Genomic DNA, 142,330 nt, shown 5'->3' on the forward strand with positions numbered 1-142,330 from the left:
TGTGGAGAAGGGAAAGGCACATCAAATCCTAGATGCGTGAGAAGAGAGGAATGAGCCGGCAAAAATGAGTCATCTGCCATCCCAGGGCAATGATGTTTGTGTTATTTCTATTTCTCAGCAGATTTAACTTGTTTTAAAATTCTGCATCACATCCCATTATGAGCCCCTTTCCCACAGCTGGATTCCCACATCTTCAGTTATTACATACAGTAGGTAGGATGTGCTGTTGGTAGCTTAGCTTAGCATAAAGACTGGAAGCAGGAGAAACACAAAGCTTCACTTTGTTTGGAGACAACAACCCTAAAGCAACCAATTAACACATTTTTTATCTTGTCTAACGAGAACCTGTAAATTCCTGAGTCTTGTTGTCACTAGCCAGCTGCTTCCTTCTGTGTTTCAGTGTTGTTTCCATGGCACAGTAACAGCATCTCTCTGCTTCTCTCCTTCACGTATATATATATATATAAGCATGATTTATTTTTTCGGCAAATGTATCTGAAATGGTAAAACAAGGATTCAAACAAGAGTAACACATACAAATCAGAGCTCAAGTTGCTCAACTTCAGATGATTTTCTGCTTTTGTAGGTCAAGATAACTCCCTTCTGACAACCAGTAGTGTGTGTTACGGAACATGAAATTCTGAAGTGAGCATCTTGGCAGGAGTTCATACACGAAATTTAGAGGAGAAGTCATCTTTTCATGGGAAAGGGATGCTTTCTTTGTTGAGAAACAGCCAGATAAAACCCTGCCTGGACCCAAAGGAGCTGCTAGTGAGTCACACACACACACACACACACACACACGCACACACACACGCACACACAGACGCACAAAGTAAAACGTCTTTTCAGCGTTGAGACCTGTTGGTTTGATTGGTTTATTGACAAGGGCGTCTAGACAGAGCCCAGTACCAAAGGGTTATGTTTTATGCATGGACCCAGGCTGCTGTCCACACACAGCCTGACGAGAGGACATAACGGTGCTTCCTTGGCCTCTGAGGGCACGACCAGTGCACCGACACCAGGAAAATCCCTGCTTCTCAGCTCCACACACACAGGAAAGCCCCCTGGATCTCACAGTTCACCAAACATATGAAGCTGATGTCCGTCACAGTCCCGTCGGAAATTAATGAAAAGCATGAGAGCACAAAAGGTGAAGTCAGAGCAGAAAGAAAATAAAACACTGCAGTGAGTGATGAACCAAGTACCGTGAGAGTCACCAGTGGAACTCTCAGACCATCAGCTTTCCATCATTCAGACTTGGGTTAATGTCCATCACAGCTTCATTCATAGTCACTCAAAGGAGAATTATTTTTGCTCGTGTTGAGCAGGTGTAGCTTCCAGACAAACTTTGCTTTATACTGAGCTTCTGAGTAACATCTAGGATTAGTTGCAGCTTTAAAGCATCACTTTCTAGTCCGTCATGACTGGTTGGGCTGTTATCTGTAACAATGTGCCTATTCATTATGGTGTCTGCACATAGTCTGGACTTGTGCCATGTTGACAGTGATACGAAAATGTTATGTTCAGATTGTAAGAACAAAATGGTTAAAATGTGAGAAGACAATAGCAACTTTTCTGCTATTGGTTTGTTAAATACATGTTGGTTTGTTTTTTTGTTAAAAAGTCAAATGTATGTCATTTGTCTTTTTAACTCAAACGTCTCCTTTGAGAAACGTATTTAATGTAGATCTTTTGTAGTATTTTTACAATGTGAGTGATCCACATGATCCAGTTTTAAAGATAACACACACCCTCATTGTGTTGTCAATTATGTGTTTAATGGCACAAGAGTACATGTAAGTACAGTTTCTTGCAGACAAATTACAGAAATATAGCCTTATGTGCGACAGCTGAGTAGATCAAAATGTTCGTAGACAAAGTAAGAAGATTATGAATAGTTGTTTCCTGTGACGAGATCTGACCATAAGGGGCTGGAGACAATGCTGGTAAGAGTAATTTGTGTCCTTTATATATAATAAAGGACACAAATATATAAATATGCTTTTTTTTTTTTTGTAAATCAACTCTTTTCACACGCTGCCTGATTTATTTATACCAAATCTCTATTTTTACAGCTCTGGCTGTGGACTGTGTGTAATCAGCTCACAGGCAATTTGAGGGGAGATGTTGCTTAACCTTAAAATTCACCACCATTAAACCGCAAATTATCTGCAGATTTCTGTACCACACCCCTAAACAGCATGTCAGCAGGGTAGATCTTTTCACTAAAAACCCCTTTTTTCAGTTCCACACCAGGGGAAATTATAGTTCTTAGGGTTTTCATGACCGCTGTGGGATTTCCGTGTTAACAGTTACTCCTGTTCGGTGTTTTGGCACATGGCGCACATGTTGCGTGATGCAAAAAATGCATATAGGAGTGGATTCAGGCAGCTATTCAAAAATGTCAGTGCTCCAACAGTGTTCGAGTTGTCCACACAAACCTTCAACAGGCGTTCATTCTCAAGATAAACAGCTGCAACGCAAAACACGTTCATGGTGAGATATGGCATCCACAGGACAAAAAAGGCCACAATAATGATGGTGACCAGTCTGGTCGTCTGTGTGCTGGAGAAAAATGCTGCCCGATTCACCTTTATCTGGATACTGATGTATGCAAACATCACAACAAGCAAGCAGACAAGGCCTATCAAGGATTCTTCCAGCAGCACCAACACCCTCTGGCCGTCAGAGTACTGAGATTGGCAATGTGTCCCGTACTTGTCTGTAGTCAGCTGTCGAACCACTAAAGTAGGGCTGGACAGGATCATCGCAACCAGCCAGAGCAAACCCAGCAGCCTCTTCTGTCGTCTCTGATCTAAACACCTCTGGAGATACACTACCTGCAGGTAGCGCTGGACACTCAGCATAGTCACAGTCAGCAAGCTGCTATAAATGCTGCAATAGACCAGATAGGCTAAGAGCTTACAGGCCACCAGACCGAAGATCCAGTTGAAGAGGAGGGTGTAAGTCCACAGGGGCAGAGTGAGCAGGCAGAGCAGGTCTGATGCAGCCAAGTTCAGCATCAACGTCTGGCTCAGGCTGGACAAGTGCTGCCATTTTGATTTGAGGATGATCACAGCAGCATTTCCAGGAACTCCCAGCAGGAAACAAAGGGACAGCATCACCGCAGGGACCAGACCCCTGGAGTCCCAGCAGGCAGGAGCTAGACGTCCAGGAGGAGAGGAGACATTAGAGATATTCGAAGTGACCACAGTAGGGGTGAGTTGCTCCATGCTGCCAACAGAAAAAGTGAAGTTTTGCACAGCACAGGTGAATGATATTGAATCAGTGAGAGGAACAAAATGTTCCCTTTGATAGTGTCAAAGAGGAACAAACAACAAGGAAACACTATTCAAACCTCACTGGGGGTTTTGCATGGCCATTTATCTGATGCCTTTCCCACGTCAGTTTCTCACAACTAACAGCTGAACTAAAATCATTTATTCACACTTCACCTGTAACTCCACATGAGGCCGGGGGTCACCTCAGTCTGCCCATCACTGGAAGCACCAGTCTCATGTCTCAGGTGGATGTTCCTCAGCCCAAGGGACTTCAAATCTCTACTTGTAACTTTTGTTTTCAGTGGCAACCTGAATGTGATTTACTTAAATAAAATCCTGCACAAACACCATTTGTCACTATTATTATTGCAACAGCTGAGCCTTTTACTGACGTTGCTGCGCCTCTACGCAGCGGGTCCCGCAACAAGAGTCAGAACATCTAGGGAACATGTTCCCTAGATGTTCCCTTTAGATCTGAACGGACTCGTTTTGACCTGGTTAAGACAAATATTAGAGGAATCCAGATGAAGGAACAGCCAGATTTAGCCTCTTCACTTGGCTCCACTTATGACCCAAACTCTAATGTCATCCCTCCAACTCCCCTCAGGCTCGCCCCCTCCCGGTCGGCTGGCTCCCCCCTTTGTGCCTGTCTGCTCGTCCCTGCTCGTTTTTTTTTTTTTCTCCCATCCCAGTGAGATGTAGATTTTCTCTCAGCCTCTGCTTGTTTTCATTTATTTTTTTTAATGTTTTCAGCCAAGGAAGTGATGGAATCCAGTCTGGTGGAAGCCGTGTGGATGCAGAGGATTTTATTTTAAACACAACAAGAGGAGCTGGACGCTGTTGAGGTGTTGTTGAATTTTTTCAGGTAGGACCTTTGGTCATTTTTTTTTTTTATTTCTTGCACAAATCCCTTGCTATCGTTTTCACAATAGCTTGTACTTCCCCTAAAAAATTTTGATTCTAAGTTGCGTTAGTCTTTATATAGGCTGATGAAATGTCATTATTTCATTATTGTTTTAGATTGTTTTGAATATAATGTCAAAAACGTTCTTTGTGCCACTGAACTACAGTCAAAGTGCAGACTGTAGCATGCAACAGCATCTAATAATGACATTACGTGCACTTTGATACATATAATTGTGAAGTCAACACCAGCTCTTATCAACTTAAAAGAAAATATCGCACAGATCACTCTACTGTGTAGAAATTGAGCTTGTGCGCCACCTGCTGGTCATGTGGTATGAATTGGAAAATGAATGCCCCTAGTTTTGTTGTGGGAGTATGAACAAAGTATCTCTCTCAGATCTGTATGGTGATTTAAATAAGAACAAACTTATCATGCTCATTTTTGCGACTTACTTTGTAACTTCATTGTTCTTTTCAGCGCCATGGGGCTCAAACACATCCTATGTCTGCTGCTTTGTGCGGCTGGTCTGACAGATAGTGGAGTTTTTGGCAAAGATGGCAACAGCGAGGCCCACAGGTGGACCAAGCAGAGCCTCCCGGTGCTGCTGGATGTTCACACCCAGCTTTTAGACACACCTTTATTCAGAGGGCAGGTGGAGGATGAGGAGAATGGGGGGACAAAGTCAATCTGTGGGATAGAGTGTCAAAGCAGTCTGCTACCTATGGGCCAAAGTGAGCAACAGAGGATTCTGGGATATGAGACGATGCATGAGAATGGCACACTCACACATACAGATATCAGTTTTCAGGGGTTTAACAAGACATCTACAGGTTTATCTGCAAGCTCACCAACAAAAACCCGCTGGAAACGCCAAGTTTACGGAGCAGATGGACGCTTTGTGATCTCTGACTCGCACTATATCACCAACTACCCGTTCTCTGCCGCAGTTCGCCTCTCCACAAACTGCTCTGGAGTCCTCATTTCTCCAAAACACGTGCTAACAGCAGCACACTGCATTCACAATGGGACGGACTACCTGGAGCAGTTCAACGGGCTTAGAGTTGGAGTGCTACAGATGAAAACTAAAAGAGGCAGAAGGGGAAGGAGGAGAGGAGGGCGGCGGAGGGGTGAGAGAAAAGAACAAGGTGAGACAGGGGAGGAGAAAGGAGAGCAGCAGATAATGGAGGAAGGCGAGGAACAGAACAGTATAGATAGGGATGCAGTGAGAGGAGGGAGAGGTGGAGGCAAAGGTAGGAGACACAAAGGGAGAAGACAGAACGATGATGTGGTGGCTCATCGCAGAATTAAAAATGAGTTTGACAGAGGAGGAAAAGGGAAACAAAGAGGTTTCAGCCGTGCTCGACGCAGCATTGAACCCAGAAAGCAGCCTGTGTTTCGCTGGACACGGATAAAGCAGACCCAGATCCCTCAAGGTTGGATCCACACGGATCACACCACCAGCTCAGTTTCCTCTGACTACGACTACGCCCTTCTGGAGCTGAAACGACCCGTCAAGCAAAAGTACATGAAGCTCGGTGTGGCTCCCGCCACCGCTCCCCTGACACGGATCCACTTCTCAGGCTTTGATGATGACAAAAGCCTGCTGGGGGACGAGACGGTGGTTTATCGTTTTTGCTCAGTGGAAAAGGAATCTGATGATCTGATGTACCAACACTGTGACGCGGAGCCTGGCGCGACAGGTGCAGGCATTTACATCCGTCTGAGAAAAGAAGTGGAGGACACAGGCAGGAAAGGGAAGTGGCAGAGGAGGGTGATTGGGGTGTTCTCAGGCCACCAGTGGGTGGAGATGGAGGGAGGCCAACAGAGGGACTTTAATGTTGCAGTGAGAATTACTCCTCCTAAATATGCCCAGATCTGCCACTGGGTACATGGAGATCCAGATCTCTGTAAAGAGATTTAAACTTAAAAAAGAGAAATATAAACACTTCAAGAAACTCAAAGATCAGAGCTGGTGTGTACAGAACATCTAAGAACCGGGGCTTCAATCTACTATAATAAAACCAACCCCTGGTCTTACAACTGGTCCAAATCTTTGTCTTATGAGTCCGAACTTGTGTGGCAAAAAGTAGGATTTAGATGCTTTGTAGAAAGAAAGTAAAAGTAAAAATACTTCCTTGCTTTAGTGACTCCTGTTTAGTGACTCCTGTAAGCACCGAAATAGCCAGTAGAATATTTCTGTGCCACAGTTTCAGTAACACCTTGTCACATTTCAAACTACCTTGTAGCCAACGTTATAGGAAAGTCTACACTTCAGTAAGCCGAGCTTATAAAAGATGTTCAGAAGAATCAGGTTGGGGCAGATGTGAGGACAGTTTTTCTTAATTTATCATATATTAGATTAATAATATTTTTTAAAAAATATGGAAAGCAGGTAGCAAATAGCACAATAGAAGGTACTCAGCCTTAACAATCACCTTTAACATTTAATTTATATAACTGTGATTAACTGTAATTATTAAGAGGAATCTACTTTCTCACAGAAATAAAAAATTGTGAACAACTTGTCTTTGCTTTTGTATAGAAACTATTTTAACTGGTGATAGCCTGTTGGTCCTTATTTTACTTTTTCTTCTGGATCTATACATTACATGTATGTAGTTTCTGATGTTTAAAAAGGAACTACAATCTCCTGTATTGTAATTTTGCCTGTATTTGACCTTTACGACTGTTCATGTCACAGAACCACTTCTTTTAACAAAAATAATAAAAGTTGTTTTTTTTTTACACAAAAGCAGACCAGACATAAGTGATAAGCCGTGAGGATCGTTTGGATCAGTGTATTTGTCTTTTATTGCATCTCATTTGGACTCACATGCAGGTGGGGGTGAGGAAGGGAGGTTTATGCCATCCATTATAAACCAAAACAAAACAAAACAAAAAAAAGAACAAAAATTCAACACAGCCTTCATACGAATACTTAGCAAATATTATTTACCCACATTCTTTTTTGTTTTGATGTGTCATAGTCATCTTTATTTTTCTTTCAACACTTTGTTAATGCCACAATGGATTAAGATACAGTCACTTTAGTAAATAAACAATACACAGAACATCCAGCGTATACTTGAGTGCTTTACAGTGAGTCCCCAAAACTTCCAGTGACAGTACATGAACAAATGTACAAACCACTGCTGCGTCACAAGGACAGACGCCACTTTCCAATGAATTAATCCAATGCGTCTTTGTCTCTTAGTATTCCACAGCGACACTAAGTCGTGCTACGTGGAGACCGAGACAAAGAAACGAGCTATTTGAGGAGAACGCACAATGCATCCACGTGTTGCATGCTACGATGCAGTATCACTCCACACCAGCTGAGGGCACAAGAGTAAACCATTCAAACTGCCTCTGATTGCAAGTCCAGAGGTATGTACAAAGAAGGAGGGACGTTTTGAGTCTACTTGCTGTTTTTTTAACCAGAGTTTGATGTAACTAAAAATATATGATACATTTTTCCTCTCAAAATAAAGAATAAAGAAAATATGTATAATCTCTCATTTAAAATAGTCTAAAATGCATATGTCAGTTTGAACACAGTTCACAAATTTTTGCATGTTCATACAATCCCTAAAAAAAGAAATGAAACTGAACACTATTCGAAGTGTTCGATGATAAGTCCGGATTTGCAGTGCAAGTTGTTTTGATTAAGAATTGTTCTCCAAAATCTTGAAGTAGACAGGTGGGAGGATGGACAGCCAAGCAGATATACTGTAGGTACAACCAAGTCTTCAATGACATAAACATAGCTCAGTATTAGTTTGGACGACAGGGGTAGAAGAGTGGGAGTGGGGCAGGTAGGCCAGTGAAGTTACACACACTGAACACAGTCCACATTTAACAACACAGTCCTCGTCTGGGAGATGCGCAAAGAAACCAACATATATCCACCATTCCAAGTCAGCTGATATGCAGAAATCCAGAATGAATCTAAATACACATTTACTTATTTTTTTGTCTGTTTTTCTGTTGTATTTTAAGTAAAGGTTAACACTGAATTACTCACACACACATAAACTGAATTCCATTTTCTGTATCTAGGGTTCACATTCACAGTTGTGCTACAACGTTAGATAAGGAGGGCAGGTTATTTTAGGGGTTGCAGCTGATAGGACGTCAGGGGGCAAAGGTCATAGATGTGATGGCTGGTTGGCTGAAGGGCTGGGGCATGACTGAGGGTAGGCAGTGGGGAAGTGCAGACATCCACATCCACTTAGCTCCAGACACAATGACAAACCTACAGACAGAGAGACAAAATGAGACTTGATTAAAACAAGTGCCCTCAATGGCAACAGGTAGGTGAGGCCTACTTATGAATACTCAAATAAAGCAGACAGAAATTTAAAAACCAATAATACATCTCACTTTGTCGTCACAACAGAAACCCATACCATAGGTACAGACAAGGCAGGGGTACCTTGGGAGTTTACGGCTCAGTCTACATGAAATCCTTAATATTGAGGTCATCCAGAGCGTTCCTGGGTGGTGGAGGCTTTCTGGGGCTCTGGGCTGCTCCAGGGGACATCTGCAGAAACATGTAATTTAAGCACCAAAACCTATATTGTTGGACCATTTGTTAGACCTTTAGGTATCAGACATCATGAGTATGTAAATCTGTGTATAACCAAGTTAGGAATTAGTGTGTTACCGGTGCTCCGGGGGTCACTCCGGTGGCAGGGAAGCCTGGCCTCACCATGGGCATCATGGGAGCTCCAACACCTGGTGCCCCGGGCTTACACACAGACAGACAGGAGGGAATTGAATTGACACAAAGATATAGTGTTTGCTATATGCAAAGGTGTGTGGGCCACCTAAAGGGGTCATTGTCCATCAATGTCCAGTAATGTAAGATTGACAAACTGATTATGGGACATTACTGGATTGGACTGAACAGGTGGTCTTACCATGCTGAAGCTGGGGTAAGTCCCCAAAAAAGGAGGGACACCCATGGGTATGGTCTAAAGGTGTGGAGGGGATGGAGAGGAGGATTTGGGATGTTATACTACATATAAGACAGACGCAGACAAACACAATAAAACAATACACACACAAATAAAATAAAAGCAGTACGTATGGATGTAAGGGTAGTGTGGACAATAAACACGGCACAACAAAAGCCCCAACTTATCCTCTAAGTTCACAGCCTTTGTTTTACACATGCAGTAGGAGTTAAGAAGCTTGTTGCACAAAATCTTCAGATGAAAGTTTCAGAGCCGTTGTAATCAAAGAGACAACTGAATATCCCTTAGAAGCAAAGAAGTGAGTTCAGCTGTGAGCGGGAGAACCAGGCATCTTGCTTGGACTGGAGAAAATGTAAACTTAAGAGAGTAGGAAGCTGTGTCCAAGCAACAGCGTCTTAATTTGGCACTATGATTGCCACTTCATCACTCTCCAGTAGATACCACTGACTATTTTCTGCACATGTATTATTAGTGGATGTGTTCTAGCATCAGCAGTATTATAGACTTGATGATATCCATCAGTAATTTTTGTAGAGATTGATTAAAAATAATAAATAATTATAACTATAATTACTTCATTAATCCCTTTGGGGATATTCTTGTGTACAGGCAGGTGCATTTAAGGCACCAAGTGTTCAAGTTACTACTAATCCTGGGTATAATGGATGACTGCCTTATCAACAGAGGCACAGTTGTCATATAAAGAAGTATTGTATATATTTCCTTGCTTCACTGCCACATTTTTTCATTTTTCTAGTTCTATCAATAGGCCTGAAACCTGGAGAGCCAGAAGAAGGCAATGCTTGTGATTGCTGCTACAGGCATGGCCTGTTTGGTGCTGCCATGCGGCTCCACTCCATGCTACAAGACACAGACAACATTTACCATGGGAGCGCCCCAACTTGGGGGAGCTACCTGAGGGGCCGCTGTGGTTCCCATTGTGAGATCTGAGAAACGAAGAGAGAGAGAGCGAGAGAGAGACACTGCAAAATCACTGTTTTCATTTACTGATGCATTATAAGCACACAGGGTTTGATGCCATAAGGTTGTGAGACATGTTACAAGACACGGTGAAAAAACAAGGAAATGAATTGATTCACTTTCTTTCTAAGAGTTAGAGGAGAACACTCGTACCAGTCTGTCTACCATTTCTGTTAATTAAATATAAAGGTAGAGCCAGGTAAGGATTAATTTAAAATATCTTATCAGCTGCTCTGATCTGTCCCATCTTTAAACATCACACCTATTATTCAAAATAATTTGATTAATAGTAATTTTAAACTTCAATATCTAAGTCTAGGTACCATAATATTTTATATCAAAAGCAATAGTATGTTGTGGAGCAGCTCTGCCATGAGCTGTAAAGGTGCTCATATAAGTTTTTGAGAAAGCTGACTGTCCTCAGTCTGTGAGAAAACAGCTCATGAGACTGGTGATGATCTTCTCATCTTACTCTTAGAAAGAAAGTAAACTTTACATATTCACTATTCATTTGAATCAATGTCTATGAGGTTGCTTTAATCAATCTAGACGGCTACTTACTACTTGCCATGTTAGCCATGGATGTATCAACATCAGCTGCTTGAGGGGGAACAGTGGGCTTCATTACATCCCCTAGTCCATCAAATACTACAGGCAGGAGGGAGGGTGGGAGGAGGGAAGATGATGAAAAAAGGAGGGAGATATCAGCATTTATCAGTGTAACTTATTCTCACACTACACCCCAACTCAGTAGCAGACCTCCTTACTACACGACAACCATTGTCTCCATGGCAACAGAGAAAAGAGAGGTGCATTGAAGTACCATGGAGACTGGGTAGATATCATAAATATCTATTTATCTTTATATTAAAAAAGCACAGTAGATGGACAATGTGTGAAATATCGGCAGTATAGTAATATTTTAATATCTGCTACAGGAGACATCTGCTTAATACTGTAGTCATTTATAATCTGGGAATGAGAAAATTCACCTTCAAAAATATGTCTATGGTATACCTATAAAGCATGATTTACATGTGATGAGTAGAACTGCATCTTAGCTTTACAACAACATATCAATTTGAACAAATCATTTTCAGTATTTGAGGATACATGTGTTATTTATTTCGGTGTGTGACTGCAGCAGAAATCATAAGCGAAGCACTGTAGCTAAAATGAAGCTGAGTCAATCGCAGCACTAAATATGTGTACTGCACACACACTTTGTAGCCATCAAGCACGTGGTGGCAGAAGAGACAGTGCAGCTGAGCTCGTCTTGCACCACTGCAACGCAGCAATGCACTGTGGGAAATCAGCATGTTAAAGACCAAGGAAACTCACCCAATCAAATGGCAGGAAGCAAGCAATGAGCCAGCCCAAGAACCAGATGGGACGAGAGAAGCAAGGAAGAGAGATATATAGAGAGAGAGAGATGAAAGTAAAAAAAGCCCAGATGCCAGTGAGAGAAAAAAATGTAATGAGGTTTTAAAGGAGCGGGTGACAATGAAACCATTAGGGGGTTATTGTGTGAATGATAGAAAGAGACGGGGAAGAAAGAGTTAAGCCTTAGAGCAGTTATATTGCAGACCATCAGTTGCATAACATGAAGACCAATGGCACAGGACAGGAGATGACTGGGTACCAGGTGAGCAGGGATGATGTTGCCATGGCAACAGTTACCACAGTTATAGGTTGCACAGCTGTGAAATGTGGGAAACACTGAAGTAGTTCTGAGACGACTAATAACAACAGTGGTGCTGTGCAAATGAGGTGTCGTATGACCACGTTATGGACATTCAGTTTGAATCCATCAGACTTTAACTTGACACTGAACGAACAACACTCAGGTTTATTAAACAAACAATATGAGATCTATTCTAGAGAATAAATCAAATAAAACGTCAACAAGTCAACAGCAAACTATTTCATTAACTGTTACCAGAGTTAATTGAAACAGATACGTTGCCACAAAACAATCAATCGCTGTTCTAAAACCACGGAAGAGGAAGATGTCAATAAAGGCCCTAACGCACAAGATAATAACAATGTGTCATGCAGTTACTTATGAATTAACAGTAGCTCCAGTCATGTATGATTACGAGACAACAGGCCTCTGGGCACAGACGTGCCAAAGCAGTCTGCACCTTGTTCTACAGCATACTGCAGATGAACCAGAACTGTCAGGTGCTGCTGAATTTCAGAGTTTAATTCACACTGGAGATGACGAAAGGCAGGTTGATGTCCAAATTACACAGCGTTCCCTGTGCACCTTACATTTAAAACTGCAGACGTTCTATGAAATATCAGTGACAGCCTGACTTGTAGGTCATTCTTTCGTTAAACCAAACTCTACTGGCAAATTGCTTTTAATACAGTGACATTTCAAAATGAATGAATGAAAAAGTTCATTCGTTTCACTTGGCACATACTCGCTCACATTTGTTCATTTGGCAAATGGTTCAATCCAAAGTGACTTTGAAGGGAGGTAGAAATCCAGCAAATAGCTAAGTTGGGATTTTAAAACTTATTTTCCTTATTTCTTTAACTGAGCCATGTGATATTCCAACAAGATATGCCCCTGACCCCTTGGATCCCTCATTGCCTGTGCACAGTAGGCCCATTAAGTAATCAGTCCATGGTTACAGTGCTGTGTTTCACTGAAATGGAAATATTTACATGAGATGGCTCAGACATGTTGATATGACCTTGACTGTACACATCTGCATGAAAGTTATCAATTTTTTTTTTACCTGACATGAGCTCAGCACCAGGGGCAGCAGGAGCAGCAGCAGCAGCTAGGGTATCTCCTCCTGTCGACTCTGGCAGGTCGACCCAAAATCATCCGAGCCATGCCAGGGTCAATGTGGGTGAGCCATTTCCATTGCAGCGTAAGGGCAAAGAAGGGGTAATTATCAGTCTTCAGCTTTGCACTGCTAATGTCAGACAAAGTGTTTAAAGTTAGAGTTTAAGTTTTAAAGAACAAGTACACAATTAAATTAAACTAGAAAACATGGCTTTTTGTGTTAAAACGCACACAAACACATCGTATGACAATCCTATATTCATTTAAAAGTCACAGTAAAGCATCCACATGCATTTTCAAATACAGACATTTGTGCAATGTAAAATCTGTGCTCATGGTCCTTTTCCCACTGGATAAATACCAACAAAGCTAATTGTGCTAATTAAATCCTCTAAAATTCCTGCCAAAGCAGTTACTTGCAGCTTATAAATAATTTGACTACTTCAACATAGTTTAAGGTTGTGCTTCCACGGCCAAACCTCATGAGGTAAAACACTAAACGTTAAAATGAAAAGTATGTGCAGCAACAATATGGGAGTGATGGCCATTACCAAAACCTGAGGAATGACTAGATTAATATTATTAGTTGTTTCATTTTATGGCCTTCCAAGATTTAACTCCTCTTCTCTGATGATGTTTTCATGAACAGAGGGGGCAGAGTGTGGGCAGACAGCCAGGTGAATTACCCACCACCGAAAAGGTTCATGATGGCTCCCGTGTCAATTTTAGAAGGGGGTGCAGAGGAGAGGATGGGGGCAGGGGAGCTGAACACATCCGCTGAGGAGGGCAAGGCGGAGATGATGTTTAGAGCCTAAACACTCACACAAATACACACAAACTATTGACTGTGATTCATTATAAAGCACATTTATCAGCTGCAACTGCAGAGCTCACAGTGCATGCTGGAGTAAGAAAGCCGTAAGAGTGATTAAGTAAATATTTCAAACAGCTCAATAGCTTTTAGCTGACCCTAAAGAGAGCAATCTCATTTCCTTTTCTCTTCCCTGATTAAAGCCACAGACAAAGCTGGAAAACAGACATGGCAAGACAGGATATGAGAGCAGGAGCACACAAAAAGGCACACTCAGTGCAGTAGGGTACCTGCTGTAAACAAGTCAGCACTGGGCGCGGGGTCTGCTATGGTGAAGCTTGTGTCTGGCATGGAATCAAACAGATCTACGGACACGTGCACATCCGAAGACATGAATATCAAAATGCTCAAACACTTTAAAATGTTGATGATGCTCACAAACAGCAGCCAAGGGAAAGAGGACCGTCAATATGTGCAATGAAGAAGACTAAAAGAGGTGTGGAGAGAGGAGAGGATAGCAAGCAGTGTAAGGAAACAGGAAGATGGCTATCAATGTGACAAGACAGTGAGATCAAAACCGGATCACATGTCTTTAACATTTACCACTGAAAAGGTCAGTTGCGGGGTTGGCGGTGCTGGGGGATATGGGAGCTGAAATGGTTGCGGTGGTGGTGATGGTGCTGGATGCGGAGGCGAAGAGCGGAGAAGGGGAAGGGGAGGGACAGGACTGGGGTACCACAGTGCTAAAACAGGCATCCAGCGAGCTACCCGGATTATTATTCTCCACTGCCATCATGTCGAAAAGGTCTAGACCTGAAGATGCTGTGGTGGTGTTACCATCGGAGGGAGCGAAGGGGTCTTTGGTGAAGAAATGGGAGGATGGAGAGGTGGTATGTTAGGCAATGACATTAATACAAAACAGAACAGACCATAAAATATTGCGATAAACATGGAGAATGAGGAGAAATAAATGAAAAAGCAACAGAGGAATGATAGCAGACAATGTTCAGAGCTCCAACATACTCCTGCTGTCAGTCGAAACCTTAAAATAACATCTGTGATTTTAAACAATAGAGAAGACCTCTATTTCACACCTGCTCAGGACAACAAGCCACAACTTAGCTACAACCAAAACCACAGCAACTGTCTCCTTAACAGAAAATGCAAGAGACAAGAGACGAGAAGAGCATTGTTCACAATCGCCATGGTAACAATAATAGCACTGTCCAGACACCTGCAGCGATGAATAGTGAATCTGCACTCCTACGTTCTCTGCACAAAGCCTCTTGTTTTATTATGCTGCTGTTGACCTGCATTGTGTCATACAAATATGTGTGATATATTTAGTGGGGCCTCGTAATATAAATGGTATGTGGTTAAATAATGGAAACACCTTTATAATTTAATAAGATTAACTTTAAGAACCAACAATTTACTGAAGGACCAGTGTATCAGACTGTGTTAGTATATACTCACTCACTCACTCACTCTCTCACACACACACACACACACACAAGTATGTACAGATTGACATTCAGTCACCCACCAGCTCCAGCAGTGGCGGCTGGGGCGGACGTAGCGGCAGCCCCACCCTCAGCTGCTGCTGCAGAGGCCTCAGTGGCAGGAGCAGGTGTTGCAAAGGCATCTGAGGTTCGTGCAAACCCCAGCAGGGAAGAGACGAGTCCAGAGAGGCAGAAACAGATGAAGAAGTAAAGATGAAAAGAGAAAATATGTCGCAAGAGACATAAGGAGGAGACAGAGAGACATAAAAGTTAGGCTAAAGCATTTGAGTCCAAATCCTGTATTTGTATGTAAAAACCTGCAGCTCACAGAATCAATATGTGACATTAATGAGGGACAGGTGAACGGACAAATGGCAATACAGACAGGAGGCACTACAGTAAGGATTAATCTACTGCACAACGAGCAGAATACTGCCTGAAATCTGCAAGTGTTAGGTGGCGTGTTACAGCTACTTGTGTAACTGTAGCCATGTGACAGGGTTTGATAGAATTGCTTTTCACTGAGGTCAAAGAAAAGCACGTCTGCCTATCAAACAAGACGCATGTAAAGCATGACTGTGACATTGTTTATGTGCAAGCCGAAGGTGAGAGCGTGTAGCTGTGTGCAGTGTGCGTGTGCTGAACCTAAAAAATAAAAACGAAAAAAATGGGATGCTGTGTTTCTGTGTATAAACACCCTGCAGGATGTATTTAATACAAAAGTTATTATTTTATTTTCATAATTTTCTATATATATTATAGTATATTGTGCCATATTTCTGAAAAAAATATTTTACAATGCCTTTTTCAAAGTAATAATGCTTGTCTCTCTCACTTTCATAACTTTTTTTCTCTTTTAAAACATTTATTTTTTAACATCTTAAGATAAGCTTTATGTTAACTGAGTAATACATGCCAGGCCAACCTTTCTATAGAGTGGGTCTAAGTTAGATAAAATGATAAATTTTATCATCAGCAGCGTCCAGTTTCTTGATGATTGATCAGATTTGTTTTGACATTGTTGTGCCTCTAGATAACATGGGATAACTTAGTCCAAATTTGGTAGCTGTGACAGAGGCTGAAAGGAGAGGGGGCGGTGACGACACCCTTACCGTGAAAAGTCACGTCAAATAAAGTGCTCTAAAAAGGGACGTTTTCAAATCAAAAATCTACACTGACATAACAATTGTGTTACTTCAGAATTAATCATATTTAGGTGCACCATAATCTTTAGGAAGTTGATAACTGAAAATGCTGGAGGTGTAAATCAGTGCATCAGTAATACTGTGCCTAAAATTATTCTCCATGCTCTATACAGTGAACTACATTCACATTATTAACAGTCTGAATAATTAGTCTGAATTCTAATGTTGTAAGATAAGATAGGTAGTAGTGAAAGAGTAAATAAAGGAGTGAAAATAGCTAAATGCTGCGTTCAAGTCGTGTCACTTAAACCATATTATAAGCTGCCAACGGGGCAAGACCATGCATAAAAACTTATTTTTATTATTATTATTACTTCTTTAAGATTTTTGGAATTTCTAACCACTACAATATCCACTTTTGGCAGCTACAATAGCAAAAGCATCAACATAATGGTTTTGAAATTGCCCACAAAACCACAATTACCAGCAGATGAAGGTGGACAAAATGCATTTTAGAACAAATAATGTTAATGCATTTATTTAAAACGAATATCCTAAACATTTAGACCTAATTTTATTTGTCAATGAACAATTAGCTAAGTAAACGGCAGCAGCAACAGCGCGACAAACATACTGTAGTGGGAGACTACTGCACGAAAGCTCCCGAGTTGTTATCGTGAAAAATGTTTTTTTCTGACATGACATAAATGCAGCATAATGAGACTGTTTTTGATGAAGCAGCCTTGTCAGCAGGGTACAGACAATATCTCGGATAAATCAGTAAGGTTCATACTGTGTGTGTTTGGACATGCATATGTGTGTTATCACATTGTGTGATGGTTTTAGGTTTGAGCTTCCCAGAGTAATTCTTTCGTAGAGAACTTTCTGGAAGCCCACTGACCTCCCAACAGATCCATATTGGTGGCGCCAGGGGAGGTGGTGGCTGCTGTGCTAGTGGGAGGAGCTAGAGAGACCCCAGGCTCTGCCGCTGCAGGAGTAGGAGGTGCTGCTGCTGCTGCTGCTGCTGCGGGGGTAGGGGCGGCCTCTGCCGTGAGGGTGGGTTCAGATAGCAAGGAATCGCCCATTTCTGCGAGTACCAACGGGTCGTTCAAAATTCCCAAAGAAAGGCATCAAAATAAACCCCAAAAGAATAACCAAAATAACCAGTTGAGTCACCGTGAAGAAAAAGCAAGCAAAAACAAAGTCCAATTCAAATCAAACCCAGTTAAGATCATTTATAGTTAACCGACCAAAGTAAAATCCGAATTTCAACCAAATTAAAGTTGCAAAATGATTCAACGCCATCATCAATCATAATCGGCAAATAAAAAGGAACCAATCATAATAGCCCCCATTGAAAACCAAAAACAGACAGTGGAGTATGTGGAGGGAGGGGAGAGAGAGGGCAGATAGAAACAAAGACACTACTCAGACTAGAGAGAACAACTTGAGGAGACAAACAAGGAGGTAACCACGTGACATTGGTAGATTAAATATAACTAAAAGTTCACTTTGGATTAAGACATTGATGATGTTTTCAGGTCACCTCAATTACACATTAGAATTTGATGAGAAAAAAAGTAAATGGCATCAAGGTCACGTACAGAGGATGACTTAAAACTACTCTGGTCTAGACTAGAGACTGGAGGTGAATAGGAGAGTAGCACTCACCCGATCCAAGAAGGTCTAATGAAGCAGAAAACAAGGGAACAGTGAAAAACAAGTTCAAGACTGTATCGATTTATTCTCCTAAAGTGGAAAGTGGTAAAATTTCAGAATAAAACTCAGCTACTAAATTTAACTTTTTTTCTCTAAAATATATATAAATATTTTAATAACTGATTTTATTGCCATTCATAGTGAGAGTGGTCCAATAAATGTAAATGCTAACAGAGGGGTCTTTCCAATATAGCAACACCTGAGTAGACATGGAGGGAGACTTACCACCCCAAGACGTGGGGGCAGCTGATGGTACTGAGGGACCTGAAGAGGCAAGTGGATCCAGGTCCAACAGAGAACTACGAGAAAGAGAGAATAAAACAGAAACAGATCCATCAATCTCTGCAGAGGTTGAAACTCACCGAATAAAAATTATTTATATTTATTTATTTAGAGAACTGTCACTTACTCTTCGGCTGGCTCTGAAGATGCAGCAGCAGCTGCACCAGCACTTTCCCCGGGGGGAGGCTGCAGTGTGGGAACGGCGTTTGAAGATTTGGCTGGAGTCGATGTAGGAGACACGTTGTTTGTTGGAGACCCCTGGAAGAAAGACAAGAAAGCAACGTTTCAGTGGTACGTCACACTGGAGCAAATAAACACAAATAAGGAGTATTTCAAATGTGTTTCTTACCTTTGTTGGAGACCTAGAAATGAAAGAGCAGGAGAATTTGTTAGAGCTTTTGTTTGATGAAAGCAGATCAGTCTGATTAAGAAACAAAATTATTTGATATATTCCCAAAGATGTTACAGGTTAAACTTGAAAAATCAAATGAATGTGTATGCAACAGACTGCATCATATGTAATCATACGAAGAGTTAATTTCCAAAGAAATATACTATCAAATTTCCAATGCTTTCATTAAATGGAAAAATACACCTCAAGCAACCATTGTCTAAAATGCAATAATATATTATATTTGTACTAATAAATAATACTTTGGAACAAAACTCTTCGTCATTGCACACTAGGATGTGGTGAATTACAGTTTATCAAGACATGTGTTTCTGTCAGAGCTCACACATGTGATCACACCAGGACACGCATTTCCACATGTGAATCAAGTTATCTAGGCTGCATAATGTTGCTATTCACATGGAGATCACCTACGTACTGTAGTTCACATGTGAATAATGTGTGGGTTTACCCAAGAAGGGAAGGGGTGACGGTGAATGCATTTGCACAGTTTTCTAAGAGGTTAGTAAATGCCAAACAAAACATACAGTAAATGCTCACCCTTCACTGGTGATTCCAAATGAACATAAAGAGGAATAAAAGAGAGCAAGGGTTAACGGAAATTATTGAAATGCAGCACCTGCATTGGCAGGTTTTTCAGAGGCACAGCTCATTAAACACAACGAGGGAGTTTCTCACATCTCAACCTCTTTTACTTTTCTTGTCATTTAATCCTAATTGTTCTTTTATGGGAGTAAGGAGCACTCACACTAAAACAAAAAATGTTTTTTGTCAATGCTTTAGATTACAGCACGTGATTGACTGTATAATTCAACCAAATTTACTGGGAACTTTTTAGTTACAATAGTGTAAGCTGTAATCTAAAATCCATACTACCACACTTTCTTACCCCTTCTTTCCACCCTTTACATCCTCCAGACCATTCATGTGTGTTTCCAGAGACTCCAGGATACTGCTTGGGGCCTGACAAAGAAATCAGAACAGGCGTAATCAATATCTTTTCCATGCATCACTTGAATTGAATTCTTACCCAATTATTACGTTTTGATAACCACATAAAAGTGGAAACTATTGACAGAGCTTCAGAAAATCTCACTGCACAATCCACATGCATGTACAGACACACAAACACGCACGGAAGATTTGTGCGTGTGACGCATTTGTCAAATGAAATTAGGATCAACAAGCCGACACTCCATCCTACAAACAGGCACTCAGCCAGGGCACCATGTGGTTACCGGGTCCTCAAGAGGTTTAAAGGGGCAGTCTTCGTCATCTGAGTCTGCTAGATCGACCACTACCCCCGGGTGGAGACACTGGGGTGGGGAGATGGTGGTGGATAAGACATGAGCTCGTTTGTGTGATTGAGGACATTTTCGCCGGGCCTCACAATGAGAAGGGTGTTTAAAGAGCAATTTTGAGGGTTAAGATGGTTAGGGTTAGAGTAAGGCAGTACATGTGGGAATGCATTATGTCAGTGAGGGTCCTCACACTGACTCTCGTACAAAAATGTGTGTGTGTGAGACGAGGGATGAGACTTATGTGCATTATTATTCTTGGTCCCGATCTTTGCAGGAAACAACATAAAAACAAAATATGAAAAGCATGACACATGCTGACTTACGTAGTTGATGTCAGGAATGTCGTTTTTGTCAACTCCAACTGTCTGTTGAATACAAAAGAGTTTAAAATCAGCATTACCAAGCCGCTTTGTCACGACACGTGCATCATTATAAACATACTGCAGTGGTTCCTTACCTCAGCCAGCTTCATGAATTCTCCAATCTTCGTCACCCTGGTCAAGAACCTCTTGTAGATCTCCAAGGCCTCCTTGCAATCGCTCTTCTTCATCTTGAAGTATTTCTCTAGAAACAGAAAACATTATTTTGTTTTTAGATTTAGTAATCTAAGATGAGTAAGCAAAATCTGCTATTAAGGTGTCAATCATGAACTCACCTAAAAGGTTGATGATTCCGTCGTTGTACGACGCAAACAGTTTGACCAGGTCCTTGAAGAGAAGCATAAATGCAGCATTGATGATCCCATTGTTCAGCTCCTTGGGATGAACCTGAGGAGAGCAAAGGAAACAGGTGACAAGTGAAATGAAAGCCACTGAAAACCTCTGTCACATTCTTCAGCATAAATTAAGAAAAAGCTGGACTCACATCAAACTCCAGAAGTGTGTCGATCTGAGTCTGTAGAACAGGCATGCCTTTCAACAGCTTCTCAGTGGTCATGGTCCTCATCACGCCCTCAGCACTGAACGGATACAACAGACGGAAGATTAGATGCTCCACAGGGATAGGAACAGACATACAGTACCAGGCAGACAAGTGGCAATAAGTGTAAAACTGTCCTTGATCAATGAGGTGAATCGATAAAAGCCAGGGTTTAGTGATAAGCCAACAAGGCCTTTCAGCACAGACACTGAGATCCACGGTTTAACATACCCTTTCTTGACTCTTGTGAAGTCAAAAGCCATCTGGCGGTAGGCGAAGGCTTTCTCGTTCAGGTACCGTCCATACCGTCTGATGAATGTAGACATGTCGTAGCCTAAATAGAATAAAATAATAAAATACACCAGCATATGTTTGCATGCATGTATGTACTGTATCTACTTATGTAAGAGTGTGCATGTGTTATGCATGTGCGTGGTCTTTCTGTGTTTTAGCTCTTCCTGTTTCTCTTTGCACGGCCAGATAATGAGAAAGTTGAATAATGTGCCAGTAAACTTCTATACCGTATGTGCACACGCATGCTCCAGACACCAAAAGATCAGACTCAGGTGTTCGTACCGTGAGAACCAGTTTTGTCGATGAAGTTGCTCAGGTTGAACAGGGAGGTCCTGGAAGCCAAATACTGAATGAACCTCTGAAGGGAGGGACAGAAAACACAATGAAACATCTTGTGTTCGTCAAAGGCAGCAAAGGAAAGAAATTCAATTAAAGCTGAGGAAAAAGAATATAAAAATAAAAAATAAAAACATAATTGAGACTTTTCTGGCTGCTTTTTTCATTCTGTCATGTGGCAGTTTTTACAATCTGACTCCATGGATGACTGGGCCTGCACAGCACCCACAGGTCTCATCTCCTTTATGTCAGGAATTTTGGTCAGAGCTATCAGCCCAACACACAACCCTCACTGTCCTACCTGTATAAGGATCAATGTTAGTTCTTCAAAGTAGTAACCTCACAAGTTAATTATCAACACATTCTTTATAATGTACATTTAAATAGGATGATAATTTACCAAACCATGTGTCACTGCCATTATCTTCTCTAAAAAAGCAACTAATCAAATGTATTTATATTTGTCTTATGTTTCTGAGTATAAGTGAAATAGATTCAGGCTTGAACTGAATTGCACCAGATGCGATGAGTCTGTGTCACATTCACGAACCTCATTGCCGTAGACACACATGTGATGGGTGGTGACAAGGGCCTTGAAGACGACCACCCAACTGGCGTTGGTGGACCGCTCAAACAGCGTGTCAGCCATCTGAGGGATGTTCACGTTGGTGGTATTGGTGGCTGACACCAGGTCTGCAACAAAGTCGCAAAGAAACATCATCGTTCAAGCTAGAAGTGGTTGTCCAGTTTGGAAAATTGAAAATATAACAGTTAAGGTTCTGTTAGTTTATCCTAAGAGAAATGCCTATACAGTTTGATTAAACATTCATTCACTGCAGGGCTGCACCAGACACCATTGACAATATTAAGCCAAGAGGAAAACTTGATGCATATTTCAAAATGATGCTGGTGCACAATCACACACACACACACACACACACACACACACACACACACACACACACACACACACACACACACACACACACACACACACACACTGACAAGGCAGAGGGAGAATAATGCTTTGTCATCTCCCCACACAGGGCGGCAGCTCACTTCAGACACTCAGACTGACAGAGAGGCCTCAATAAAAGTGCCCAGACAGTTTCATCAGTGCAAAAGGGGGATACCGTGTAGAGGTGCAGTGGGATGTAAAGACGTGTAGCTCCTTCAATGTGACAATGCATTGGACAGCCATGATACACAAATTGATGATAGAGGAATTACGCAGAGATTTAAATATGATTATATGTCACACATATTCAGGCACAATTTATTTCTGTTTAGTCTACACTTTGTATCTGAAACATTTCATGATGAACTTGCTGTTAATCATTAAAATATGATGGATTGTATGGAAATTGAATTCCATTTACTGAAACTATATGTCAGATGAATGTAATACTAAGATTTAGAGCTGTTTTTTACATTACCTATTGGGAATGTTGGATAGAAAAATTGGAAAATAGAAAACATTTCCATGCAAGTCTTGGCGGAGGGTGTGGAGCTAATAATTTATCTGTGTACAGTGACATTCAGAAGCTGAGTTACACTAGCTTTCTTCCTACACTAAATGCAGTTGGGGAACTGTCGCCAACTCTCAAGTAGAAGCGTGTACACTTATGTAACTACACAAAGACCACAGCATGTAGCTTGTTAACACTATATTGTACATGCTGTTAGCTTTGGCTTACCTGTGCTTTGACTTGTAATGTTTTTGCAGTGTTTACATACTGTACCCACTAAACAGTGCGCAGGTGCAGATGGTGGCACCACCTTTCATTAAAACGCTGATTAGCCTCCATCACCTATATGTGTTATAAATCTCAAAAATGCTCCAGCAGTCTCAGAAATGGCTTAAAATGACCCTAAACAATATAAATTTGTGACCGACAATGTTGCCTGACACTGTGACACCACTAGATTATGTAATCTGCAAGTTAGCAGTATCCACAAATCGATTTTACAGTAAATTATTAACATATCTAACACTGTATTTATTCTTAGTGAGATGTGGGAGTTTCTAATGATGTATTGGGGTTATTTCTCCAGAGACAGGCAGGATCTGTGGTAGACAGATGGCCAAACGAACAGAAATCTAAATATACAAGCAGAAGGAATAGCATTTGAAAGAGCACTTTAAGTTAATATATGCCCTATACTAAAACACATTTGGCATGCACAACACAAATGTATACAAAGGCAAAGTGGTGTTAAAATGTGAACACTATCAAACAATTTCCTGAAATGTGATCAGTTTTTTTGTTGAAATCTAAATGACAGAGCAGGATTAAGTGTGTCCAGTAAAGCAGCAAATATTGGCAGACGACTCCGATAATGGAAGAAGAGGAAGGACATTACATTGAACAGGCCTTGGCCTCGCCTCAAGTAGGTACTGCATGTACCAAACTGTGGACCAGACCAAAAATACATGAAGGTGATGAGCAAGGGGCAACGGGGAGGAAGAGAAAGAGCTGACACTTACGAGAATAGTGGGGAGTCTGCTGAGAATCACTAATGTGGACATTTAAGAGCGCCGAGATATGAGAGTCGGACAAGTGAGGTTGTTCAAGGTCAAAAGAGGCTTGCAGGACGGACAGGGAGGATGGGGGGGTTGTAAACAGATTATTACTAATCACTGGTTTTAGTCTTTCTATGATGGCTGTTTCACCACCCATCCCCCGTTCAGCACACACACACCTGTCACGCACCTCCTTTCACACCATGTTCTTCATCTAACACATCTCCATTATCTGCTCTTTGTCACCAATGCTGTGGAGTATAACGATTCAGGTTCATTTAATTATCTTTGCAGCACAAAATGGAAAATTATTGTTCAAATGCTTGTGAATGAGTTTTAAGTTTATAGAGTGTTGATAGAGTTGATAACATCTCACTCTATTTCTGATTATTTCCACTGTCTGTGTTGTGACTTTACTGCCTTTTCTCTGTCCATCATTTAGAGCCACTTCCCCATGAAAAGACTGCACTCCCACGAAGCCTTTTGAAATGACACACAAAGCCAGACATGGTCCGCAACGCCTGAAATGTGATTATGTAACATTATCATGTCATTGGTATGGCTACAAGTTCATATAATCATGCACACATTTTTCACAGCCATTTTCTCCGTGTTTCACCTCATAAAACCCACTAATAACTGTGTATCCAGGTGTGTTACTATACAGTGTGTGTTTACAGGTGTTTAATGTGTAGCTGTATCAGCCACAATCCTGCAAATGCTATGATCCATGTTTTCTGTTGTGGCATCATTACCTCAAACAAACATTGTGATACAACTGGTGTGTGTGTGTGTGTGTGTGTGTTTCTAATGAGGATTGACGGAGCTAAATAAAGACTCTTACAGTAATCCACGGCCCGCAGGAGGGTTCTAAGAATGAACTGTGAGGCCTCATGCTGTGCGAGTGTATGTTTGCGTTTGACTGTGCGAGTCTTTCCTGTTCCACTCTGGCTGTAGCCAGAATATTCCAGATGAAATTAGACAGGACATGGAGCGAATGAACAGATTCACCCAGATTGCATAATTCCTGTCAGCTATCAGCTAGTTCCAGTGCAGTTGTGGCAGAACCTGTTCAACTGGTTTTTAAATGCATCTATATACTATTCATTGTCAAATGTATCAGAATTCAGGTAGGTATAATTTTTTCATAGTAGAAATAGTATCCAATCCATATTTTCCAATACCATTGCTCACGAGTCCACCATCAGATGAATATAGATCAACAATATTGTTCATGGCAGAGATAGAAGGAGGAAGCCAGAACAAAAAGTAAATTACTGCCCATCTACAGTTTGCTCAAGGCCATATGGACGAGCCAGAAGGCTGCTGGAAGAATGTTCTGCGGACAGATGACACCAAAGGCGAACTTTTTGACTTAAATGAGAAGAGCTATGTTTGGTGAAGATCCAAACGCTGCATTGCAGCATAAGAACGTTATGCCATCTGTGAAACATGGTGGTGGCAGTATCGTGCATTTGCCTCGCTGCCTCTCTACGAGGATGACGTGACATCATTGACAGAACTATGAATTCGTAGCAGAAAATTCTACCGGAAAATAGTGATTAACCATGAACTGCAGCAAAACAATGACCGCAAACACACTAGTTGTTCATTTGACATTTTGAAATAGTCAAAGTCCTGACATTCCTGAAGCAGGTAGTTCATGTAACAGCGACCAGACACATTTAGTTCAAGTTATTACTGCAAAATGGGGTCACACCAGTTTCTGAAAGGTTCACACATATTTTGTGATACAAATATTTGCATGATGAATGTGTGAATAAATATATTTTCTGTCTCATTTGTTTAACTGAGTTTCTTTTATCAAGTTTTAAGACTTATATGAACATCTGATCATGTCTCAGGTTATATGTACGCAGAAATAGAGAAAATTCCAAAGGGTTCACAAACTGCTACTTTCAGCTTTTATTTTGTAGTCAAATCCTGGTAAAATAACACCTGTGATATTGTTACACACCCACAGCTGCTTCTGCTTTAGACTGTTTATCATTAGTTGCCTTATTCATATATTAAAAGCCATGAGAAAACAATGATGGTTAATTTGCTCTTCCAAACACACACAAAGGCCAATAAAGTGTGTTCAGACATCATTAAGTGTTTTGATTTAGTACCTATTTAGAAACTATACATTCATTGTCAGTGTCGCTCCACTTTAGAGATGACAGGCCTGTCATTTGCCCTCGTCCTTTTCACAGTCCCCCCGTCTCCCCTGTCATTACAGTGCCATCCCCTGACAATCTCAATGTGTTGCCATGGGAACTGTACTGCACCACCACCAACATACACCCACATCCACCCCAAGGGTCAGAGACAGTGTCACAATGACAAAGGAATAAAAACAACCCATAGTCAAATATTAAATGCTGAAAAGTGGCTAATTATTCGGGTGGCCCTTTACCTTTTAGTGAATTCATTATAGTTACTCGCAGTGCTTGACTTGTTTGTTCACATTTTCAGTCTAAGAATAAATGCTATTAATATTAAGTAGAGTAGGTTTCGTCTGTTTCTATAAACATCTTGTAGGTGTGAGTGAAATGGTTTTCAGTGTTATTAGGTTAGAAATTTCCACCAGCCGAGACACACGTGCAAGAGAGGCACAGTGGCCTACATGCAGGGAGCTTGTAGAATTGGCCTAGAAATGGATACAGAAAAACCTGCACAGACTCAAAACAGTGAAGAGGACAAAATGTCCATTAGTGCACCAGGTTGAATCAACTTAGATAAAAAGCAAAGGAGAATCCGCCAGAGGATCGGCATTATTTGTGTTAGGAGGGTCCGGTGGAGAAAGAGGTCATGACTTGTGACAGTTTTTTTTCTATACAGTCAAAAGTAACAGACACACAGGCAACAAACACATCGGCACAACAGACAAAGAGGAAGCAATGGTCTTTGGTGCATCCTGGCATTAGCATTATCACCTTTGGCTGTGTAAATAATGCAAGGCAGCCATTGGCTGATTATTAAATTATTCAGAAGGAGAGCGGATCACAAGATATAAGGTCCTCTGCCCAAGACAGGAGAACAGACCTGCACAGTGACCACATACAGACATAAAACTACAAGTCGCGTGGAGCCAGCTAGACTGCCACCACCATCTGTACTCACTGCCATGCCACTGCTTTGGTCTGACTCAGTATTTGTGGTAGATGACAGGGATTAATCATGGTTTGTCATAAGGTGGCACATGCTGTCATGTATAGATGTGTCAATAAAGCTGTGAGGTTTGATTTTATTATCTTTATCCTTAATATTTTGGATTTATCTGAATTTTATTCAGCTGTGACTTCTAAACTTGCACAGGTTGAACAGAGGCGTTACATTTTTATTTCTTATGTGTGTCTGTGCTCATGACCTGCAAGTCTTCACCTCCTCTTACACAATAAAGTTACAGTGTGAAAGGAAAGCGGCTTTTACAGGACAGAAAATGGAAATGAAAGGGCCTGGCTCTGAGGATGCCTTGTCACTCTACCTTTACATATGTCCCTTTATTCTCTCCCTCTTTTACTTTCTCTTGCCCTCTGTCACTGGGCTGCCATCCCCTTTATTGGAGGCTGACACAGAGGGTCACCAGAGAGGTCATCACCATGACTACAATCAATTCATTGTAGCACCACACCCATTAAAGCGAAAGGAAGTAACACATGATTGATCCTAATCATATCATATGCCATTTGACTGTGATGGTATGTGGTGTGTAAGGACGTGTGCAGTGTGTGAGGCCTGCACGCACTGTAAGTCCTATAAAAATCAGCTCATGGAGAATGAATGGGGAAGGATGAAGGGCTACACTTACATTCCAGGTGCTTTTTCTTGGGCGCCATCACTTCATGAGTGGTGGCTTTGCAGACAGCCCGGGCCATATCTGATCCCGTTAGCTGGTATTGCGCAGCGGCAATGCGATCCGTGAGCGTTTGCCCCGACATTTTCTCTCCGTTGAATCGACCACCTCAGAAATGTATTTCAACCACAGGGACAATGTTAAAAAAAAAAAAAAATGTTGACTAAAACCCAGCAGCTTCCCTGTAGTGGCTCAATGAGCAGATCCCGTTCTTTCCTCTTCTCCGCCTGAACAGGCCTGTGACCTTCTGTGTGGGCGGAATAAAAAAAATATAAAAAAAAAAGCACGTAAAAATGAGCTCAAACAGCCGAGAGAAGCGGTAATTTTCGCCTCAAATCGTGCGCTCACGTTGATAATATGCGCGGTGACATGAACACACTTACGCACGGTTGTGAATTCCCCAATGGCTCGTCCCGCGTCGGCTCCGAGCGCTCAGTTCAGCACCGTGGACAGCTAAAGCCGCTCGGTTATGTAACACTCAACTGGCAATGAAAGCTGTCATCTCACCCCGCAAAGAATTATTTTTTTTTTAAAAAATAGGCCAATGAAAAGAACAGCGCAGGAGAGGTTCGTCCTAATTGTTCAAAAATGATATATTTTGTGGAGGGGAGGGGGGGATGTGGCATGTAAATCAACACTCCATAGGTCGGTCAAATATCCCGTTTGGAGCGCACATCAGGTCCTCTCGTCTGAGCAGCCAAATAAAGGTTCAGATATAAAAGAAAGAGCCCGCAGGAAGGATTGCGGTGTTTCTTTCTGCTCTGATTTCTCCGTATTGGCTCAGGAGCGCTGCTTCAGATGCTGTGTGGGCTTCTCCTCGGACCAGCAGAAAATACGCGCCGCTCCCCCCGTTGGTGTCGCCAGCACTACACGGCGGCAGACGCTCTAGAAGAGGAAAGGACAGTAGGGAATTTCCTTTTTTCTCCTTCCCCCTATGGTTGTTTATTTATTTGGCCTCTGTCTATATGTCCATCCACACGCTCCTCCCACAGCAGGTGCTCGGACAGGGTTGGATGACACACGTCGCATCCCACGTCTCTTAAAGGGGGGTCACTCCAAAGAGAGTCGTGTGCACTGAAGGGTTACTGTACGAGCGTGCGGTTTATGCGCAGAATGACACACATGAAGGTGAAATATCACACGTTTTACATTTTTACTTATTGTAGCATGTTGGATCTGGGTTATATTTTGCCCCACAGAGCAGTTAAGATATGGGCAATTTGTCTTGACACAACATTTCGGCTCAAAACGTTGTTTTCATGCTTATTTTGGACATTTTTCGTAGTTCATCTAAAAGAGCACAGTATTTTATTATTTTACTTAATGTTTTTTAAGTAAATAATTCTACAATAATTAAGTCGTGGTGTTCAGGGTGCATCCCTGCATTAGTGTGGTAAAACCATCCACAGAGCGCAGCGCACTGACGCTGTGCGTAAATGCGTCACGTCACGTTTCCGGAACTGTGGCCACGTCGTCAATCAGAGGCAGGAACCGGGTAAAACAGGAAGCTTTTCATTCACTACACTACGATAAACAACTCGCGTTGAACGTTGTGTCTTTTGCATTAATCGTAAGAAGCGCCAGTTCGTGCTGTGTGTCACTACGGTTTGAGCTGGTTAAAGTCAATTTAAGTGAGTTATTTTTTATCGTAAAGTTGTTAGGATTTGTTTTTCAGAGCCTATCTGTTGGTGAGTGACAGAGCGATGCTGCAGTTTTCTGTAAACTTTGCCCTCCTCTTGCCCTCTGACACTTTATATCACAGTTTGGTCCGGGCGTTATTTCTTTAGGCTAAACCAGCATTACAACATTAAAATGCAACTTCTGTATTAATAATGTCACTTTAGTTTTGGTGCTTTCTTTGTTATTTAAGTGAAGGATCTGAATACTTCTTTTAGCACTGACTGATGTGTTGGTTGTACCTGTATTACATGTTTTAGTGATGGCCCAGTTCCAGGAAGTAATAAAACAGTCCAGTCTGCACCCTAAACCTGCAGGATTGGTTTTGCAGTATGGCACCGCGGGCTTCAGGACTAATGCCAATCAGTTGGACCACATCATGTTCAGAATGGGACTGCTGGCCACCCTCCGCTCCAAAAGCACTAAAGCCACCATCGGGGTCATGGTCACTGCATCACACAACCCTGAGGTCAGACAGATGGACTTCGGAGATACTAGCGTCTCCTTACTTCTGTCTATAAATCTATAATGTAGTTTGTGTTCTGTGTGGATATTTTTCACAGCAACCTCTAATTACAGTATGATGTTGTTATTTTGACTCCTCTTTAACCTCTTCCTGTGATGTAGGAAGACAACGGGGTGAAGCTGATTGACCCCATGGGAGAAATGGTGACACCAGCGTGGGAGGTTTATGCCACCCAGCTGGCCAACGCAGAACAGGATGATCTGCTCACTGCTCTGAAGGACATTATAGAGAAGGAGGCTATAAACATGAACCAGGAGGCTAACGTGTTTGTGGGCAAAGACACCAGGTCCATTGTAGATCATATCCTATTTGGATTTTTATATATATATATGCCATCTGGTAGTAGTGCTGAAAAGTAAAGTAATGTGCACTTTAATCAGACTTTATTAGTGTTTTTAGTTCCCAAGAGACTAAGACACACCTGTGTACTCTAACTGTAGGTGCAGCAGTGCCAGCCTCTCACAGGCAGTGTTGGATGGAGTATCTTCTCTTGCAGGTCACAGCAAAGGTAGACTTAATTAAAAAAAAGTTTAAGTATTATTGATTTCTCTGCTTTTTGCTTCTCTTCCCACTCTCTTCATTGTTTTCTCTCCACCTGTCCGACCAGATTATGGTTTGGTGACCACCCCACAGCTGCACTACATGGTTTGCTGTCAGAACACAGGTGGTAAATATGGAGAGGCCACAGTGGAAGGATACTACAACAAGCTCTGCCAGGCTTTCATTCAGCTCACCAAGAATGTAAGACAAAAGTGATGACACGTGTAAGCGTGATTTAATTCATTTTGCACTTCAGTCCTTTTTCACTTTCTTGCTGCTGTGGTAGGCATCTAACTGCACAGATGACCAGAAGCACGTCCATGTGGATGGCGCCAATGGCATTGGGGCTTTGAAGGTGCGTGAGATGGAGGGTCACCTGAAGAAGAAGCTGCAGATTTCCCTGTTCAATGATGGCTGCCAAGGAAAGCTAAACCACCAGTGTGGGGCCGACTTTGTCAAAGTGCAGCAGAAACCACCAACTGGTGTGACTTAACACATGTTTTAATACTGTATTCACATGGCCTGAAAGTGTATCTAATGGATCCTAATTTCACACCTTCTCCCTCTGTGAAGGTGTTAAGATAAACCCAGGAGAGCGTTGGTGTTCCTTTGATGGAGATGCTGACAGGATAGTTTATTACTACACTGACTCTGAAGGACAGTTTCACCTTCTGGACGGAGACAAAATTGCTACTCTCATCAGCACTTTCCTTAAAGAACTGCTCACACAGGTAAACCGTTGTCTTCAAACACTAGGAGTCATACTCTACACATAGAACACTTACTACATAGCTTTCCTTTGTGGTTATACAGGCTGGTTTAGACTTGAAGATAGCAGTGGTGCAAACTGCTTATGCTAACGGCAGCTCGACACACTACCTGGAGGACACTATGAAGGTGAGAAAGGACAAAGTAAATTTCCTTTACTTCCACACCCATTGAGTTAGCACTAACATATTTGATGTGACCTCCTGTAGGTAATAGTGAGGTGTACGAAGACTGGAGTGAAGCACCTTCACCATGCAGCACAGGAGTTTGACATTGGCGTGTACTTTGAGGCCAATGGTCACGGAACCGTGAGTGGACAAACGCACACATGAATACAGATAATGTAATGCACCAGTTATCATTAATCACCTTTCTGTGTCATACTTTGTTTGTGTTTAGGTGTTGTTCAGTAAGGCAGCCGAAGAGAAGATCCAGCTGCTTGTCAAAAACCCCAACACTGACGATGAGAGGAAGAGAGCAGCTCTCATGCTGCAGAACACTATCAACGTCATCAACCAGGTAGACACTCGAGTATTGAACTGTCATACATAATACAATATCATACCATTGATGGAATTATCTTTATGCATAATAACAAAATGCATATCACTTTTTGCATGTTATCCTCCAAAGACTGTAGGCGATGCCATTTCTGACATGCTGCTGATTGAAGCTATATTAGCCATCAAAGGTATGACTGTCCAGCAGTGGGACGCCATCTACAGTGACCTGCCAAACAGGCAGCTCAAAGTGAAGGTACTAATATATTTATGAACTGCAATGTATTTTTCTGATACTAAATCCTTTAGGGAGATTTTCTTTGGATAGATAGATACTTTAAGACTTAAGATGAATTTTGCTAACCTAAAATGGGTCTTGTTTCCTGTGTTTTGCTGGATTTTTGTCTGTAGGTGTCGGACCGCAGGGTAATAGACACAACAGATGCAGAGAGACGAGCAGTGAGCCCAGCTGGACTGCAGGAGGCCATTGATAGTTTAGTGAAAAAGTACAGACAGGCCCGTTCCTTTGTGAGACCCTCAGGTACAGAGGATGTGGTGAGAGTTTACTCCGAAGCAGAAACACAGGTGAGAAATCTTTTTTCTGGTGTTAATGTGCAAGAATTCTTCTTCATTCTTCTGAATGGGAATGAATTGTAAATAATGCTATTGCTTTCCACCTTCAATTTGTGTTATAGGAGAGCGCTGATGCCCTCGCACATGAAGTCAGCCTTGTGGTATATCGCCTCGCGGGGGGAGTGGGAGATGAACCCAAACCACTGCACTAGAAACACATTCATAAAAGCAATAACTAATGATAATAATTTCTGCTAATGTAGCAAATCATTTTGTCCCGTTAATTGTGTACATCATACTTTCACTTTAATCATTAGGGACACACACGGGGAGACAGAGTTTTTTTTTATTTTTTATATATGCTACTCTTCGCTTGGTATTGCATCTCAAACAGGCTGCCATAGATTTCTATGTAATATAAATAACCACCTGTATATGTCATGTGTCTTCACAAACACAATGTGATAGATTTTAATCAGAGTTTCAGTCCACTTCTGGTTAGAATGAAATGTAAGAATGTAGTTTCTTAGTAAATTGAATCTTTTTGAACTTTACTGTAATTTCTCTGCTTTTAACAGTGACACAGGGGAATTAAATGTTTACATGAGGACATTGTAACAGGTTTACCTCTATGGATTTTGGTGGGAAAGTCTATGCAACTTTAGTTTCATTGATCAAACAGTGAGAATTATGTGCTTGTGTGTAATTTTCAGCGTTGTAGTTTATTAACACTGGTGACTTCATAAATCATTTGATTAAAAAATGATTAAAACCCAAAAGTGTGCTTGCTTGCTGTTTATTTTGTTACTTTCAAAGACAAGTTCAGGACACACAGGAGGATTAAATGAGCAGAAAAGGAAAATGAGGCTGACAGTGAGTTAGGAGCAGGCAGAGCAGGGTGACAGGACACAGCATGAAGTCTGCATGGTGGGTGAACACAATGTTTGGAATGAGCACACACAGTTGTTTTTTACTACATCTGAATTCAAGGATTTTCAAACCAGTGAGAAAGTCTTAATAACTTGACATGAAACACTGATAGACAATTCAGCAAAGGTTGCACAGTCAGATTTGAGACACGTGAATGGCTCATTCTTCATCAGGGTCGTCAGCTGCTCCAGAAACGGTGATGGTGCGCTCCTGTGTGTTGCTCTCGTAAGTCTCTTCATCTGTCTTAACTGTTCTGGGAAAGAAAGGGGGCAGCAGGAAAAAGAATAAGATTAAGAAAAATGGCTGTTTTGTTTGGCAGCCACTCTGGGCCAAATTCCCTTTCTACCTGATGAGGACAGTCTTCCTCTCAGTCATCTTAGTGGCTTGCTCCTCTAAGCTACCGTCTGTCTGGGTGTCTGATGAGGCCATCTCCACTCGTCTTCCACCTGGAGCCTTCTCATCCCTTCCACTGCTTGTGCCATTGGGGGATTTCTCCAGCTTTGAAGTGGCTGCAGGGGCAGGACTATTGACAGCTAAAGCTGAGGCATCGTGCGCACTAGAAGTGAGACGGGGACCCCCAGTGAGGGGCAGGTTACGAACCAGGCCGCTCAGACGACTGTCTTCTCCTTCGATAAGCTTCCTGCAAAATAAGCAGAGGGAAGTGTTACACTGAATGCTGCATATAAAACATAGAAACATTAAAAGAAATATATGGACAATGCCCCATTTTGTATTTTCTATTATGGGGTGATCAGCTTAGATACATGTTGGCTCTACTTCACCTGTAGGTGGTGATCTCAATCTCCAGAGCCATCTTGACATTCAGTAGGTCCTGATATTCACGCACCAGCAGAGCGATTTTCTCCTTGGTGACCTTCAGATCCAGCTCAATGGCTTCTATACGATCCTGTTGAAGTAAAATACAGCTGAAATGTGTATGTGTATGAATCAAGCGATCAGAAAGTGTCTTTGTAGTACTATATAGTATGTGCTGTATCCTCCACTGTGAGCTATCTGAAAAGTGAAAAGCCTTAAGGAATACACTGTAAGTAAATGCAATTCCATATCATACCTGTAAGTCCCCTTCCTCCTTCTTGTACTTCTCCACTGCATCATGGATCTGAGCCTCCAAATACTCATTCTTCGTCTTCAGTGTCTCCAATTCACGTTCCTTGTTAACAATCTAAACACAACCATAGACATGTAGATTTCTGTGGCTATTAAGTCACAATACCTGCCATAAGCAAGAGGAGAAACTTATACTTACATCTTTCTTATAGCCGGCAATTTCCTCTCTCAGACTTCGCACACTTTGAATGTGTTTGCTGGAGGCGTTGCTCAAGTCCTGAAACTTTGTTTTGTACCAAGTGTCCATTTCCTGAAGAACCACAAACATATCTAGTGCTTTACACAACTACGTTTTGTGTTCTTGCATACTATTTCATGCTTGCTGTTTGTTAAACTCAAATGTTTATAAACACCACACCTGTAGGTTTTTGGCAGCAATGCTGTCATACTGAGACTGAATCTGTCTGAGAGCAGAGGACAGATCTGGGAGGCCAAAGGTCAAGTCCACCTTAGACGCTGCTGAATAGAGCTGCTGCATCAGCTCCTCCAATTCCTTTCAGTGGAGCACAAATAATGATATGTTATATGGAAACACGTTAGTAAGCAAGATTCACTCTGCACCACAACTTCTCTCTTTTAAGTCTCCTTTGAGCCATTCTGCCACAAGTTTATACTTTCATATTCACTCTATTCAGCTACAAGGTCTTGATTTAAGTATAACCTGTCATAGACATAATTACCAGTCCATTAGACCATTCATGAAAAAATTAAAGGCATGCAATCACCAGACACTGATTCATCAACACAGTATTCTGAGTAAGGACAGATGACGAGACAAGACACACACACACACACACACACACACCTCCTTGTGAACTCTCTGCAGGAATGTCAACTCAGTCTCCAGGTTTTCCAGCTGCTTCTCCAGAGCAATGCGGGCTGAGGTTGCTTTATCCACATCCTGGGGTTTGATGTTGGGATTGTTAAGTGAAGTAGGTGAGGTTACTCAATTAATTTTTGGAAAAAGCTAGTCGCTACACTGTGTCTTACCGGACGTAGATGCTCAATGTCGTGCTCTATCCTTTTCCTGGCCTCCACAGCCTCATCATATTTGACCTTCAGTGTGTTAAACTGGCCCAACATCGCCTCTTTGGCTTCCAAAGACACATCCTGTGCAGATGTGTGTAAAAAACTCAAATTGTTTTAATTAAGCAGATAATCAAGTGGAAAAGAGCTTTACTATATAAGACTGCAGGACACTTTGAACAACACCTGACCTCCACGCTCAAACCCATCTCACCCTCTGGATTCTCATCTGCTCAGCTTCAATATTGAGGTCCCTCAGCTGAGACTCATACAGCTGCCTGAGGACTGATGATCTGTCGTGGCGGCCCTTCAGGGTCTCAATCTCAGCTTCCAGCAGCTTGTTTTTTGACTCCAGTGTTCGCACCTAATATACAAAACAAAGGAGATGCAGAAGTTTTTTTTTTTTTAAGTTCTACCATGTATTGCTCCTTTTTCCTCTTTGCTATGTTTGGTATTTTAGAATTGAGACGAGGCAGGGATAGAGCTTTACCTTTTCAATATAAGCTGCCAGACGGTCATTGAGGACTACCATCTCCTGCCTCTCATTGGTCCGAGTCATCATAAAAGCTTGGTTCTCGGCTGCAGCTGCATCCAGATCCAGTTTTGGTCCAAGCCCCATGGACATACCAAAGCACAGTGCTCCCATACTGACACTGCTGTAGAAGGGACCATCATCCTTGTATTTCATTAATTTTAACTACTACTACTACTACTACTACTACTACTGTAATTTATAATTCTGTAATTTTCTCATTATTGCTTAAGTCTGTTTTAAGGGTAACAATTCCAAATGATGTGAATGTAGCAGGCCTACTTGTTACCTTGTCTATATAACATTCAAATCAGCACAAAACATGAATATCCTATAGGTTCAAGGGGAGGTGACCCACCTGGTCATGCGAGGTTTATGCGAGGCCCTGCGCGCCATCGTCGCACCACTTTGGTTGAAACTGGTCGACCGGTGACGGGTCTCCCCACGGGTGGGAGAGGGACTGGACCCCCGGAGCTGGTAGGCAGAGGAGGTGGCCAAGGCGTCCTCGAAATGACGACGATATGAGGACATCCTCTCTGGACTGTAGCTCATGTTGATTTTTCCTGGAACTGCTGCAACTTCAACCAGAGACTGGAAACTGGTCACTCACACCTTGAACCTGTGGTGGGGTCTTTATATCCTCATCAGCCCTTCCCTCAGCACTATAGAGGAATGTTGAACCTTCCCAACCCCAGGATGACTGTGCCTCCAAATATCTATCACTGTTACGTCAAGAAATTTACTTATTATAGGTTGAGTACTTACTCATTAAATACTTTTAATTGTGTTACAGTTAAATCTAATGGTAGACAAACCTATATCATTTAATGTAATATATTTTATTGTTGTTAATTGACCTGCTGTTCTGTTGATAACTGACCTACAATTATATATTTAATCATGTTGAGTTTATTATTGCTCATTTCATGACTGATGTCAATTTACCCACCAACTAGTCCCCTATTTATCCCTCCCATATTTGTTATTTTTTTCAATTGAAATTATGAAAACACGCATTTTAATGAAAAAAAACATTAAATCAAGCGTTTGCTTTGAAGGCGGAACAGAAATAATGGAACCATGTCACTGAGTTCTCTGTCCTTTTCCGGACGATTTATAACGTTACGCTAGTGTCTGGTTTTCCCAACTACTTTCCCTGCGATAACCACTTCTTTGTAGGAGAAAACATCAATTCTGAGGCTTCCTCTCTACCTCAACTACTACAACATGGCGGGAAACTTCTGGCAAAGTTCTCATTAGTAGGTTTTTACTAAAATGTCGACATGTTACGTGTTTATTTTGTAAATCGCTGTCTTTGTTGTGAGGCCTAACTGTTAGCTCCGTCTGCGCTGCATCGTACGACAGCGATAGAAGTCTCTCCTGAAGTTTTTTTATTTTATAGAAATATGTACACACAAACAGAACCAAATACATGTGTACATATTGGTCAACATATATTTAATCAGTCTAGCTTCTTTTTACAGTTGTCTTGTTCCGTTTTAGCTAGCTCAGGGGTGCAGATAGTGATATGTTTGTGCTATCTACTTCCTAGGTTGCTTAACATTACAGTTTGACAACCCAGTATTGACATAATTACATTTAAATAACGATAATTATTTTATGTCTTAAAGTCTTCAGTGGGTCCTGGACAAGCAGGACTTAATGAAAGAGCGCCAGAAGGACCTGAAGGTTCTTACAGAAGAGGAGTACTGGAAGCTACAGATCTTCTTCGCCAATGGTATTTACAGTGGCTAGAAATAATTATAATATCGTGGTTTTCTGCATAATAAGTTGTGTTTCGATCTTCATTAAAATCATAAACATTAACAAACACAGTATTTCTAAGCTGATGAAACCGAACAACTCTGTGGTTTTGAGCTACCTTGACAAGTGTACCTGTACATAAAACATACAAACTATATATGGTGTGAAAAGAAAACATGAGAAACAACATGAGAAAATCAACCCATTAATGAAGTAGGATAGAGATAGTATCATGATGTTGGGCAGCTTTGCTGTCGCAGGACGTGAACTGTTTGATATGGTGGAGGGGAAAATGAATTCCCACTTTTATCAAGGTCTCCAACAGGATAATGTCAGGATGGCTGTCTGTCAGATGAACCCCAGAAGAAGACCTCAGTCCAATAGATGTTGTTTATAAATATGCTGTGGGAAAAATGCCAAAAAGCTGGTCACACCAGACATCCTAAGAATATGGCTGAGCTGAAGCAGTTCTGTGAGGAAAAATGGTCGTTGTTTTCCTCCTTGACATTGCGCAGGTCTAATCCACAGCTAAAGGAACAGCTTGCTTGCTTGAGGTGCCAAAGGTGGTTCAACCAGTTAACAAGATGCTGTTGCCATTACTTTTTCCACTATCACTCTGTGTGTTTAATGGGTTTGTTCAGTAAAGACATAAAACATCATGACTTTGTTTTATCAGCTTACAGATATTGTGTTTGTTGATATTTTTGATACACTTTGGTGAAGATCAGATCACATTTTAAACTCATGCAAATAACCAGGGAATTGCTAACAGTGCCTTTACTTTTTCTTGTGACTGGATTTATATATGTACCACTGTAAGTTATGAACCAAGTCGTAAAATACCACTCTTTATGTATTAATACAATGTAGAAAATATTATATATACAAAAGTGACGATGACTTGTTACATTTACTGCTTTTCTGTGTAACCCAACAAGAACAGAGATTAAACCTTTTTCTCCATCTCTCTCAGTGATCCAGGCTTTAGGGGAACATCTGAAACTGCGACAGCAGGTCATTGCTACTGCAACTGTATACTTCAAACGCTTCTATGCCAGGTAAGGAAGTAGTAAAGCTCAAAAGTTGCAGTTTAAAATTGAATTTGTCATTTAACTCTGGTGTTGATTGCTTCTTGTTTTGCAGGTATTCCTTGAAAAGTATAGACCCAGTGCTCATGGCTCCTACCTGTGTTTTCCTGGCTTCCAAAGTTGAGGTATGAACATTTCTGTGATGCCAGTAAGACATAAGTTCCACTTTGCATCTTGGAAAATGGCAATAAAAAATAATGGAAAGGGCAAAATACAACTTAAGCACAAGCACTTTTTTTGCATCCATTTTATTCTATGTTTTGTTGAATTTAGCTTAAGTACTGATTTCCCTTTCAGGAATTTGGAGTGGTATCTAATACCAGGCTGATATCTGCAGCAACATCTGTGTGTAAGTTTAAAGTATTCAGTCATATGTGTCCTAAACCTCTGAGAATAGCACAACTTAGGTCCATATCTGTCAAGTTTTTTTCCCCTGCAGCTTAGGCTGAATCATTTAGGTTTTTTCTTTTTCTATAGTGAAAACAAGATTTTCTTATGCCTTTCCAAAGGAGTTCCCCTACAGAATGAATCATGTAAGTAAAATATCTTGCCTTACTTGCATGCTAATGCATTAGTATACGGAAAAACTATTCAGTACAGAGTTTATTGTAGGAGTAGTAAGCAATTCAGTTTGAATTTAGTTCAGTTTATATGTTTATAGATATAGTATGTAGTTATGTATACTGGCCATCTCAAGGCACTTTACTTAGTAAGTTACATAATTAAGTCGAAATAATCTACAGTTATGTAAAGCTGTATAGAAAACCCAAGACATAATTCACTAGTTAAACCACTCAAATCTCCACACGTCACAGGGTCAGCTGTGTTGGGCTTAAACACATAATTGTTTTCTTGATTCCTTCACAAAGTTATTTATGCACTGCACTGCAGTGCTGTATTGCATCAGGCTAGAAATGAATCACACTATGTATCACACCCTATTGTCTATCAGTACGTGAGATTCCACAACTAATGTTCACACTTCTATGATAAAAGTGCACATACTGTGTGAAATGGCTTTGACCATGGCTGCCAATGTGCACAGGCACACACAATTGTTCTGCGCAGTATCTCTTATTGTGGCGTCAACTGCCAGCATTTTATTTATCCACCATCTCCACCGAGTTGTCCAGAGGTCACCAGGGCTGTTCTGACATGCTGCCTGTCGAGAGAACTGTGTAAAATAATATTTATAGTGGGCCAGTGTTGAGTGTTAGCAAGAGGGAGTGTCTCATATAGTAGAGAATGAGTTAGCGGGGCGCTGTGACTTGTCAAAGTATACAGTGGCAAGAAAAAGTATGTGAACATTTTGGAATTTCATAGTTTCCTGTATTTGTTATAAATATTGTCTGATATTTATCTAAGTCAAGAGTATTAACAAATATGATGTGGCTAAAATAATAACACAAAAAATTCAAATCTTCCATGTCTTTATTAAGAACAACCAAAAAAAAACCTCATAGTGCTATATTGGTATAAACACCTCAAAAAAGTCAGGTATTAACATATCTGGAGAACATTAGTTTAGAGGTGTGGACTAGAGCTACTTCGAGTGACAAAAACAACTCAAACTTTTTGAGTTTGCTCTGCACAAAAAGAATGTCCTTATGTTGGCCATGCATCGCCAAAAGAAGCTTTCAGATGATCTACAATCAAGAATTGCTGATTTACATAAAGCTGGAAAGGGTTTGGAAGTGATGCTAAAGACTTTAGAAACTCCCCAGTCTACAGTTAAGCAAACAATCTACAAATGGAGACACTTTGGGGCTGTGGCTACTCTACCAAGAAGGGGGCGGCCAGTTAAAATGATCCCAAGAGCACAACAATCAATCAGTGAGTTAAGAAGCAACCCATAGTGATTTGAAGGCATCATTGGTACTGGCTAACATCTGTGTTCATGAGTCTACAGTAGAGAAAGCATTGAACAAGCAGGGTGTCTATGGCAGAACACCACGAAGGAAGCTGCTGCTTACTGAAAAGAACATTGCTGCATGCCTGAAAACATCATCCCAGTCGTCAAGTATGGTGCAGAAAACATCATGAATTGGGCCTGCTTCGATGCATCAGTGCCTGGCCAGCTTGCAATAATTGGGGAGGAAGATGAATTTCCAAGTGTATCAATAATTCTTCAGGATAATGTGAGAATGTCTGCACATCAGCTGAAACTCTGTAGAAGCTGGGTGATGCTACAGGACAATGAGTCGCACAATGGAGTGGCTTCAGAAAAACAAAATCCACCTTTTGGAGCAGCCAGTCAGAGCCCAGACTTCAACTTAAAAGAGATGCAATGGAACGACTTGAAGAGAGCCACACACATGAGACGTCCTAAGAATATGAGATAAAGCAGCTCTGCAGGAAGAATGGGCTAAAGTTTCTCCTGAACAATGTGCAGGTCTGATCCACAGCTACAGGAAACGCCTGGTTGAGTTTAGTGCTCCCAAGGGGGGGTGTTTATTAATTCCTAGGGTTCCCATACTTTTTCCACTATCAGTAAGAGGTTTTAATGGTTGTTCTCAATAAAGACATAAACCATCAGAATGTTTTGTGTTATTATTTTAGGCACATTATGTTTGTCAATATTCTTGACTTAGATGAAGATCAGATCATGTTTTATGAGAAATTGATGCAAATGGTACAGGGACTTCTGTGTTTCTTTATTGAGTAATGTATGATTGAGTGAGGATGTGTATGTGAGCTGTGTGCAGTAACTCACTGCAGGCGGTAAACTGGCCATGTTTTATGTTCAATGCTGTTTCAAACTGTGTCTTTACAGATATTAGAATGTGAGTTCTACCTTCTGGAGTTAATGGTGAGCACAGAGAGCTTTGTGTCATTCAGCGTTACTGTGATTGGCTTGATTGATTGGACAACTTCACTTTAATGTAACTCTGGTTTCAGGACTGCTGCCTGATTGTGTACCACCCCTATAGACCACTGTTGCAGTATGTGCAGGATATGGGGCAGGAGGACATGCTGCTGCCTCTGGCTTGGTAGGATGTTCTGTGCATGTTTATGTCTCTTTTATGGAATTATAGAGTGATATTAAATCTACTCAATTCTGCTGTATATGGTAGCCTCCTCAGTCTACTGTTGTCTCTTTACCAGGCGTATAGTGAACGACACATACAGGACAGATCTGTGTTTGCTCTACCCTCCGTTCATGATCGCCCTGGGTAAGATCTGTCCCCATGCATTTCTCATTGTGGCTGTGTAACATTGTTACAGGCTTTAAAGAATTGTTATTAGATGCAACGTGATCAGTTCCTTGTCTTTTTCTTCCACAGCCTGTTTGCATGTGGCATGTGTGGTGCAGCAGAAAGATGCCAGGCAGTGGTTTGCAGAGCTCTCTGTTGACATGGACAAAGTAAGTTTGACCTCTGTTGGATTACAAAAAATGCATTGCAAGAAGAATCTGACATAATATGTTAACACAACAGACGTAACAACAAAATGTTTCTCTTTCAAGGCTGCATTGTCGTATCCTATTCTCCTATTTGTCTGTCCACTCTGACACATTTAAAAATATGTTTTGATAATGAGTTAAATAACTCAGATCAGATCAGAGCAGCAGCCATCTTGTGTGGACAACAATGGAGCCCAGTGTTGTTTTCTTCTGCTCACTGGAGCCCAGTGTTGTTTTACTATAGGAATTTTACTGTAAAACAATTTGGGGGATAAAAACCCTTTGTGTGTATTAATAGTGTATTCTGTTTGAAATACACATCCAGACTAAAACCGCAGCATTTATGTACACATCATTTTACAACATACGCAGGGAGGGAACCTGCTGCTTTGTTGTTGTTTTGTATCGAGCAGCTGTGGTTCACAATGAGCTGAGTTGTGTCTGTGTTCATTTTCCATGAAGATCCTGGAGATTATCCGTGTCATTCTGAAGCTCTACGACCAGTGGAAAAATTTTGATGACAGGAAAGAGATAGCTGCAGTGCTGAACAAGATGCCCAAGCCTAAACCTCCTCCTAACAGGTACATCTGACTTATTCCTATATGTTGTTGTACATAGATATTTGATTTGATCTTGGTGTTTCTGGCAGACTTGTATTAAATAAGTAACAAGTACAGTCATTAGTTTAAACAAGACATAAATAGCATAACTTCATATTTACTTATATCCTAATAAATAAAAATCTTGGTGTGGTGAGATTGTATAATCAGAAAACCACATTTGCTCTGAGGAAGAAAAGAACTCAGAGCTAAATTAATCACAACAAGTATTAACAATCCCCACTAAATGTTGGGGGGCATGCTTTTGTTTTTTCTATTAGCTCTCTGTAATTGTTGTCTCCATCTTCTCTCTGTCCTGTCTCCAGTGAGAGTGACCAGAGCTCCAACGGGAACCAAAGCAACTCCTACAGCCAGTCTTAGCGTGATGTCTATACTTACTTGCAGTCCATTATGTTGATGTAGAGAGCAGGAGACTCTTCAAAATCCAACACAGCACAAGATTTGTGATGGCGATTGAGAAATCACACATCTCATCAGACCAATAAGTCACTTAGTCATTGACTAACAGAACCCCCCCCCCCCCCACCCCAGCAAAACTCTGAGAGCCATGTCTTTACTTTCCTTCTGTGATCATTATGGGCAAGCGGCCATTTAAATGCCTGCAGGGAACAACCTGCTGGTGACAACAGGGAGTTGTATAGTTGTGTTGTCTCGATGAGGCCGCTCTGCTCTGTTTCAGACTTGAAATGAACTAAAAATGAGGAACACTGGGGGGGGTGGGGGCGAGGGGAGGTGGGTATGTTGGGTAAATGGATAGATGGGGGTAGACACTTGTCATTGTGATGATCCTGACATCCTTGAACCGCCCAGAGGAGCGAGTCATTTCATGAGGAGCTCCACGGCATTCGAGAAAACTTGATCACAAGTACTGTGTGTGTGTGAGTGTGAGTGGCCAGTGTGGGTTTTATCATTCCTCAGGGACTATAGTGCACAGCAGTGAAATAACTTGATCCTATGCTGTTTAAAGAGTGGATGTGATTGGATGTCACCGTGTGCGGCTGTGGTGTGATTGGATTCCCCTGCTGTCGGAGCATCTGCGCTGGTTGATCATGAAATGTGGCAGGAAAAATCCCGAGAGGCTTCTCTTTAAGGTAGACATGAACTCTTTTAGTACAAGAATTTACTGTTTTGAATCATGACACCTCCACCTCCTCCCCCCTCATTCCTGCGTCCCTTTTGTAAATAGCCTTGTTCTTCTATTCATTTGTTTTATCTTTTGATGATTTTGCCTAATTAAGGAAACTAAGATGGAAATCATGAGCTGGTTGAGCTGCGTACTCGTGCTTCAGATGAAAATGCCATTTGTTTTCGTTGTCATGATTCTGTTTGCCTCCTGCAAAGCTTATACTTAATTTTATATCCATCATTTTCAGCTAAACACAAACTGCAGTCGATCTAGATTTGTATGCAAACTTTTAGTTGTACATTGTATTTTTTTTTTTTCCCTACTTTTCTGCTAATGTATTTAATCGGTTAATTGCGGCCATATGTGTGTGCACCTGTAGGTGTCTCTATATTTTTGTGTTGTAATACAGTGGGAGCTGTGTGCTGGGCTTTACTCGAAACAAGGTGCTTAAAAGCCTTACAGAATTAAAGCTGCTGATTAAAGAAAACAACTTCATAAAAGCACATTGTCCCCTTCAGATGAACTGATAAGTATATTTTAGATCTGGATTTTTGTTCAATTAATTGGACATGTTGTCAGCTTTCTACACACTGGCTTCCTGTACACTTGTCCTTGTAGGAAAACCTAAACAGTTTGGTAAACATTGCGTTAAATTCCACTTTACCATCGTTTTCTCACACGGAGTGAAGAGGTGGCAGTGAGACAATGAATCCTTTGAGACAAGTGTGATGCAGCCTTGTTTTGTTTGCCTTCTGGTATTTTCCTCCCCTTCAGCAGGCTCCATCTGCTTCATGACTGGTTGCATGACTGGGTGTGAAAATAAAAGGGCTTCACCCCACTTCACTTGAAGATTCCTACTAGTCCTGAAAATGTCCTACAGTAGTTTTACTTGAAACTTTGTCTTTATGGAAATAAAGTGTATGCTGTGTAAAGCGAGTCTATGCTGCTATTTAAGCCGCTGTGTCTTGTTACTAAAGCATGCATGTTATCTTCCAGTAGACTTTCAAAGTCATGTACAGTTACTACTGTAATCTGAAATCGACAACACTACAGCTGTAGTGAAGACAACGAAGCATTTTACAGATTCGTTCTTACATTATTAACCAAGAGTTTAGAGTTGTGCACAATACAAATCACAAAATGTTTATTTTGCATTAAATGTTATGAAAATATAAATGAATTAGTATTGGAGGGTGTAATTACAAGTAGTCGCCTATAGGATGTACCACGGTGACGTCACTTAAACTGCATGAAGAGCACAGAGGGCACCGGAAATACTACGAAATAATTATGTCTTCAAAATAAAAGCTGTTCTTGCTGGGTTGAGCAGAGTAATAAAGCCCAGTTAAATAAATAAAATGATTCAAACAAGACAGGAGTTAAGCTGTGAAAAACGTAATGCCTAAGATTTTTATGGGGAGTAGGATGTTAAAAATACTGTTCTCAGTATAGAAGTAAAAGTACATTTGCAATGGGATATGTTTCTAAATGTACCTGAATTGGGTATGGATTGGTTAGTTTGTTTTTCGTCATTTCCAGTTTTATGAAAACGCTTTGGCACTCCTGAAGAAATGACATATTTTAAACTTCATAACTTAGAAAAACGTGGAAGAGACCCCCTCAAATGAGTACTACTTACTACTGTATATACTACTACCATTGCTACTAGACCTACATTTTTTAAAGGAAACTATTGTATTTATGTTGACATTAATCTGTGCATTTTTGCTTATAGTCGTCATGTTTACATACACAACCCTCAGTTCTCCTTTTATTTTGAAAGGTACCACCGGATGTTTTTGTTTATTCTGTCCGACTTTGTCAGCGACAGGAGGGAGGCTGCAACCAGCGGGCTGCGGAGGATGTCGACCCCGCAGCGGGGACGAGCTCCGGGCGGGACGCTTGTGTCCGGGCGGCTGTTCGTGGCCGTGTCGCCCCGCTCCTGCAGCCCTCGGCTCCCATGAAGCCTCCGCTGATGAAGCCCCGAGCAGCCAGAGTGAGGCGGAAAGTGGCCGGAGACAGAGAGCATGCACTGGCGCGTCGGGCTCGCCTGGACGGGGTCGTGTGTGGTTGATCTTGGTCAGAACCAGAGCTTCTCCTCCGGCCTGCTGGGCTCCGATGAGCAGCTCTCGTTTTATGGATACATCATCGCCTACCCACTGCAGGACTACGGCGGGATAATGTCAGCTCTGGGCTCGGACTCGTGGTGGCGGAAAACGCTGTATCTGACCGGAGGGGCTCTGCTCGCTGCTGCTGCTTATCTGCTGCACGAATTGCTGGCGATCAGGTACAAACAACGGCGGAGTGTCCAGAAGCTGCAGAGCTGCCCCACGTCCCACAGTCAGTGTGCAGGGGTCTGGGACCAGAGCAGGATGGATAGTGGAAAACTGTTTGTGTTTCTGCTCCACATCAGACAGCGCTGCTGTATTTTCACTGGGGTTTGGTTTTACTTAATCTGGGCAGGTTGGGCGGGGTGAGAGCGGAGTCAGTGGAGAATAAGGAATCGTGAGTGGGTGGGTTTTGATGTAGCGGAGCCCCCACCTCCACCTCCATCGTCACAAACACACACTAGGACATTTCCAGTTGTTATATTTTTATTATAAGAAAGCCACCGGGGACAGAGCTTGACAAGGCTCAGCCACTCAGATAATCTAATAAATGGTTTATATAAAGCATGTTTTTATAGCAGCCTTGACATTACTGACCGACCTTAGGTCACTTTCATTTGTCTGTATTTCAAGGACGAGGCGACATGTTGTGTAGGGTTATCCTGGGTTTGTGTTATTGTGACCCTACAGCTTCATACACACCTTCCGGAGTTAGGTTTCAGTGTAAAGCTCTGCAGTTACAGAAAGAATAATAAAAAAAACAAGACTAAAATAGTGAGAAATATAAATATATTAGATTCATCGTTATTGATTATTCATTGGCAAGAATGAAAGTTTGACTGATTTGAGTGCGATGTCCTTATACATGTCTGGTTACCTGCAGTCCGGGCCCCAGTGTAGTACAACAACACATTTTACATCTAAATAGAGATTAATGCATTTACAAAGCCGCTTATAGGCTGCGTGACAGTGGGGTGTTTATTTCTTTACAGTGCAGTGAAACATTAGGATGCTGTTCATCCCAGCTCTCAGGACTTGTTTTTCCTTCCTCAAGCTGCAGTGTCTGTCCTGTGTGTGTGTGTGTGTGTTTGTGAGTCTGTGAAGCCTCTCTTTCCTTTTTTTATTACCTGCCTATTCCTTGTGCGTTTATTTTTTAAATTCTTAGTTATTGTGACCACAGAGCTGCTGCTGCTGCTGCTGCTTGTGGTGTCAGCGGGCGGACATTTCAGCACCACAGTGAATAGACAGCTCCTGTCAGCTGTCACCCTGCTGCTGTTTGCGTCTCCACTGTGCAGCACTCTCCTCAGTGAACAGCGCAGTGTTTGCTCATACAGCAGCCTCCTCTCTCCATCACAGCCCCCGTGTTATTCTGGCACTGCAGTTTAGATGATTTATAAAGTGTATGCTGTGTAAAGCGAGTCTATGCTGCTATTCAAGCCGCTGTGTCTTGATACTAAAGCATGCATGTTATCTTCCAGTGGACTTTCAAAGTAATGTTTAGTTAGTAGTTATCAACACTACAGCTGTGGTGAAGATTCATTTTACAGATTCGTTCTTACATTATTAACCGAGAGTTTAGAGTTAAACTGTGCAACATGTTTAATTTGCATTAAAGGTTGATGTTAAAATATAAATTAATTTGTGTTGGAAGGTGTAATTACAAGTAGTCGCCTGTAGGATGTACCGCGGTGACGTCACTTAAACGGCATGAAGCGCACCAAGGGCACCGGAAATACTACGAAGTAATTATGTCTTCAAAATAAAAGCGGTTCATTTTGTAATAATATGAAGATCCTGGGATGTGCAGAGTAATAAAGCCCAGTTAAATAAGTGAAATGATTCGATAAAGACAAGAGTTAAGCTGTGAAAAACGTATTGCTTAAGATTTTTATGGGGAGTAGGAGGGAGTAGGATAAAAATACCGTCCTCAGTATGGAAATAAACATACCCTGGCAATAGGATGTATTTCAGACCAGACAACCACTCAGGGCCAGTGGTTTTACATGTAATTTAATGACAGTCCAATACACCCACTGTACACACACATTGGGCTTAGCTGCTTTACTGTGAGGTTCCCAGCAGAGGCTGCTGCTCCCAGCTAAGAAGCAGTGCACCTTGACAAATAACGTGTGGATATCTTAAATTCATACACAGATTCTGGGAGATAATGATTCAAAATGTTTATTTCAGAATATATATATATATATATATATTCAGTTTTGAAGTTGACCCTTTAGTTAGTAGCACACGATGGGGGCTAAACACCAGGAAAACCAGACTTTCAAATACTCGTATCACAACTGTTCACCTCTGTTATTCTTTGCTCCTCACAGGAAGGAGGAGGAGCTGGACTCTAAAGATGCCATCATACTCCACCAGTTCTCCAGGCCCAAAACTGGCGCTCCGTCCCTGTCCCCTTTCTGCCTTAAGATGGAGACCTACCTCCGCATGGTCGACCTGCCCTATCAGGTAGAGCTGTGTGTGATAGTGACAAGCTCAGAGTGCACATTTACTCTTCAGTGTGATGAGGTTTTAATCCTTATTTCTTTGCGTCCTTACTTTGTCATCTTGATGAAATTACGTTTGCTGTAATTACTAAGTCAGACTTTCTTCTGCTAGTCACTTAGTTTCCTGGGAGAGATCATTAAATATTAATTTAAATAATGTTTCTTGAATCAATTCCAATTTAATTCAGATAACACCAATCACTAGCCACTTCCTCTGTTAGTATCTCAGTAAAATAGTTGGGTTTTACTGAATTCTTCCTTATTCCCTATCCCGCAGAACTACTTCGATGGGAAGCTTTCACCACAGGGAAAGATGCCGTGGATTGAGTATAACCAGGAGCAGGTGTGTGGCACCGAATTCATCATCGACTTCCTGGAGGAGAGATTGGGCGTGAGCCTCAACAAGAGCCTGACGCCGCAGGAAAAGGCGATATCTCGCGCCATCACCAAAATGGTGGAGGAGCATTTCTACTGGTGAGGGAGCCCTGCTTGTCCACACTCACACTGCATTTTATGAAGACTTAACATTAAAATAAATATTATTTGGCTTCTTCTTTAGGAAAACTGTCAGTTTAGCAAGATTTCATATGACATTTGTTTACGAACATGTCCAAAGCATTCTTCTTACTCTCTGCCTGGTTCTTCTGAGCAGCATTAATAATAGGAAGTAACAGTGTGAGCACTTGTTTTAATCAAGATATGCGTGTACGTGTCCTAGGACCATAGCTTACTGTCAGTGGGTAGACAATCTGGAGGAGACCCAGAAGATGCTGTCGGTGAGCGGGCCACTGAGCGACCTGCTCAAGTGGATCCTGAGTCACCTGACTGGCGGGATCATCAAGAGGGAGATGTATGGTCACGGGATTGGACGGTTCTCCAGGGACGAGGTTTACGCTCTGATGGAAAAGGACATGCGAACACTGTCCACTCTCCTAGGTGACAAATCTGATAAATCATTTTGATTTATGAACTCAACTTTTAAAAAAGGAGGGTGTACTATGATACAGCATAAATTACATTTCTTTAGTATTTATGAGTCAACTGTGTAGAGAGAGATTTAAGAACGTTTACTTTGTAATACGTAAACTTTGCCACAACTTGCTGCAGAAACTAAGAATAACACTGACATCTTGTGGTGAAAATATAAACCCTGGCAGTTTGTGATAGGAGGTGCCAGAGAGACATTTTTAAAAGTGCATGTGGAGCAGTGTTGTCAAATAGTTCTTATTAAGACTTGAGCTTAAAGACATTGATTAATCTCTGAAGCCTTTGCTGATGTGATGCAACATCACAATTAAAAACACACTATCTATGTTTTTTTTATTGGTGTGTTGTTTCAGGGGATAAAAAGTACCTTATGGGATCCAAGCTTTCAACGGTAGACGCTGCAGTGTTCAGTCATCTGGCACCTGCTATGTGGACGCTACCGGGAACACGGCCGGAGCAGCTAATCAAAGGTGAGACAACACAGCACGCAAAAATGCTAAGGTAAAACTGAGAAAAGGCAGAAACATCTTGTTCATCGTCTTTGTGGCACTGCTAGTGACTGCAACATGTTCATCAACACCCCTCCCTTGTTTTTTTTTTTTTCTTTTTAATTGAATTGTTGCTATTTATCAATAGGATTACATCTTATTCAGAGAACCACTGTACCTACTCACTGATGAGTCTGTCCCCTGCAGGTGAGCTGATCAACCTGGCCATGTACTGCGAACGCATCCGCCGGCGATTCTGGCCTGAATGGTTTGTGGACCTGGAGGACTTCTGTTACAATGACACCACAGAGGGCAGCGACTCGCCCTCTAAACTCCCAGATCTGGGCCTCTACTCCCGTACGGACACTTTCCAGGATGATACACACACACACAGTTCACACACTCACACAACACAGGGCCCGCCGTCGCCCGACAGCGACCCCACAGGCCACTCCCTGTATGACTCCGACATGGACACGGAGTGCTCTGAAATAGACCAGCTCAAGTGTTGACAAAACTTATACTTGTAGTATACGCTACGTACGTGCACACCACAGGTGGGAGCTGCATCCCACCTGTACACAGCCCCGCCCCTACCTCTTAGAAAAGAAAACAACTCGGCAGTGTTTGTGGTGTTGCCTGCGTCCGCGGTTGAGGATGAGGATGCACAGGTCTAACTCGCACATTGTAGTGGAGGAATGATTGCGGCAGAAAGAAAAGGGGGGATGAAAAAGTGACAGAGGAAAAGCAGAACAGGTTGCAGTGGAGGGAAAGACGAGAAGATGCAGAAAACAGATTGAAAAAGTAAGACAAGGAGTAAATGATGCCGCTGCTGACAAACTCCTCCACGTGATCAACACCATCTGCAGTCACAACCTTCTACCTGTCGTCGTGTTGCCGTAACCATGACAACCACGTGCGCCCCTCGTAGCATCTTGCACCGCCCCGTCTTGTGTGTGTGTGTGTGTTTTGAACTAAGTGAACCCTTAAATGCCTTGTATCGATATGATATCGACACGTAGGGAACTGTACAGGATTTATGTGAATACACAGTGTAAATATTAACGGATCTGATTTGATTCTCAGATTTAATAGATAGAATATTTGATTATATGAGTATAAATAGATAGAGATAGCTGCAAATATCAAATCACCCCCTCTGTCATAGATACTGTAAATACTTTAGGTGTTTCTCCTATAAAATCCACTTTGTGATGGGCTCAGTGACCCACTCTGCTGATTTAGGATCAGTAAGTGTGTATCCGTCCACACAACAGGGATATTACAGCTGTGCCTGCTGCCCATATTTATATACATTAGTGCAGTTAAATTATATGGAAATAATGGATGGTAAACTGCTATCTGCTATAAGCACTTTGGAACTATTTTTTGTCTCACTGAGATAATTATTCTGCCAAAAAAAAAACCCTCCCTCCTTCCCCACATTAGAAGCATAATATGACAAGATTCGTCATTAGGCTCGTGTTTAGATCGTCACTGAGGACAGTAGCTTTAGGGCAAATAGACATTTGACATGTATTCAAGATGCAGAGCGAGTGAAACAATCATGTAGAAATAGATCGGATAGAGTGAAAATGTCCCTTTACACATCATATAGATAGTTTTATCTACATTATATCTGGCTTATTAAGTTTGACATGTGACACAGTTTATTTGTTGGTGCCTCTGGTCAGATCCGCCACACAAAGACGTAGCTAATGGATCTTAAAAAGAGTTTTTGTTATTTTTTTCTTAACAGTAGTTTTTGTGTCGGCTGTGCAGCATTTCAAAACGAAGGATTGCTCAGTAAATGTTATGCAAGGCAACGACAGTACAGGCGCAGATTCCCCCTGTTCGTTTTTAATTTTATGCAAGGCTGTGTGTAGGTCACCCAGCAAACGTGCGTACCAACATATTGAGTGTTGAGGCTGATTAGTATGGACGGAGGGTTGTACGGTGTGCATGCTTTTGTCTGTGCTGCACATGGATGAGTCACCCTCTGTGTATGAACAATAACACGCTGGTGAGGTGACTCTTCCTCCCTAACACACACACATACCTGTGGTTCTAGTTGGGTAAGTAGACTTATATGAATGGCATTGAACCTCACAGTACCTTCATGCTATTTAAATATCGATCAAAATGTGTAATGAAAGCATTAATCACTAAAAATATTGACAAATCCATGTGTTGGGTGAAAATTTCTAATTCACGTACATTTAATTTACGTGAATTAGAGATATGTAGCATCAATATGTAGCAGTATATCGTGAAAGAAGTAACCGTAAAGTTACAATAATATGTCTTAAATGGAAACAGCTGTAAAGTTACAAAGTGAATCTACCTGGTGTTTAAGTTTAAGTATGACGGTGATGATGATAATCAATTTAATGAAGATTTAATGACATTCAAAATCACAACTCCCTCTGTAAACAAAAAAACATCCTTAGTTTTGGCTGCAGATCGACAGCTGAATGCAGCCTTTAGGATGGAGAGAGTGCACAGGGTTACAGCGAAGCCTGTGTTTACCCTGTTTACCCATTTCACCCATTTCAATATAATAATATGGACTTTAACTGATCACTTTTTTCTGTCTTAACAATCCTTGCCTGCATGTTCTTGCCTTCTCTCAGCAGTAGGCAGATCAAGCCTTATGAAAACTGAAGCTAAACCGTTTACTTTATATCAGCGCAGCATACGACTTATGGTTTATATTATATTTATTTATCTTTTCTATTTTATGTTAGTGATATCTATTGATAATGACGGTGGATGTGCTTGAACTTGGAAAACAATGTTATTGTTGTTTCTTTTTGCAGTTTTCTTCTTACGTTTACATGTGTTCGATGGATGAGATTCAATATACTGACTGACTACTGACTTCTGTTGCTGTGTAACACTGAAGAACATTAATATTTTCATGTTGCCAGTCGTTGTCGAAATTGCATGTGTGTCCATGTTTTGAGATGCCCTTTAGTAAATGCTCAAATTCATATCATACCGTCGCTATGATAGTATTAAAATATTTTAGCCCTTCATCTTCTGCAAACTCTGCAAACTATGAAAAAACCTCCTTTGCAGAGCTTCATGCCAAGGTGAACAAACACACATGTAATACTGAGATAAAATACTAACTCAGCATTAGATCTCAGATCAGCAGGTTGAGGTCAGTCATCCTGCTGATCTCTGCCTATTACAGGAAAAATTGCAAAAGTACTTTGAGAGTCAGTGTCTGTGGGCAACTTCATCTGTCTCGGTGTTCCTCAGCAAGTACGGGTCAGGGGTTGGGGTTCAGTCCTGTCGTAGGTGACTCTTTCCCATCAAGCTCTCTGCTTGTAGCCTGTAGAAGCCATATTGCATTGTCTCTTGCTCTCGTGCGTGCTCAAACACTTGTGGAATCTCATAAAACTGTAAATAAGAGACGTTCGGGGGGGTTGGGGAGAAGAAATGTTAATATGCGAACATGATCTAAACAAAAATGCTCTGTAACGTTAAAAATTATTCTTATGAATGTATCATACCTAGAGATAAAAAAAAAAAAAAGCTGTATGACAAATGAATTACTCTTCTTACTTCAATAAATATAGCTGTGGTATTTTCCTCTTGTTCTGTTATAGTTGTTGGCATCAGTGCATCAGTTTACCTGACGGGGAACGAACGGTTTAGCAAACGCTGCTCTGGAGGTGGGTATACTCTGGCATATATCTGTCTCATAATCCCTCTCCCTCTGTGCTTGCTACCATATGACAATACTAAGCCCACCCAACAATGCAGAAGGATTAGCTCTCTGCCCTTTTCTTTTGTGCTCGTGCTGAAGCTCTGGAGAAAGCAGCGAGAAAAAGGAGGGCAGAGAAACAGAAAAGGCAAGTCGTGGGAGCACCACTGTAGAGACGGGACGTGGGTTCGTTCGAGCGAAAGGGCATGAAAAAGGGAAAGAGGCAAACAGTCGTGGACAGATGAATGATATTTGATGACTTTGGCTCAATGCATTTCTGCAACCATTGTGCTGAATCCCAGGGAGATTCTATCCACACAAGCCAGAGGAGGCAATTCAGAACTGACAATGACACCGGAGTATAAACCATCTCTGGTGAGTCAGAGATGGCACAAAGTGTCAGAGGTTGCAGCCGTGTGTGTGTGTGGCTGTATGCATGATGTGTAAGGTGGGACGTGCGCAGAGATGAGAGAATGTGCCTCTGTGTGAGTGAGTCTGTGTGTGTGTGTGTGTGTGTGTGTGTAAAAAAATATGAATAATGCAGAGGATGCCTGTAGGAGCGTGAGGGCTGGGAGGAGGGCAGATGGTCGCCTGCTGATAGGACAGAATCCAGGCAACAGGGTCCTCCAGAGAGCTGGGTTTGGACCTGGCTTAACACACACACACACAAACATGCTCATGCACGTACGCCCACATCTTGCAAACATTCATTCTCTTTTTGTTTCTTTCTCAGATCACTTTTGTTTTACACTACAATTGTGTGCACACTGCCTCCGATTTAAAAAGAAAAGCCTCATTGTTAAACTAGTTGAAACTAGACTAGGTAAAGACACATGGTGAAAGAAAATTGAAGTTGGGCATTTCCGCATTTCTTTCCAGCTGTTTAGGCTGATAATAAATTCATAAATCATTATTTCTACATTTAATTACATTATTTTTCATCCCAGTCATATGAATTAAATTCACCTGCGTTATTGAAAACACTTAATTATAAGCAATGTGATAGCTAAAAGTATTCAGGTTTTAAATAATATTTTTAGCAAGCATTTGTCAAGTTACTTCAAGGAATTTGAACTATTTGAACTACGTTGAACTTTTCCACTTTATCTCTATTACCCTTCAATTACTCTCAGATGACATAATTCTTTCTAGGAATCACTCATGATGGAACTGTAAAATAAAGCATTAGCTGGTCTGATCAATACTACTAACTAATAATTCAAACAAACAAACAAACAAGGGAAAAAAAAAAACTATTTAGAAAATCCCTGTTTACAACTCCTCTCACCCTCCATTCACCCCAGTGCTACAGTATAACATCCACCAGGTGGCGTCAGCCACCGTTTCTGCTTTGGCCACTGATCAGTCCAGTGTTAAAAAAAAAAAAAAAAACCCACATTAACCACAAGGTGAAACAACCTTAAGGAAGAAGCTGAAGCTGAAGAATCAGAAAACTCGGTTCTAACAAGTGAATTTTGACGCTTTGCAACAAAACACGAAGGATGAGGTTCAGTGTTGAGTGAAACTTGGGATTATTTCCACACAGTGTTAAATCTGTACAACAACATATTTAGAGCTTTCCACAATTACTCAGACTATTTCTAAATATTTTATAATAAAGAAAACAGGCCTGAGTCTAATTTTGATTTCATCACCTCCCCTCCTGCATCTGTAGGAGCCCAAGTAGCTTGTTTACAGACAGAGCTGCCTTTTAAATAACTTTTCATATTTATAGTGAGAGAAATATGGATTCAGTTGACGGATTTCAGTGTTGTTTCATTCACTGACGACTTTGCATCTGCACGGACAGCTCTCTGTGCACAAGAGCTGAAGAACAATTTGAAGCAACCGAGGCGGATTGATAAAATCCACAATTATGATGCAAGGGCCGCCTGCCTGCAAGAGGAGGAGGAAAAAGTTGCCAGAGCTGTGACATTTTTTCTACCAATTTAAAAAAAAAAAAAACATGCAAAGACTGCAGTGGTATAGAAAACAAATACGATTTAATGACAAAAAAGCATGTAGAAATTGTGCAATCGTTGATTTCTTTTTCTTCTTCGTTGGATCACAGATTTCAGGTCAATGCTATTTTGTTTTGGTTTTGTTGATTTTTTTTTTTTTTCCCCACCACAGAAACTGAAATTCAGCTGAAGGATTACATGTGATTGGAATTACAATAGGAGGTTTGGACTAGAGGAATATTGGGCCTCATTAAAATTAAGGCTTATCAAGTCATTCACGTTTGAATAATAAAAAATGCGTGATGTATTGCTGTGTTTAATTTTTTGATTGATTGATTGGCAATGAGAATAAAAATACAAAAAAGGGGGAGTGGTGCGTTCACGGATTTTGTAACTGGGCCTAAACATTCAATGTGTTTGCAAAACCTCTCATAGAAATAATCTAAAATTCACATCATGGTTCTGTTATTATTTCCAGCTCCTTCAGTTGGATTTGAGTTTCTAATCTTTATATTTTCTGTAGATTTCAGTCAGAGAATAATAATAATTAAAAACAAATCTCCATCTGCTCGTGGATTTCTCCACATAACCTCCCACCATCAGATCAGGTTATTAATCACAGGATTTAAGTGGCACAAGACACACGTTTGTGTGTTTGTGCTTTGGCGCAGACTGCCAGAGAAAACTGAACAAACAAACAAACAAACAAACAAACAAACAAACGATGCCATACAAAAACGAATGGAGCTACATCCCACAGAGTGAATGAATGAGTCGTACAGTAGTAGTGTAGCCACTACGGCCGGAGCTGGTACCAGGATATATTCAGTTTTTTCTTTTTCTTTTCTTATGTTTGTTTTTTGTTTTTTTTTCTTTTTAATGTAGATTTTTTTTATTTTATTTGTTTGTTTGCTTTTCTCATTTTTAGCAAAGGAAGGCAAATGGGCTGGATTGCTTTGAGTGTTCCAGCCTGACAGTCTCGGTCTTTCTCGTCACAGCATTTTGGAAAAGTACAGAAATAACAAACAACCAAAACACATTGTAAACAGGCGCACAGACATGTCTGCACAGAAAGAAAAGCGTTAAATTCTCCATTATTATTATTATTATTATTATTATTATTATTTGGGGTGGATTATCCAACGAGTATAATAAAATTTAAATTTGTTTAGGCGACATTATAAATTGAACACACACTAGGCATAATAATAATAATAATAATAATAATGAAAGCTGTTGGCTGGTATTGGCTTTCATTTTTATCACTGTATAGCAGGTGCCATTTCAGCCCTCTCTCGCCACAAGCTGCGAAGAACCCCTGTTGCTTTTGTTATGATGGAAAGATGGCGTTTATTTACCCACACTGACTGCGACTTATCATTACACCCGGAGCTTGTTTTTAATGCCTTCTCCCTGCAGACACCTTCGTGTCCACGTCCCGCTCCGCCTGTCTTTAATGACACATTACATGATAACACCCTGGCGCCTCGGTTGAACATATAGAAAAGCGTTTCGGATCAATGTCGCTATTTTTGGTTAGCACACACACACACACACACACACACACACACACACCAGCCGTATCCCAACATGCTTGGCAGTTCCGCGGCATGAAAGCTTTTTCATACAGCTCTCTGCTATGCGTATTTTTAGTGCTTGGGTGCCACTGTATATCCCCACTGTGTGTGTCCGTGGGTCCAACATTTAAACTGGCTGAGGTCCAGTTCCGAGCGGTCCAGCACAGAGAATCAAACAAATAAGGAGGCTTTGTACCTTCTTTAAGGGGTCTGTGTTTTGCTCAAAATAACGCACCGGGGTCACTGCACAGGAGTCTGTGCTCCATGGTGAGGAGGGGTGTCCCCGTACATGTCCTCTCCTCCTGATATCTGTCCTCCAGCGGGTGTCATCCTCTTCTCCTTCTGCCGCCGGTTGCAAAACCAAACCCTCACCACCTCCTTCTCCAGCTGCAGGCTGTCCGCTAGAGAGTTGATCTCTGCTGCTCCTGGTTTTGGACATTTGAGAAAATGGCTCTCCAGAGCCCCTTTGACGCCCACCTCAATGGAGGTCCTCTTTTTCCTTTTCCTTCCCTGTGCCGCGATTTTATCCAGGCTAGTGGGGCTCCCCGAGGTGGAGTCCGCCTCCTCCAGCCACTTGTTCAACAAAGGCTTGAGTTTACACATGTTTTTGAAGCTGAGTTGAAGCGCCTCGAACCTGCAAATGGTGGTCTGAGAAAAGACGTTTCCATACAGGGTCCCAAGAGCCAGTCCCACATCCGCCTGGGTGAAGCCCAGCTTGATGCGCCGCTGTTTGAACTGCTTGGCGAACTGCTCCAACTCGTCGGAGGTCGGTGTGTCCTCGTCTGACTGGTCCTGATGGCTCCCGTGCTGGTGATGGTGTGAGAGAGACTGCTGGTGGGCCCCAGGTCCCCCTCCATGTTCACTGAGGTGCGGGCTGTGGCTGTGGTGTTCCTCATCCCGCAGGGGGTGGTGGTGCATCCCCCCTTGCTCTCCCCCCGGCATCAGACCGAAACCGGACTGGGAATACACCAGGCTCTGGCCCTCAGATGTCGCCATACCGGGGATGTGCGTGGTAGCTGTGCTGGTTCGCCATGCTCTGGCGTCGTGATGCGCCTGTTGGTGCGCTAGGTGAGGGTGTCGCTGTTGCTGCTGCTGCTGTTGTTGCAGACTGCTGGAGTTCTGCAGTTCCTCTCGGTCACTGTCGTGCAGAACAGGCTTCACGTCCTGTTCTCCAAGGGGACTAGATGGCCAAGGCGCCCCACTGTCACCGTGAGACAGCGCCGTTATCCACTGGTGCGCGTGGCTGAGCGGATGTCCACCGCCCGGTAACGTGCTATAGTCGTTCTGGAGCAGGGTGTGCGCGTCCCTGTACGCTGCCGCCTGCTGCATGCTCCCGGACTCCGAGTGCGGCGGCGGCGCGCTGCTGGGGGTGGTGAGGACGCTGTAGTGGTTGGACGTTGCGGTCGCCATAACTATCGGTGCCAGAGTGATAGCTGGAGTTAAAAGGAGGCTGTCTTTGACAGTAACTCTTTTGCGCCACGGGGCAGCTAGGCGTCTCTCTCCAGCATCTCCCGGGCGCTGTGCCAAGGGGACGCAGAGGCGCGCACCTGTGGTCCGCCTCGCTCCGCTCTTTATTGGCCAAGAACGGTTGACAGATGTGGTTACCCCTGACAGCACCCCGCTCATTGGTCACGGGAGATTGTACAGAAACCCCAGTCACTTTGCCCAACAATACTAGTAGTCCTGCAGCACGCTGGAGTACAAAGTGGAGGGAGAAAGCGGGGTGTTGAGCGTAAACGCACAGAAGACTAAACAAGCTCCTCTCTTATCATTTTTTTAATAAATCTAAAAGTAGATCATTCACCTCGACATGGGTGGGTGGGGGGGGGGGGGTCACGTTTATTGGTTTGGTGCGTCAGAACTGTGCGTAAAAGTTGTACAAATCGCTAATTAGATTTTTAATTTGACCACACTGGCGTGTCCAAGACTAGAACTTCCAAAAACGTCTTGCACGTACTAAAGCGGAGTGTCTGCGCCGTGATGCAGTGAGCAGTGATCATGGGGAGAAACCTCCAGCTGCCTCTCTGGCCCCAGGACGCGGTCCGGAGCGGCGGGCTGCGTGCTTCCAGGGCCTCTGCCCCGTTGCCATGGCGAACGCGGTGAATGGAACAACAACGCCCACGTCACAGCTGCGGCTCGTTCCTTCTTTTCGTTCCGTTCCAAAGGACCCATTGGGGCCGCGCGCCGTCGGGACAAATAATGGGGGCGGGTGGGGTGGGGGCGCGAGCGTAGAGGGCAGCTCGGGGCCAAAGACAGGAGGCTGCAAGAATGGGTCCTTGAGGCTGCTCTGCGCGTCCTGTGCCCTCTTCCACCTGCTTGTTGGGTAAACTTTGAGATGAGCGCACCAACAGTGGCACGCGAGGCTCAGTTTTCCAGACCTCCAATAATAATAATAATAATAATAATAATAATAATAAAAATCTTGAAGATCAATATGTGAATGAGATGAAATGATCTATTCGATCCAATTCACACAAAAAATGCTTTCCAACTTTTTCGTTTGTACACTTTGTACTTTGTATTTTAGGCAACTTTATACTCCAGAAGGAAGTACTGCACATTTTACTTCACAGCATTTATTTAGCAGCTTTGTTTTCAATAAATGACTTCACTGAATTTATGTGGTGTATTTTACATTTTGTAAAGTAGGCTTCACCATGACCGTGTGAAACATTAAAACTTTACTACTTTGTAATGAATGTGAAATGATAATCAAGTAATAGACTGTGTCATAAATAACACATTTCTTTGATATTTTGTTGACAATACCTGATTTTGAATGCTGGGTTTTTTTACATGTGATGCAGCATATTAAGGCCTTACTAATCAGGCCCACAGGGGTTCACTCAGAGAGTCTCAGTCCACAATACAGTCGACAAATCTGTTGTCAGGAAATAACAGTTCAGTTGGTGAGTAAAAACATTTTTAAAGCACAATCTGCTGGTCCTATATTTGTGATTGCAATGATATTGAAATTAAACTAATCCTCATTTTGCTGAGCCCCCCTGAAACCCTTTTAGACCCCCTGGGGGGGTCCCTGGACCTACTTAGCCAACTACTGGTATTTAGGAGCTGTGATTTTATTGGTTCAAAGTGGGACACTGGCTGTAAAACATAACAGCTATTAAGAATTTAAAGGACAAAAAATATTCAAGTTTCACCTTCAAGCAGAGGTGCAGTGCAACATGGTTGATACCAATGGAAATAAGAGAATGTGTACAGTGGTCGTAATGCAATGATGTGTTCTTATACTGTTTATTAAAGACCATAGTACAGTAAAATGACCACATAGGTAGTGATTGGTTAATCAATAAATCTAATCAAGCTGAAGATTTATAGACATAAACTGATGAACACTGAATTGTAGAGTTCGAAAGAACACTGGCTTATGATTAGGGTGTAATTCTGAGAATTACCAAATGTGTCGCCAGGGGCTCTGGCAAGCCGTGTGTTGAGAGAAGCAAAACATATTACCCTAATAGACTAATATGCAAACTACTGGCTGCCCAATTACGGGACTTAATAACGCATAAACGATGCCAGTCTTGTTCTTACAAGACGAAGAGGTCACTGTTAATTCAGTCAAAGGGCTGGGTACGCTGTCAACACAGGGATCAGTTCCACACTCATACTGTCTCTGTTTCCCTGTCCCTCGTTTTGTATTCAAGAGTGAGAGTTAATGATGGAGAATCTGAGCGTTAAATTAACAGTAATTATATGGCCCCAGTGCTGTAAAGATTCAATTTCTTCGCAAGTCTAATGGGCCTAAGTGTCCCAGTGCGCCTGCAGAACTCTCTATGAGCTATTTATGATTGAAACCCACACAGACAGAACAAAAAACAAACACACACACACAGAATATAGGTGTGGTACGGGTCACTTTTTACACGAGCGCCGTACAGCGTTAAAACTGCATCCAAGGCTGGCCAGATGTGAAAAGCCACTTTCTTCACTCTTGTGTAAATAGTGCCACCTGCTCTTCCACCTTCGTTTGTAAAAGAGTGGTTCAAGTGTGAGGTGAAGCCATTTATGTGGGTGTATGTGGTGAACCAGTGCTCTGATTGCTTTCACTTTCTCCAGGCCAGTGTTTGACTGGCCCACGTCCCTCCCCCTGTGGGAACCCTCGCGTAGAGGGGTAACTAGGGCAGGGGGGCTTCTTTATGCTGCTGGACACAGGGAGATAATGGCCATTCCTCCACAGCTGGCCTACACAATCAAAGAGAGAGGGGGCTCAGAGGATTCCAGCTTTAACCAGGCCATTGTCTGGGCTAATTACATCTGAATGCAAGACCCCAAGACCCCACCTCCCCCCTCAGCAAAACCTGCACAGAATACCCCAAACAACTCTTCAGGGATGAGGGAGAGTGCACAGACACAGGGCGCGCACACACACACGGAAAAATATAAACCCTGGACTCCTTCATTACCCCCACATACACACACTCTGGACTCGTTCATTACCCATCCCCATCCCCAGCAGGCTCTCATCAAAGTGTTGTGTGTCTCTCACACACTCACATGTGGCACTCAGCATTAGATCAGATCTCGGCTTGCTGCTCTCAGAAGAGATGAGGAGGTCTTAGAGGACTTACGTTGAATAGAAAACACACTGAAGAGCCTTTCCCCAGTGCACCACCATAATCCCAATCTATACACTCCCTCTGAACCCCAACTGCCAGTGGTATCTTCTTCTGTAGCTTGAACTGTGCAGCCTCAGATCAGTGCAGTGCAATCCGGATGTGCTCTGTCTTTTGATTTTGCAGTCAGAAATTACATCTGGCTTATTTTCTCACACTCACTGATACTTTGATTTCTTCCAGTATGATGAGCACTGTGCCGTGTTTGTTTATCTGTGTATGTGCGACAGAGAAAGAGAGCTGAGTGAGACAATCCTGAAGTCATACTCAGAAAGGCTGAAGTGTCAGAATGCTCGTATCCTGAAGCTAACAGGTGCAAACAGTGTTAATGTGTTAAGTGCAATTTAAATTGTACTTTAAAAATGTATTTAAATTTAGTAATGAATGCTGGTGATGGGGAGTGAAGTAGTGAAGGTGAAGTGGCACAGATGGTTTACTTAGAATAGGTGAGAGGTAAGGAGTGGGGGAAGCTGAAATGTCTGTTTAAAACTAGTCTTGGTTGATGTATAAAGGCTAAATGATGATGTAATGTTAACTTGAAGGAGTAGATGTAAAATATCTACCTAGCCGGCCTTTTTTTTTCCTTAGCTTGTGGATGAGTTAAGGTTTGTGTAGATACATGGACTCATGCTTCTTTTTTCCCTGGCCACGTTTCGCATTTGGCGTGTGTGTGTGTATGTGTGTGTGTGAAACATTGTCAGGGTTAGGAGGTCTCACTGGTGCTCAGTTTAGCATTGATTTATTCTCTTTCTCCAATTTATTTCCCCTTCGCCTGTTCTGCCTCTGGGAGGACAAATGGAGGAGAAACGCCAAGCACGGTAACCATGGCTCACACACACACACACACAAGCAGAAGCATACTCAAATTCATATTCAATAGGACTAGCAAGCAAAAGCACACACACTCCTGTATGTATGTCTTATGGTTGTGTTTTGTCAGCAGCCTCCAGAACAGAGAACACCTGCACACTGAATAATCACTGATGTAACAGGTGTAACTGTTACAGTAAACAGTGTTTTCTTTACTAGTGGGAGTGGATTTACTAGTTACATCACTATATTCAGATGCCAATTGTGTTTGCGCTCACAGCATCGGCTTTTTCTGGAGCATTTGTTCAGCGTGCAGGTGTTCTCTCTCTCTGACTTACTCAAATACCTCTAAAACTCAGCCTCTCAGCTTCTGCCGTTACTGTGCCAAGACCAATCTGTGTGCTGGTCATTCTGCTGAACTATAAATTCACAACACTCCCCAGGTCCCAAGGCACCAGAGCTCCTATAAGACTTCCCATGTTGTCCCATATACAGTAACTGTCTTGAGAGAACCCATAAAGACATAAAGGGACGCTCCTACCTCTGGGTGAGTGGTCATAATTCACCAGCAGGTATTTTTACTATGACATTGCTGTCGAGGTGCACAGATTCATCTCGTCTCCTTCTTCATAATGTCCTACACAAACTCCAGATAGGAGAAGCATGAGTGCAGTCATATTTTACAGGCAGCTTGCTGTCACATCTTTCTGTAATAGTTTGGTGTTGGAGGAGGAGTGTGTTGGAAGAGGAGTGTGTGGGCCAGCGGATACACCTCGTGTCATTTCTGCTTTAGGGTGTAATAACAAACGTCTCTCTTTGCTTCCCAAGTAGAAAAAGAGTGAATCAGAAACAGGGCAACAAGAGGCGGGAGGAGGGGCAGGTAGGTCGTTAAACCCACTTGAAAGCTCAGCGTCCTGATCGATAGTCTTGGGCCAAGCAGGGATTAAAATCGGGCTAAGTCTGTTCTAATCAATACTGATGGCTAACCCTGGGGTTAAAACACCACTAAATCTCCATACATGTCCATACACAAGTCTGCACTATGGCCTACAGTACAGATAAATCTGCAGCTATCCATGCAAATGGACACACAATGGGTTCCCGCGCGAGCACAGTCGATATGAGCGACTGCTGCACAGGCCCTCAGCAGCGACACGTGTAGTCGCATCTATGGGAATATACACTCTAGTCTAGTTAAGAGATTGAGACAGTAAATTTAGACTCATCGACGGGGCTGAGCAGAGTGAGGAAAGCTCTCATAAATGTGTCCGAGAAGGTGCAAAACGTGTGTGAAAGAGTGTGAGAGAGAAACAAACTGTTATCTTTTTATGTAGCTCTACACACAGCACGGCAATAATGGAAGAATGACTTATAGACGTACAGCTGACATGCATGATTGACTATTTCACACCCAAATGGAAGACAGACATTACTGTTTGTATTGATCTTACAAGAACAGGTCTGTGCATCAATTGCTGATACTGATCAATTTAGCTATGGACGGACAACAGCAAGGAAAACTGTGGTACTATCCCGATCAGCTCATCCTACCAGTGTACAGATTTATGCCTGTTTCTTAAATGGTTATCTGTTTTCTGTAATCAGCAGGGACAGATTTCAGAGCACAAAATAGTCGTCAGCCAAAGAAAGAAGTAAAATTGATAATGTTTAAAGAACTTGTTTGACACTTTGGGAAATAAGCTTATTTGCCTTCTTGCTAGGAGGTAAATCAGTAGATCAATACGCTTGTGTCTGTATGAATGAATGAAGCCAGCACCCCATTAGCTTAGCACAAATAACAAAATCACCCTAACGGCATTTTAAAGGCTGACTAATATACATTTTATTACTTTTTCTTTTTTTTTTTTACTTTTAGAGGAAGAGTGAAAGAAAATAGTAGATATAAATAAACTAGACTGTATCAAAAACTAAACTATACTCACATATAATTTAATATAAAAACAACAAAAAAAAAATAAACGTGATTTTTACATTACAGTTAAAATTTTTAAATTCAATTCTCTTTATGCTAAACTAATGCTACCTGACTGCTGACTATTAGCACAGTGGTATTAAACTTCTCATCTAACTTTTGACAGGAAAAGCTAGACATAAAGACAGAAATAAAGCACTGACTGTTTTTATTAGTGTTCTAATACACGTGTTACATGCTAACACCTCCACCTGACACACAATAGCAAAAACCTGGCATCCCTGTCTCAAACCCTTGAAACCAGTTCTGCAAAAGTACAAGTACATTTTGTGCTTTTCACCCAGACGCCAATTCTAAATCACGCTCGTTTCCAATAAACCGCACACAATTCGCTGCATTTGGCACAATCTTCATAACTAAAGTCTCTTGTGTTCATGTGGGCAGCATTGTCCTTCAAAAGGCTGCAGCGAAATGATCAATCGGCCACACTGATGACTCACAGGTGCAAACACTAGTTACTAAATTGGTCAATTACAAATCAGAGCTGGGCGGGCGAAGGTGAGCTCTCTTGTTTTGGAGATGAATAGATGGTAACGATTCACAGGGACATGGAGGTGGGGGGTAGTCGGGGTGAGGCGTGGAAGAGGATGTGGATGGCAAACATAAGGTAGGGAGAGCTGCATCAACATCTTGGATAAGCTTTACGCCTCTTGAGTTAATCGAGATGTCACCTTTCTTGCGATTAAAGCTACTTTACTGTTTACTCCAATTATTTGTAGCCTACTGTGTGTGTTGACATCTATCCATCAAGATTAAGTAAAACAGACTGTGATGTAAGCTGTTAAATAGTGAATGGTATGTGCTTATCGTAACATAGCGCAATAGCAAGAGTTTAGACGATGTAAGATATGTTTTCCCGAATTCATAAAGAAACCACAACAACACTCTTTATTAAAGTAACATGCACAGATCATTCCACGTGTCGTAGATCCTAGCAACCTTGCATAAGGTTTCATGGACTTCATAAACTCAAATGAATTACAGTGCTATGAAAACTGTCTTTAACTTCAAGGTCAAACTGTGAGGTACAGTGAGTCCTACCTTTCAGGGCCAGTTTGAGGCTTGAGTTGGACCACAGCTACATTTAAAGATCCTCTCTTGAAACTGAGCCAAGCTGTGCGCCCAGTGTTCAAACCAGGATGGATCGGGGAGAGATCTTGGGGGAGCAATAATGTCTGTTTCGGTGTGGTAATCAAACCAATCTCTGTCTTGTTCTCTTACTTGTTTTCCATCTCTGACATGAAAATACAAACAGACGCTCTGTCTTTATTATCAAGATTATTTTGTTCTGCTAAATGAATTCTAATTTCCTTAGTGGTGATGGTTTTCAGGGAACCAGATCAGAAGGTATAGTCCCCCAGTATTTCCTACTCCGGTTACCATGGGCAACAGATACTCACAACTTCATTACAATGTCTCTCAGCATGTGGAATTTGTCTGAATCCTAATGAACAAACTAATTCACTTTAAGGAGTTACAACAGTGTAGTTATGGATGGATAACTCAATGGGCCTAATGGGAACAGGGGCCCTATGACTTCTAGGGCTTCTGTGTACAGTTGATGTTGACATTTCTTGTTTGAAGGTCACAGTTAAAATAAAAGTCATAAAATGACTAAAAGAGATGTTTAAAAAATACTACGAATAGACACAAAATCACCACAAAGAGGCAGGAATGCTGATGTCCAGGAGCCTGCTGTCCATGAATGCCCTATGTTTGTGATTGTAGTATATGCCAAAAGGAATTGTTCCTGTTGTATATCTAATGCTTGCTGAGCACTACTCCTATGTGTTATTAGCCTATATGTTCAGACAATTACCCACACACACTACAGCTACATAAATGCCATTCTTGCAATATGAGTGGCAGTTGCACATTAGGAAAAGAAATGAAGGCAAACATTGCTTTTGTAAAGAAACACTGTTTTATACGCTTATTTTCCATGCATATCAAATGTGTTTCTGCAATTGGAAAGCATAATTCAGGGTGGAGGGAAAACAGAGGAGCCACTCTTGGAGGCAACCTCGCCAATTAATTTGCAGCTCAGATCTCAAAGCTTCACTGGAGAGGTGCTAGGCTACATACCACTAGGCTAATTTGTGTTGCAGGTCTGTATTAAATATATGCATGAGGCTAATTCAGTTAGTGTCGTAGCCCCGTAGCTGTGGTGAGTGCGGCACTAGCTCCCATTAGCAATGTTTCTGCCTCCAGTGGAAATCAACATAAGTTGAGGCTGATGCTGCTTTTTTGTATAAAGCAAACAAAATTAAATTTGCTTCGCTAAATCAAAGTGCAGTGCCAAATGTGGGACTCTCACTCTGTCTCCCTCGCTCTCTCTCTCTGTGTGAGTCTGTCTGTCTGTCTCCTTCTCTCTCTGAGGGATAAATTACTCCAGAATTATAAAAGAGTAAAAAAAAAAAATTACAAACAGAGAGGAAAAGAGAGATTTTAGTCAAGTGGGATTCCCTCTCCCAAACAATCCCAGCATGCTGCTGCTTACTAAGATGTTGGCTTTTGTGTCTCCAGCGTGTTGTGAGTGTTTCTCTGATTTCATCTGTCTTTCTGTGCATGTTTTCCTCTGTGTCTTTAGTTGTGTGAGGCATGCATTTACAGAATCTCTGTCTTTTCTGTCAGCCTGATCTCAAAGGAAAATTCACACTAATTCGTACACAAATACATGCCATGTTTTGTTTCTGATATGTACAAACCGGGGTGGATGTGTGTGTTCAACCTAGGTGTTTGTCAATTAGTGAAACAATGACCAAACCCTTATTAAAATGTAACGAAAATGTCAATAACCAATTTAACCTTCAATTGAATATACAACTATGTGTTGTTTTTTTAGGCTTGTTTGATACTGAAGCTGTGAGAATGCCATTCCATCATGCAGCTATATGTGAGTCCATTTATAGTTTTAATGCCGAAATCTGGTTCTGGAGTCAGTATGTGTAGAAAGAATACAGTAAGAGAGCATGCACGAGTGAGTGTGAGTGTGTGAGAGAGACAGAGGGAGGAAGAGAAACAAGGAGTGAGAGCTCCTTGCAGTATACTGCAGAGCTAGTCAGTGAAAAACACACACAAAAAAAAAGGTGTGTGGGGGGTGTTGGGGGGTGGCGCTTGGCTGTTCCTATTGAACTTGACCTGCGGGCCAGATCAATGAATGTGTGTGTGAGAGACAAACCCAGTTGTGTGTGCGTCGGCGTGTCAACACAAGCGTGAGTGCACGCTTCCAGATCAATGTGTCTCCGTGTGCCACGGAATGAGAGAGCACACTGATTACCCAGGGGTGGCGGGAGGGAGGGGAGGAGGAGGAGGAGGAGGGTGAAGGAGGTGGGAGCGATGAGAGGATGGAGGAGGAGGATGATGATACAGATGGGAGAGGGGAGAGGGGGGGTGATGAGATTGAGCAGAGGACAGAGCTGAGACCGGGATCGGGAGAGAAGCTCAGCTCATTTCATTTTCATTTTCCCTTCATTTCACTGAGAGCTGAGCCATGTGTCGGGGCATTCCACATGGATGGGGTGCCAAAATTTAGATCTGGAGCCAGATGGCATAGATCAGTCGGGAAATAGCACCACTATCTGAATAGAATGGGATGATTGGGGGTCAGTGATCCATGCTACTTTCTTTCCTTCTTCCTTTTTTCCCTTTTTTTTTAGTGTGAAGCACCTGAACACTTATAAAACCCAAACTCACATGACCACAAAGCTGCTTTTGTGTTTTGCAAAGCAGACACAAAACCCTGGTAGCCTCGAGGTCAATGGCAGCATTTCTTTATGTGTATCAAGACGTTTTCTGTCTGTGTCCTTGCCTACTGTACGTGTATTGTCTTGTTTTTTTGATGTTTTCATCCTTAAGAGTATGAGGGACTGTGGCTCAATCCTCAGCACAGCGGGGGCTCCTCTCAGCGCTCTCTTTCTCAGTGTAGTTCCCATCACTAGCAGTTCTGTTTGCAAACCCCTGCCTGTGTCCAATCAGAACATAACCAGTGTAAAGTTGGTGTGTGTATGTGTGAGAGAGGGGGGATCTGAGTAGAGGTGGGAGGTGCTCTTCTTCTTTGAAGGGCTATATTTCATCTGTCATGTAGTTTCTATGTGTATACACAACCCATGAGAATTGTACACCACATCCCAAATGCACACTGTAACCGTGTTACTGCACGTGGTGCGGGTGTGTGTATGAGGGAGCACAGGGACAATTGAAAAACCTTTGCCGATTCAGTCAAATCATGAAATCATGATTTGACTTAGAGAAAAGCTTCATTGTGAAACAGAGAAAAAAAAATATTCACTTTGCAGCAAATATTCAGCTGTGCAGGCTAAAAACCTTAGGTCCAGTGGTGAGCATGGCTCAACTGGGCAGGCAAAACTAGATAGATGGAACTAGAGGAGACAATATACAACACATTTATTTACTGTAGAAAAATATTCAGTCTTAGATATTAATGTGTACGTATTAATGCGTACCAGGGTTACAAGAACTAAATTAAAAAATGTTTCCAGCAACAGTGGTGACTAATACGACTGCTCTTGTCTGAGCAAAGAAGAAAACTGTTGATCATCTTTTGAGCAGCCTACTTCGAATAACATCCTATGACTTTTATAAGCAAATAGGCCCACGCTTAAGACTAAATGCTACCAGACTAATCATAAACATGACTTATTGCTGACACCCGATAAGGATCAATAAGTAATTTGCAACACTGAAGGCACTGTACAGTGATCTCAGAGTTTGTAAACTCCAAAAAGAGGCTATCAAAGACCTCTGGAGATTTTTGCAATATGGATAATGAAAAAGTAACTGTACCCGTGAAAAACATAGGTGCGTGTGAGTATGGATCTCAGGACACACACACACGCGTAACATAACCTCGTCCCTCTAACCCCTGTCCGTATAGCTCTACCACGGGAAGAAAACTGAATTAGAGAGTTGACCCTATCTGACACAAGCAAGCACCACTGATTGTTATTGAAACACGGACCATCGGTAGTGAAATTGCTCTTGTTTCACAGTGTTTCTGTTTCTGTGTGTTTGTTTCCCCAGCGAAAAGAACAATCTGGATATGACTGTCATATTACTCGTCTTCTTGTCATAACTTCAGTTGTGGCACAATTATTTCTTTATTTCTCTAACTGCATTTCCTATTTTGCTTTTTTACAATTATTTCTTTCCTACTTCTACAGTCTCTCTGCTGCTCTAAAAACAATTTTTATTTTACTGTATCTCAAAGGGGAGTTAGGTTACATCCAGTACACTCTGTCACACACTTGGAGATGGTTACACGTGGTCATATGAAATGTTTGATGGCATTTGTGTCTGATCATGGTTATGGCCAAAGTAAATACGCCTGTTATAGTCAAAATCACATAGAGATGCAAGAGAGAGATGCAACACAAACAGACACAAATAGACGCCAATACTTCTATGTGAAATATTTACAGTCTTGTGCCTATGATCTGTCAGTTCAGGGCTAAACTCACCACTCACTTACCAGTTCGGCGAACTGATGAGATCCGGGGAAGAGAGAGTTGGTGTTGCACAATGATGCCCAGCCAAGAGCTTCCTGCTGGGCTTAACTTGAGCACACTGCACCCCAGAATGGCTTTGTCACTATTCTGTGGTTAACCTGCAACATCCAGCACAAACACACACACACACACACACACACACACACACACACACACACACACACACACACACACACACACACACACACACACACACGTGCACATACAACCCACAGTGCTTTTCACACCTTCAGCTCTATGCCCAAATTTGATTTTCAGTGCACAGTTCACAGTTCACTGTCACCACAAAACAAAGCACAGCGATCTGTGTCTGTGTATGTGTATGTGTATGTGTGTGTGTATGTGTATGTGTATGTGTATGTGTATGTGTATGTGTATGTGTATGTGTATGTGTATGTGTATGTGTGTGTGTATGTGTATGTGTATGTGTATGTGTATGTGTATGTGTATGTGTATGTGTATGTGTATGTGTATGTGTGTGTGTATGTGTATGTGTATGTGTACCTCTAATCGTAGTGTATGTGAGTAGAGAGTGTGTGAAGCTGTCAGCGCTTCCCGTCGCTGAGGCTCTCACTCTTTCCCTCTCTAACACACACTGATAGACACTCATATTTTCTGTGGTAACAAGCGTGAAAATGGCCTCATAAATCCAAAGTGGTTTTACAGAGACCACATCAACAGCCTAAAGGGGATGTATTATGTAAATAAAACAACATGCCATCAGTAATACTGGCTTGTTGCCGCCACCAAATCATAATGACTCAGTGGGAGACTTTTAGTGGAATACGGCAACAGTTCGATTAGGTGTGTGGCAGTACAAATATGAGTGTATGTGTGCACATGCAAACTCCCAAGCAGACACACTCCTCTGGTACATAATTTGATATTTCATCATAAGTCTCTAGCCCAGCATGGTGTGGCTCTGTGCAGCTTGCCATGGTCCAACAATCTGTCAGCAGAGCACAGGGAAGGCAGGGCCAATCCACTTGTCACACAGAAACACACACATACACACACACACACACACACACACACAGCAGAGACACTGTTTATTAAAGGTGAAGGAGCGAAGAAAGGTGTCTGCGTGTTTGTGTGTGAAAACTTGCATGCAAAGATAAAAATGGACCTCTATGCGGACAGCTGGGTGTTCGGAATGTGCTACAGTGCTACTTTGATACACCAACACAAGTCACATATTCAGTCATTCACACACACACACACAGACACACACACACACACACACACACACAAGCATGCCCCAACGGTTCGCATAGCTCCGACCCGTGATGGATTGGCTGCACTCCTGCCGTGACAGACGAGCGATGGATGGAGAGCTGAGAAGATGAAGGGAAGAAAGGGACGGAGGGGGAAAGGGTGTGTATGTGTGTGTGAGGGCGCGTTGGTGGAGAGAAAAGAGCTGAGTGCAGTGGTGTTGGTGCCAGGGAGGATCTTACATCGGGCCAAGCAGATCATTTCCTCTTATGCAGCACGTGTCATTTCCTCTAAACAAACAGCCCTTCTATGGACAGGAGAGAGGCTGGGGGCCTTCCCTGTCAATCTGCCTTTGTCCTCCACAGTCTCCTCTGTGTGTGTTTATGCGAGTGCATGTTTTGTGCCCATCAGCACCATGAACACAAGTTGAGTACAGTTTCACACCAATCATGCCTGTTCTATACAAACTTTATCTAAGAAACATTGTTTAAATTTAAATAAAATCAATTCATTGATTGACTGTTGGCCAGAAAAGTAAATTGATTAAAGGGGCATCCCACCATTTTTACACCTGAACATTAGCTTCCCTGTCAAATGGAGTATTACTCAACTTGTGTAATGTCTTTGGTGGGTCTGAGCAGTGCTCTGTAACTTAGACTTAGATGATGTCATCAGAAGATCAGACAGTTTTTCTAATCCAAAAACCAACATTAATAACTGGGTCATGAGGTTTGAAAAACAAAAACAATTTCCATTCAAAGACACAATTTGTTGTATTGAAAATGTAGTTTCTGTCATTAACTTAATAACTTAATTTTGAAGGTCATATATTTGGAGTAAGGAAGTCAGTGTGGGGAAGAGGTCGCAAAAAACAGGAATTCCCTCGGGAGAAATTACCATTCTACAACATAACCATGTGTTTATTATTGTAACCAATGTCCTGTAACATTAAAGTGGAACTATACTTATTTCTCACCACAAGTTCCAACTCCTTTCTATTGATAAGTCTAACAACAGTAATAAACAATTATTATAATTCCGAGAAATTCATATTAAAGCAAAGTGAAATTTAATTTAATAGCATGGCGACAGCGGTCAAAAACTGTCCTCTCCGTCTAGCAACAATATCTGAAGGAAGGTTCCTACCAATATATCCGTCCTCACCAAATGACAACAACAAACCCTAGGATGTGACCTACATATTAATTAATTCTTCCAGCACTGCAATGGCTCGTACAGTTATTTGAAAATGCATACATGACATGCTTATGTCTCTAGATAACCGTGTTAAATTATAGAGAACTGACGACTGCTTTCTACCATCCCCTAACATCTCTCATGCTATTGATGTGTCTGTGTCTAACTGTATCTGAGATCAATAATTGATTAATTGAAACAAGCTGATGTAGAGTGCCCTGGTGGCCTAGTGGTTACGACAAATACCAAATAACCTCAAGTCTCTATTTAGATTCCAGATTGTTCCCATATCCCTCTCTCTCCGGGTAAATCAGTAATAAAAATAATTATTAAGATACAAATGCTTCATATATGTGTCGTCTACATGTGAATCCAGAACCTCCATGCGAGTGCCTATACCACCTGTCGTTTCTGCAGTAAATGGCCATGTTAAGCATTGTGTCAGACATGATTTGTGTTTTCCAACCAGGAGTGTGTTGTGTGTGCAAACCACCAATTACAGTCGCTCTTAATTACACACTTAAAGACGTAATTAGGCCTGCCTGTTCCATTACTACACACAGAGATATCACAGTACACCAAGGCACTCTGTGGAGAGAGAAGGCTTACACATGGACAAGCAAACATGCACACATTTTAATTAACATATTAATTGTGCACACTTAACATACATTGGAAACGGTTCGATTTAGTCCTCACAACAATTGAGAGAGCTCATAGTGTAATTTAAGGAAATATATGCAAATAAATAAAACAAGAAGACAGACATTTTCAGTGTTTTGACGACATATATGCAACAGGAAGAAAATGCAGCAAATAAAATAATTTGAGCTGCTGTCCATCATCACTGGTATTAAAAAAACTAGTTGATATTTAAGGTATTTAAAATACTAATTTAGTGAATCTTTCATATTGTAGATATTGATTATACTTAGCTAGCATGGTTATTATTTCTTTCCCTTAGTAACTAGTGCGTAGTACTGTATTTTCATTGTTGTTGAGCATGCCATACTGATTCTGTGCAGAAGTACTACCTAGTTCTCTTGGCCAGATCTCAAGGCAGACAGAATGAAAGACAGTGGGAACATGTTCTACTGTATGGTCAGATGAGCCCATGTTTTGGTTTGTTTTTGGAAAAAAAAAAGATGTTTATAGATAAAAAAAATGTTGCCACGGAGCATCCAGCCAACATCGGTGATGGTACAGGGGCGCATCAGTGTCCACAGAATGGTTGACTTACATATGTGTGAAAGTACTATCAACACACAGGCGTATATTTAGAGGGACATATGCTGGTATCGAGGCAACATCAAGCCCATGGATATTGTAGGAGGATAAAGCCAGGCCTCATTTTGCATGTGATACAACAGCGTGGCTACATAGACACAGAGTGGGTGCACTTGACTGAACTGCCTGCAGTCCTGATCCGTCTCTTATTAAGCATGTATGGCACATCATAAAGAAGAGAATCAGACAACAGCGCCAATGAGCTGTTGAGTAGCTGAAGTCTTGAATCCAGGAAGAATGGACAAATACTTTTGTATCCATAGTTTCCAAACAAGGAAATAGGTGATATATGTCAGTGGTAAACATGACTCTGACCCAACTTTTTTGAGTGTGTTGTAGGAATTTATTAAATATATATATACAACTAGGTTTATCACCTCACCACAGTTAAAATGTAATGTAAATCCCATTTACACATTTATTAGCATTCATTTGGAGTTATTATCTCTATGACTAGAGATAAATTATGGGCCATAAAAGCAAATCAGTGAGCTACAAAAGGCTAAAATCATTGTAGAGCTGAGGTGAACTGCAGAATCATGTGCAAATTGCCAGCGGGTCCATCAGTGAACCTGTTTGTGTGCATGTGGCCCTTGTAATTTCACACAAACTATGTGTGTTTACTGCTGAGCATTACCGACATCATCCTTTGTTGTCTATGTCTAAACTGGACGATCTAATAAAAACGTCACTGCCCTAAAAATAACCTAAAAAGTCAATAAATGTGATCAAAATAAAAGATTTGACACCCTGGGAAATCACAGACAGAAGTGCGCAAACACACCTAATCGTTACCTTAACAAGTATGCTGGGGATTCGAGTCACCGAGCTACAAGAGGAATGAGGCACGAGCCTTCGTCTGAACCTTGAGATATGAGCAGTGTGTGTGTGTGTGTGTGTGTGTGAGTGTATTTAGCAGCCCTCACTCTCTAGCTGGCTGCTTAAGAATCCAGTCACATCTCTTGCTGGCAGGCAGGCAGTAAGGCGCTTTCACGCTCACAGGTTTGCTTTGGTTGGGTCTAATATCCCTTTCTCTCCCTGTATGCGTATGCATATGTGTGTGTGTGTGTGTGTGTGTGTGTGTCTGTGTGTGCACACGAGCATATGCCTAAATCTGACACTATGTGTAGCTAACTCCCTACTTCTTTGTTTCTTCACTTTCTGTTTGTGTGTGACAGTTGTGTGTTCATGTCGGTAGCATGCGAGAGTGTGTGTGCGCGTGTGTGTTGGCTCTCAGCAGCACTGATAAACCCACTTAGACTCTCCCCTGATCTGTTTGCTCTGGGCTGGTTCACACACACACACACACACACACACACACACACACACACACACACACACACGGAGCCCTGTGCTTTAGCTGTTAGCTGATCTGTGACGGCCTGCCACTCAAACGCAGCTCTGTTGAGACACTGCACAAAGGAGGAGAGGAGGCTCGGAGTGGAAGGAGGAAGGGAGAAGGGGGAGGAGGGGGGAGCGGTGGCAGTGAGAGGGGTGGGAGAGAGAGGGTATCAGTGTCTTTCTTTCGGGTGCCTGCAAGCTTCCGCTCTCTGCCTGTCTCCTTATCTCCCTACTCCTCACTCTCCTCCAACTGACTGGCTTTGGCAGCTGCTCTTCACTCCCCAACTCCCCTCCCCTTTCTCTCCTTCTCCCCCCCCCCCCCCCCCCCCCCATCTCTATTTCCTCCTGTTTTTATTTTTCCTACCTGACAGAATTCAGTTCATCTCTCTCTCTCATTTACTTCTCAACACCAGAAGACTTGTGTTGTGTGAAGCAGAAGATGAAAGAGAAAAAGGCAAAGAGAATGAAAGAGCGGCTGAGCACATCACGGACTGTCTGCAAAGGCATTTTGCAAAAAAACTTACTGTTTGCAACACAGAAACAAACATGTCTTGTCGAGGGAATGCAATGCACTGAACACACCAAAAGAGAAGCAGAGGGAAGAGGAGGTGAAGAGGAAAAGCAGTGCTCATACCTGTACAGTCTTTTGTGTGTCTGGGCTGTATCATTGGGATGCAGCTAGCATCCGGTAATAATCCATGGGCAGCAGCTCAAAACTGGTCATGCTATGTAGTGCCCAGTGTTTCCTTTTTTTTTTGAGAAAACTCATACATAAACTACTTTATTATAAACTAACATCTAATTACATAATAGATCAAGTTAAATGAGGGTAAAAAAAAAGGAAATTAGCAATGCAAGTAGACACTGACAATTTACAATTTACATAGGGACGTTTGTTTTAATATAACATAGCTGCAACTGTCCACAGGTAATTTCTTTATCCAGTGCAAACACTATAAATAGTGTAGTAAAATAATCCTGTGGCTGTTGCAGACCACTCACAGTGTTGGTGGCAGAATACACTTCACACAAATGCACAAATACATTACAGTATCTGCATGACAATAAGACTTTTTAGGTATTTTTTACTCATGTATTTGCTTTTTACAATTTCAGTTATCCTTTTAGTTCTCCAACAATCCTTCAAAACGATTTGCTTTTTGTATACATTAGCTGAACTAATCAATACTTTACAAAACCGATGGAAAATGCCCAATCAATAAATAATTATCACCCAAACCTGCAGTTCTCTCAGATAATTGTTTTCATTTTCCAACTTTACTGTTCACATTTTTAGATTTTGGAGACCAAAACAGAGCTAAAACCAGACAGAATACTGTGCTGACTCCAAGGGCAATAAAAAAGTAAAAAAAAAAAATACGAAGGAGGGATTTTCCCAAGCTCCCCAGGATGATCACTGGGCTATAAAAAAATTGTGGGGCAGTGGCCGATCTGCAGTACTGCAACTTCTGTGTTGGTCATGTGACGCACCCTGAACCAAAAAGGATTTTTGCCACAGTGAATCATTGCAAAAAGAACCATATAAAATAGTGAATAACTGTTTCTGAGCATATTCAACCCAGGAAATTGACATTTGGAAAGTCTGTAACAGCTTGTAACAGGCACCATTTTTAAATCTGGTATCCACTTTCTCATAATACATCTCTGATTTTTCTCGGTGTGTCTGAGAAAACACCAAAACAGCTTCTTTCACCGTGATTCATAAAAAAAAAAAAAGTGAGAAAACAGATGAAAAAGCGCGATTTTAATCCCCATTAGGTTCAGACAAATGATGGCAACAAAATTGACGAGACTGAAGAGGTTGAGGTGGAGTAATGAAACAAAGGGAGAAGTTTGCGGTGGAAGAGAGAAAGAGCGTGCTCAGCAATATGGATCCATAGCCCTGGGTTAGCGAAGACAGAAAGAACTCTTCATCAGCACCTTGACTGGTGCCGATATCGCTGAGTCATCAGTGCCCTGATACACAACTGCGGGGAAAAGAAGCCTTCAACACCATCACCTTCATTATCACTCATCAGCCTAGTCATTGTCATTAGACAAGACAAACGCCGCTGTGTGTATCATTTAATATGAGTGCACGCATAAATATTCACGTTTAATTCACTTTGTAAAAGGATGAAACTGTTGGTGGAGTTCATCCCCTTAACTATTCTTCTCCAAGCCTAGTGGGAGATGCCTGGAGCTAGTGGGCATTTTTCCCAGTGCCAGCCTCGCACCTGCCCCTGGCAAAAACAGAATAACTATGCAAAACTCTCTTTCACTCTTGCAGGCTCCCTCTCCCTCCTTGTTTCCTCTTTCCCTCTTTCAGTTTTTAATTAAACAGAGGCAGAGGGCTGCAAAAACCTGCTACTAATTACACAGCCGCTGCCTCTCTCTCTCCTTCTCTCTCCAGTTTGCTTGTTTCTCTCCCTTCAATTTTCTCCTCCTCTCTCGCTCTCTCTCTCTCTGTGTCTCTCTTTCTGAGCTGGGCTGGAGCTCCGCCAACAGCCTGTGGAATCACTTACCAGCTACCACGGCGGGGGAGAGAGCGTACACTTGTTGGCGTCCACACACACAAAAACACAAACGCAAAAAAAAAACAAAAACACATTGGCACGAATGTGTGCCTGCACAGATGCGGGCAAACCTGATTACAAGTTGAAATGTGCAAAACGCAGACTCGCAAACACACACACGCGCGCACACACACACAGCTCCACACATCCTGATACACTTGTGCTTACTCATTTAACAGCTTTGCCTTCACACTGTAACTGTGTGTGTGTGTGTGTGTGTGTGTGTGTGAGGAAGGCACGAGGGTGATCAGCTCCCTAATGAGAGAGAACACTAATCATATTTCACACTGACACAAACACAATCACAACATCTGTATCTACTGTGGCCCGCCCTCTAATTCCTCTTCCCCCCTTTTCTCCAATGCATAGTAATTTCCCTCCCCCTCTCCCCCGTCTCTCCCTGTACCCCTTGCTTGCATCTTTCACCTCAGTCTCCCTCTTTCCCTCCTTGCTATCCATCATTTTCCTCTGTGTCTCGCTTTCTATCACTTCATTTTCCTCCTCTCCTTCTTTCCATCTTAATACAGCACTCCCTTATTTAAGCTTGTGCTTTTAGGTGGGTGGCAGTGATACTGTAATTTAACAACGGGTCATCCAATCCATCACGGAGACAATGTACACGCACTGTCTCTGTGCATCACCTGCAAGCAAGTGACCGCAGCGGAGAGCAAAAGAGCAAATGAGTTAGAAGCAAAGGAAAATGAGAGAAACGTGGATGGAGAGCGAAGGCAGAGCTACCACAGAGTGTGATATGAAGACAAGTCTAGAATCAAAGATGAAACACACATTAGAGCAAACACTCGAAGCAGTGTTGGGCAGAGGAGAGAGTGTTGAAACAGGAGTGGTGGCTTGATGACAGGAGGGAGAAGAAGCAGATAGAGAGACGCAGCTTCACAGCCAAAGTAGCTGGACAGCAGGAGTGGGCGGGACACAGAAGCCCCCTCTGCTGCAATCAAGCCTCTGTCACCATCTGGATGCCATTTTAAAACCATCAGCTCTGGCTCCCCATGTAAACAAGGGCGTGACCCCAAACATGCTCCCCTCACTAAACAGGCTCTTTCTGGCAGCTGCAGACCCCAAAATGGCCGACTTTGTCGGGCGAGAATTGGAGCCAGAATGGCTGAATGACTGGATTATAGAGGAGTGCGCTCAGCGTTCATTTCATTACAGCCGCATTTGTGATTGTGTATAGAAGATGTTACGTTGTCATTTATCGTAGATGTGTTAGTGAGTAGTGTGTAGTGAGTTCAGGGATCCAACATTTATGAAAAAAGGGGTGAATAGTAGTTCAACTAAATGTCTTTTTCAGCGCTAGAACCAACTAATTATCTATTTATACCGACTCAGTAATCATTAAAATAAATCTATTAGATTTGTATGCAGTGTGAATCTGAAAGGTGATTCAGTTCTCTCCATTCAGCCGGTAATAACATTTAAGGCTACAACTGATGATGTTTTCTTTATTGATATATCTGCTGATGATATTTGTCAGTTGACATATAAAATGTCATTAAATTGTGAAAAATAAAAAAATAAAACAATGTTATGTCTAGTCTGTTTAACAATATGCTTGTAATGTCCAACCATAGATATTTAATTAACAGTAGATCAGAAAATATCCATATTAGAGTGAAAGTTTCACAATGTTTGCCTTAAAATTGTTGCTGGTTACTTTTATGTAAAGAAGGTAATTGACTAACTCACAGTTTCCACTGTAATAACCATTAAATAGAATCTTACACAGTCATATCACTAATCCAGCAAAATGTTTAGAAACTAGTTTCTTGCTGTGAGCGTGTCAAAAAAAAAAACAGGTTCACCTCTTTCTCTAAAATAAATGTTAGCTATTGTGGCCTTTCCACTAACAGGTTAACTTTAATTGGCATTTAGATTAAGACAAACAAATATGCAAACAAGGATTATGAATGGCAGATTATTGAGAATTATGATGTGCTTACACGGCTGTGTGACAAAGATAGAGAGACAGAGTCTATATGACAGTGAAAAGCAGAGGGGGCATGTTAGAGGATGTGTGTATTCCTGTGGGGCACTGGGGGAGTGTGTGTGTGTGTGTGTGTGTGTGTGTGCAGAAGCAGAAACAGTAGAAGATCTGATGCAAAGTTCAGACACACACACACACACACACACACACACATATCACAGGCAGCAGTATGATAATTACATGGAAATGATATGGTAATGATATGGTAATCTGGCAACATTATTCTGCCCACCAGAGACTAGGAGGGAGAAGAACCTGCCACAAACTGCACACAAACACACAAACACACACACAGACCAGTGCACTGGGATAAGGTGAATTCTGTGCACTGACATAGCTAAGAAAAGTTAGACCCGTGAGTGGGCAGCTGTGTGATGGTGAGAGAAAGTGTTGTGATATTCTACAGAGAGCACCATTTTTCAAAATACACAAATGAAAATCTGTTCAAGAGAAAAAATACAAATACAAGCAGAGTTTGGCGAAAACTAATTCATAATTCACAACTCACGGCCCACTTTCCAGATTTCTTACAGCAGGTTTGAGCTGCATCACCTGTGATAACGAGCGAGTGAATTGTCACAAGATACAAGCACAAAAACAAACTGTGAGTAAAGATTTGTTTTGTCATTATCACACAACTAAATCAATGTTTCTCCTCAACGAAAACTTAAATTAATACCTAAAATATAACATTCGTGTTGGGATAAGTTGCATTATTTTCATAGTAGAAGACTTTTGCTGTACCTAAGCGTCCCTAACACTGTAGCTGAGTGTACATTTATAAATTTATAAAGAGTAGATACATTGTTAAAGTCTGCAATATACCCAAAGACAGACTTAAAGCCTTAGAGCAGAGACATACTAGGGGATTAATATATATTTTAATACTCAGGCTGAGAACTTTTTTTTCATTGAATACAACACTGCCACCCTCTGCATAAACCTCCACACTGCAGTATTTGGAAGATACAATACTGTGATACCATATAATGATTTTTTTTAAATAATAAAAAAAACTTGGATAAAAGATGTCTAAGATAATTTAAGTGCTACTCTGGAATTTGGACTTTTTCCACATAAATGACTAAGATTTACATTATACCATAATATCACTGTTACATACAGTAGGTACCTTAATATTGAAAGTGACTATAACTTCATATGTGTAGTTTTTTGGTTCAGGTGACTTATACTATAACTTAAAAGCATACCAGCGAGTATCTGTGACCTTTTTGTATTTTTACATTAAATATTTTCCATTTTGTTGTGATATTTGTATTGCCCGTACAGTAGTACAGTAGTAATTCATTTCTGCTTTTAAACTGAATATCCAAAAGTACAAATGATTTAAGCATTTTTATGTGAGATCAAAAGAAGTGTAAAGACAGGGAAAGGAAATGAACAAAAGACATCCTGGAAAGTTCATTCTTAAAATTAGAAACAGTAGTTCTTTTGTAGCGTGTATCAGGTTTTTTGCACAAACTCTATGTGCTAAGGAGTGAGGATGTTTAAATGTAAAATAATGAAATAACTCTAAACTGACTTTCTGCTAAAATGTTGTCAATAAACATCACGACTCCTTCTTTTCTTCCCTTCCAACCTTCTCTCTCTCCTCCTCTCTGATAGTCAGTGTTTCCCTTTCTGCTCCCCTTTAAGTGGCTGTGATTGACAGGTGGGCTATATCCATGCAATATCACCCAGCGCACGTTCCTTATTCCCTCCTGGAGCCTTCATCCGCCGGTCAAATTAACCTTCCGTGCCAATGGGAGGGGGCCCTGCGTGGGCCAATCAGCAGGTGATTAGGCCGGGGGTGGGAGGGGTGAGGGGTCACCGCGATGGGGCCATCGCAAGCCTGATTGGTTTCAATCAGCGGCCAGCAGCAAGGACAGCTGGGAGCTGAGCCGCAGTGAGCGCTAATCAACGCGTCCCACAGTGAGGCATGAACAGTCACTACACACCCAACCAACCCCACATACACACACACACACACACAAATAGATTGAGGTTGGTGTGGACACACTGACAACATGGACGAGTGTGACTACACATTCACACGGAACACACACAAAACACACACAGCAAGACAGGGGAAGCAGAAATGAACAGTCAAGACCACAACAGATAAACAGAAAATCCCACAAGGGAAAAGCAGAGGGGGAAAAAAAGAGAGTGAGGAAAGGAGATAGGTACTCTCAGAGCAGCCACAAAGTCTCACAAAAAATTGAACAACTAATTGCATTGGATTTGTTAATTTGACCACTGGCACATCTGATAGGGACCCGTGACATTGGTTAGCAACGCTCTGTCCTATAAACCACAACAACACCAGCTCCTGTGATGTCTCAAATGTGGAACAATCCACATTCTCTTCGGTGTGTCTGATGTTACATTAATTATTGTTCGAATCTTGCTAAAGTGTGGCACTGACCAATTACTGATCAGATGATAAGGGAGAAGTCACAAAGAGCAAATAACAAGCTCTTTTTCAGTGGGTTTAAAGTGGAGAAGACACATTGAGACGCTCTGGTTTCTATTTATGCCAGAGAGTGTAATTGACTTCTTTGGGTGGGCTCACTGAAAGGAACCTCTACGGAACTACAGGAGGTAGTGGGTTCATTTTTGTTGTTGTTGACAAATTTGGACCAAATCCAAAATGAATTTCGCTCAAGTGATTTCTTTCTTCTGTCTACAGAAGTGTGAGTAAATAAATTCCACTGCAACAGTGCTACTTGTTTTTGATGTGACCTCTTAATGTCAGTGTTGTATAAAATGCTACAAAAAGGGGAACCAGATAAAACAAATTTAACAAAATCATTGCACTTATTCTTTTATTTGCTGTGGATAATTATCCATTTTTAAATAGTAGGGTATGTTTGAAAACCTGGTATTTTAGTAACCAGTGTGACTCACTTTGCATTAATAACTTCAACTTAACATTTCCATAACTGTTTATCCACACTGTACATTGACTTGGACAGCTTTGAGCTTCAGCTCAGGAATGTTGGCTTAAGCCGCCTGCTTTGGATCCGTCTACAGCATTTTCTATAGGATTAAGGTCAGGTCCAATTCCTGATTAAATTTGTTCATAGCTCCATCAGTGATGACAGATCACTCTGTCATCCAGAGACAGCAACAGGCCCAAATCATAATACTGCCACCGCCATGGATAAGTCAAAAAGTTCTTTTTTAGACATGTAGGTCTACAAAATATTCTTTCAGTACCCTTCTGGCTTATCCACATGGCAGAACTGTGAATGCACTGCAACATTGTTCTTGTTAGAACATTGCTTATCCACTAGAGGCCTTTAGTTTCCTAGACACCACTCTGGGGTTGTATGTAACTATTACATGCCTAGCTCTCTGTGAGAATTGTATATTAATACACTACAAACTTCAAACTGTTGTTGTCAAATTTAGACATTGACAACAAAGAACCAGACTTCTCTTCTTTAAATAACACAGAGTTTCCCATACTCACAATTGAAATATCTGATTCGACTAGAGGGTCACATACAGCATGTTTCCCAACTAACAAATATTCAAGATTGGATCATTTTTCAAATTATTTAAATATATAACTGTGACCATTTGTCTTATTTGTATAGGGCCCTTATTTGAGGGCTGTCCCCTCCCATCTAGTAGAAATATCATGTTAAATTATGAACATTATAATATTATTCTTCTTAAACCTCCGTGGGCTCTTTATGCAGGTGGTATGTTTAGACCCGCCCAGAGAAGTTCAATAATGTTCAAGTCAGTGGACTGTGGAGATATGTGCTTTGGACCAAAGTCGTGGAGGTCTACAGAGTCTAAAAATCTCTTTTTAGTTTCACTTTCATTACATTTGCATGCAGGATATACTGTATTTATTGTACTGTTCAGTGTTTCCTTTCTGGCTGGCTGTCACACAACCCTAAAGCAGAACATTTCCACCATCTTCCCATTATCATGAGATGATCATCTAACTGTGAGGTCACGTTTTTTGCATCATCTAACTGTGAGGTGCAGGAGTGTAAATAACAACTTGGGATTTTGTCACAGTTACAGAAAATGTCAAAGGTAAATAAAAAAATAATAATAACAGAACATTACAATTGCTGCAATAGACGCATTTACTTCCTTTTACCTCATAGATCAGTATAATATATAACCTAACCATCCTTTTACATACAGCTGTCTCCTCTTCTTACGCACTCCTCCTATTCCCAGACTTCCAAACTGTGCGCAGAGCACCGAGGAAACTCGCGTCTCTGCGCAGACACGGAACCTGAGAGCGGCACGGAGCGGAGGCACAGTCCATGTCTCTGGTTTGGAGTGACAAGAAGTGTGCTTCTCGGCAGAATAACACAGGTAAAGCAACTGACATATAGCACAGCTTAAGTTACACAGCTTTTTTTTTTTCATTTTAGATAAGTTTACTTAAGTTTTGTTAGCGGACACAGTGTTAGCTTAGTGTCCGAGCAGGACTGTCGTAAACTTCTGCTTACCTCATTAGCATTAGCAAACATTCCTGCAACTTCTATAAAGTTGGACTGTAGCTGACATGTAACTTCATTATCTCTGACATGTGCCTGTTCAATTGATCGGAACACGTTTTTGTATAAGTTTAAGTTTTGTGAGTGAAGTATCATAACACCGCCAGACACAGTGTGTTCAGACGAACAGCTGTTAGATGAAGAGGAGGCTTCAAGGCTTGTAAAAACACCTGCAGTCAAACTGTGTGTCTGCTCTAAAGTAATGTTTATGACTTTTACACGTTTTTTTAATGTTTACCGTCGTCCTCGTGATAGGAGTGTGTCATTATGATGCCATACATGTCTTTCACAATAACTGTGAGTCATGCAGTGGTAGACTAATAAATTGGCTCAAGTGTTTTTTAAACCAGGCTGACTACCAGTGCTGTCCAGAGGTATCTAAAACAATTATTCACTTTGAAGATCTAGATTCACACAAGACGTGGACAGTTTATGAAATGCTAGCTGAAATGTCTGGCTTTTTTCAGTAGACATAGACACAGTTTTCTGGCACCAGTAGAAGTAAGTTAAGCCTCTAAAGTTGACACAAACCATCCCTGCTGGCGTCCAGACTTGTGCGGATGACTTACAAATCCGGCCTAGGATCATTGGAGAATACCAAAAAACAATTGGATAATTACTGCATGGATGATTATGTTTCAGCTGGCAACAAGTTATTGTATTTAACCCTAACTGATGCAGTGAGTAGCTTCTCATTTCTTGAACAACCATGCATGAAGACACATCCTGTGGTCGTGGTAAAGATGACAATCTGTTTCAGAAGGGTAAAATTATTAACATGAATCAAGCAAAGAAAACATCTAGGGAGACTGAAGAAGCTACTAAAACTTGGTTATGTGGAAGTTGAGTCATGGCAACTGGACCTCCTTCTTGTTAGTACTTAAGTACCCAAGTAGCTTCTTGAGTCTCTGAACGTTTCAACACTGAGTTTCAACACTCAGGTAGACGTATTAGAATGTGTGCCTTTTTTTTTGGATGGGCAGTGTATGATGCTTTGTGAATTTAAATGGTCCAATAGTTTTTAACAATAGCTTCAGCTATGTTAACTATAGTTCCAAAAGCATCTGTAAAAATATATTAAATATAAAAAAAAACATCGAGGACATAACATACTTAATATTTTGAATTTAGTTATTTGGCATGAACTTGCAGGGCTTCTATTTGTATTTCTACACTGTAAGTGGTTTGGCTGTAGAGAAAAGAACCCAATACCTCTGCTACCACAGGAACTAAGAGCATGTAGGCTTTCACAACTACCAAAAACACCATGTGATTTTTATACTTCCTCTTAGCTAGATTAAAGTGTGAAAATCAATACCATCTTGAGATTTTATCTTATTTTTTTTCTAAGTTGTAATGAAAAGCTGCAGCCTTTTCAACTGGCTAGGGTTGTCTTTTTTACAATTATCGGTGGTGCGACTGTTCAAACTATTTGAAGATGTGACCATGGATTCAGTGGAACTGTGACCTTTGCAAATAAAAAGTCTGAAGATGCAGAAAAAACAAAGAATTAATGAATAATTCACAGATTAATTGTTACATGCAGCCCTACAATTTTTCTTTACTGTCACTGTAAGAACAACATTTCTCAACATACAGTACACTGTCTCTGCAGATAAACTGCTGGTTCTACCCCAGTGATGTCTTCCCTGTGGTGGGAGCGGTGGTTCCTGCTGCCCTCCAACGGTACCACTCCCCCTGCTCTGGACAACAGCAGCTGCTTCACCTCCACTGAGAACACAGTACTCAAAGGAGTCCAGTTTGGAGGAGTGCCAGTAGTGCTACTGATCGATTTCTGTGTGTTTCTGGTATGCATGTGTCTGTTTCCTTTCGATGAGATTTAGATAAGTTGAAAGTAGTATATTTTGTCCTTTCATTCAGTGTCTTTTTTTATTATTGAATAGCTTCTTATATTGAGTCTGATCCAATACTTATATTTACCTTTACTAGGTCAGCATTAAATATGTATCTAATATAAATAAAACTAACAGGGAGAATGTAACTTCTGAAACTGACATGGCCTGATTTTGATATTTGGCTTTAAGGACGTCACTGCTTCTTTCTGTCTTTTTTCAAAGGCAGAAAATAGTTTTTGTTTTATAACCTGAGAAAGATCTAATAAACACCTAAAACCTAACGCTGATTAATTGCCTCTCTTCATTCTGCCTACAGGTGTTTGTGAGCATCTTTTCTATTATCAGGAGAAAGTTCTGGGACTTTGGGCGTCTAGCACTGGTCGCAGACAATGAAGAGTAAGTTTATGACCTGACAAGCTTTTTTTTAAGATGATCTGAGGTTTGACAGACTGATCATAGTAAGTCAATTAAATGCAACGTTGAATTGAATCTTCTGGTAGATCTTTGCTAGTTTGCTTAATTCAATGACACTGATCTTTTTGTTTCAGCACAACACGCCGCCGACGCACATCATCGTCCAAGCTGGATGACCATGAGTATGAATTGGTATGTGAAAGAAAATTTCTCAATATCATCACCATAATCAATAATAATAAAGCATAAAAAAATATCCTTGTGAGATAAGTATTTACTGACTTAACTAGTCTAATATTTGACAAAAAAGGCATTACGTTTACAAATAAATCACAATAAAGTCACTTTGCAAGTAGTGCATCTGTTCATTAAGTGTTGTTACCTTCAACCTCCTGGTTTAAATATCTGACAATGAAAAAAAACTCTTTAGAATTAGGTGAATGACAGATAAAATCCCCTAAACCATCATTTTGAGCTCTTGCATTTGATTCCGGATAATCTTGTTATAAAGCAAAGTGTAGTTTAAGCCTTAATGTGCTTTTGACATTAATATGAATAATGTATAAAGTATAAATATCTCTCTGTCTGTTAGGGATTCTGTTCTTGGCTGCCCTACATCATCAGAATGGAGTAAGTAACGCTAGTTATATTTGTTAACTTATTGCACCACCAGAGGTATTTTATCATGTTGTATGTACGGTCCACATGTTGACCTCTTCTTATAAGTGTATGTCTGTATGTGTTTCAGTCAGGAAAAAATCAAAGCCAGATGCGGCATGGACGCTGTTCACTACCTGTCCTTTCTGCATCATATGATCTTCTTGTTGTCAATCATAACTATCGCCTCCTTGTCAGTCATACTGCCTGTCAACCTGACTGGAAAGCTTATGAGTAGGTTTAAACACTGGCATGGCTGTATGTTTTTGTTTTTCTGTCCATCTTCTTGTATTTACCTGCTTACACACATCTCCTTGTTTATTTATTTTAGGTGATGATCCAGGAAATTTTGGAAGAACGACTGTTGGGAATCTTCCAGAGCAGTAACTGCTTTAAAAGAATATGCCATTAAATATATCTAGATATAAAAGGAAAAGTGTACTGTAGGGGAGCTTCATGGTTTTGTCATAAAAAAGGTTTTCTTTTTGTCTGATATTTTTACTTCTAGAGACAAGTTGTTATGGCTGCACACAGTGTTTGCTGTTCTGTACCTGGCTTTGACAGTTGGTGTGCTGCGACATCACACATCAAAAATAAAAGGCATGCGCAGAGAGACGGTGAGTGTCTGTACCAGAAGTGTAGTTATTACATTAACTCAACTGTGTTTGTACCTGACTGATATGTTATACTGGCTTTCACAGACCAGAAACGCCTTGTTTGTGTGTTCAGTCCCTAAAACTGCAACAGAGGAAGATGTAAAAAGGCATTTCACGTGAGTAGACTAAATTGTTATTTCCACTGTATTGTGTAAAAGTGACTTTTAGTCCTAATGTGTTTCACTTGGTTGTTACCAAAAATTACAGCCACCTACACAATTCTGTTTTTGAATAGGGAGGCCTATCCAACCTGTTGCGTGTCTGCTGTGACTTTGGGCTGTGATGTGGCCAAGCTCATGCACCTTGATAAGCAAAGGTAAGAAGTTAGAAGTAACTGTAAATAAAAACCCATCATGTGATTCTGTGCCGGTGTGCACGTGTCAGCAGGTGAGAAAAACAATCATATCCAGCAACTTGTTGCTTTCAGAGCTGCCAAAAATGCATATTTCACTGTTAATAATTAATTTTTGCTTTGTGCTACACAGTTTTACTTTATTAGAAATGTACCTAATATTGGTAACAGATATCTGTGAATTTAAAGTCTGTATTATGCAAAGTGTCAGCATCAAACCCAAAGACTGCATTATATCATTATAGGTCAAATCTTGAATGCACATGAAAAAAGAAATGGTTGCAACCACCTGTCTATTGTGTGTATTCCAGACTTGATGTAATGTAGAGGTTACTGTTTTGTAAACCAACTTTTTCCTGTTTCTTGTTCTTTTCAGGAAGCGAGCTGGAACAAACCTGCACTACTACGAGTGTGTCCTTCAAAAAACAGGGAAACATGAACTGATTGACCCACGAAGGTGTGTGTGTTGCTGTAGCAACTCTGAGAAGGTGAGATGGTTCAGGATGTCGAGATGTTTATTTTTTTTTATTATTTCTCATGTTACAATTTATGTTTAAAGTATTTTCAATCTTGTACATTGTTTTTTTTTTTTTTTGTTAATATAATCTAAACAAAAAATAGATGCCAAGCTCTGACTGACTTTATTTACACACAGAAATTCAAGCAAGGTCTGTGTGAAAAATTTAATCTGTGTACTTGTGTGTTTTGCTAGGTTGATGCCATAGAGTACTACAGCGCTAAAGAAAACAACTTGCTGCAAGAGTTGAGAGAGGAGGCAGAACTTGCACCACAGCGCCACCTGGGGATTGCCTTTGTTACATTGCAGACAGAGGCTATGGCTAAGTAGTGAGTAACTGTACAGCACTATGTGATATAATCCAATCCAATTGATCATACACTACCTTTATACATTTTTAAGTATTAAGTAAGTATTAAGACAGTGATTGTTTAATTTCAACTGTTCCCCTATGACTTTTTTAAATGAAGCACATCTTTGGGGAATGGTTTAACATCAACCGCTGGTTAATGTGTATCACTAACAGCTGTCATTACCCATTACAGCATTCTCAAAGACTTCAATGCACTCAAGTGTGGTGGCAAAAGTTGCTGTTGTAACAATGAGCCCCAACCTTCATCTAATAGTAAGACTCTGAAAGTGAACAAGTGGAGCGTAAGCTATGCACCCCATCCCAAAAATGTATATTGGTAAGATGTTTTACAAAATTCTGATGCCAGACGAACTGCAAACTAATGTAATTATCATTTACTACTTTATTTTTTAAATGAAGTACTTCTATATTTTAGAGAATGTACTACACGCATTTTTTACACTATTTGTAGTAGAGGCAAGTACTTGCACATTTGCTTGAGTAATGTGTATTTAATTGTGTTCTTCTACCACCCCTGTGATTTTCATCTACAACATATTTCAGCTGTATCAAAATATTGTATTGTATACAATTGTATATTATACATATACATTTTTTATGTAACTGTCTTGTTGCTTCTGTTTTTTATTTTCTGTCTTACAGGGCCAATCTCTCAGTGCAGGGTATTCGCTGGTACATGCGCTATGTGATGCTCAACTTCTTTCTTTTCTTGCTGCTCACCTTCCTCACCACTCCCACCATCGTTATTAACACCATAGATAAATTCAACGTGACTAAACCCATCAACAATCTCAACGTGAGGCTTGCACACGCAGACACATATACATGTCAACATTTTATGTTTTCAAAGCTATAAATCAGCATTTTTGTTTTTTCACTCCAGAGCCCCATTATCAGTCAGTTCTTTCCCACTCTCATGCTGTGGTCCTTCTCTGCGCTGCTGCCTACCATAGTCTACTATTCCACACTAGGAGAGGCACACTGGAGCAGGTAACACACTTGTACAGTGGCAGTGCTGTCACCAGTTTCTGTTGTCAGACAAAGGGTTTTGATCCAGTCTCTGTGTCTCAGGTCAAGTGAGCAGCTGAGCATGTTGCACAAGCTCTACTTCTTCCTGCTTTTCATGGTTCTCATCCTTCCCTCGCTAGGACTCACCAGGTAATTTATGTTAACATTAATAACATTAAATAGAATAAGCAACAGTTTACTTAGCATCTTGATTATTTATGCATATGCATCAAGTCTGTAGAAATGAAGGAGCACTTACAGTAGTAAGATGTGACTAACAGTTTGCCGAAATTGCTAATATGTGTATTTTGTTACAGCTGGATTCAGTGAGAACTTTGACTAAACTTTAGCAAAATCTTTGTTTTAGTCTTTCAGTGTTTTTCCGCTGGCTGTTTGATAAAGAGTTCCTTTCAAATGGGAAACTGAGATTTGAGTAAGTTTTTCCTCTTCTTTTCTTCTGCTTTTTAAAATATTATTCTATGGTAATAAGAAGGAAATTGCATATTGGAGAAATTACATTTCCAGTCTAGACCTGTTTTACTGTAAATGCCGTCACAGTTCAGCTGTATTCAAAGTGCTCAACATTAAAAGAATCCCTTAGGTACTCAGTCAGAAGACTACAATGTGAATTACAGCAGTTCCTCTAAACACATGGTTTTGTTGAACCTAATGTGGAAGTAAAGGTTTTCACACATGGACTGTTAATTGTTGGACTAGTGGACGCTGGAATCTTTTTCTTTTTTTTCTAAATATTTTTTTTTCTCATTGTCTCTTTATGTCATTGGATTTTGTCCTCTCCACTTTCATACCTTTTCTCATTTTCTCTTCCTCCACCAGTTGTGTGTTCTTACCCGACCAAGGAGCGTTCTTTGTCAATTATGTGATCACAGCAGCACTGGTGGGCTCCTCGATGGAGTTGCTGCGATTACCTGGGTTACTGCTTTACTCCATTCGTATCGTGTTTGCAGGCTCTGCTGCTGAACGGAAATATGTCAAACAGGTTTGTAATGGCATAAAGGAATGTTATACCTGGCCACCATGTTCAGGGTCCTGTTGTCTTGATTTTGTACACAGCGAATTGTAAAAAGTTGTGACCTTTGCTGTTTTTAAACATGTGAATCAACTGTCATGTAGTTGCTTTCTCCATAAATACGTGTTGGACGTGTTGGTCAGATGTCTAGTCAAGCCAGGATATGCAAACATATCCTACACAAAAGTGTAGTGCTGTAAACTGATGGATAATGTATTATAGAAATATATCAAGGGCTCTGGGTAAAGAATGATCCCTTTTTTCTGACTGCAAAGATTTATGCATAGTTTTTTTTTACCTGTAACTCAAGTCAATGACAAGTTAAACAAGGAAAAAAGAATATTTTGTTTACAATTTAAAATCTTATTCTCATCTCAACATTTACTAGTTTTTTTTACTTGTGTTTACAGAACCAGGCATACGAGTGTGAATATGGAGCCATGTACAGCTGGACCCTCTGTGTGTTTACAGTCATTATGGCTTACAGCGTCATTTGTCCCATAATTGTGCCTTTTGGTGAGTACTTAGGTGGTCTGTGCACAAGCACATGGTTACACATACAACATTTTACTTTGTCATTTCATTTGTTAATTTCTGTACAGATGGCATATTTCTGTCATTTACATTGGTTTATTAATGGCTGTGGTGTGTGCGTGTCTGTATGTCTTCAGGTCTTGTGTACATGCTGCTGAAGTACGTAGTTGACAAACACAACCTGTACTTTGCCTACTTGCCTGCTTACCTAGACCATCAGGTCCACATGGCAGCAGTCAATCAAGCTCTGGCTGCACCCATCATCTGTCTAATATGGATTTACTTCTTCTCTGTGCTCAGAACAGGTAAAAAAGCATGTCTCTTGAAAATCCTGATAAACCCTAACCCTAACATCATAACAGTTCTTATTGTCTGTAACAGAAAAGACAGACTGTGCATTTGTGATTGTTGCTTGTGGTGATTTGCAATATTAATTTCCAGAATTTCACATGCATTTAAATTACATACTGTTACTGAAAACAACATACATGTTTTATCTGATGGTAATTTTGTAAACCACATTGCTAATTGCTATTCAGACTTCCCAACTTTAATTTCTCAAGTGAAGCGTGGACTAAATATACATGATTACTATATAATTACGTCAAAGTGTTTACTTCAAGCAGCTACGCAAGTCAATCCTGAATGTCACTATTGAAACTGTACGTGTGGGTGCATTTGCCATGTTTCAGGTTTCAAGACTCCCACATCTCTTTTCACCCTGGTGGTCCTTTGTATTACTGTATTCATCTGCGTCAGCTACACCTGCTTTGGCTATTTCAAGTACCTCAGTCCACACAACGATGCAGTGAGTGTTTCCTTCTGTGTGATATATGTCCTACATGTCCTCATCACCCTACACACTGAGCCCTCTCATTGTTTTGGTACTTTTGCAGGTGAAAGAGGAAGATGAGGATACAGCAGAGAAAGGGGTAGAAAACACCATGGTACAGTAGCAGTTCTCTAACTAACTCCACAGTGTGACTAGGGACCATATGCATTACTGGTTTAATTTCAGAGTAACTTACTCTAAATTTGCTGTACATTGAGTTATTTCCTTGTTATACTGTTGTTAGTTTATTCATTATCAACAGAGTAAAGACTTTAGCCACAGAAAAAGAAACGATAACCAGCAAACTGTGTGTGTAAGGGGTTAGTACGTTCACACCTGGGCTTTCTCTGCGATTCATGCAAGGTAATTTCATATGTAACCTAAAATTTCACGAGCTTTGTGTTTCCCCCTATTACCCAGTGTTCTTCTGTTTAAAGTTGTACGTTAGACATTACTTGCAACATTACATCAGACACATCAGCGAGAACCTTAAACCTAAAGAAGACTATTGAGACACCTTTAGTTTGCTTTCTGCATTTATCCTTTTTTTTATATACTTTATAATTTTACTTTAATTTTACTTTATAATTACAGGTCTTCCTTCCCAAAGTGCTTAATCCCAAATCGCCTGACAGCGCCACACAGGGGTCTACACGTCAGCAGTCTTATGGCTCTACACAGCAGACTACAGTCCACAGCTCCTGTCCAGTGGAGGAAGACATGTTAAATGGCTAAATCAGTGTGTTTCACCACCAAGTGAAAGGTTTGGAGTTGGGATTTGCTGTGACTCCAAAATGTAAATCTGCTTCCTTCACAATAATTTTCGAGATTGAATTTAACAGTTTGAGTTTGACTTCACTTCCACTGTACTGCTCAGTGAGACAGGATCTGTCCCATTGTGGGAAAATATTCAGATGGAACAAAAAAAAAAGTGCAGTGGCTTCTAAAGACCAACTACAGTCCAATTTCCTTTCCTTATACAATTGGGAAGCCATGTTAAAAATGCAGTGAAGGCAGCAGAGAATAGTTTTATTACAGTAAAGACAGTAAATAGGAATTAGATGATTTATCACTTGGCCCAGTGCACATGTGAAATCTACCAACTATTTTAATGCCATCAGTTAAAAAAACTGTTAGATGTTAAATGTTTCTGATAAGGACCATTTCACTGTGACATTTACCCCAAAATCTACATTGCCAATCAAGTCATGTTTATGAAGAAATGCTAAATCTTGGTTATTGCACTAGCTGAAGCTGATTTACCTTTTAGCTAATTACCATGCAAATGTAACCAGAGTAAAATCAGCATCACTTATGCCAAAGAAGTGAACAGGCAGAGCTTGCTGCTCATTAATTGTTATCTACATGCTGACTTGTTTAGATTTTTCCACAGTGCCTTTTTTGATGACAGAGAAATGCCAAGAAAATAACCTATTACCTACTTTTAATAATGCACTTTTTTATATGAAGAGCTTTATGTTTTTACATTTGTAATTAAACAAGCAAATTAACATTTATGTTAGTGTTGCAGGAGCAGGCAAAGTCTTTATTTTGTTTAATCAATATATTACAATAATTGCGCTTATTTTTTAAGGTATGAATATGACACTGTACCAAAAGTGAATGTTTTAAACAGGTCAATGTTTATTTTTTATTGAATGTGTGTTTTTGCAGATTTTTTTCAAAGTTACACAGATAACTTAATATTTTAATAGGAAGTGAACCTTAGCTTTGTTTAAGGTGACACATGTCACTACTGAACCTTATGTGCCGTTTTATACTACACAAGAACTACTTAGATCTTATGAGTGTGTTTTGTCATCAGGGGGCAGTGTTGAGCTGCGGAGGAAGCTTTACCCCTCCAATATAAAGCAGACAAATGCACAGTGTTGCATTGAGGATTTGGAACTTCTTGGTATGAGCCAGTGAGTGTCAATTCCAGTAGCTCCACCTCCACCTTTCACTATTGTCTTCCTTTCTGTTCATTTTCCTTTTGCTTCCTCTTTTTCCTGCCCTTTTCCCCTTTCTCACCACGGTGCCTGCCTCAGCTGAGAAGGAGCTCTGTTGTCACTGAAGGGCTTTTGGGGTGCAGGAGTGGTTAGCACAGTTGTTAAATATGGGTAATGAGGTGCTAAGCTAATAACATTTTAGGTTATTAGTCGAGTATAAAAGAGGTGTTTTGCTGTTGGATGAAGATCAGTTTACTCTAATAGACCCTAATGACAGTTCTTGAAATAATAAAAGTTGTATTATTTTCCATATGTGTGTACACTTCACTTACAGGCATTAAAAACGGACTAAATGTTGTAAAGACATTTTAAAACCCTGTGTCACTCTTCATCACACAACAGCTCCTGGTAATAGCTGCATATTTAGTCGGGTCATAGAAAGTTTAAAGATTTGTTTACAAGGAATTAGCACGTTAGCATTTTAGAGCAATATTAATGTTGTGCACAAAGGTTATGGACTGTATTTTTACCCCCTAATGCTGGACAAAGATTATGTATTACAAAACACCCCCATTTGTTTCTTCTTACTAAAGTTGCATGTATGGTTAAGCAATAAAGACACTGTACTTAGGGCAAAGTGATTTCTAACATGCTAAAAGTGCTACTATCACAAATGGTGTAGCATAGTTTTCTAGATGAAGCTTATAATCATTTAATTATAAATAATTGTAAACTGAATAACTCCCATACAAAGACACTTTGAGACAAGTTTGAACAGACAAACGTACCTCAACAAAGTCACATGAGACAGCTGTGCAGGGTCAGGATGCAGGGCAGTAATAACTTCCAGACTTTGTGTCTTCAAGGATGAGCTGGGAAAGAGATTAGTTTTGTATTAGACACCTGATATACTGTCCGTAGGTTGTATCTTCTTCGTGTGTGTTTAATACAGACACTCTGCTGGAAAGATGTGTTTTCTGCAGGCTCAGTGGTGCAGGAGTAATATGGATTTTAAGGCTGCAGGAGCCTGGGAAGCAGCAAAATCCACTCACTTCTCCCAGAACTACAGTATACTACCCTTTAAAACCACACTGCAAACTTTGACCCAGTGTCAAATAGACCAGAAATTCACTGGCTCAGTTTCGGCACACATGGTTCTTGGCTTATTGTAATGGGTGTGTGAAAGTCTGATCTGAAGTTTAATCCAATTACATGCAAACTGGGAGCGGTTTGTGGCAACTCATGCACATGCACAGCTTGCTTAGTTCTTCACATTGTTGATGCTTGGCTTTGCACAAAGTATATAGTGCTCCAAGTTGGACACACAAACTACCTTGCGTTACAAAAAATGATTTTCTGTTTTTAGCTCCTTTATTGTAGAGCCAGTTGTTTTATGGGTCTATAATTTTCTAATAATTTTCTTCTAAGTTCCAAAGGGTTTCTTGGAGAAGAACTTTGTAACTTAGTAGACATTACAGTGAAAATAGCAGTGTCCTAAATACTCATCCATTACTGGTTTATTCTTTTACTACATATGTAATAATATTGCATGCTTTCCCATTTTTCTACAATTTGTTATCTGACCTGCTGGGCATCAATGCTATGACTCTTAAGTTTATAATTGGAGTGTACAGTTTATAATTGGAATCAAAGCTACATAGCCATTTCCAAGAAAATGTTTATGCTAACCTGAGCAAACATATATATATATATATATTTTTTTTTTATGTTAGCAGCTTTAACAGCATTATCCTTACTTTCGTATTGGATGATGCATATGTCCAGATACATAAGCAATAAACTAATAGGTTATAGGTTAGTCCATTTAGGAGTTTGGCTCCATCTAAGTAAATAGAAAGTACAGATATGACATAGATTTACATAGATGTAAAGGAGGAAGGCACAAGTATAAACTTTCAAATTTGAGGGATACAGATAAAACTATGATTATGATAATTATTGGTTTTGTGCAGTTTGTTGGCACCTCAGGTCAAATTAGCAGACACAACATGCCCTTCTATGAATCAAAATATTTACTAAGTGTTAATCTAAGACCTCTGTGACTGTGTTTTGTATACGTGTGCAACCCACTGAACTCAGTGTCCTCAATGCATTCTTGGTATTGTTGTCGTCTGTGCTTTTGTAGACCACAGACACTATTATTTAGTCACTTCAAACCCTCTCTCCCAGCATTCACTTAATTCTGCACTCCCAGGCCACTGAACTTAAGAAAGAGCCGCTGTGTTATGTGTGTGCTTGCATGTGTGTGTATAAAATAGGAATTAAACCCATTTAGATTTCTGAGGTTTTGGGGTCAGGTTTTCTTCGTGTCACCACGAAGATCGATGGATGTGACCTCTGACTGCTCCAATTTGTATATAAACATGACACTGGCCAATCACGGCATCGCGTGTGATCGTGCCAACCAATGAAAGGATCTGGCAGCATCGTGTTCAGTGGTACTCCCATCTTTTGTCTGTCAGGATTAGTGCCGTGGCAACGCTGGTCGCCTGGGAGGTGAGTTTCCCAGAGCAGGGACCAGGACAGAAGCAGACTGCTTCGTTCCAAGCATTGCTTCCTTCTCGACCAATTGGGAAACAGAACTAGAGTGGTGTGTATGGTGTGTCACTCTATGGCTTCCAGCTTCAAAACTTCCACCTAGACTGCCAACTCTAATGAGGTGCCATCCTAAGCAACAAGCTCAAAGTGTGTTTGTCTGTGTGAATGAGTGGGAGGGTTTGGTGAGGGGCTGCCCCTCTCTTCTGTGTGGGGTATTCTGTGGAGAAGTCACCCCACTCTCCCTCCCTTTTCTGTCGCTGGACTACGTTCGCCAGAAGGGCGGAGGGCCAGGCAGCTGAAATCACCACTGCTGAACGAGCATGTGACTCTAGACCGAGGCCCTTTTGTGTGAACATGGGAATAGGCAAACATGGGAATGAATAGACATAAGGAATTATTAAAACCTGCTTGTGTGTTTTTCTGATTGCTGTTCTTGAGGGAACTCTCTCACAATGGGTTATTAAAGGTTAGAACTCTAAACATTTTTTAGGAATCGAAGACACGTTTCTAAAAACGCTTTCTTTAGAATCTTAACTTTTTTAATTACCCCTCTGAGTAGGAGTTTTCATTGTCAGTGGCGTGGTGCGCCACGGCCAGTGGATTCAAGTTGGATTTACATGACAAGGGGATTCACAGGAAATACTGCATACATGTAATCCACATTTGCTGCTGCTGCTGTTGTAACATTAGAATGAATGAGGCAGCATCAGCAGAAAATGAATAAAGCTGTATCACTGTAGCAGAATGAAAAGTGATCGGTCAGGTTTATATATCTATAAGTTAAAATGATGATGATAAAACTGCTCACATTGGCTAAGGCTGCTGGATCTGAGACAACCAGTGTCCGTTTAGTCTCTTTTAAACAGGATTTACTCCATATGCTGCTAAGAGGAGGCAGTGATCGTTTTACCTAAAACTGGTAATGAATAACAATGTCTATAAAGAATTAAATGGACAACTGAGGATGGATTTAAATGCATGTTTGTGTAGAAGAGGATCTGAGCAGGAGCACAGGCTGTAAAACTCAGGTTACATTATGAGACACACACATAATCGTGAGGGCAAAGGAGATGGCCATGATGATACAAGCCTTATTGGGCCTTAACCATGTTGGATGGTTGCCCAGTATGTAGGATATGACTTTATGTTGTGAATGAATGTCTTCTGTAACAACATAGGAAAAAGAAAATTATTTTTAATTATTACCTAACTCTTTGTAATGTCATCGTTGAACAGTAGATTTGACTGTGAAATGCAGCTAAACAACAAATTGCGAGTGTTCAACACACTGACAGAATCACACAGCACGGACCGACACCTATCCCTTTGTTCTTCCTTTCCCATGCTAGATGATGTTTCAACTATTGTGCAGGCAAATTATAGCTCTATAGCTCACAGACTTGCGCACACGCACACACACTGCACCTCATTTTCTGGCCCTAAATCCTATTCATAAAATTGGTTAGCGCAGACAAAGACACACTACCGTGTACTGTGAGTTCACACATTTGTCACAAACCAGTAAGTTACCTTAAGACGTGCTCATAGGAGGAATTAACATATAAACATATATCTACAATAAAAATTTCCAGATGTTTACCTACTTACACTAGTGAACTACTACCCAGTTTCTGTCAAGACAAATGCACACAATGATTGTGTGTATACAGGAAATGCACGCTATGAATCCCTAACGCAATCCTATTCCCACATGCAATGCAGTCATGTTAGTGGGATCTAAGCATGCATCCTGCCAGCTGTGCAAAAGGCTTAAGAGTATCTGTCTTCCAGACACTTTGCTCAGAACTGACAGACTTTTTGGTGCTTCTGCAGGAGATTTGTAGGGTATTCGTGAGATATCAGTTGTTAGAAAGTGGAAAATCACAAAGTACTCAGTGTGCATTGTATTGTTGCAGAGTGTTAAAGCAAAGGGTAATAGTACTTAAATATAATCAACATGTAAGCATTACCACTGTATGCTCACTATTGCTTTAACAGTACAATGTAACACAACAAGGACAAATGTGACACCCTTGTATAATTTGAAAAGCACATTGTAATGTCCTATAATAGTATACTGTAGTGCATGTGGAGTGCCTCTGTTTCATCTGTTTAATAGCCCAAAAGCACATGTTTTCAGTTATATTAACAGTGGCTGCATACCATGTAGCCGTCCCCTGCTTTTATGCTGGACTGGTATAAATCCTCACTGTCATGGGGCACTTAAATCGAATGGAGCCATCATTAACTGTATTAGTTACATCTGTGCTTGTCCAGCTGTAACACATTTCACATCGTCTGCCGTGATGTTATCAAGTGTTCAGCTAGCAGAGCTAGATCAGTATTGTGGTTTACACATTTAGTTTTAGTTATTATTGTAGCACTCAATTCTGAGCACGGCCCAGGGTGTTGAGCTGTAGCATACCACTAAATGTCTTTCTCTCTTTTGCAACATACTGTGTGTTTATAGTGAATCGCAGAAGAGCCTTGAGGTAGAAACAGAAAGCAAACGAGATGCAATCACAGTGACACTCATGCACTCCTCCTGTCTGCAGAGCTGCTTCTTGCACGCATGCCCTTCAGAGAACAGGCTGTGACGTCAGACCAGACTTACGTATGCCCTGGTTTGTGTAAACACTAAAAAAAAACAAATACGCCCAAAACGAAGTATTAACCGCATTAATTTATTTATTTTTTGATATTTAGTGCCGACACGTCACATTTTATTGTTGTTTGTTTGCTTTAAAAAAAAAAAAGAAAAAAAAAAGAAAGCAGGAATCTAGTGTTGCTGTGGTAACCATGGCTACAAGGTTAGTTGTCAGTGGCAACCAAAGTAGCGTTCGGACGTCGAGGATCCGTTAGTTTGTTAGCTAGCTAGCAGTTAACGTTACCATAGGTAATATCCACCTATAAAGTTTATTTATTATTAAAAAATGGACTCAAACTCCTTATATTATTCTTTGGAACTCGTCGCCGGTAGCGGACATACTTTAAATCTCGAGCAAAGAACCGCTCTGCAGACTTCCTTGGTGATTCTGAAAAAAAACTACAAGTTCCATCGGGTCTTGTTTTGGGGCAAAATATTGGGATTAAAGACGGATTATTTTATCGCCCAGGGGAGAGGAGAAGATGAGTTGGAAGATAAAAAGAATCTATACAGGTAAGTCAGCCTCAGGTGTAGTGTGTGGCGTTTAAATGTATGAAATAAGTAGAACTAACGTTACTTGTGCGGCTTGTGGTTTGTTGTCTGCAGCTTCAACTGCATGGACTGGTTCCTGCTCCCCCCTGCCTCAGACTCTATGATCAATGAAGTGTCCAAAGCCACAAAGGGTCGCTTCATAGGAGATCCCTCATATGTATATGAGCATCTTGAAATCCGCAGAAGAGGAGAGGGGGATGATGCTGAGGAGGAGGAAATCGTGGTAAGTGTGATCAATCACATGAAACTCAAGGGTCAGTCACACACACACACACAGATGTTTTATAGTGCTTAAATTCATGTAGCATATAAATCCACCCAGCTATTACTCAAGGCAAAACAAGGGTGAAACTAGCCTAAAATGAATAAGTAATATACCTTAACAGAGTAAAGCTGTTTTTATTCCAATATATAAAAATGCTATTTTGACAGTCATGAAATTCTTAAGTGCTGAATTTGTTTTCGATTTCATCCAAGACCAAAGTCATTGAGGAGAGCAGGCTTGCTGTGACAGTTCATCTGATCGATGAGGAAGTGTCTGTGGTGCCACGCGGCGCCTTCGTCAAGAATCCACATGGTCTTGTTGAGATGAACCGCAGTTTCGGTGGTATGATGAGTGCTTATATATCACTGTTCTGTGTTTCATAGTATACTATTGAAATGTAGTATTTATGATAACTGGGTGGATATTTAGGAAATGTTTCAAAACACCTGTTCAAAATCATTTGGTGAACTTGAACGTCCTGATTTTTGCAGGTTTGAAATTTAAATATGCATGTTTTCTCCTCCCTCAGGTCTGTCTCACTCAGAAGCAGCGAAGCTGGATAATTTTCTTCACTTCAGCAAACCAAAAAATCTGAAGAAAAAATCCATCCTGGAGATGGGTGAACTGAACCCAGCTATTGACTTCTTTGATGTACTGAGTGACGACATTCCTAAAGGTGAAATTACAAACCTCAGTTTATGCCAGTTGTTTCATAAGTAAAACAATTTCAACTCTTACATGATTTGTGCAGGTATTTCAGTACATGTACTGAGCTTGAACTTTTCCCTTTATGGTCACTGAAATTGAAGAGATGTTGTAAAGAAATCTACAGAATATAAAAACATCTTTAGGAGTTAATTCAAGGATATTCCTGAGCAGGATGTGTTCAAATGACCTTTACATTTCCGGTGGTAAATGCAAACTTCTTCAGCTGCCATGCCATGCTACATTACTGTTATAGTGATTCCAAAACAATTCATTATGGCAAGTCTACTGACTGGAAATCAAAATGAGTCTCCAAGTGAAACAACTGAATCATTGCAATGGAATAGTCCCTTGAGCAATGCTAAACTGATAAAATATCATAATGTCAGCCAGTTAGCCAGATGGAAAGGGTTTTATGGGAATGTGTTGGAGGAATTTCAATTCATTGTATCTGTACCTGATAACCCAACTACTACTTGTTTGATTAGAAATATTTTGGCTCCTAGTCATGGTTTCAAGGTTCACATACTGTGAGTAAAAACTAGGACTTAATCTGTTATGTGGGGAAAGGACCACCAGAAACCAAAATGATTAATGGTATTGCTAATCTTACTTAACTAAACAAGAATTATTTCAGCTCATGTAATCCCACTAGTTAAGGGTACATTTTTCCTCTTTAATCTTGAAACATTCCTTTCAGTAGGACAAATTTACTATGCCTCTTTATAATGGTGTATATCAGAAAAATCTAACTCAGGGCCCACACAGTAAATACTATAAAAAGACTGTTAACTACTGTCTAGTTAGTTGGGATTAGTTACTGTGGTTAGCAAGTCTGTAATGTTGGTTTCTTAGCATGACATACTGTAGTCCAGGCCAAAATGAATGCAGATAAAGTTGGGTCCTGCAAGTGTATGTGTATGAAAGTAAAAATGTTGAGTATCCATGACAAGACATGCAACAGATGTCTGGTTTAAGAGGGCTTCCTTATGTGTATATGTTTGTGTGTGATACTGATGTCAGCTTTGTCATCACTAAGGCAGACGCTAAGCAGCTGTCTCAGTGCCACACACTGCAGCCGTCATCATAGCAGCAGATTGCATGCATTTCCTGAAAAGGAGAAAGATTTCACATTTTTGAAATGTGACTCTGGGGAAATGTAGTATGAGGTATCTCCACCAAAAACAGGTGCTTTCCTCTGAGACCCCAAACTGGGCTCCAACTCTTTCCTACAACTGTACCGCAAACTGCTTCCAGCTCCTGATTGATAGCTTTAGGTGCCTCTTCTTACAGCAGCACAGTTATACCATGGATATTACACGCTGAATATCACATGCCAAACTTGGAAGTTCTTTTACTTCAAGTTGAATCATACTTTCCCATGTAATTTTAAAGGCATAAAAGTAGTGAAGCAACAGCCTTTCTTATTGGAATCGTCTCCCTTTTGTGTAATCAGTCAAATGGCTTTCATGTTTACTTGGTAGCCGATCCAGTTCTTGTTCTCAGTTCCCTGGGTCTTGGGTTTACCGACACACCCAAACATATTGAGAAACTAGTTAGACTGTAGAGCTCAAAAGCACAATGGATTCCCTTGGCTGGAGTATCCCTTGGCTGTCTCAACCATCTGAACAGTATAATCTTTTTTGGAATGATTTCTAAGGATTTCTAAGGATTAGTACTCCTCCAGATTAGGACTCCAGAGACCATGATGTTGTAGCCTGTGTGTATTTAACAACTGTTTAAAAAAGTCTTCTGTTTGCGTGTAGGGTCGTGGAGTCTTCAGTTTGAATGTGCCAGCAAAGTGTGTGTGCTCCGCAGCCTGTTGTGGCTGGGCCTGACCTTCTACCATGTGCCTATGACACCACAGCATGGATACATCTACATCGGTTATGGGACTAAGAATTTGGACCTTCCCTTCATGCTCTGAAACCAGATACCTTCGACTTGTTTCAGCCTCGTCATGTTTCTCTGCTGTTCACATCTGTCCTCAAAACCAAAATGTATTATATCCGACATATTACAAGGCTTTTTGTCTTGTCCTAAAACAAATAAATTAAAGAGTTAGTCCAGTTTGTGTCTACACAGTTTTTGTCCAATTGAGTTCTCATCCACAAAAGTTATACAGTAAACACAAGCTGAGAGGCACCGTAAACAGACACATTTTATTTGCACATCTGTGTTGCCTTGAGTATGCACAGTCAACATCCCACCTACATTGAAAGTGTAACACTGACCCAATTGTTGTTCACATTAAGCTGACAGCGAGTTGACTTCAAAGGATTTTTGAGAACCAGCAGAGACAGAATTGATGGTTCCGGGTGTGGCTGGGCATGATTCATTAAAATTGTGATGCAGCTTTGTAAACAAAACATAGAAGAAATACAGATGAATGAAGCTTTTAGACCTTTTCCCAAGGCGGCGTGAAAAGACTTGGGGTAAACTGTTGATGTAGCTGGAAGATGTGGTAATCCACTGCATCCTTACGTAATGGGCCAACCCATTCTCCTGATGTTGCTGTGCTGGTTCGTCAGGCTTTCTGTCCTTCAATGTTTTATGTAAAGGGGCTTGACGCCATAACGTACATTGTTCTGGAGTGCGGGGTGGCCAACAGCCATGCGCTTCTTACACCATTTCAGTCCCTTTTTATAGATGGGCTGCACAGATTTAACGGACCAGCGGGTCAAGTATCTGTACAATAAAAAGCAGACACTTGATATTTGATTTGATTTGACACATCCTAACAGACGGGTAACAGTGAGACACAAACATATAAGCAGACAAACAGTGACGTATACTTCACCTGTTAAGTTGGGGTTTGGGTTTTGGGACATGGCCCTCTGGAAGTTTTGGTCTGTGGTCAGGAAGAAGACCTTGAACATAAGGAAATGAGAAAAATACAAAGCTTTTTTAATTTAACTGAAATGTTTCAGAAACAATGATGCATCAGTAAATATGGTACAAAATATACTGTAGATATATTTCAGATGAGTTCCACTGATGCAACATATTAAGACTTTGCAGTCATGCAGTTTGACAGGTGACAATGTTTAAGCTGAACCACCATCATGACATTTTACTGACCCTACTACCACTGGCCCGGTTTGCACTTATTGTAATTTGGCAGTACTAAAATCACTATTTTCATATCAGCATTTGCTTATTTTTATTTACAGAGCAGACAGTAGCGCTGACCTGTCCTGTGAGCCATCTGCACACAGATGGCAATCTTACGATGTTCCTCTGGACAGAGACCAGTGATTCTCCTGGGCAACATCCCACCATCTGACCTGATGAACTGACTTAACAACAAGACATCCTATAGGAGATCAAACAAAAAAAAAATCACTCGTCCACATTCCATGATGTGTGAGATAATTTGATTTTTGCATGCCAGTGAATGTATTTACTGTATAGTTGTATTTGTGCTGCAGGTTCCATCTGTAGATAGGACACTTGGCTGTTGGGTTTGGAGGCTGCGGTCCTGCAGGAACACCCAGGGTTTGTCCCTCAATCTGACAAAAGATAAGTATTACTACAGTTAAGTCTACAGGTTCCTTGTCAAGTTGACAGAATATTTAAATGCAGTGAAAGAAATCATGACTTCCTCTTCCTCACTGTGTCTGTCAACAAGTGTGCCGTGTATCATTCTGGTGCTTTCAATAATGCCAACTTAACAGTAAAGTGTGTGTAATAAAACAGCAGTCTCTAGTAGTATTTTAATAATATATATATTTTCTCTTTTTGGGGAAATTTCTCAAAATACAAAAAACAAATACCACACATATAAAGGTACATTTATTTACTATATTTACCACTGCCTAATCATTTCCCACTTCAAATTACTAATTCATTACAAGACATCAGTTAATATCTTTAAGGTGTACTTAAATGTACTGCAGGTACATTATCAAAAAACTGTTCCAGATCAGAGCAGTTTTTACTTACTATAGTTGTTTTACCCTCTTCCTTCTCCACCACTGTAAAACAGACATTTCATTATGTTAGACCTTAAACATCCTTATTAGTATTTCTCTTTACTACCTTCAAGCCAGCACATTTAACATGAGTCTTCAACTGCAGCTAAATGAAACAATTGCAACAAATGCTGTTTACACACAGGAATTGGGTGAGGCTACAATAATCCTACATTATTATTCAGTAATATGACATTTACATATACACACAGGTCTTTACTATTAAACAGAATCAAAAATCCTATTCTGTTCAAATGTGAAACAATACATGACAACAGGATGGCTTCTGTAATGCAGCTATTAGGTAAAATGTGTAAATACTTTAGTATATTTTGTTGTATTAGCGATATTAAAACAGCTGAATTTCCTTGCAAGTTAACACATGTTGTTATCACCGTTAGTATCTAACTTTACAATAACGTGCTAACTTAGCTAACGTTAGCTCTTCTAACATTCACTATAATCGTAACGTTTGCAGAGAAGTCTCACCTTTTCGGATCCCTCTGCTTTGAATGATTAAACCGGGTACTTGGGGAACATTTATCCTTTGATAAGCACTTAAGTTGATATTTGTGATACCTCCTTTTAACCCAGTAAATGAGGTCCAAACAGACCTCAACACAGTGGCGGCCGCCATGTTTAATTCTTGACCTTCCCCACAGTCTCTTCCTGTCTAATAATCTCGCGAGAACGGAAACAGCGACACCTTCGGTGAATATCCCGCATTGCATTCCTGGTGGTAAAAACTAATAAGACATTCAAAATGTCAAAAAAACAAATCAAGTTAATATAAACTGCGACGTAGTGTATAAAATTAACGAGTGTTCTTATGAACTGGCCTGATAAAAAAGTCAATGTCCAGATATATGCATAGGATTTATGAACCGTTATCAAAAGTTTTTAAAGGGCAAAACATTATGAGCCAAGATCTAAATACGATTGATGTTTAATTAACCACAAAACAGACAGCAGTATTGTATCAAGTGAAATTAAACACAAGAGGGAAAAACAATGTACAGGGCATGTTGAAAAGACTTTAAAATAAAAAATTACTAGAATTATTAAAATTATCTCATGGGAGCAGTTACGAAAAAACTGAAAGTGACATTAAGATAAAGCAAAATGAACTTTAAAGTCCAGAAGAGATTTATTATAAAATAATAGTTTATCTATATGACACTTTAGGTAACGCAGAACATAAACTATAAACAGAAATACATTTTATACAGTGAAGGACGTACCTTCAGAGATTCTTTTCATTCTTGTGTTGCTTTTCTTCAGATTTGTTTTTGTTTTTTTGTTCATGTCAAAGCCACTATTCATAGCTCTGTTGTTCAGATGAAAGTATGAGAGGCACCTAGAGGAACAGTGTAGGAACATGCCGCACTTTAGTTACAGAAAGCACAAGATACAGGTAGATTCTTCAGGCGCAGATAAAGTGGCTCAGAGAAGATAAGGAGTTTGATGTGTGATAATGTTATCATGAGAACACTACGCCTTTGTCCACTTGTCATGTTTTTTGTTTGCTGTTTTTGAAGCTTAATCTCATTGCTTCATCTGTTTCCACAGAGAAAAGTATTAAGAATGCCATAAAACACTACAGTTATAGTTCAACTGTAGTGTTTTCTCTTATGAACCCTAAAGAATGTCTGGAAAATGACGTGCACAAATTGTCTGGAGCTGCTTTTCATACCCTGGATATAATATGAGCTTTGGATACTGGATCAAGACATGGCACGAATAAACTCCTCTTAAAGTTGCTAAGTGGCGCATATAGATTCCAGCCTTAAAATTTATCCACACACTGGGTCGTTTTATTCAAATCAAAGACACCCAGTGGAGCTTTTGACAAACATTTGAAATATAGTATTTTTTAAAGGTAGGGATATTGCATTTTATGCACTGAACACCTTGTCACAGTGCATATTGTTAGTTACACCAATTTCCCCCAGGGGATCACTAAGGTTTGTCATCATTATTATTATTGTCATTGGTGCAGTTGGTGCAACAGTACCCAAAGATAGATCCAACAAAGTCAGAGAGGAACACCATTTTGTTTAATAGAAAGCTCCCCATGGTATAGGATGTTCACAATCATGGTTCCTGTGTTCTAGGCAACAAATGTGAACATTTTCTCAAATGCCACCTAAACTGTGGAGACTGAAAGAGCTGCAAACTCAGATGCAAACGGTCTTCTTCTGCGATTGTGTAGTCTACAAAGCAGAGAGGAGATAGGTAGAGATTACTGTCACCCCACCACCACAAAGGAAGCATTGTCTCAGTGATCAGGTCCCTTCGTCAAGAACACTTAAGCAGTCACATTCCTCGAGAGACGCCTAAAAAAATGGCATTTAGAGTGTCTGGCCACCTCCTCACAGGCTTTGATATTCAAATGAAACATGGCCCTGTACAAACAGCGCCTCAGCTGAGGAAGAGGGGGGAGAGTAAATCAGATAGGATTTTCCTCAGATGAAAAGAGCTCGTCGGACATTTTCACAGCGAGCGCTGAGGGGCACTGAAGCAATGTTGGGTCAATGTCATGGTGGGAAGTTATTGCTGTGTGGAAAAGGTTAGCGTCTTCACCTCTGCCTCTCTAGATAAACTGGTAAAACGCAGCATGGAATGAGCAGGAGAGCTGCGACTGGAGTGAAGACGAGTGTGTACCACATCACATCGCACAAACCAAAAATGATTCAATCCACCCTGCCATAGTCTCCTTTTGTTGGCACACTGGTCAGTAATTTTTATGACTGATGTTTTAATAAATGCCATAATAACAAAACCGTGGGATCTGATTAGTTGAATTTGGGGGTGGGAACTTAAGTCAGAATCACTGAATTTCACAACTTGACCAGTGTGGTGGGACTTTTTGATGTTACACTCTACTCTGTTTCCTTAGATCAAGGGATTTCTCTCAGTGAGGACCAAAATTTTTCGACTGAATATCCCATTCCCATGCAGATGGAATGTGTGGATTTTCTGCCATCTGAATTGATGGGCACACTCTGGTATGCAATTAAGGCATAGCTGTCACTAAGAGGCTTTCCTGGGTGATTAACTTGTAAGGGCTGTTGCATCCAAGGAAGTCAACTGAACACAATTAGCCTATTTCAAGGGAATGAGTTTGGTTAAAGGCGCCCACTGCTTGTAAAGTGAGGTGAGAAGAAAGAAGCTGTCCAGAGCAGACAACTGGAAACATCAACCAAGGAATGGAGATCAATGTCCAGGGTGACATTTGTTGCACTTTCATTGCTCTTCTTCTTTGTCTAAGTTGGGTAAAGCTTTCGTGCTAGAGACATAAATCTTTATCCATCCAAGTATCAACAAGCCCCTCACCTGAACTCTTTCCCAACCCTCTCACTCACTGCCCTTCCCTAACATATTTGTGGATACGTGCTAAATTGCACTGGCTTCTCCAACAAAGTCACTGCTCCTTGAAGAGGCTCTTATGCCCATTTTCCCTCCACTTGGCCCTCTGTGAGTGCCAGCTTATATACCCTCTCTCACAAACATACCCACACATACTCAGCCTGCCCATAAATACATGTCCACAAGTGCTCAGATGCTCTGTCTTTCTCGTGTGTGCAATTTATGTATGGCGGGCAGCCCACTGAGTCTGTTCAATTTTCATGCAGGTTGCATTGCCGGTGATACAATAGCTGCTTGGCTCCTGAGTGGTCCTCTTTAAATGTTTGAAAACATTTTGTTCTCTCTTTCTTTGCATTTTTAGTCCTGCTGGGATGTAGTTTTTGTTTTAGTTTGGAACTGGTGCGGCACCTCCTGAGGTCCAGTCTCCTTGAGTTGAGTTGAGTTGAGTTTGTCTGACCCTTGAAAGGGTCACCCCCAGTGGCTAGCAACAAGGAAGTCAATTAAAGCAGAGGGGGGGATAAGAGGGGGAGGATAAAGAGACGACCAGTATGTTTCCACCGGGATCAGCGTCACTAACCCAGCATTTTCCTCTCCATCTGTTTTAAATGAATGAATAGTGTTTCACCTGAAGTAACAACCACCAAATTGTGAGCAGTGATTAATACAACCTCTGAAGGATGCTTTAATGTGATACAGAGGTGCCTCATGCTGTGCCCATTTGTGCAGAGCTGCTCAGATTAGTTTCCCACCATGGCTGCCGCTGTTCTCAACTTCCTCCTTGTGCATGTTGCCATGACGCCTGCAACGGCATCCTCACGTAGACTAGATGGTTTCCAGTCAACTGCAGTCGTTTGTACTAAAATTAAGTCTACAGGTGGTCATGTGACTTATGAGGGGATTGTCCCTAATAAAGGGCTGGCTTTTTTTCATTTGCCAGAATAAGTAACTTTTGAGTGTGTGAATTTTACTTAGAATTTAGCCCTGCATGAATTGACAATAGTTGCTTACTTTGCATATCTCTTGTTGGGTGCTGAGCAGAAGGGTGAAGTTGTATTAGAGTTTTTTTGTCTGCAGAAAAAAAAACTGCCTTCTCTACAACAATATTCATCGAATTGAATTGTTGAAGGTATGAGTCATAAAGTCAAAACAGTGAGATGAATGATGCTAAAATGCGGATAGGAACTGGTTTATAGTTGCTGTATCACTATGAATCTGCACTTTAACCTGACACATAAACACTGATCCATTGTCAGTATGAAAATATTGATCAAAGCAGTTTTAAGACTTTGAATTCTGTGAATGGTAAATAGGGCGCTTTTCTCCCTTATTGGTACTCAAAGAGCTTTTCAGCTGGTCTCACTCACCGAGTGGGCAACTTGGGGTTCAGTGTCTTGCCCAAGGACACTTCACCATACAACAGGAGGAGCCAGGAATCAAACCACTAATTGCACAATCGGTGGACAACTGCTCTATCTGCTGATCTCCAGCTGCCCCAGTGTTGATGATTTATCTCCACAGCTTTTCTTCTGCTTTTAAACCAGATGTGTTGCCATGGTGCTTTTGAATAAATTGTTTGTAGCTTTGCAAACAGATTCTTGGCAGATGTTGACACTTGCTACTTCTGACCGGATGCCACTTCAAACTACGATTATTTTTGTTCATTTATCCACATGAAGAATGATTTGTTGTGCACATTTCACCACTGCACAGTTGCATCACAGGCTAAGCTTGCTTATCTTGACATGGCATCAGAGTGTGCTATTTATTCCCTCTTTGTATAGAAAGGCTCCATTGTTAAATAAATGAGCTTACTTTAATGTTGTCCTGCTCATCTGCAGCATGCAGCATAACATACCACTTGCAAGTATTTTAGTAAATGTGAACTACAGTACTTTATCTGTACTGATTACAGTCTTTATAAATTATGCAACACACTAGGGTTTGCAGCAAAAGCATTGGTCTTCTCCCTCATTGATGTGTCTTTTGTCGAATATCTACTGTGACTTAAATGGAGCATCTGTGTAGAATAGTATACAGTGAACATGAGCAGGTTGAACTGCAGACAGGGGGCAGTGGTGATTGTCACGTGCAGTTTCCCTCCAGTGTTGGCTGCCTCCCACCTTGTGTGGACTGTTGCCTGCAGCAGCCAGTCAGCGAGACCTTCGGGATTAAATAATAAAACACATTCAGCTGGAGGTAATCAAGGGACACAAATTTCACAACTTCTAGGCCTAGGTTCTGTTATTATTACATATTGGGCAGTAGTAGTATTAGTCATATATGGAAACCTTTAAATAATCAGTTTTACAACTACATAATGGCAGGATGAAGAAATATAGCCTACCAAGTTCAATTTACAACTGGAATAAAAACTGCCCAGTGAAGTGTTTTCAGACCTAAGAGACCACTTCTTCCACCACCGAGACATGTTATGTGGGCTCCCTGATGGGAACATGATCTTTGTCCCTTGTTCTCTTCCTTTCCCAGTTGGGGTTCATTCATGGAAACAACTTGAGACCTTGTTTTTTTCTTATTTTTACTGCCTTCTTTTTTGTTGTATTTCTCACACCATGTCCAATACATCTTATCCCCTGAATGAGAATGTAAAAACCCCACTTCCCTGCTTTCTGTGTGTGTGTGTGTGTGTGTGTGTGTGTGTGTGTGTGGTTGTGTGTGTGTGTGTGTGTGTTTGTGTGTGTGTGTGCGCGTGCGTGCGTGCACGTGTGCACATGTATCCAATCTGCTTTGCACTGGTGAGAAGAAGTTGTACAGTGACCGGCAATCAGTCAAGAGTTTCTCCAGTCTTTATGCATCAGGCTTAATTAGAAGACATTCACTCACACAAAGAGACATGATGCAACAAAAGAGTGGACGCTGAAAAGAAGCAAACCTGAAGTCCTTCCATCTCCCATTCACTCGTATGTATGAGGACTGGGCAGTCAAGAACAGGGCAAACTCTCCAGTAAAATTCCATCACTGGCAAACACAGAAATAAGAAGGAAGAGCTGCTTTTTCCAAGGGCTGCTTTGTTATCAAGTGGAAGGGCACACATGTTTTATTCTTTCAATTAACTTTTTTTTTTTTTTTTACCTTTGTAGTAACCAACTTCATGGTTTAACCTAGAAAATAGGAAAGCCAAAAAAAAAAAAAAAATCAAAGGTAAAGTCTGAGCTTCAAAGACATTGTTTCCTTCTGGCAAAATAATAAAATGATAAGTATATGGCGTCTGAAATTTGCACAAGTTCTTTATTTCTTTGCTCTCCAAGAGGAAGAAGTACAAACAGCGCTCACATGCACACAGTACCAAGGAGGTGTACAGCAGCTGTTGTATAATAATTATAATTGTATAATAAATAATACTCCTACAGTAGCAGGTTGTTATAGCCAAATGAGGGAATGTTAATTTGATAGAAATGTGGGAGGTAATTGGGATTAGGTAGTGAAAAACAAGAGTCTTCTGGGAAAATTAGGAGTGTTGGCAAGTACATTTTAGGGTAAAATGTTCAGAGTTAATGGGTGCTATGTTTCAGACCATGACAAGACCATGAATGGCAGAGTGAGTCTTGCTTTAAAGAGGGACTGTGTAACTTTTGAAACCATTCTGGCAGCAAGTGGCAGTTAAAGGGAAAAATTGCAACTGCCCATTGAATTTCACCACATTTTCCAAACTTCTCTATGGTCTGTTGCTTTAAAAACATCATCATCACACAACGAGCCTGAGAGCAATTGGAACATGGGAACTGTCGACGGATCATTACCACTTGCAAAGCAAATGCCGCGAATTAGCAATACTGCTGGTGAGCTAATCTGCAAGCATGTTTGGTGCTATTGATGACGCAAGCTGTTATTATATAACTACGAATAAAAGTCATCATAGACCAACTGGGTGTGGGTTTAAGAATGTCCCTGATCCTCAGACAATGAAGTGAATCAGGTTGCATTTTAATCCTTGTCTTTAGTGTTTCTTTGCTATAACATTTGCTTGTTAACCATATGTTCTTGCATGCAGGATGTGGCATATGGCACTATTTCATTCCCTTAAAGGCCAGTTCCCAGTGCTTTCTGGAGGGAACGGTTGGGTTTCTCTCCACCTAACGCTGTAAGGTCTTAACCTTAATATGTGAAGTTCTTTAAGATGATTCTGTTGTGAATTGAACTGGATTGAAGATTCTGAATTAAACCTACAATTTTACAGTGTACATTTGTTGTTAGTGTTGGATTGTTCTGATGTTTTTTTCTGCCTTCACTGGCACAGCGCTTCACATTGTGCAACCCTGTTTTTTTTTTAGTTGTAGACCTAATTTATTCCAAATCTATTTGAAACATAGCAAATGTGTCAGAAATGGTTCTGCTTTAGACTTCAGAACATTCACATTTTTCTTCACAGTGCTTTCTGATTGATTGTCTGTTATATTGTGTCATTGGCAGCAAAAAAGTAAAAGCTAACTCAAGGATTAACACATCAACACACTATCTTTTATTTTCTTTGTTATAATTTGATTCATTTGGTCTTTGAATTAAACATCTGGCTGACTTAGAAATAGGCCTGCAATTCCTATGAAGAAAAACAAGCGAGAAATTATGTCCAGTGGGAAAACTTGAGCAGAAAATAAATCAATGTCAAGATTAATATGATTAATACATATGCTAGAGTACACTGCAATTGCAGTCACTCAGCACTCAACAATCGTAAATAGACAAAATGGACTTGCATCAGACCTACATTGGAGGAAAGTTTCAACAATGCTAAACATTATTAAAATTAGATTTGATTTGATTGGATCACATATTTCACCCTCAATCCATGCAGTTGGATGCTGATATTCAGAAGGGCATATTATTTTTTTTTTTTACCCAACTGAAAAGAGCAGGCGCACATTTACAAATGTGGAACCCTTGTTGTGGTACGCATACTGATCCCATGCACTGGAAGCTCACAGGGGACCTTCATGGACGATGAACAAAAGAAAAGGATTAAAGAGGAACGAAACACAGAAACACCATGAGGTGCAGCAAAGAACAATCAGAAACTCCTCACAGCTGATTTAAGTCTCTTCATGCCTGATAAACACCCATCATACAGGAAAAAAATAACCACAAAAGCATCAAAGACCCTAGTCCCTCATGTCCCCTACATTTGATCAGTGCTTCATGTGCTCTTTCATGTCTTTGACCCCACAGCTGTTGTGAGACCTTCTACCTGGGTTTCCTTTTTCAGCTAGGGTAATTGGGGTAATCTCTTCAGTAGCAATAATATATTTTATGAGACATCATTAAGGGACGTCCTTGTGAAAACATGAGCAACATTAAATCCGCAAAACCTTAACTGAACACTAACTACTGTAAAACATTATTGTACAGCCATGCCTCACTGCAGTGCTTTGAGCTAAATGGTAATGTTATAATGCCAGCATAAGCAGTTTTTATACATGTCCCTCAACCTTGAATTTATGCATGGCCTTAGTTACCTTTGATTAAAAAGTGTGAATGTCCGAACATTAACCAGACTTTGTCCTGCAACCTTCTGAATCCATATAACGTCCTAGTAAGACCACGCGTGAACAGAACATTTGAACTCATTCACCAATATCTTCCCAAGTTTTCTCTCAAATTTGTTCTTAACAAAAGTGCCACACATTTGCTTGTACCTTTGATCTGAAGAAGAAGACTGACTCGGGGAGACAATGAACAGGTACAAGGCCAGAAGTAATCAAGGAATAAGCCATTAGCTTAAAGCTGAAAGGTGTAAAGATAAGTTTTAAGTGTGAATTTAAAGATGGGTTTAAGGGCCTTTACAAATTCGGACTGTCTGATTCAGTGAGGCGTTTTATGCGCTGATCAAAAGAATGAGTAAGATCAAACCTTTTCCAAGATTCTTGGCTGTCAGGCTTTGAGAAATCACAATTGTTGAGAGTTTTTGTTGATCAGACATGTCTATCTACAGCTGAGTGTTATCATCATAACAGTGGAAATTAATTCCACGACTTCGTATGTGCCAAGAAGTGAATTATCAAGAGAGGTGAACAGAGGGCCAAGAACAGAGCTCTGGGGTACACCATATTTCACATCAGAATTAGGTATTAGAATTTATCCACAAGAGATTTTGGATATGTGAATAAAATCAAATCCATCCAGTTTGTGTTAGAGTTTATTAAACATCACACCGCCAAAGTCACTGTTGATTCTGTTGGGGTCATGAATGTGTGTATAAAATTGGATGGCCATTCCTGGTTTGACATTTCGCTCAAAGTGAGGGGATGATCATTAGCATTTATGCTGTCGGGGCCTTGAATGGTCATACAGGCTTACATTGCTATCCATGGTATGTTCTCAACCAGTTGTTTGAGAACATACCATGGAGGTTGAGGCTAGACAAAATTAAATGACTATATTAAAAACACTTCTAAATACTAAAATAATACTATTACTATTGATTTTGTACTAACTTTATGCCTCTAGGTATGGATAGTGAACTGCCAGCATCATCCAATATCAGATAGACTTCATGTTTTGTGTTTACAGCTATAGCTAAAAAAGCCTCTGTGGCTGTATCTGGATCATGTCAGTGCTTCACTCCCTCCAGGAACAAATGTTTGACAAATGTTTTTAAATAGAGATACGAGCATCTCACACTTATCTCCAGAATTTTTTTTGAGAGAGTGTTTTATTTGAAAATATGTTATTACATACTTTTTCAAAACGGAAAATTTATTTTTTTATCTCCCTGCAGCTCATGCCTCTGGGCTATCTAACGTACACAGAAGTGCACATACTGTATACAATACAAACAATGCATTTTCCATTATGCTGAGTGAGCCAATCTTTTTGCATTTCCTTCTCCACCTGTTAGATGTTAAAAAGATCTAGTTGCTGTTTGTGTAAGTGCTCTGTGTGGTTCATTCACTACCGGGGTCCATCTACTACTGATCCCCAGGAAATCTGTAGACATTTGATCTGAGGAAGACCTCTTTGAAAGTTAAAATAACTTGTGTCTCTGCTCCATGCGGAGCCAAAAATGAAAGGAAAGCTGGGCAAAATCCATGCCACAAATAGCTATTAGAGGATGTAACTAAACACTTGTATGTAATTTTGGTTGCACACTATGCACCAACTACTTAAGCTTACATCATTATGTGCCTCCTGCTCCATTTTCTATAGTTTTTATGGCAAGAATATTGGAATATGGTTGTTAAACTATTCAAATACATATGTTTGATGAACCCAGCTCAAGATTTTAGATGACAAAGGAAGATTTATTTTGGGAGATACACTTACTTTATAGTCACTTTCTTGTGGAGGTCTGTAGATTAATACCCCTCTTCTATCTGTTGTATATACAGAGCTACTACCCACCAGAAAACCAGAAACAGCAACATAAAAACTAGAAAATGTAAAAGCAAATCCACCTTTCAAGCTTTCCATATTGAAATATGTTAATAACTCTATCAAAGATACTCAGATACACTTCAGTTTTTGTGCAGATTCAGTAAGTTTGCCATCAGTAAGTTGATTGTGATTCAGAGGTGCTGGTTAGTGGATGTCTACACCTTAGTACACAATCTCTCGGCTCCTTGTGCTGAGGTAAACTACCTGGCTGCTGGCTCCAGTCACATCTACACCATATAGACATGAGACTGTAGTAATTAAAAGGCCAATAAGTATGTTTGACAAAATATTGTATTGCATATTACATTTCTATTGTTGTATAGTATTCTCTTTAAGACTGACAGACAATACAGCATTTAAGATTATAACCCTGCTGTGAACTTATTGCTTGACAGGCATAGAAAACTTCATCCACTGCAATTTGACATTAAGATCACTACCTGCACCTCATACATAAGTACAGTATATTCCAATTTAAGTGCCCTCCCTGCAGCAGAAATGTGGCTCTGATTATTGGAGTTGTACGCTGAATGAGTTGCAGGGTAAATCTTTGGAGGCACACTATAATGTGAAACAGATATACTATATCTTCAATATAATATACCACACTTAAAAGGAAGACCTCTGCCTCTGTCATCATCCAGAAAATGATGTTAAACTCTTGTGCCCTGGGCTGTGAGCACCCCTGTTCAAATCCAGATAGCAGACGAAGAGTCTCCAAGGACACAGACTATATTACCTCTCTGCTGAATGAGATGCTTTTCCCTGAAGTAATATCTACTTTGCCTGAGGACCATATACTGACCGGATGTATAGTGTCTGCATACCACTAATAATAGCATGGTCCAACATCATTGAACTCGTGCAACGTGAAATTAGTTGCATCTCTATTCAAATAAGTAAAGGGTCTTTAGTATCTTTGATAGACTTTACTGTTTTATTTTATTCATAATTTCCTGTGTGGGCAAGAAAAGATGCTAAATATATACAGTAAATAATATATATCTTTGATTCAGAACCTCTAATGTGCATGTCAGTATTCGTTTTCAGTATTTTGTTGTCTTTTGCTAAATTTGTATTTCATAATAAGCAAACTGAACTGAATGTTAAATTGTTTTATATAGACTGAATGAAGTGATTGTGCATTTGATCTCAACTGTCCTTGACAAGTAAGATCTTTAACTTTCTTATCTTGTGAAACACTTTGGAGTAAACATTGTTATAACGGTGACAAATGAGTCCCGTTTGAAATGACCTGACATGCCCTCCCACACACTCCTACTCTGAGCTGTGGTAATGAATAAGACCCCAGATGTAAGACATCTGGCTCTGTACTCTGTGTTTGGTCTAAATTTGGTCACAACTAAGTGCAAATGTTTTAAGGTGCTTCTACGTGATTCTGCAGAGAATTCAAAATTCTGTCTATCCAGACATTAATTCTGCTAAGCAAGACGCAGACAACCTCTAACCTGGCCATATACAGTATCTGAAACTGGTTTCTGACAATTTCCCTTCATGGGACTGTTGCCAGATTGCAATCACTCTGAATGCCAATCAAATCAAAGGCCCCAGGGTTCTGCGTTTGTTAGCTATGTTTGTCTTATCTTTAAATATTCCTCAGACACAGTGAAACAGAACAGCTTCCTTTATCCGTCTGAAGTTTTACTGTTGCCAGAATTTTTGTAATATGTTTATATAACTCATGCAATGACCTGTTGGAAACACTACAGTCACAGTTATCAAAAATCCCACATGGGGTATAATCTCCTTACCTCATCCACAGGATATGGCTGAATATTGAAAGTCACAATAACACATCCCCACTGACTTATTAAGAGTTGCACATGAGAATGTTTATGTTGTATCAATATTGAATAACCATTTAAGTAAAATGATCTTTGTCATCCTCTGCAGGTACAGTAAAGACACAAATGCCATTATTATCTACATGTACACATGGTGACAGACATGCGGTGCTCCCAACAGGGAGCTTGTGTAGGTCTGTGATCTTTACATCCCGGCAGGGGGATCCTGGTGGATTTGCTCCAAGCATGGTACACCTCTGTGGACTGGGGCCCTGCTGGAAATTAAATTAACTCTTGTTCTTAGAAGCATGGTGGTCACATTTTTAAAATGCAGAAAGAATAATATTGCTTTTTAGATCACTAAAGATAAGGTTGATGAATAGACACGCGCTCTTTCTGGCCGTTGTAGTGTTTTGTTAAACATCAGTTTGCATTACATGCTCAATGAAACATACAGAATGGACATTTTGTCTGCACGGTATATAATGGAAAATACATTTCTCACGGATGTTGCTCTAACATCATGCCTGTTGCACAGCGGTCACTGTTTGACCCCTTTAAATTAAAGAGCACTGTTCTTTTCCCAAAACACATGTAGTGTCTGATACATGGGCAGTCATGTGTTAAGTTTGCATTCAATATCTTAATTTGCATTGTCAAACTTGATTTAGGAATCCTTCATGTTAAATTTAACATTGTGAAGATGACTGCTACTAGTAAATGTTCTATGTAATGCCCTTTTTTTCCCAGTTACCATATTTTAATCAGACCAGCAGCATCTCTAGCCAGTCTATCAGTCCACCAATACCATTTTTGTGGCTATTTTTCATCGTTAAAAGACGTCTTCATTCTCACTTCTGTCTATAAAGCTCTGTCAGTGAGCATAACATGAAACCCACTTGAATTGCAGGAAAAAATAAACAGAAATCTGGGCAGAGAAGTAGAGGTTTGGAACCAGGTGAATCTTTCCACAAAACGGTGAAATGTCTTCAAACAAATGAACGGTTCAGTTCAATTTCCCTTTCTCACAGCAGCTGGTGTCATACTTCTAGGAAATTTGCTTTACAAAGAAAAAGACGAAGGCAGAAGACTTCAGTTCAATAAATATTTATATATTGAATAAATATTGAATGTCTCATTAATTTGAAGCACATATAAGCCACATGAATCTTAAACCGACTCATCTTGACTAAAGGAAATTGTCTTCAACTTTGTTTCTCAAATGGCTCCAAGAGGTCCTCCATCATCCGTGAGTTTACTAGTGAGCAAGCATTACAAATTGTATGAATGAGATCCTGACCCTGATCTCCAGGAAGCATTAGCTCAGTCATTTGCTTTCATTATGGCATAGTCAGTCATGGATGGCACAACCACATCAAGGCGACACATCCAGTTAGGCTGCAGCTACAAAGAGTTTTTTTTTCTGTTTATGCCCAGAGAGTAAAACTAGTTAAATTGTGAACGCAGTCAGATAATATTTCAATTGCCCTGTTCAAAGCTAATTGCCAGTTTTTTACTTGACTGTTTGCTCTTTTTTTCCTTCCTTTCCATTACTAAATGACACTGGGGATTGCCAGAAACCAAGCCAATGCTGAGACTGAAATAAAAGCCACAAACTGAAAAGGATGCCACATAAGTCATGTCTTCGGCAGAATGAGAAAAATGTTCTTTTGTGCTGTGCCTTGAATGTGTCAGAAGCTGTGCTAAGGAGTGTTTGCTCGTGTGGCTTAGGGGTCGCGAGTCCTTTGGCTGAAAACCTCCTTGACAATGACATATAGAAAGCAGATTCTTCAAAGTCACTGCTGTCTTCTGTCTTTGTGCTCTCCATGCCTTTCATTCTTTTCCTCTCACATATCCTTGTACAAGTGACAAAGAGGATGGATGGCCTTTATCCAGTGTAGCTCCTGAGGTATCCAGTGGTCTTCCTGCTCCATCTGTTAATCAACACATCGCAACAAAATACAGACACAACAAGATGGAGCGTAACCCACACAATGACATCCGGACAACTGAAAAGTAGAACAAGATTCATAAAAACTAATCTAATCAGGCTAAAAGTGCCCTGACAAGCTACAAATATGCTCTCTAATTAGCAGTTTTTATTGAAATTGATTAAATCAACAGCACAGCTCCTAAATAAAATGAGGAAACCTACAGGACTGTCTCAATTGAGAGTATCTGTATGTTGATACATTATTTACTTTCAGTCTGAGCAGTAAAGGTCATGAATCCTCTGGTGCAGCCTAATATGAGAATACGTTTTCTTAACCCATATACTATACAGTTTATTGTAGTTTTCAACAATGTCTGGCTAGTTGCCTCCTGGCGATCCTGACTGCACTGTATTTATTTCCTGCCAGATACTCGTCCTAATAATTCTGTCCTTCCCTGTGGTCCCACCACCCAGACAGCAGAGACCCCCATCTCTCTCACCTCTTGCACCCCTCGCCTTACCCCTGGAGGCAGTGACAGCCTCTTTCCTCGTGCTACATTGTCCCACTGCTCGGCTCTTTCTTCCTTTCAGCACTCTTTTCCCGTTTGGTTGCTGCACCTCCTTCGCCCACACCCTCTTCTTCTGGTTGACAAGCACATCTGGGAAACGTTAAGTTTGTAGAAATATTGGTTTTGTGGCGATTTATGATGAGATGCTTCGCACAGTGAATACAGCATCTCTTTTTCATAAGACATAGTAGTATTTGTTCACCCATAAAATACTTCCAGTCTAGAAGAGCCACTGGTAACCATATTTCCAGCTCTTGTCGTGGAGTTGAGTCAATTTGTCAAATAATCCCCACGGTTAATCCTCTTAAATGAGGTCATATTTGTCATTCATTAAATGCTAAATGAAGTTTGACTATCAGATTATGAGTGTGGTTATAGGGTGCCTACAGATAAAAAAGAATTGGTTTAAGAGATTCAGTCATAAAGATTTTATTATGTTTTAAACTGAGAAGTACATCTGAACACGTCTGAAGCATTTATACCTGAGTCATCATACCTCCTCCTAAATGCATCGTGCAGACTCCCGATCTTTACCACAAGCATAAACTATCTTTTTCTTCTCTCTGTAGTCTCGCCACGATGAATCATTTAAACGGGGATAATGGGGAACACATTCACAGTGCCGCCCACAACAAAATGGCAGAAAGTGAAGAGTGAAAAAAGAGAGCTAGATGGAGGAGTTAAAGCTTTAGCTTTTTCTTACGGATACACCACAGGATCAATCCCAACCATTTTTTTTTTCTTAAATAGGAAGCAGCGGCCATCGGGCTGTTAACTTAGGGTGGTGCAAAGACTAGTGATGGGGCAAGAGCTACTGTGCTCTGTCAAGGAACAAAATCTATCTACTAGCACCTCTAAAGCTCTCTAAGTAGCGTGTTGTATCTCATTTGCTTAATCCACACAAAAACCTCCATGAAGAGAGAGCTTCTTTGAATTGTTGTCATCGCCATGCAGTTGCCAGGCAACCAGCACACATCTCCCCCCTTTAAAACCACAACTTGGCGTTTAAACACTTAGGTATTTGTATTTATTAAATAGGATAGTGTTAATAAGTGATTTATAGGTGCTGAGAGGCTGATATTTTTCTTTCAGCACAGCCAGGCTAATTTTCTTTTCATTCAACAGAGTCAGGATAGAGGTTTCCCTTTGTTTCTATTCTAAAGGTAAAGCTAAGCTAACCATTGCCTGGCTGTGAAACCATAACTAGTTTAGACATTATAGTGGTTTCTTATATAATTCCTTCCAAAGGAGTCTGTATCCCCAAATATAATATGATAATAAAGTTTTTTGAATCTTGAATCTAAAGCATTTGAAGGCAAGACTATTTCCTGTGTACGGGGTATTTAAGAGCTGTGGCAAAGGCCTTCAAGGTCTTACCTGGTTGAAAATGGAGGACCACCTTAGATGAAATGAAGACAAAGTGATACTTACAAGTCTATCCTGAGGCTGCTGAGCACATCTGCTCAGAGTGAAACCTGTAAAATCCATTGTTGTCACGGAGTAGTTTAAATTACAGCCAAAGAACGAGAACAAACAGCTGTGAGAGCGATAACCTGTGAGAAAACTCCCTCTAACACCCTCTGACACAGGCTGGCAGATTTACAGTGTGAAAAAATGGACTGCCAGTTGTAAAATACAATCAGGGAGGGTCTGTCGTTATGTCAGTCAGAGTGTAACACAATCCAAATGTCACAATACATACTGTGAAGAATGGAGAAGAACAAAATGGGCACTTTTAAGTGAAGACAAACTTTGTGTCAGAAAGTAGTAATGGCAGCAAGACTGGCACATTGTGCTGATTTCCGTCCAGTGGAGCATGTCTGGGGATAGATTTTGTTACTCTGGATGTAAGGGTGCTAGGAATGAAGTAACTCCCTGAGCATGCACGGAGTAAAAGTTCCCTCCTTGGAGACGTGCTCTCCAGGAGAAATCATGCGGCCTGACACTGAGGCCGCACTCTTAAAGGGGCCCTGTGGTATTTGAAGGATGGAGTGATGACAGTGGGACGTTGTTTGTGTATAAAAAGGAAACAAAGTGAAACAGCTCTGAACATGTCAACCCCTCTGCCTGTCACCTCAGAAAGAAATGTGCGTTGACCCAGCACAGCTACAAACCTGGCAACCCCCCCCCCCCCCCCCCCACGAGACCACACTGTTATAGTGTGTTGAGGTTTGCGTGCAAACTGCTGGGGTTACACACATGGTTAGTTTTCTGCCTTCCGTCTGGGGTTTGTTTGTTTGAATGTGTTTGTTTTTATTTCGGATAGTCAGATGTAGCATAGCCAGGATTCAAATTAAAACTGTACGCCTGAGTGAACGTAGGCAAAAATACGCTTTATTTTTTTAATAAAAAGGAATTTCTGTCATCTTAATGTTAAATGATCTAAGTGCGTTGTGCTATTCCATAACGTTTTCTGTTTTTGCACATGCTGTTTGTTGTTGTTTCGTGTAATTCCATGTTGTTTAATTGTAAAACAATTGGGTAAAATAAATAGTTTGCTTTTGCTCCAGTGCCCATCAAATTCATCTAGCTTTCTAACTACTGACAACCTGGCGAACTAACTTTTAGCCAAAGGTAACAGCTGATTAGCTAAGCTTTGTTCTTCATGAGGTTTTTGTATGAATTACACAAATGCAATATAATGCATATAGGTGATACAAACTGTATATTTCTCAGTACGGCTCCCCAGTGTTGGCACAGCTTACAGCATATTTAATTTAAGTAATGGTCACATCCTACAGACACTTTGAACACTGAGCTTTGGAGATGTGCAGCAGGTTTCAAATCTTGCAACACAGGACATGAAAAAATTAATGTGTTTTAGTTTGAAGATATTTTTAAAAAGATCTTAATTAAATTTCTCTGCGCATTGCAGACACCCAGCTGCGTGTGCTTTGCATACTAATATTCAATGTTGATTTGTGAGTCTTAAGAGATGCTGGTACACTAGGTGGATTTTTAGATTTTTGGCAGAGTCAGACTTGATGTCTCTGATAATTGTCTCCTGGCTGCAGATTCTTATTTAACAGAACGTCATGACAGTGGTATCAATCTTCTTGACTAACTCCTGAAGAAATTAAATTTGAAGACTCATGGAGAGCGAAGAAAAAAAAGTATTTTGCAAAATGTCAAACTATTCTTTGACTTTCTTATTATAAGTTACTAATGTATAGCGATTGCTCGTTATAGCTATAAAATAACACTGTGATGCAATCCGGGAAGTTTATATTATATCCACGTAGGGATCCCTGCTAATAAAATGACACGAACCATTATACAGTATATGAATTCTTAAATTGTTTGTATGTCTGTGCAAATACATTCTACATTGCTTTTGCTGTTACAGAAACCTCATGGTGCCATAAACACATTTAGTCCTCTTGACACCCATCGGGATCATCCCCACTGGGGGTCCGATGACACATCTTTCACATATCCACAGTGTTTATGATGACGACTGTCAGTTAGATGCCGCTTTTGTCATAAAACAGGGACTGTCTGACAATGCAGAGTTTGACTGATGAACCATGTTGAGAGGCAGAGTCCACAGAAATGTCACAATGCTTAAACAGCACTATTAATGAAAACCACTTGTGTCATTCATCAGCCATTCCTGTCCCTCATTCTTCACAGGGACACACAGTTCACACACTAACATACACAGTGGCACATAGAAATACTGTACAGAAGCTGCCCCCTGTAAACGTGTGCTGTGGTGTTAATTGCAGAGTCACCTGCATGGTGAGGTTGCTGGCCAGGTCGGGCGGGCAGCTGTGGGACTCTATTTTAGTTTGATGTCAAATAGGGCAGCCTAATATAGACATGAAGAGGGGGCTTGCCACTGCCACCAAGTGTGTTTATCTGCATCATAAACAAACAAATGTAAAAAAAATAAAGATCAGAAATGTGTAGATATTCCTCAGAATTAGTCAGTGAAAGGAGTTCAAGTTTTGACAATTTCAAATTAACCTCTGGCAAGAATGTATTGACTTAAGATACTGCACAAGCACACACACACACACACACACAGAGAGAGAGAGAGAGAGAGAGAGAGAGGGTGTTCACAACTCCTCACTGTTTCATCTTGTACTTGCTGGGTTATTTCTCTGACAGGTGGGAGTTGAGCTTGGCTGAACAGGGGCTTCCCCCAACCTAACAGCGTTTTACAGCATCAAAAGGACGGTTTGTGTGTGTGTGAGATTGCGTTTGAGCATATCAGATCCTGCGCGCAGCACTTTCCGAAATACTTTGCAGGATATTTTCCAAATGAGGGGTCGTTTAGCTTCTTTGTGCTTGTAAGCTACCCACCTGTGCTGGCAATGGGAGTGCACCCATCCTCCCCACTTCAGTAGGAGATAGCTGCGTTATTTGCACTAATCCTCCTTATGAGGGAGATAGCTATTATAGTAGGAGTCAGCTTTGATCCCCAGCAGATGAAGACAAAAAGAAAAAAAACATTTAAGCTACTTAGGCAGCGTCCTTTTTCTTTCACTTCCTTCTTTGTCTCTTGGCTCATCCTTTGCTTCGCTGCCCTCAAGACGTGTAATGTCAGAGAAGGAGGTCAATGAGGTTGTGAAGGGCAGTGGCCCCAAATGTTAGCATGAAGCAGATGTGAAAGCTTTAACACACTTAGAATTTAAATTAGGATGCAGGCATTGATAGTTGTATTTCCTTTACGAGTGCATCATATGGTGGGGAACATGAAATGCAACAGAGCACTTTGGACCCAATGCAGTAGTCAGACACTTGATGTGTTTGTGTCTGTGTTTCGTGTACCAAATGAAGCTTAAAACTAAATAAAAAACAGCTGTGTTGAAATTACTATCAACACACACATCTGTGTGTCGGGTTCAGTGCGTGAGGTCAGGCGACTTGTTGCAGTCAACCAAGTTCACCGCTGTAAATATCAGAAGACACAGTTTGAATCTGCATTTCATGTACAAACTGCGTCTACTGTTTCCTTCGGGCCGGGTCCACTCATTTAACATGTTTGTGTGTTGTATCGGCCGCAGCACACACTAATGATAATTAACGCTATCATGTGACCAGTGCCAGAAGCTGCTGACAAGAAAATTGTCGTGCGTGTGTGTGTTTGTTTTCCAACTGCAGTGACATGAAGGACCTTTGCAGCGACCCCTGAACTGAAAAGTATACAGATACAGACATCCTAAACACTATTCAAACTCCAGGTGTCCAACACACACTCGAGCAAACCGGGAGAGAGACAAATTTTGCAGACAGACAGGCAGTTTGGAACATCCACTGAGGTCTGGGAATACTCCACCCATGCTTTTTTTTTTTTTTTTTTTGATCATTTATTATGCACACACTTTCTTTTCAAAACAATTTCATGCTCAAATTTCCTTTTGCAGTCTCACTTTGTCTCAGAAAAAAAACTCACACATATACACAGTGTTTGAAGGTTAAGAGTACAGCTGGGAGCTGCTGCAAGACCCCCCCCCCCCCCCCCCTCCTCTGTCACTCTTAGCAATCAATCTGTCAGTATGGTAATTAACCTACAGAGTAAAGTAAGCATGACTACTGAACTGCCCTACTCAATCTAACATTCCTCTCCTCCTCCCTCTGATTCTCACTCCCACTCCCCCTCATTTGGTGGCAGGCGGAGGTCGCTCATTTGCTGATTGTGAAGGGCTGTGAAGTCTTCAAGTGCGTGCGTGTAAAACGAGGACATCTTGTTTAACGCTGCTTGCACACAGGAGTAACACAGTACAGTTCAGTCAGCAATCTTGAACTTAGTTAAGCATAGCCTACTATAAATCTGTCTTTGTTGGAGTTTTGCCTATCACTTCACCTATGATAACATCGGTGTCTTCAAAGTTGCTAAGATCTGAGAACAGAGCAACAATTAAGTCCTACAAAGCAAGAAATTAGCTGTCAGATAAGTGTTACTGTCCATTAATGTTACTTGATTACTGTGACAGTGACCAGGTTGTCCAGAGTTGAATGATGTGCTGAAAGACAGCAGACAGAAATCTAATCTTGAAGGTTGCAGACACCTTACATGATTTATTTCAAATCCCCAGACAAATGTAGCAGTGGTGGCCACAGAGTATTTAATAAGAAGCACGCTTTTCCCAAAAACTAAGATTAAGTTGTCCTTGAAAACGGTATTACAGTAATTTCTGTGGTGCAGCTTTGGGCTCAAAGCCAGTGCCAAGTAGAAATGAAAAAATATCCGCACTCACATACACAGAGAGAGAGAAAGCTGTAAAAAATAACATGTATCAGTTAACTTTCCTGTAAGCACACATACAGACGCTGTGGGCAGTTTGCCTGTGGAAAATAAAATCCAACATGAAAAATGCATTGCGAGATTGTTCTTGGACTTGGGAATGAAGCTTAGATAAAATTGCACTGCATGTTCTCGGGGGCCGCGTACCAACTTGAGGACGTTTAGCAACTGTCAATGAAAGTGATGTGTCAACTGAGTGTTACAAACTCTATGGGCAAATTATATAGACACAGTCTCACTTCTGGAATTAATTAGAGTACATCGACGCAGAGACAGTCGCACGATTAGAAATAATGCATTTTATATAAGTTTCCTGGAGGAAACTCAGACTTTGGGTTCTCACAAACAGCTTTTACAGCTAATTTCTAGAGAAGTTCAATGTTGCAGTGCATTGCAGTCTGAAAATGGCTACTGGCTGGACTTCAATCAGATATGTTGAGATTACAGTTAGAATGGACTCCCATTCCTGTTTGCCCCACTTTTTGGGGTACATAATAACACAACTCAAATCAACCTTTGACTCATGTAATTGTTAGTATTCCAGTTTAAAATGATTATTTACAGAAAAGCACTAAATAGTTTTTAAATGAAAAATAATCTATTTGATTAAAAACAACATCCATAGACCTCTCTGGATTGTGTTTCAGGCTAATATTCAGTCTGACACTTTGCCTATATAAATAACTAAGTTCAAATAAACAGAAAGGCCTAAAATGCCTGTCTGTCTTTGTGTGGCTGACCTTGATCCAAAAACCAGAGGTGGCTTATAGCCTGTGCCACATGGGTACTTGAGAAGAGTAATGACAAGACTTACGGTAATTGGAAAATAGCTTTTGCTGGTGTTTCCTGAAGTTGTGCCAGTAACTGTAGCCAGTCAAGTATCTCGCTCTCTACAGGGACTCTGTTTGTGAGTTTACCATGGGAACTGATCAAATGTCTCTAATCTGATACCTTCCTTGTTTGATTTTTTGGTATTGCTGCTGCCCAACAAAGATGGTGGGTGATGTGAAGAACAGGAAGTTCACATGCAGATCAGAGATGAAGATTCTTTGATATATGTCTCATTAATTCATTTCTGTGTGTACATGTGCAGTCTCGAACTTGTGCTGTGTTTAGGTTCATTGGCTGCTCAGAATAAACCCCCTCCTACTGTTTATAAACCACCATCTGTATTGCCTCCTGCAGACTATTGGAGCAGGGGGGTGTCTTTGAACTGCCTTTAGTGATCCCTGCTGACCTGGATTTCACAAGTTATACTCCTCAGATCCTCAGCCACACTGAGACAGGCAAACAGATTATCCAAAAACTCCCACTTCACAGTGGTGGGAAGGGATTTCAAATGCCATAAAAGAACATCTTAAGAGAATAATGAAGAGAAAGATACAATATTATTCTACCGTATCTTATTTGAAATGGGAAATAAGTAAACAGCCCAAAATAAAAATTATTATGCAGCCATGTAAAAACATTATACTGTACTTAACATGTTTTGTATGTTTACAAAAAAGTGCTAAGGCACCTCTGCAATAAGAAATATAATTTAATAACTGTAATAACTAACTTCTAATAAAGATATGTTGTTGTACTAAAGTAGCAGGTGATTAGTGCTGTCAGACTTCATCATTCATCGTGTTTACAGTTTTTACCTCTACTTTTAGTTTGTTGAACTAATAACTTCAATTGCCATGTGTGTTGATACAAGTTAAGAGAAAATAGAAACTCAAAGCATGATAAATGTCAATTTAAATAATTTATTTGTGTTTTATCTGTAGACATCTGTATGTTCTCAGTTAATATAACTAAATAATTTTATTAAAAAAAACAACAACAGTTAACTGCCATTAAAAAATGTTTAGTTAGCAGCAATTTCTTAGTTTTTATACCTTATTGAGATAATTTTATGATAGTGCAATGTGTAATTCTATAAAGGTTAGGCTGTAAAATCGCTGCAAGAATATACAGAATAAATCTGGAATTATTTACAGAAACCTTTGGTTTAATGGTAACTGTTTGGCAACTTTGCTGACAGACTTTCTTTTTTAATTTTTATTTAATTTTTTTTTTGTAAGGAGTGCAAGGAGCACACCAACACTGCTCTTTGTGTTTTTCAATCTGATGACAGCTTTTCATGTCATTAGCAGTTTGTGAACATTTTTCTGTCAGCAAAGTGACCCCCAGATTGTCAGTGGCCCCAAAAGCTACATTTCAGGATATATGAATTTTTCCACTATTTTCCTACAGCGACACTTCCTCTTGGTGGCAGCGTAGCTGGTGGGTTCCCTAAAAACCAGACGACTGACCTGGTTGTCCACAGATTCATGCCGGAGTCAGACCGGTGTGTACGCAAAGGCAAATTCCACATCTGCGTAGCTACAGTAACAAGTTGTTGCAACTTTATTTGCAGCTCAACACTCCTTAGGCAGGCATCCTCCCTTGAGACATCACATTCACATGCTTGTTTGTTGATACAGTAAAATACACACAGATACATCTGCGCATTCCTCTCTCACGCGGGCTAGACTGCACCTGTGCAGTGCTGTAGTGGAAATTCTGAGGGTGATGCTACCTCAAAGATTACATGCAGACTGGCTGCTGACGTTAGTCTCGATCAGTAACATGAGCACTGTTTATTTGTAAAATAATAGCAAGGTTTCTGTGCGAGTTTAAGTGACTATGGCATAATCAGATAACTTGTTGTGACAAACACAATATTTATTTTACATGGTAGGAACAGGACACAGCTTACTGTTAACTCACCTAGATAATGTTTTCTAAACTGTTCTTATGACGTTTTCGGTGGCAAGTTTTTAAAAATTCCTACCACGTTCTTTCTATGTGGTGTGAGTTTTTTTAATGGCCGCAAAAACATCTTGAAACATGAGCAACCAAATGTTTCTCATAATTTTTTTCGTGCCCGTCATGTTTTTAGAACCACGTTTTCAGAAGGTTCCTTGAATGTTTTTCTTTGGGTGTTGGGACGCTGTTGTTGTTCAATGTTTTTAAAAACATCAGCAATCATATGGTCTCAAAACATTGCACCTAAACTATTCTTGGAATGTTAGAACAAAATATTTTCATTGTGTTTTTCCTCATTTTAATATGTGGTTCCCATAACAGTTTTAGCGAGAAGTTTCTAAAAGGTTATTAAAATGTTTTTTCTGTGGGTATTGTCCAATGTTTTAAAAACATTACCAGTCTAATATTGTGAATATTTTAGCAAAACATTTTCAAAAGCTTCCTACCTAGTCTTAGAGTTAGAAGAGACTGCAACAGGCCAAAAACAATAGTGGGTCACGTGACACATGTTGCTTCAAATAGTTCCAAGAGAGTGATTCACAATCATAGTTGAATGAATTATACAAACGAATGCTCTCTTTTTTCAGCAATGACTGATTTGTCTTAAATTATTAATAATGGAAAAAGATTAGATTACAAATTTACCGTAAAGCTGCTTCACCTCTGGGATCACGTCTTGCAATCTTTCAGTCTGGGTTTCAGTTAGTTTTAAAAACGATCTATCATGATCATGATTAAAAATGAACCATTCACTCATTTTAATAAACGAAGCAGTTATACACTGATAATATAGTAGCTTACATAAAGTAAGTGAGTGTATATTTACTCAGCTGTGAACATCTGCAGCAATGAGTTAATGTGACATTTAACAGGGTATAATTAATCACTGTTATACAATATTAAGATGTTCTTAGAACATATTTTCTGCAGGTGTAGGAAGTTATTCTGTAGTTCTCTTGACCTTTATCTTTAAAACACATTCAGTAACACCTTGTTGAAGCCATTATCAAAACTGTGGTGGTTTTTAAAGGTGTCCTCAGTCTTACAGAGTTGTCTTACATTTTTAGGAATGTTAAGAATGTTACCACAACAGTGCCATTTGTGAAGGACATTACACACAAAAATCATAAATTCCTGTAGTGTTGGGACTGTAAAACACAAATTTAACATCACGAGAAGCTAAAACCGGGTAAAAGTAAAATGTATGGCAGAGTTGCTGTGTTCAAATAATGTTTGAAATGTATTTGAATGTTTGAACAACATCCAACTTATACATTAAGTTAAGGTGATTTCCAACAGATCAGACAAATCCTATCTGTATGTATGTATATAACATACTTGAATAGTATTTCTTAAAAATAAATATATATCTCAGAATTAGAAAAGAGACATAGCTGCATGGCAGGTGATCATCCCAACGTCCTCCACCTTAGCAGAATATAGGTTTGCATCCTCCTCACCATGCAATATTGTGTCACGTTCAAATGAGTCACTGATGTCCAGTGTAAGGTATCCCCCTAGTAAATGTTACTTAGAAGAGGAAACTATGTCATGCAATTAACAGTAACAGCCATTTTGCCTTGAAATGATGGTGTAGTACTGTGCTGGTTCCACACTGCAAAGAAAGATGGAGAAAAAGAGAGGGTCAGATCAGAGAGCAATCGATCATTCAGCCATAAATCAATGTAGAATCTAGACACATGTTGCATTTAATGATATAAAAAGAGAAAGAGAGAGAGATAAGTGACTCGTGACAGAAACAAGCTGTTACAGAGCTCAGATTTAATTTTAAAGACAAAGGAATATGAATACCTTCTTTTTTATTTCAGACATTTATTGGCTTACTACAGCTTTTCTTGCACAAAATCCCATCTGTCCCATGAGACCAATTTTACAATGTCAGAGTTTTGTGTCTGTCAGCAATCAAAGTAAGCCGGTGATTGATTACATATTCTCATTTCACATGATCCAGAGTTGATCTTTTCTTCTCTTGCTTGACCCAGAGCACTGTACAGAGATTCTGCAGGTTTCAACAAGTCAAATTTAAGGCTTTTTAGGACCTTCAGGAATTTATGATTGTCTATGTGGGAGGATATTCCACTCTGTAAAGCAGTTGTACAATGGAAACTGTAGCAGTAAGTAGGGAGGTAAGTTTATTTATATAGCACCTTTCTGGATCAGACATCACAAAGTGTTTCACAATAAAATAGATAGAAATAATAGACATCTATTAAAATTATAGGGAGATAGGGTAGGGGTAAACACTGTCACTGTTCAAACAGATGGCTCTTGAGCTGCCTGCTTTAGAAATTATCCACAGAGTTGCATAATTCAACGGTGGAGGATTTCACACAAGTTCTGAGACATTATCAGAAGTTGTAGGATGTTCCCTGCTAGCTGGCATTGTGGAACAGTAATTTATTTCTTACCGTGATATCATAATCATAAATATAAATGAACAAATGTTGATATTTTATGTTTTCTAAGCTCTTTAGAAAATCAGATGCATTCAAATGTATGATTTTCAGAGAGTTGTAGATTAAATTTTACTATATTAAATGTCAATAACGAATATTTAGCATGTAACGTGTCTTTGTCAATGATGTATAAATCATTCTGATGACTACAAAATGAATTCAGTCATCAGTATTTCTGATCTGTAATATAATATATACTATATATTTAATATATACTATATTATGAAGCAAAATGAAGAGAACCCTTTGAAGAGAACCATTTCTGAGGCTTGTTGTAATTCATCTATGATACTGTTTTATTTATTTTAATCTGCTTCATTTGATAACAACAACCAGTTTTTCTTTCAAAGTTTACATCTCCTCTCCAGCTACAGGGCTCCAGTACCAGTTTTAGATTCTTTACAAAAGGCAAGAGACGTATTTCACTGATTTTCACTTTGGGGAAAGAACTTTACTGTAGTACATAAGGATCAGCATCATTCATTGACGTCACAAATGTTTAACATTAGAAATTACAGGTGGATGATTGGTTACAACTAACAAAATCAAGTCTCCCCCATTTACATTTTCCTGTGAACTAGTATTACCTCCCAGAAGTGGAGTTATTTTTTTGGGAAGTGTAACTTCCGAACATTTGGAAAGTCTCTCACTTGAGAGATGGCTTCTTTTCTAACAACATCCACCTTCTACTCACCCAGCATGAACAGGGTGTGAGTGCGTCCAAAACAACCTCACAATTTTTGCTCCTGTTCCAAAATAACGAGCAGGGACGCAAAAGGGAGTAACACTGGTTCTCTGTTTGTGTTACAAGGCTGTGAGCCCTTATCGACTGTTTTCGTAGATGACTTTGTTATTGCTCTATTATGAGATCTAATATTTAGGTTTCATTTTAAAATTTACACAAACAATGTCAGAATGTGTGTTTGTGTAACCAAGCATTGACAAATATAACATTATATATCTGGGGAATATTAAGTATTGTTCGCTAAGCAAAGTGCTGTTGTGCGTAATTTGTCTCAGTGTTAAAAGAGGAAAATATGCTTGATTAAATTATTTTTTTTAAATCTCTGGAAACGTTGACGGCGTAGGAGGTGTCATTGCCAGTCTAGCCAAGCACATCTGTAATCTGTCACTGATAATACTTCTTAAACCAATCTAAGCGTCTACACAAAGTGCTCCACCTCACTCCAGCCAAGTGTATCCCATGTTATTACCAACACTGTACTTTCCTCTTGCACAGTGGTATAAGAAGAAAGTACAAGACGTTTTATTACAAAAAGCCATAAAGGCGCAGAGAGAGAGAGAGAGAGAGAGAGAGAGAGAGAGCAGAAGGAAAGCCAGGTATAAACACTTGTGAAGAAGAGATACAGCGGCAGAAACAGGCAGAGAGAGCTTCATCTACTTTACCCAGCTTTGATCTCCTTAATGGGTGCTGGCCTCCCTCCAGGTGGGATGTGTCACCATGGGCAACAGTACAAGAGGAGACTGATAAGGCAAACTGGCTCCGGGTCTTTTGGGTTGCACAGACAAAACACACTCCACACAGTGGCTTTTCTACTGTACTGTAGATTGTACATTGCTCACTGTGCTGTAGAAGTGACTACACAGAGAAGGGCCAGCCAAGACCTGAATAATTCCAGTTGTTTCTTTGGCACGTTAGCACGTTGAATTGACAGCTGCATCTGGATACTCCTTCTACCCAACACACAACATTTGGAGAATGGTGGAATACGTATAATAAATAATAATAAAATATCAGTCTATGATTGGCCTTGTGTAAATCTGACAAAGGTTTACGGGGCGTTAGCTGATTTAAAAATGACTAACCAGTCGCTGGCAAGTAGCACATTACTTAATGTTACACTTGAATTAACACTCTTCTAGACCCTCCTTCTCCTGTGCTTTTTTTTTCCATCCCCTCTTTGAACCCCCCTGCCTATTTCCTGACCTCTTTCTCTCTTCTGTCTATCTCTATTCCATGGTCACTCCCCCCAACTCCCGCAGCATCCTGAACGTCCTTTGAAATGCTGCAGGATTTTCTCCGACGTGTCTGTTTGCATGTCCGAGTGTGACTGATATCTGGAGTTTTCTACTGAATCTCATTGCTGTCTTTTACTGGAATAGACCGAGATTCACACACACACACACACACCAGTCCACAGTTGAATCACATCAGTGTGTAAATATCCCTACACCCTGCTAAGCTTGGTATTGATTAATGCCACGCGGTTCTTGAATTAAATAGAAAGGAAAACAAGTATAAACATGTGGATAAATACATTTTAAGTAAGCAGGTTTTAGATATGAATTACTTCTACGGTATTGACTTTTTTTTATTTCCAGTTAATGTTGATGACTAAGAGCAGGCACATTGTTCAGATTAAAATCAAATGATGTCACAAAACATGGTCTTCAGTTTAATAATCCCGTGAATTTTCCATTAGTGCCAACATCAGGTTGACATTCCTGATTTTGAGTTAAATTACGGTGGGCATATTCTTGTCACTTTCAGGATCTTTGCTGACCTCTTTACTTGTTGTTGTCCATCATCAGGTTCAATTTCAAATTTGTCCTGATAATTTAGTTCCTCAAAATTGTACTTAAGTCCAGTAGTTTGTCAATGTGGTTTACCACCTGTGGTTAATGTTAAAGAAGAGTCATGAACAAAAGAAAGTCCACTGATTGGTTTGGAATGGGAAACAAGCAGCATGTTGAAGTCCAAGCTTTTGTCAAGTCACCACCCTGACCTCTCCTTTCTACACTGACAGTGTAGCTCTGTAATGATGTTGCCTGTCTTTCTCCTTTGCTTTCGCAATCATTAGTGAAGCAAATAGAGAGCTTTGTCACAACAACACGTTGATTTGGGGGCATTTGGGGCACTTTCCCCTGCTGCTTGGTGTTGTTTGACAATAAAACACGATTTTAGGTTAAGTAGGATTCGTGCACTAGCAACCTAGAGGGTCGTTACAGGAGGACGGTCTGAAAAAGTCACAAAGAGGATCACCAAACGTCTTATAAAAGACCCATTTCACAGCCGACACTTTATATGTGTCACAGCAGGACAAATACAAGTGGAACAAATTTCATTAACAATGGCTCAGTTCTAACAATTGTCTCTGCAAGCCGTCCTACTAAGCCAGCATGCACAACACCAGGACCATGAAACTGTAGCTCACCTAAAAGGAATTCAGTTATTACTTAATGTTATCGATTACGCCTGTGTTTGTCCTGCTATGACGTGATAAAAGATCTGTTCATCCATCTGGCATCCGTACAACAGTTGTTGAGCTATTTCACCTTGGACCAGAGCAGTGGGCCATCCCACTGACCCACCAACAAGGCCGTGCGTAAAGAGCCGACTCACTTCATCATCATTCTCCCCGCGGCAGCATTCCCGTCATTCTCCACGCATTCCCTCTTTTATCTCGATCACCCATTGCCGTCGCTAAACTGTTATTCTGTTCTCTGCAAAATATTATTTTATTTTCCATTAAGATTCCACTGAACACCAAACAATAACAGCGTGGGGCGGTACAGAGAAGGGTTAATGGGCCGCATGTTAAAGCTCATGGGAAACGTAACGCCGACACGCCAGGAGGCTTTCCTCACATAGATGGAGAGGGGGATGACAAGAGGAGGGGTGGGGGGGTAGAACAAGGTTCACTGGTTCCCAAACTCCTGTGGAGCTTCAGTAGCCTTCGCTGCCACCCTGAATCTCCTCGCACCCCTCCTGTGGCCCCTCTTTCTTCCCCTTCACTGCCCTTCACCACAGCTCTCAAGTTCTTTGCTTTTCTTTTTTCTATCCGCCACCACCCCCCCCACACACACACACCCACACACCCCCACTAAAGGCCCTCACCTACTGGCCTTTAACACCTCCTCAAGATCTTTCTAGTTGTGTTAGACTTGCCAAGCCGTCTTCTCATCTCCTAAGAAACTTCCTCGCTCCCTCCTCTCGTTTTCTGTAACACATGATAACCAGACTGCAGTGTAAACTCTCATTACCCCCATTAGTGTCTGTTTATTTGTGGGGGCGCTCTCTCCCTTGCATCTCTGGGTTTTACTGCATGCGGTAAATTACATTAGATCTGAGCTTGTGCTTTATGGCTGAAGGTCAATATTGACTTTCTACAAAGCCAGCAAGGTGGGAGAGGGACAGAAAAAGCTTCTAAAGATTCCAAAGATTGGAAAAGTTCCCCAGCTACAGATCATCCATCACAGAAAATACAAACCCTAAATAGCAAGGGTCCACATCAGAGACCTCCAGTTAGATCAGAGAACATTTAGGGGTGGATGAAAAAAGCAGCAGGTACACAGCCCATCAATGAACATCCTAACATATGGATTCTGCAGAGTTTATACTCATGAGTAAGTGTTACAATATGTTCATTTATATGGGACAGCTGATTGAGGCGTAAAACAGAGACTCAGACAAATGCTCTCTACTTTTAAACGATTGCGTTCTCCACTACGCTGCAAGAGAGGAGTTGCTACCATCTGAAAACTAATCAAATGGAGAAATCTGTCTCTTGAGGCCCGCTGTGTCTTGTGCATGGACAAATCACACACAAGCAAACACACACACACAACGCACAGTGAGGCCATATGCTCGCGATGTTGTCGGGCTTGTCGTCTGTCTGCATCACATGCGAGTTTTGGCATGCAGCCTTCCTCTGAGTGACAAAAAGCAAAGTCTTTTGTGTGTCGACAGCTATTGCTCACATCCCCACCTGGCCCCACCAGGCCTTTGTAGAGGTGCAGGCAAGCAAAACCACATACACACACCCGTGTACGTTTTCCCAGACAGTCTTTTTTTCCCCCACCTAATCTTATTTTCTTTCTCGCACTTCCTCCTCATGTTAATTTGATTCTCCTCTTTTCGTTCTTTCTTTTCTGCACCATAAGTACTGACATACGTCCTGCCAATGCAGACGACAGGTTTATTTCAATCAGCCACTTCGATCATCAAGGCAGCGATCAGTGCAAACAGCATGATACTGTTTCAACTTGTCATTGCTGATCATAGTTTAAAATGCACTTAACTTGTAGAGTTAAGCAAAAAAAAACTTAATGGTATCCTTGATTATACCAGATGCTAGCTGTGTGAGAGGACTGCACAGTCAAATATAATGTTGGATTAATATTACCTGTGCTTGGACTAAAGCAGAGAGAGTACCTACTAGATTGTGGGATCGTGACATCAGTTATGAAATAGTGGTAAACTTGCAGCGGTTGTCTGTCGTGTCCTTTATGGAATAAGTAGAAGCTCTGTGTTGTTAACTAGAAGGTATTTTAAAGGAAACTGCGGTCTGGCATTTCACACACTCTCTTGTGGTTGCATATGGTCAAGAGAAAAAAAACTTCCGTGGTTTACCTCAGATGTTCGCCATTAAGATACTAAATTGTGTGTTTTTCTTTTATGTGTGTGTGTGTGCTGTGGTAGAGTCACCTTGTGTGCTGAACTACTTCAGGAGAGAAAAACAGGCATCCATCAAGTTGACCGGGCTGCCTGTTCATTTGCTTGTGTTTGAGTACTTCCTAAACCACTGGTGGTTGGCTGGAATATTTGAGGTCTGGCAATAAGGTAACTTCTGTTTACGCCTGCATTGTTTTGCTGCTAAAAAGATGTTTTCTATTTCCAAACAGGAAGATCTAATCATGGCAATCAGAGCGTTTTCATTTGAAGCTGACGGAAACAGCTAGGGCAAAGGATGTTTGGTAACACGGATGTTTTTTCGACAGCATATTGGTCAGAACATCACTTAGAATCACAGGTCACCGTCAAATGGTGTTTGACACTGGCTCTTAATTAGAAAACATTTCCAAACATACGTGTCCTACCTTTGTTCGACGCTGCTTTTGTCCATGGATCATCTTTGGCGAGATTGGCGAGCGCTGACTGAAATGTTAATGGTCAGTGACTTGGTTCTGAAGAGGTCATTCACGGGTCAAAGTAGTGCAGGGTCAGAAAGTAGTCCTTTCTCCTGCTGTGTCCTCAGCCATGTGTAGAATGTGGGGCTTCTTCAAAGAAGCTCAAGTATTAGCTTTTAACACAAAGCACAAGCAACGTCCACTCTAGGGTGAACTCCAACTTCAACTGGAAAGAGTCGTGGATTCTAACTAAACCCCACATTTACTGTTAAAACACATTAGAAGAGTGCCTGTTGCTGCGTACGTGTGTTTGTAATACACACTGATGGAGATTTAGACCCAACACTGTTCTCCTGTTTTAACTATAAAGTCTGTGCATGGTTTCCCTCCAAAATCGCCATCATTTTTCATTTAGTTCCTTTTTGCAGCCGGGGATTCAACTAAAACACGTTGATTCTCGCCTTTAGCAGTTTTCCAGATTTTCCCATCACTCAAATGTATGAATGAATTTAATAGAGCAATAAACAAGTTTCACTGCCATGTAGCAATGATGACCATATGTGTAGGAAGCTGCAGGTGTTTGTACTCACTTTCCACATTTAACTTTATGCTTGTGATTTAACTGATAAGTGGGGAGCAGTAGAAATACAGCGCAATGATCATGAATTAACGGATTCTTCTTAGCACTGGTATGAATTGAATTATAGTGTAGCTGTAATAGTGTTACTTCAAGCTGTATTAACTTCCTGATTATATATTAGTCACTGACCATAATAATAACACTCATTAACAAGGCAATTAGCTAATTACTTATTACTGGACTGTTGTGATGAACCAGTACAAATATGTACAAGTATGTTGTTCACCTGTGGTCATGAGTTTTGGGTAATGACCAAAAGAATGAGATCATTAATGTAGGCAGCTAAAACAAGTTTCCGCTGTAATGTGGTCGGGCTAGCCTTAGAGTTAGAGCTTCAAGTACAGCTGCCACTCCTTTGCATCGAAAAGAGCCAGCTGAGGTTGTTCCACGTGCTTCAAGAGCAGCTTTCACTAGAGGTTAGAAGATCCCGGGGTTAGGCCCAGAACACACTGGAGAGATTATGTATCTCATCTGGCCTTAATATCCTAGGATCCCCAATGAGGATCTGGAAAACTACACAACTTAGAGTGATGTCTTGACTGGATAAGCAGTAGAAAATAGATTATTATTTTCCCTATAGATAACGCCAGTGTCCATATGATAATAAAAGCCATCTTAACATTAGCATCCACATCCACACGCATTCAAATACTCCACACGCCTCCAAAGCCGTGTGGAGTATTTGAAAAAATAGTTTGAGTCAAACCGTTTGAATGATGACATATCTGATGAAATTATGTTGAACCAAGTGCAAATGTTAATTAAGGTGAGTCACATTTCCTCCACATTCAAGAGTATGTTTAATCAACTATAGTACTTGAACAAAGGACTTAAAGTTAATTACACATAAAACTTGTTTCAACATGTCTTTCCTTTGTTTTATGTGTCGTGCTGCAAACTTACCACATATTCAAAGCAAATGATTTTAAGCTTGTACAACTTGCCTGAAAAGGTTTTACAATATAAAACTAAAGGTGAATTCTCATTACAGCAATAAAACAATCAAAACAATCTCAACACCTGTGTCTACATGCTAATATTTGCATGTCAACGCTGGTATGCAGGTGTTTTTGTCTGGTCTCAATGTGCGAGTAATTTGTTATTGTTGGAACACCAGAGTCAATAAAAAAAAGACAACACGCGAGGCCGCTGCCAGTGAGTTTTTTTTTTTTAAATTACAAATGTAAAGAGGTAGAGATGGAATTTGATACTAGCCTTCACGGTTCTCATTATGTTCATTATTATGTGAAGAAATAATTAATCTACAACTGGTCTCTGGAGGGTTTTCGCTCTGGAGGTCTCTACAGGAGTCAAGATGATCTTGGACATAGGACAAAAAAATGACACTTACCTTTAGTATGTTCATAAAACGTCTGCTTCATCTGTTCACTTTTCCAGGCATGTAAAACAAAGGAGACTCTAATTTATAATTATAATTTATAATTTATAATTTTGATAATTTATTTTTTATCAATAAACAAATACATTTGAGTTGAACGGGTTCATTATTCATTTGTATTGGAATTGTGTCCATAATCCCTTAATGAACTAAGTAATCCTTCATTTTCATTACTGAGTTCATCAAGCTGCATTACTCAGCACCAGCTGAACACATAGAAACATTTTTTCCCCGTGTTTCAGCTTAACGGTAACGTAATTTTGAAATAAATATTATTTGTATGACCTATATCTGGCTCATACATACTTTCAAACCCTGTGTGTCTGAAAGCAGCTACAACCCACACTTCTTATTATCCATCTCCAAGAAATGTCTCCAGGTGGTTGCACTAAAGGAAAAGTCTTTTACATCACTGTTGGACCTACAGTAAATCACCATCATCATCTTCCTTGCAACTCACGTCATCTGAAGAGGGATCTTATACAAGTGGAAAAAAAGGGAAGGCTTGGTGAAGGGAAACAGTTGTTCCCCCTTTTCCAGTTTTGCAATAGGAATGGGTTAACTTGTTTCTGCCGCTTTGCCTGACTCAGACATGTGCGTCATCATGTTAGCACAAGCCTGTTAGCATCCACTCAAAACCGTCTCCTGGGTGCTGCAGCTAGTTGATCATATGGTCTCCTGAGGTTTATGGAGCACAGTGTTATATCGTTAAGTCTGTGAGCAGACCACACAGACCCGACAAGGGTGTCTGTGTCCTCATTAAAACGCTGCATGGGCAAACCAGAGGCGGCCAGTGTACACAGCAGACGAGACAGTGAGCAGCTCACTCACATTTACAGCTGCCGCCTCAGGGAGAGCGGCGAGAGAGAACATGAGTTCATATGTCGTTTAATGAGCAAACGCGAGGACAATCTGTGATTTCACAAGAAGGTAGAGTCCCAGAAATGGTGTGCGCCTGATAAATGACAGTAATATTGGTTGAACAGTGGGAGTGAAAGAGAGAGAGAGAGAGGCGCAGGGAGGCTGGTGAGTTAGATGGAGTGAGAGTGATGGGACAGGTAGACATGTGAAGTGAAGATTAGAATAATATTTTGCTGAAGGAAATAGCTGGTTATATTAATGTGCTGTTATTGTTTCAATTATAAAAAGTGCAAATTTCTCAGCGTCAGATGATCAGAGCAGCTTGAGGAGCCACGGCTCCGTCTCCAAAATCCAGTTTTACAGCAAATGTCAAAGTTTTTTGTCAACACCAGAAATCAGTTTCCCTATAACCTCAAGTTGATCTCTCACCTTGTTCGCATAAATAACCCTCCCTTGAGACCAGAGGTCAACTGTGTCAGGTCCACTCCACTCTCTCCTCACTTTCTCTCCTCCCTGCCTTTGACTTACATCCACCGTGTGGCTGCGTGTAAAAACATAGCGTCTTCATTTCTTAGAGTAAATTTTAAGTGGAGTGGCCCTCGTCTGGCATGTTCAGTGTCAGGTTTTGCAGACTCCCCAGCGTGCGGGCCCACCTAGTGTGACACTGCACCTCGTAAAGAAATCAAGCCAGAGTTTGGGGAAGGGCTTCTTTCCCCAAGCGAGTGTTGGGTTTCACTAACAGTCTGTGGATTTAGTCCCAGCGCAACAAGCAGTGCTAACAAAGACGAGGCAATTTGGCCACCTGAAAGAGGATACACACACACACACACACACACACACACACGTACAGCAGAGTTCTTCTGCTTTTAATCACACACGTTCACTTTTGAGGTCAAATGTATCACTGCGAACTAATTTTCATCCAATATTGCCTGTTATAATGCAAGCATTGCATCAAGAAAGTACACAAAGATATCCACGCATCTCTTTACACACACCCACTTTTTTGCTACTGATCATTGTGAGAAAACCACAAACAGCTCTCAATCTCTCAGGCACTGGGCTGATGCCAAAAGGACAAGCACGCAGCAAGAAAATCACCATAGCTTGATAATATATCACCCTGCTGTCTGTCTGTCTGTTTATTTTTGGCTCCCTCCCTCAGTCTGCATTTGTACTGATGAAATGCCCTTGAGCAATCAGTCTGCAGTGACCTGTGGGTGGGTGATCCTGGCCTGTCACCTGATGAAGATTCCTGAACCAAGTTTTGTGACCTCTGTTTACTGCATTAACTGCGAGCTGGGTGACTGTACTTCACTCCACTTTCCTTAGAAATACCATCATGCACTTATTTATGAGTGAAAATCCTCCA

At 40.7% G+C, this 142,330-nt stretch overlaps 11 protein-coding genes across 19 annotated transcripts; 6 read left to right on the forward strand and 5 right to left on the reverse strand.

The window, feature by feature from the left end:
* Positions 1-2,360: 2,360 nt before the first annotated feature.
* Positions 2,361-3,258, reverse strand: LOC113149398 (C-C chemokine receptor type 4-like). The gene is made up of 2 exons (XM_026341505.1): positions 2,595-3,258; positions 2,361-2,476 (listed from the first exon to the last, which is right to left on the reverse strand). Exons 1-2 carry the CDS (start codon positions 3,234-3,236, stop codon positions 2,447-2,449), a joined length of 672 nt encoding a protein of 223 aa, XP_026197290.1. The 5' UTR covers positions 3,237-3,258; the 3' UTR covers positions 2,361-2,446.
* Positions 3,259-3,962: 704 nt separating this feature from the next.
* Positions 3,963-6,901, forward strand: LOC113149644 (serine protease 23-like). Its single transcript, XM_026341860.1, has 2 exons — positions 3,963-4,149; positions 4,669-6,901. Exon 2 carries the CDS (start codon positions 4,673-4,675, stop codon positions 6,110-6,112), a length of 1,440 nt encoding a protein of 479 aa, XP_026197645.1. The 5' UTR covers positions 3,963-4,149; positions 4,669-4,672; the 3' UTR covers positions 6,113-6,901.
* Positions 6,902-6,934: 33 nt separating this feature from the next.
* Positions 6,935-29,096, reverse strand: LOC113149642 (clathrin coat assembly protein AP180-like). Of its 9 annotated transcripts, XM_026341859.1 has the most exons (24): positions 28,013-29,096; positions 22,225-22,367; positions 21,621-21,696; positions 21,276-21,378; positions 20,991-21,084; positions 20,782-20,893; positions 20,584-20,690; positions 20,450-20,491; positions 19,715-19,788; positions 19,366-19,371; positions 18,763-18,775; positions 18,541-18,671; positions 18,357-18,430; positions 18,084-18,098; positions 17,314-17,499; positions 15,312-15,410; positions 14,369-14,623; positions 13,645-13,731; positions 12,902-12,970; positions 10,713-10,799; positions 10,056-10,117; positions 8,858-8,941; positions 8,627-8,734; positions 7,031-8,446 (listed from the first exon to the last, which is right to left on the reverse strand). In XM_026341859.1, the coding sequence occupies exons 1-23, from the start codon at positions 28,140-28,142 to the stop codon at positions 8,648-8,650; spliced, it is 2,136 nt and encodes a 711-aa protein (XP_026197644.1). In that variant the 5' UTR covers positions 28,143-29,096; the 3' UTR covers positions 7,031-8,446; positions 8,627-8,647. The 9 variants fall into 9 exon arrangements, 8 of the variants coding, with proteins under 8 accessions (XP_026197639.1, XP_026197640.1, XP_026197638.1 ...); XM_026341853.1 differs by lacking the exons at positions 13,645-13,731; positions 14,369-14,623 and having other exon boundaries at positions 6,938-8,446; positions 28,013-28,304; positions 28,445-29,096; XM_026341852.1 differs by lacking the exons at positions 13,645-13,731; positions 14,369-14,623 and having other exon boundaries at positions 6,938-8,446; positions 28,013-28,304; positions 28,441-29,096.
* Positions 29,097-29,548: 452 nt separating this feature from the next.
* pgm3 (phosphoglucomutase 3) lies at positions 29,549-33,420 on the forward strand. The gene is made up of 13 exons (XM_026342224.2): positions 29,549-29,688; positions 29,995-30,203; positions 30,362-30,546; positions 30,701-30,768; positions 30,868-31,001; positions 31,087-31,282; positions 31,374-31,531; positions 31,614-31,697; positions 31,778-31,876; positions 31,968-32,087; positions 32,202-32,324; positions 32,480-32,653; positions 32,764-33,420. Coding segments are annotated over exons 1-13 (1,641 nt in total). The 5' UTR covers positions 29,549-29,687; the 3' UTR covers positions 32,854-33,420.
* A 76-nt stretch (positions 33,421-33,496) lies between these two features.
* Positions 33,497-36,809, reverse strand: ngs (notochord granular surface). Its single transcript, XM_026341823.1, has 11 exons — positions 36,616-36,809; positions 36,216-36,381; positions 35,940-36,089; positions 35,690-35,809; positions 35,505-35,600; positions 35,058-35,192; positions 34,839-34,949; positions 34,644-34,754; positions 34,354-34,478; positions 33,918-34,211; positions 33,497-33,824 (listed from the first exon to the last, which is right to left on the reverse strand). The coding sequence occupies exons 1-11, from the start codon at positions 36,807-36,809 to the stop codon at positions 33,731-33,733; spliced, it is 1,596 nt and encodes a 531-aa protein (XP_026197608.1). The 3' UTR covers positions 33,497-33,730.
* A 569-nt stretch (positions 36,810-37,378) lies between these two features.
* ccnc (cyclin C) lies at positions 37,379-45,194 on the forward strand. The gene is made up of 12 exons (XM_026342123.1): positions 37,379-37,516; positions 37,889-37,995; positions 38,995-39,079; positions 39,165-39,234; positions 39,407-39,458; positions 39,587-39,642; positions 41,883-41,918; positions 42,008-42,099; positions 42,215-42,282; positions 42,394-42,473; positions 42,975-43,093; positions 43,438-45,194. The coding sequence occupies exons 1-12, from the start codon at positions 37,485-37,487 to the stop codon at positions 43,490-43,492; spliced, it is 852 nt and encodes a 283-aa protein (XP_026197908.1). The 5' UTR covers positions 37,379-37,484; the 3' UTR covers positions 43,493-45,194.
* Positions 45,195-45,804: 610 nt separating this feature from the next.
* faxca (failed axon connections homolog, metaxin like GST domain containing a) lies at positions 45,805-53,943 on the forward strand. Its single transcript, XM_026340650.2, has 6 exons — positions 45,805-46,545; positions 48,700-48,835; positions 49,151-49,347; positions 49,592-49,809; positions 50,214-50,330; positions 50,556-53,943. The coding sequence occupies exons 1-6, from the start codon at positions 46,286-46,288 to the stop codon at positions 50,858-50,860; spliced, it is 1,233 nt and encodes a 410-aa protein (XP_026196435.1). The 5' UTR covers positions 45,805-46,285; the 3' UTR covers positions 50,861-53,943.
* Positions 53,944-57,838: 3,895 nt separating this feature from the next.
* Positions 57,839-59,227, reverse strand: pou3f2a (POU class 3 homeobox 2a). Its single transcript, XM_026341641.1, has one exon. It carries the CDS (start codon positions 59,225-59,227, stop codon positions 57,842-57,844), a length of 1,386 nt encoding a protein of 461 aa, XP_026197426.1. The 3' UTR covers positions 57,839-57,841.
* A 25,183-nt stretch (positions 59,228-84,410) lies between these two features.
* On the forward strand, positions 84,411-95,271 carry tmem63a (transmembrane protein 63A). The gene is made up of 23 exons (XM_026341546.1): positions 84,411-84,534; positions 86,335-86,527; positions 86,892-86,971; positions 87,124-87,181; positions 87,582-87,619; positions 87,738-87,880; positions 87,978-88,029; positions 88,155-88,263; positions 88,348-88,418; positions 88,538-88,618; positions 89,031-89,142; positions 89,367-89,500; positions 89,717-89,860; positions 90,187-90,340; positions 90,428-90,534; positions 90,616-90,702; positions 90,920-90,985; positions 91,390-91,552; positions 91,993-92,098; positions 92,254-92,421; positions 92,809-92,924; positions 93,013-93,063; positions 93,543-95,271. Exons 2-23 carry the CDS (start codon positions 86,360-86,362, stop codon positions 93,681-93,683), a joined length of 2,349 nt encoding a protein of 782 aa, XP_026197331.1. The 5' UTR covers positions 84,411-84,534; positions 86,335-86,359; the 3' UTR covers positions 93,684-95,271.
* Positions 95,272-100,210: 4,939 nt separating this feature from the next.
* On the forward strand, positions 100,211-103,702 carry rsph9 (radial spoke head component 9). Its single transcript, XM_026342199.1, has 5 exons — positions 100,211-100,616; positions 100,710-100,878; positions 101,133-101,262; positions 101,450-101,596; positions 103,392-103,702. Exons 1-5 carry the CDS (start codon positions 100,390-100,392, stop codon positions 103,550-103,552), a joined length of 834 nt encoding a protein of 277 aa, XP_026197984.1. The 5' UTR covers positions 100,211-100,389; the 3' UTR covers positions 103,553-103,702.
* Positions 103,703-103,773: 71 nt separating this feature from the next.
* Positions 103,774-106,272, reverse strand: mrps18a (mitochondrial ribosomal protein S18A). Its single transcript, XM_026342200.1, has 6 exons — positions 106,089-106,272; positions 105,571-105,602; positions 105,033-105,137; positions 104,818-104,941; positions 104,426-104,495; positions 103,774-104,313 (listed from the first exon to the last, which is right to left on the reverse strand). The coding sequence occupies exons 1-6, from the start codon at positions 106,234-106,236 to the stop codon at positions 104,169-104,171; spliced, it is 624 nt and encodes a 207-aa protein (XP_026197985.1). The 5' UTR covers positions 106,237-106,272; the 3' UTR covers positions 103,774-104,168.
* Positions 106,273-142,330: the final 36,058 nt, after the last annotated feature.

Source organism: Anabas testudineus, chromosome 24 (genome assembly GCF_900324465.2).
Source record: "Anabas testudineus chromosome 24, fAnaTes1.2, whole genome shotgun sequence".
In the NCBI taxonomy this organism is placed as follows: Eukaryota; Metazoa; Chordata; class Actinopteri; order Anabantiformes; family Anabantidae; genus Anabas; species Anabas testudineus.

Bases quoted from the DNA above. Each gene is read 5' to 3' on its own strand.
- LOC113149398 (XM_026341505.1), bottom strand. From the start codon at position 3,236: ATGGAGCAACTCACCCCTACTGTGGTCACTTCGAATATCTCTAATGTC. The intron at 2,477-2,594 runs GTGAATCGGGCA...TTTGCGTTGCAG, and splicing joins ACATCAGTATCCAGATAAAG to CTGTTTATCTTGAGAATGAA.
- LOC113149644 (XM_026341860.1), top strand. From the start codon at position 4,673: ATGGGGCTCAAACACATCCTATGTCTGCTGCTTTGTGCGGCTGGTCTG.
- LOC113149642 (XM_026341859.1), bottom strand. From the start codon at position 28,142: ATGTCGGGGCAAACGCTCACGGATCGCATTGCCGCTGCGCAATACCAG. The intron at 21,085-21,275 runs GTATGTTAAACC...GTATCCGTTCAG, and splicing joins TTCACAAGAGTCAAGAAAGG to TGCTGAGGGCGTGATGAGGA. The intron at 8,942-10,055 runs GTAAATGTTGTC...TCTGTGTGTAAG, and splicing joins CAAGTTGGGGCGCTCCCATG to CCCGGGGCACCAGGTGTTGG.
- pgm3 (XM_026342224.2), top strand. The intron at 31,283-31,373 runs GTGTGACTTAAC...CCCTCTGTGAAG, and splicing joins GCAGCAGAAACCACCAACTG to GTGTTAAGATAAACCCAGGA. The intron at 32,654-32,763 runs GTGAGAAATCTT...TTTGTGTTATAG, and splicing joins ACTCCGAAGCAGAAACACAG to GAGAGCGCTGATGCCCTCGC.
- ngs (XM_026341823.1), bottom strand. From the start codon at position 36,809: ATGAGCTACAGTCCAGAGAGGATGTCCTCATATCGTCGTCATTTCGAG. The intron at 34,479-34,643 runs GTATGATATGGA...TTACTTCAACAG, and splicing joins AGGAGGAAGGGGACTTACAG to GATCGTATAGAAGCCATTGA. The intron at 34,212-34,353 runs GTGAAGTAGAGC...CTTATTTTGCAG, and splicing joins ATTGAGATCACCACCTACAG to GAAGCTTATCGAAGGAGAAG.
- ccnc (XM_026342123.1), top strand. From the start codon at position 37,485: ATGGCGGGAAACTTCTGGCAAAGTTCTCATTA. The intron at 37,996-38,994 runs GTATTTACAGTG...CATCTCTCTCAG, and splicing joins ACAGATCTTCTTCGCCAATG to TGATCCAGGCTTTAGGGGAA. The intron at 43,094-43,437 runs GTACATCTGACT...TCCTGTCTCCAG, and splicing joins CCTAAACCTCCTCCTAACAG to TGAGAGTGACCAGAGCTCCA.
- faxca (XM_026340650.2), top strand. From the start codon at position 46,286: ATGCACTGGCGCGTCGGGCTCGCCTGGACGGGGTCGTGTGTGGTTGAT. The intron at 49,348-49,591 runs GTGAGGGAGCCC...TACGTGTCCTAG, and splicing joins GTGGAGGAGCATTTCTACTG to GACCATAGCTTACTGTCAGT. The intron at 50,331-50,555 runs GTGAGACAACAC...TGTCCCCTGCAG, and splicing joins GCCGGAGCAGCTAATCAAAG to GTGAGCTGATCAACCTGGCC.
- pou3f2a (XM_026341641.1), bottom strand. From the start codon at position 59,227: ATGAGCGGGGTGCTGTCAGGGGTAACCACATCTGTCAACCGTTCTTGG.
- tmem63a (XM_026341546.1), top strand. From the start codon at position 86,360: ATGTCTTCCCTGTGGTGGGAGCGGTGGTTCCTGCTGCCCTCCAACGGT. The intron at 88,419-88,537 runs GTGAGTAGACTA...GTTTTTGAATAG, and splicing joins GATGTAAAAAGGCATTTCAC to GGAGGCCTATCCAACCTGTT. The intron at 90,703-90,919 runs GTAATTTATGTT...TCTTTGTTTTAG, and splicing joins CCCTCGCTAGGACTCACCAG to TCTTTCAGTGTTTTTCCGCT.
- rsph9 (XM_026342199.1), top strand. From the start codon at position 100,390: ATGGACTCAAACTCCTTATATTATTCTTTGGAACTCGTCGCCGGTAGC. The intron at 100,617-100,709 runs GTAAGTCAGCCT...TGTTGTCTGCAG, and splicing joins GATAAAAAGAATCTATACAG to CTTCAACTGCATGGACTGGT. The intron at 101,597-103,391 runs GTGAAATTACAA...GTTTGCGTGTAG, and splicing joins GAGTGACGACATTCCTAAAG to GGTCGTGGAGTCTTCAGTTT.
- mrps18a (XM_026342200.1), bottom strand. From the start codon at position 106,236: ATGGCGGCCGCCACTGTGTTGAGGTCTGTTTGGACCTCATTTACTGGG. The intron at 105,603-106,088 runs GTGAGACTTCTC...TCTGTTTTACAG, and splicing joins AAGCAGAGGGATCCGAAAAG to TGGTGGAGAAGGAAGAGGGT. The intron at 104,496-104,817 runs GTCAGCGCTACT...CTTATGTTCAAG, and splicing joins GCAGATGGCTCACAGGACAG to GTCTTCTTCCTGACCACAGA.